Below are 144,179 nucleotides of genomic sequence, written 5' to 3'. Positions count from 1 at the left end.
CAGAAAATGTTTTGCATATGTGTCTTTTCTTATATTTACATCTTTCAGTCATTTTGAGTTTATTTTTGTGCGTGGTGTGAGGGCGTGTTCTAGTTTCATTGATTTGCATGCAGCTGTCCAGGTCCCCCAGCAGCAATACTTGCTGAAAAGACTGTGTTTTCCCCATTTTATGCTCTTCCCTCCTTTGTCAAAGATTAATTGACCATAGGTGTCTGGGTTTATTTCTGTGTTCTCTATTCTGCTCCATTGGTGTGTATAACTCTTTTGGTACCAGAACAATGCTGTCTTGATGACTGTGGCTTTGTAATATTGCCTGAAGTGTGGGAGAGTTATGCCTCCTGAATGTTTTTTTTTTTTTTTCCCTCAGGATCACTTTGGCAATTCTGGGTCTTTTGTGTTTCCATATGAATTTTTGGATTGTTTGTTCTAGTTCTGTGAAAAATGTCATGGGTAATTTGATAGGGATTCCATTGAATCTGTAGATTGCTTTGGGTAGTATGGCCATTTTTACAATATTAATTTTTCCAACCCAGGAAGTAGCATGGAATAAATTTCTATTTATTTACATCTTCTTTAATTTCATTGATTAATGTTTTATAGTCCTCCACATATAAGTCCTTTACCTCCTTGGTCAGGTGTATTCCCAGGTATTTGATGTTTTGGGGTGCAATTTTAAAAGAAATTGTATTTTCATATTCCTTTTGTAATATTGCAATATTTTTATACAGAAATGTGACTGATTTCTGAATGCTAATCTTGTATCCTGCTACTTTGCTAAATTTTTCGATCAGTTCAAGTATTTTTTCGGTTGAGTCCTTAGCATTTTCTATATATATTATCATGTCATCTGCATGTAGTGACAGTTTACCTCTTCTCTTCCTATTTGGATGCCTTTTATTTCTTTTGTTTGTCTGATTGCTCTGGCTAGGTCTTCCAATACTATGTTGACTAAGAGTGGTGAGAGTAGGCATCCCTGTCTTGTTCCATATTTTGGTGGGAAGGCTTTCAGCTTTTCTCCATTGAGCATTATATTGGCTGTGGGTTGGTCGTAAATGGCTTTTCTTATGTTAAGGTATGTTCCCTCTATACCCACTTTGGTAAGACTTTTGATCATGAATGGATGCTGGACATTGTTAAATGCTTTTTCTGCATCTATTGAGATGATCATGTGGTTTTTTACTTTTGTTTTGTTATTGTGGTGTATTATATTGTTTGATTTATGCATGTTGGATCATCCTTGTGCACCTGGGATGAATCCCACCGGGTTGTGGTGCATGATTTTTTTATATGTTGGATTCTGTTGGCTAAAATTTTGTTGAGAATTTTTGTGTCTATATTCATCAAACATATTGGCCTATATTTTTCCTAAAACCTTCAATCTTCTTTCTATAAGAAACTCACCTTAAGAAACATATAGGTTGAAAGCAAGGGGGAGTTCTCATCGTAGCTCAGTGGTTAATGAATCCAACTAGGACATGAGATTGCAGGTTCAATCCCTGGCCTCGCTCAGTGGATTAAGGATCTGGGGTTGCCCTGAGCTATGGGGTAGGTTTCAGACACAGCTTGGATCTGGCATTGCCGTGGCTCTGGTGTAGGCTGGCAGCTACAGCTCCGATTTGACCCCTAGCCTGGGAACCTCCACATGCCATGGGAGTGGCCCAAGAAATGGCAAAAAGACAAAAAAAAAAAGAAAGGAATTGGAGAAGTTATTTTATGCCAATGGACAAGACAGGAAACCAGGATTTGCAATACTCACATCATACAAAATAGACTTTAAAACGAAGGCCATAAAGAAAGACAAAGATGGACACTGTTTAATGGTAAATGGATCCATTCAAGAAAAGGAAATTACAATCATAAATATATATGCTCCTAAGATAGGTGCACCAAGATACCTGTAACAAATGCTAACATACATAAAAGGAGAAATTTTGGGGAATACAATCATAGTAGGAGACTTTAACACCCCACTCACATCAATGGGCAGATCCTCTAGACAGAAAATCAATAAGACAACAGACATCCTAAATGGCATAATAGAAATGTTATACATAGTCGACATTTTCAGGACAGTACATTCAAAAAAATCAGAATATACATCCTTCTCAAGTGCGCATGGAACAATCTCAAGAATTGATCACATACTGGGGCATAAAGCTAACCTCAACAAATTTAAGAATATAGAAATTATTTCAAGTATCTTCTCTGACCACAATGGCATGAAATTAGAAATCAACTGCAGGAAAAGAATTGAGAAAAAACTTACTAAATGGAGACTAAACAACATACTACTGAAAAACCAATAGTTCAATGAAGAAATCAAGAAGGAAATTAAAAAATACATCGAGGCAAGTGATATTGAAGACATAACCACTTAAAGTTTATGAGATGCAACAAAAGCAGTGCTCAGAGAGATATTTATAAAAATAGATGCCTTCCTCAAAAAAGAGAAAAATCTCAAATCTACAAATTAACCCACCACCTAAATGAATTAGAAAAAGAAGAGCAAACAAAACCTATAGTCAGCAAAAGGAAGGAAATCATAAAATCGAGAGGAAATCAATAAAATAGAGATTCAAAAAATGATAGAAAAAAATCAATAAAACCAAGAGCTGGTTCTTTGAAAAGGTAAAGAAAATTGACAGACCTCTTGCTTGCCTCACCAAGAAGAGGAGAGGAAAAAACCCAAATGAACAAAATAAGAAATGAAAACATAGAACTCACAACAGACACTACAGAAATATGAAAACCATGAGAGAGTACTATGAACAATTGTATGCCAACAAATTTGACAACTCAGAAGAAATCCACAACTTTCTAGAGAATTACAGCCTGCCAAAACTGAATCAATAAAAAACAGATCAACTAAACAAACTGATCACTAGAAATGAAATTGAATATGTCACAAAAACACTCCCTACAAATAAAAGTCCAGGACCAGATGGCTTCCCAGGTGAATTCTACCAAACATAAAAAGAGGAATTTATACCCATCCTCCTTAAACTTTTTAAAAAGGTTGAAGATGAAGGTATACTCCTAAAGACATTCTATGATGCCACCATCACCATAATTCCAAAACCAGACAAAGAAATCTTTTTGTTGGTTTCCAGTCTTTTTTGTCAGTGGTTGTTCAGCAGTTAGGTGTGATTTTGGCATTTCTGTGAGAGGAGGTGAGCTCAAGTCTTTCTAGTCTGCCAGCTCATATCCTAATCCCTGCATTCTTCATGTAAGTGGCCAAAGTTGCAGTTCGAGGCATCCTGGTGTATAGATAGCAACCTCCTCCAGCATTAACAAATGGACTGAGGTTTGTGGCCATTGGTAAGAAGTTTATGATAACAGATGCTCATGCAAGGCTATGGGAAGTGGTGTGAGCTTCTTTAGCCTCTCTGAGCCACCAAGCATCCATCAATCTCAATGTCCTAACAGTGTCTTAAAAAAGCAAATACTTTATTTCAACATATAAAAATTCTAGAGACAGTTTTTTAGGGTTAGTTCAAAGGTCCAGAGATAATTAATTAGGAAAGAGCATTTTCCCCCCATCCTTGACGTCCTGTATTTATAACACATGGCTTTCATTATCCACTTTGCAAGATGATTCTTTTTAACTCCAGGCATTTTTTTTACATCCTGGGAAAGAATAAAGGAATAAAGTTCAAAGGATATGACATATGAGCCTTTTGATTAAGTGCATATTTCCAGAAGACTTCCCTAGAGATTTTTGGTTTACATCTTACTGGCCAGAATTCATAACATGTCCACATCTAGATGCAAATAATCTAGTAAGGTGTGTGAATTGAGTTTTTAGGCTCTCTTTCTGGTTTATTTAGTAACCTCAGTGCTCTTTTTTCCTTCTCTGGGAAGTCTACTTCTTGAGTTTACTGCGGGGATTGAAGTAGAAGATGTAGGCACTGTAGCAGGCATAGATCATCATGTATATTAGATACTCAAAAGTGTTCTTTCCTTCCTTGACCTGGTTTGTTGTAAGCTCCTAGATGGAATCGACCTATATATTTAACTCATTTTGCATGGTGCCCAGGGCTATGGGTTGAGAACAGGGAAAGCTGTGATAAAGGAGCAGCTTATTAACTGCTTTGTGCTGCTTTTAGCCAGAAGCAGAGACTTTTAAGTGGAGTTTATTACATGGCTATAGAAGGCTTGACACAGAAGGAGAGACCCTAAAGCTAAAGAGACTGCAACAACTAGAATTTATAAATGGACCTTCTTCAGTGTGATTGGCTACCTTTTACTTTTTTTAATATTCCTTATCAACTGACCCCCCCCCACAACTTCAGCTTGAACACTATAATCTGTCTTGTTCCAATTGAGCCTGGTGACTTTAACTTCTAGATCCTACTATGTGTTGGCCACTTATTTTTCATATATCCTAGTTGATATATTAGAGTCACAGAGAGAATCTGATTGACAATTCATTTGTTGTTGTCACAAGACAAACAGGTCAATGTTCCAGGTCAGCCTAAAGATTGGTCGCCCTTGGGTCAGGTTCATTCAGGGTTGAGTTGTTTGGTATACAAAATGGCAATCTATGTGTCAGGAGCAGTTTGCCTTAAAAGGAGACATGGTTTCAGCAGGAACCATAACATATGACTAGAATAACATTGTGCTCTGGGATTGAACAATTAAGTAGAATTGACAGGTACTTGGTAGTGAAAATGTACTGATTTTTTAGGTAGTGGCAAACATTTCTGGTTTGGATAGTAGTGTAAATTACCATCCTCTGAGAAGTGGAAAGACTACATATTTTTTTAGACGAAGTATAACCATTCCTTCTCTGGGACTGGGTCTTGACCTGTGACAAAAAATGAGAATGTCTACATAATGGGATCTTGATTTCCTGACCTCACTACACAATAACCCACAATATTTAAGACAATTTACTTCCATCATCTTCTTTGAGCTTCAAAATAACCCTGTAAGAGGGATGAATCCTTTACTTTAAAGGGGCATAAGCTGAGGTAGGAAAAGAAACATCTCATGCCTAAGAGGAAGGAGTCAAATCTGGTCTTTCTTCTTCTGTATTCCATACTCTTACCATTGTAGTCAAGCATTGATTTTCCTCATTATAAACCCAAAAAACTGCAATGAAATTTGCCACTTCCCACTTTACACATGAAATAATTAGGGCATAATAAGACACCTACCCTAATACTGTACTAATTGAGGAAGACAATTTAGTACATTTTCAGGAAAACTCAGGTGAAATTACCATTTTTATTGGATTTATGCTAAGGTCCATCAGAATTCCCTAGAGTGCTTGCTAATCCCAAATATACTGATTCAGTAGGTCTGGAGTGGGAGTAGGAAATTTGCATTCTTAACAAGTTCCCAGGTTATGCTTCTGGTTCAGGGGGCCTCACTTTGAGAGCCAATGTTACAGAAAAAGCCTTGGTTTAATGATTGGTTTAATGATTTGTCAAGGTTTGAGGCAGCTAGGGATAAACAGTTAAAGAAACCTGGTTATTCCAGGTCCTAGGCAGTCTCTGTAAAAGTTATCTCATGCTACATACTACTTTCATTTCTTCATAGTTCCTTACAAAGACATTGATAAAGGTATAGACTTTAGAGTCAGACTTACTGGGTACATCTTCATAGCTTTGTAGCCTCCATAAAGTTATATTATCTCTTTGAACTTCAGTTTCTTTGTTTTTAAAATGGAGGTAATGAAGTAGCTCATAGGGCTGTTGTGAATCTAATATAAGTTAACATATGAAAAGGCCATTTGAAGGCTAGAATGTTTTGCATCAGTGGAAGAAATTTTTTAAAAGAGTAGCAAGGTTCTTGTGGATCGCCTCTAATTATCGAATTTTAAAACCTTTTGGGTGACTAGTCTTTTGTTGCAAAATTTTGCAATCAAGTAGATCTTCATGTGGCTATGGAGGAACTGACTTTGGCTCTTCAGATGTTTATTTACCCCTGTTAACACTGGCTAAAATTCAAGTCCCCCAGGCTCTTAGTGTTATATATTTTGATTTGATGGCCTCTACAACCAATCTGCTTTCATTCTCAGAGTCTGAAAAATGCAAATGTTCCTGCAGTTCTTACCACCCAGTCATCATCTTCATAAGTTTGGGTCATTGAAGGAAACACACTAGATGGTGAAATGTGTCTATTAAACAAGGGGTCAGGAGATCTGAATCATATAACATGTTCTGCAACTGACTTGCTGTGTAACCTAATATAAATCTCTCCTGCTTTCTAGGTCTCAATATTTTGTCTATAACAACAGGACTTTAATTCATTGGTTCTGAAGGACCCTTAAAAATCTGAATTCTATAATTATGAAAACAACAAACCTTACTCCTAGGCTTGACTATATGTCTGGACACATCATATGACCTTGGGACACCACTACTCATCTCTGAGCCTTTTTTCCTTATCCATAACCTTGAGAATAATGATAAACCATTCTCTAAGTCCCTTCAAATATTTGTGTCAAAGATCAAGTATATAGTAGTCAAAATTAATTTGGATATCTTATAAGAGATTTATATTCAGAATGTATATTTTAAAATTTTACAACTCAACAACAAATTGATTAAAATGGTAAAGGATACAAATAGACATTTCTCCAGAGATATACAAATGACCAATAAGCACATGAAAAGTTTTCCAACATCATTAATCATTAGGAAAATGAAAATCAAATCTATACTGAGATAGTACCTCACACCCGTTAGGGTGGCTACTAGGAAAAAATAAAATGTGTTGCCAAGGATGTGAAAAAATTGGAAAACTCATAAACTATTGGTGGGATGGTGAAATGGAGCAGTCACTAAGGAAAACAGTATGGTAATTCCTCAAAATAAACAAAAAGTTACCATGTGATCCAGCAATTCTACTTGTGGATATATATCCAAAAGAATCAAAAGCAAAATCTTAAAGAGGTATTTGTATATCTATGTTTACAGTGGCATTATTCAATTATAGCCAAAAGTTGGAAGCAATGTGAGTCCATTGATAGATGAATAAATGAATGGATTGATAAGCCAAATGTGATATAGACATACAATGGAATATTTTTCAGTTTTAAAAATGAAGGACATTTTGACATATGCTACAGTATGAATGAAACTTGAGGACACTATGGTAAGTAAAATAAGACAGTAACAAAAAAATACATATTTGTATGACTCTACTTATGTGAAGTACTTTAAGTAATGGCACTTACAGTGGCAGAAAATAGAACAGAGGTCACTAGATACTGGAGGAGAAAATAATAGGGAGTCTTTATTTATGGCTACAGAGTTTCAGTTTTATAAAATAAAGAGAGTTCTGGAATTGAATGTTGGTAATGGTTGTACAACAATGTGAAAGTACTTAATACTATTGAAATATAAACTTAAAACGGTTAAGATGGTAAATTTTGTGTTGTGGTTATTTTACCACAAGTAAAATTATTTTACCACAAGTAAAATACTTGTGGTTATTTTACCACAAGTAAAATTTTAACACAAGTAAAATAATAAACCAATCTCTTTGAAAACTGAAAAGTGCTCTGTAAACTTGGGAATCTGATTTGAATTTCAAGTATAGCAATTTTCTTTAGATTTTCAGAAACATAGCTTCACATTCATATATTCCATTTATGACAAAACTAAGGTTTTAAAGAAGGCCCAGTCCCTCCTCCTGCTTGGGGCTATTTCTTGAGAATATACCTCAAGATTAAATATTCTTTCTAATCCTTTCAGATTATATACGGTGACAGAGTGACACACTGAATAAGAAACTGAGAAACCGAACTGTAAGGTTGAAAACTGGGGCTTGGGTTTACAGACCTAAAAAATGCCACATTCCTTTTTATTGACAACTGTGTAGATAATTAACCATAACAATGTTGTAACAGAGAGATTGGCTATGACAGGGAATGGAAATGCCAAGAAAATATTACTCTGTGTATTTCCACCTCCCTATCTCCAGCTGCCTACCTGACCAAACTACCTATAGTTGTAGCCAATGCCTCTTGGCCCAAATTTGCCTGGTAACTTTAAAAAATACATTGAGTATTTTTCCAGGTAGACCCTGAGGCATGACCTTGTCTGGCTTGGTCATAGCAAAAACTGCACCTGCAGTGATTGCAATGGTTCTCCATATTTAGTGGGTATCAGAATCACCTGGAAAACTGTTATACTATAAATGCCTGGGCTCCACAGGTAAGGCTTCTAATTGAGTAGGTCTGAAGTTGAGATAAGAATTTACATTTCTAACAGTTTCAAAGGTGATGCTGATGCTGTGAATCAGGACCGCTCTGCTGGAGGACTATAAATTCAGCTGGAGTGTCTTTTCCCACCACAACTTAAGTTGCTTGATATCCAACTTCAGATGCAGACTTGGTCCAGTAACAAGGGCCAATCCTGATCTAATCTAGTAGTGGTACATTCTTATTATTTTGAGGACATTGCTGTCTTAGATTCTGCCTCAGGTCCCTGTGCTTCCTTCAAACTCTCTCTACTGTTTCTATGAATTCCTTGTCTTATTTTACAGTATGATGGACTATCTCACATTGGCTGTGAGAACCAATTGTGCCCATCTCTTTCCAACTCCATGTTAAATTTTGAAAGCTATATCACAGAAATTTGCAAACATGGCAAAACAGTGTCCCCTGCCCTCTGGAGAGCTGGTTGCTAAAGCAAATGGCATTAGCATAATTGCCAACGCACTTCCTAGATTGTAACTCACCTGTCTGCCAAAATGAATCTTCTTTGTCATAGTTCCAAGCAGCTGTTGTTCTAGCCCCTCTCAATCTCTGTGATGCATTTTTTGAGATATAACTATGGGGAGAAAACAGCCAGGCCCCAAGCACTATGGGTTGTTGGTGTTACATGGATTTTCCTCGTTCTTAGTATAGAGCCAGACACATCATAAAAATTATGTAGGAGAAGGAAATTAACATGTGTTGTAGAAAGTGGTAGGCATTTTCCTATCTATTCTCTCCATTATTTAATTGACTTATTATTTCAGTTCTGTGAGGTAAAGGTTATTATTTCTACTACACAGATAAAAAAACTGAAGGTTCACAGTATTTATATAAATTGGTCAACACCACATGACTCAAGTTTTAAAGTATCAATTTTTACCTAAATATGACTGACTCCAAAGTAGGGACTCTTTCTAGTCAACAGATACTTACTAAGAACTTAAGAAAGAACTTCCTGCCTAAAACTATGAGACTATGGTACCAAAAAATCTCTTGACTTTAGAGAAGAGTTCTACTGCCTCTGAAGTTAAATTATAATCTAGGTTTCCACTGACCTGCTCAGAGGGCTCATGCAGAAAATGAGGTAGAAGTTCCTGAGAATTGGGAATGAGTATTCATATCTTGGGGATGGGTTAGATATATGTTTTCCTGCGCTGAAGGAAAGGGTCTGTAAGATTCTTCCTGGGATAAATCCTGGAACTATTTTGGTGAAGCACAAGGCTGAGAATTGTGGTATCAGAAGATTTAAACTAAAATTGTATAATGAAATCATAACAAATAAAAGTCTTACACTGTGAATCAAAACAAAATACCTAAAACTAGAGAGGCAGGGCTCAGCCACTTCTTATTTTTAATTTCTAATTCTAAATGTTCATTTCTAGCATATAAGACAGCAATCAACTTTTGTATATTAATATTTTATCTTGAAGTTCTAATATAGTCATGTGTTAATTCCAGGAATTTTTTAGTCGACTCTGGGATTTTCTACATAGAAAATCATGTCATCTGCCAACAAAGAAAATAATTCATGACTTGGAGAAAAGACTTGTGGCTGCCTGATGGGAAGGGGAGGGAGTGGGAGGGATGGGGAGCTTGGGCTTATCAGACACAACTTAGAATAGATTTACAAGGAGATCCTGCTGAGTAGCATTGAGAACTTTGTCTAGATACTCATGTTGCAACAGAACAGAGGGTAGGGAAAAAATGTAATTGTAATGTATACATGTAAGGATAACTTGATCCCCTTGCTGTACAGTGGGAAAAAACAATAAATTAATAAAAAGCTTAAAAAATTCAGTTTAAATGGCCCCCCAAAAAAACCTACAGGAAAAAAAAAAATAAAGTTAGCTTGTTTGAGGTTTTTCTTGTTTCCTGAGGTGGGCTTGTATTGCTATAAACTTTCCTCTTAGAATGGATTTTGCTGCATCCCATAGGTTTTGGAGTGTCGTATCTTTGTTGTCATTTGCTTCTAGGTATTTTTAATTTCCTCTTTGATTTCTTCAGTGATCCATTCGTTGTTTAGTAGCATGTTGTTTAGTCTCCACGTGTTTGTGGTTTTTTGCAGTTTTTTCCTTGTAGTTGATTTCTAGTCATATAGCATATTTGTCAGAAAAATTACTTGATATGATTTCAATTTTCTTAAAGTTACCGAGGTTGGATTTGTAGCCCAGGATGTGATAAATCCTAGAGAATTTTCCATGTGCATTTGAGAAGAATTGTATTCTGTTGCTTTTGGATGGAATGTCCTATAAATGTCTATTAAGTCCATCTGGTCTAATGCTTCATTCAGGGCTTGTGTTCCTTATTGATTTTCTGTCTGGATGATCTGTCCATTGCTGTAAGTGTGGTGTTAAAGTCCCCCACTATGATGTGTTATTGTCAATTTGCCCTTTTAAGGTTGTAAGCAGTTGCCTTATATATTGTGGTGAACCTATGTTGGGTGCAGATATATTTAAAATTGTTATATCGTCTTCTTGGGTTGATCCTTTGATCAAGGTAGTGACCTTCCTTGTCCCTTAAAATATTCTTCATTTTGAAGTCTATTTTGTCTGATATGAGTGTTGCTACTCCAGCTTTCTTTTGATTCCCATTTGCGTGGAATATTTATTTCCATCCTCTCATTTTCAATTTGTATGTGTCCCTAGAAGTGAAGTGGGTCTCTTGAAGACAGCATGCATATGGCTCTTGTTTTTGTATCCATTCAACCCATCTATGTCTTTTGGCTGGGGCGTTTTGTCCATTAACATTTGAGGTAATTACTGATATGTTGTTCTTGTTGCCATTTTTTAAATTGCTTTGGATTTGTTTCTGTTGCTCTTTTTTCTTCCCTTCTGTTCTTGTTCTCTCATCTTTTGGTTTGATGACTATCTTTAGTGTTGTATTTGAGTTGATTTTTCTTACTTGTTTGTGTATCAATTGTAGATTTTTGGTTTGCAGTTATTCTGAAGTTTTGATATGAGTCTACATATAAATGAGATTGTTTTAAGTTGTTGGTCTCTTAATTTCAAGTTCATCACCAGTGTCTTGCATTTGTACCCACCTCTTCTCATGATTTCTCTTTTGGGTGGCATAATTGTGCATGATTTCTCTTTTGGGCGGCATAATTGTGCATGGATTATTTCGTATCTTTACTGTGTATTTGTTGTAAGGCTGTTTTAGTGTTGCTGAATTCTCTTCACTTTTGCTGATCTATGAAGATTTTGATTTCTCCTTCAAATCAGAATGAAAGCCCTGCTGGGTAATCTTGGTTGGAGGCTTTTTCCTTTCATCTCGTTAAGTATATCATGCCACTCCCTTCTGGCCTGCAGAGTTTCTGCTGAAAAATCTGCCAATAACCTTATGGGCATTCCCTTGTATGTCCTTTGTTTCTTTTCCCTAGCTGCTTTCAAGATTTTCTCTTTGTCTTTAATTTTGGTCAGTTTAATTAATATGTGTCTAGGGTTGTTCCTCCTTGGGTTTATTTTGTATGGTACTCGTTGTGCTTCCTGGATTTGAGTGAGTGGCTCCTTTCCCATGTTAGGGAAATTTTTGGCTATTATCTCTTGGAATATTTTTTCTGTCCCTTTCTCTCTCCTCTCTTTCTGGCACCCCTATAATATGGATGTTGGTGCATTTAATGTTGTCCTAGAATTCTCTGAGATTCTCTTCATTTGTTTTCAATCTTTTTCTCCTTTCTGTTCTGCATTTGTAATTTCTACTTATCTGTCCTTCACCTCGTTTATTCGTTCTTCTGCCTCCTGTATTCTGCTGTTGGCTGCTTCTAATGAATTTTTTTATTTGTTATTGTATTTTGCATCTCTTCTTGTTTAAGTTTTATATCTTGTATCTCTTTGCTCAGTGTTTCCTGTAAGTTATCCATCTTTGCCTCCAGTTTATTTCCAATGTCTAGCATCATCTTCAGCATCAACAGTCTAAAGTCTTTTTCTTGGAGGCTGAGAATCTCCTCATCACTTAGCTGATTTTCTGGGGTTTTTTATTTTCTCCCTCATCTGAGTTATAGTTGTCTGTCTTATCATTTTTATAGGTTTTTGGTGTGGTGACCTTTTTCCAGATAATAGAGTTGCAGCCTGTCTTCCTCTGGTGTCTGCCCCCCATGTGGCTGAAGTCAGTATGGGGGCTTGCTGTAGGCTTCCTGCTGGGAGGGACCGATGCCTGCACACTGGTAGGTGGAGCTGATTCCTATCCCTCTGGAGGGTGGGGCTTTGTCTCTGGATGGGATTAGAGGTGGCCTTGTTCCTAGCAGGACTTAGGCAGCCTGTTTACTGAGGGGCAGGACTGTGATCCCTCCTTGATTGTTGTTAGCCCTGGGGCTTCTCAGTGCTGATGGGTGGGTCCAGGTTTTCCCAAAATGGCCACCTCCAGAGAAAGGCATGCTGATGAATATTCCCAAGAGCTTTGCTTCCAATGTCCATCCCTCACAACAAGCCACATTCACCCCTGTTTTCCCAGGAGGTCCCCAAGAACTGCAGTCAGGTTTGACCTAGATTCCTATGGAGACTTTGCTTTGTCCTGGGACCCAGTACATGTGAAAGTCTGTGTGCAGCTTGTAAGAATGGGGTCTCCATTTCCCCCAGTCCCATGGAGCTCCTGTGCACTAGCCCCACTGCCCTTCAGTGCCAGATGATCCAGGATCTCTTTCTCCCAGTGCCAGATCCCCACATGTGGGAGTGTGATGTGGGGCTCAGAACTCTCACTCCTTAGGTGAATATCTGTGAACCAGTTACAGTCTGTGGGGCTTCCCACCCAGAGGTATGTGGTTGCTTATATCATGTAATCACCCCTCCTACCTCTTGATGTGTCCTTCTCTTTGTCTTCTGGAATAAGATATCTTTTTGAAGATTTCCATTCCATTTGGTCAAAGATTGCTCAGCCTTTAGTTGTGAATTTTGTTGATTTTAGGAGAGAAGTTGAGCTCTAGTCCTTCTATTCTGCAGTCATAATCCCATTTGTCTCTGCTTACTTTATTTCATTTTTCATATACACCATGAATATAATTTTTTTTTATTTTACAGTGATTTTTATTTTTTCTATTATAGCTGGTATACACCACTCTATCAATTTTCTACTGAAGAGAAAGGTCACCCAGTCACATAAACAGGTGTACTGTCTTTTCTCTCACATTATCATGCTCCATCATAACTGACTAGATATAGTTCCCAGTGCTAGATAGCAGGAGCTCATTACTTATCCAGTTCAAAAGCAATAGTTTGCATTGATTAATCCCAGACTCCCAGTCCATCTCACTCCCTCCCCCTCCCCCTTGGCAACCACAAGTTTGTTCTCCATGTCCCTGATTTTTTTTTCTGTGGAAAGGTTCATTTGTGTGGTATATTAGATTCCAGATATATGTGATATGTAGTATTTGTCTTTCTCTTTCTGACTTACTTCACTTAGTATGGGAGTCTCTAATTCCATCCATCTTGCTGCAAATGACATTATTTTGTTCTTCTTTATGGCTGAGTATTATTCCATTTTGTATATATACTACATCTTCCTAATCCAATCATCTATTAGTGGACATTTGGGTTGTTTCCATGTCTTGGTTATTGTGAATAGTGCTGCAATGAACATGCAGGTTCATGTGTCTTTTTTAAGTAGAGTTTTGTCTGGATATATGCCCAAGAGTGGGATAGCTGGGTCATATGGTAGTTCTATGTATCATTTTCTAAGGTACCTCCATTCTACCCCCCCATAGTGGTTGTAGCAGCTTACATTCCCACAAGCATTGCAGGAAGGTTCCCTTTTCTCCACAACCCTTCCAGCACTTGTTATGTGTGGACTTCTTAATTATGGCCATTCTGACTGACATGAGGTGATACCTCATAGTAATTTCAATTTGCTTTTCTCTAATAATCAGGGATGTTGAGCATTTTTTTAATGTGCCTGTTGGCCATCCATATATCTTCTTTGGCAGAATGTCTACTCAGGTCTTTTGCCCATTTTTCAATTGGGTTGTTGGCTTTTTTTGCTGTTGAATTGTGTAAGTTATTTGTATATTTTAGAGAATAAGCCCTTGTCAGTTGCATCTCGACACTATTTTCTCCCATTTTGTAAGTTTTCTTTTTTTTATGGTTTCCTTTGCTATCCAAAAGCTTGTCAGTTTGATTAGGTCCCATTGGTTTATTTTTGATTTATTTCTGTTGTTTTGGGAGACTTACCTAAGAAAACATATGTATGGATGATATCAGAGAATATTTTGCCTATGTTCTCTTCTAGGAGTTTGATGGTGTCTTGTCTTATATTTAAGTCTTTCAGCCATTTTTAGATTATTTTTTTGCATGGTGTGAGGGTGTGTTCCAGTTTCATTGATTTACAAGCAGCTGTCCAGTTTTCCCAGCAACACTTATTGAAAAGCCTGTCTTTTTCCCATTTTATGTTCTTGCCTACTTTGTCAATGATTAATTGGCCATAGGTGTCTGGGTTTAATTCTGCATTCTCTATTCTGTTTCATTGGTCTATGTCCATTTTGGTACCAGTACCACATTGTCTTGATCACTGTGGCTTTGTAATGTTGCCTGAAGTCTAGGAGAGTGATGCTTCCTGGTTGGTTTTTGTTTTTCAGAATTGCTTTGGCAATTCTGGGTCTTTTGTTGTTCCATATAAATTTTTGGATTGTTTGTTGTAGATCTGTGAAAAATGTCATGGGTAATTTGATAGGGATTGCATAATATTTGTAGCATGCTTTGGGTAGCATGGTCATTTTTATGATATTAATTTTTCCAACCCAGGAATATGCAATATCTTTCCATTTCTTTATATCTTCTTTACTTTCCTTGATTAATGTTTTATATTTCTCAGCATATGTCTTTTGCCTCCTTGGTCAGGTGTATTCCCAGCTATTTGATTTTTTTGGGTTCAATTTGAAGAGGAAGTTAATTTTTGTATTCCTTTTCTAATATTTAATTTTTAGTATACAGAAATGTGATTGATATCTGAATGTTAATCTTCTATTCTGATATTTTACTGAATTTGTTGACTACATCAAGTCATTTTTGAGTTGAGTCCTTAGGGTTTTCTGTATATGGTGTCATGTCATCTGCATACAGTGACAATTTTGCCTCATCTCTTACATTTTGGAATTAGATCATCTGAACAGACTGATCATTAGAAATGAAATTGAATATGCAATAAAAGCCTTCCCTACAAATAAAATCCAGGACAAGAGGCTTCCCAGGTGAATTCTTCCAAGCATACAAAGAATAAATTATACCCTTCCTCTTAAACTTTTCCAAAAGGCTAAAGAAGAAGGAACACTCCAAAAGACATTCAGTGACACCACCATCACCCCAATAACAAAACCAGACAAATGTACCACAAAATAGAAAATTATGTGCCAAAATCTTTGATGAATATAGACACAAAAATCTCAACAAAATTTTAGCCAATTGAATCCACCAACATACAAAAAAGATCATACACCATGACCAAGTGGAATTCATCCCAGTTTCACAAGGATGTTTCAACATATGCAAATCAGTCATACACCACACTAACAAAAGTCAAAAACCACATGATCATCTTATTGGATGCAGAAAAAGCATTTGACAAAGTTCAACATCCATTCATGATCAAAACTCTTACCAACGTGGGTATAGAGGGAACATAATTTAATACAATGAAAGCCATATATGGCAAACCCACAGCAAATATAATACTCAATGGAGAAAAGCTGAAAGCCTTCCCACTAAAATCTGAAACAAGACAAGGATGCCCACTCTCACCACTGTTACTCAACTCATTATTGGAAGTCCTAGCCACAGCAATCAAACAAAAGAAATAAATGTATATAAATTGGAAGAAAAAATGTCAAATCATAAGTGCTTCCTTTTGATTAATTAGCTTTCTTTTTTCTAGTTTCTTTATAGAGGCTTTGATTATTTGTATCTTTCTTATTATGTAATAGATGAATTCAATGCAACAAATTTCCCTCTAAGCACTGCTTTTGCCTCATCCCACAAATTTTTCATTTTTACTTAATTCAACATATTTTAAAATATTTCTTGAGACTTCATTGACCTACATGTAATTTAGAAGTGTAGTATTCAATCTTAAAATATTTTGTTTTTTTTTTCAGCTATCGTTCTGTTATTGATTTCTAGTTTAATTCCTCTGTCATATTTAAGCATACTTTCTTTGATTTTTGTTCTTTTTAATTTGTTAAAGTATATAAATGGCCCATAATATGGTATATATTGGTGAATGTTCCATGTGAGCCTGAGAATAATGTGTATTCTGCTGTAAGTTACTCTATAACTCTTTATTAGATCCATTTGTTTGATGGTGCTGTTCAGTTCAATCATGTCTTTACTGATTTTTTGTCTGCTGGATCTGCCAATATAGAGGGATGTTGAAATTCCAGCTATAACAGTGGATTCATTCTTTTCAATTGGTATCCTTAGTTTTTTCCTTATGCATCTTGATGCTCTGAGATTAGGCATATAAAAATTAAACATTTTTATGTTGTCTTGTAGAATTGTCTCCTTATCATCATGTAGTGTTTCTCTTTATTCCTGATAACTTCCCTTACTTCGAAGTGTGTTTTTTCTTAAATAAATATACCTACTCCATCTTTTCTGTTTGGTTAGTGTTAGCATGGTATGTCTTACTTCATGTCTTTACTTTTTTTTCTTTTTAAATTTTATTTATTGATTTATTTATTTTAAATTTTTTTAATTTTTATTCCCCCAATACAATTTTTTTCTGCTGTATAGCATGGTGACCCAGCTACACATACATGTGTAGATTATTTTTTCTCACATTATCATGCTCCATCATAAGTGACTAGACATAGTTCCCAGTGCTACACAGCAGGATCTCATTGCTAATCCATTCCAAAAGCAATAGTCTGCATCTACTAACCCAAAGCTCCCAATCCATCCCACTCCCTCCCCCTCCTCCTTGGCAACCACAGGTCTATTCTCCAAGTCCATGGTTTTCTTTTATGTGGAAATGTTCATTTGTGCCATATATTAGATTCCAGATATAAATGAAATCATATGGTATTTGTCTTTCTCTTTCTGACATACTTCACTCAGTTTAATACATCTGTGTCTTTCAATTTAAGATGGGTTCCTTGTACCAACATATAGTTGGGTCTTATTTTTTTATACACTCTGATACACTTTTATACACCACATGTTCATTGCAGCAGTACTCATAATAGACAAGATATGGAAACCACCCAAATGTCCATCGAAAAATCATTGGATTAGGAAGATGTGCCATATACACCCAATGGAATACTACTTAGCCATAAAGAAGAACAAAATAATGACATTTGCAGCAACATGAATGGAACTAGAGACTCTTGTATTGAGTGACATAAGTCAGAAAGAGAAAGACAAATACCATATGATATCACTTATATCTGGAATCTAATATATGGCACAAATGAACCTTTTCACAGAAAAGAAAATCATGGACTTGGAGAATAGACTTGTGATTGCCAAGGAGGAAGGGGAGGGAGTGGGCTGGATTAGGATCTTGGTATTAATAGATGTAGACTACTACCTTTGGAATGGATTAGCAATGAGATCCTGCTGTGTAACACTGGGAACTATGTCTAGTCACTTATGATGGAGCATGATAATGTGAGAAAAAAATAATCTACACATGTATGTATAACTGGGTCACCATGCTGTACAGTAGAAAATTGACAGAACACTGTAAACCAGCTATAATGGAAAAAAATTAAAATCATTATATAATAAACAATAAAATAAAATGATTATTGATATTTCAGGATTAATATCCACCAATATTTGTTGATATGTTTCTATTCATTGCCCTGGTTTTTTTATTTTTCTTTTTTTCACTCTTTTTCTGCTTTCTCTGATTTTTTTAAGCATTTCATATGATTCCATTTTCTCTTTTATATCAAATATACTTTTTTTTGCAGTTGCCCTAGAGTTTTCCCTTTACATCTACAACTAATCCAAGTCCATGTTCAAATAACACCATGCTTCCTCATGGAGTGTAAAGGTATATTATAGCAAAGTATTTTTAATTCCTCCTTCATGTCTTTTATAGGACTGCTGTCTTTCAATTCACACATCCATAAACTATATTCACTGAATACATTAATTCCAATATCTTTGTACAAATTATTTTTACATAAATTAATAATAGAACACAAATATTTTACCCTCATTTATTCCTTATCAAATGTTAAATACTTGAATATGTGTATATATATACATATATATATCAGATTCAAGTATCTGGCCTACATCATTTTTATTTTCTCTCAGTAACTTCTTTTAACATTTCTTGCAAGTTAGGTGTACTGGCAACAAATTTCCTCATTTTCTTTCTTAGAAATACTTTAGTTTTACTTTACTCTTGAAAGATAATTACATTGGATAAAAATTCTAGATGTTGGTAGTTTTATCTTCAAATGTCAGATATTTCACAGCTGAATATGGAAGGAATGATCTTCTTTACACTGGAATGTCATCCCATCATTGGCAATAGACACAGAGATATGGGCTCCTCTCTTTAAAGTAATTCAAATATCAAATGGGCATGGTTGAATCTCTTTACAGTGATACAAATATCAAATGGGCATTGATTATCCAAAATATTGCAGCTCTGAATTCATGTGATATTAGTAAACAGGGCATTTGAGTGGGGGTGCAACAGTCCATGATTATAGTCACAGCATTGCATTTTCCTGGCTGAAGGTCTTTGATGTAAGGCCTCAGTACATCCTAAATTAAATGAGGTTATTAGACTACAGATCTTTCCAGATCATTAGGCCTGTGAATCCTTGATTATACTGAGGCAGTTGTGAAGTGGTCTAGAAACCACAGAATCCAGCATATTTTCATAGGATATTTAGAGGCAAGTACTAGTTACAACCGACTTGAATCTTGCCACGTATGGCTGTTGTCTTGAGAGCCTTGTCAAATGAGAACATCTATCCAGTATCTCTGGGATCCTCTTGGTTACCAACTTGTCACCTCACCTTTTTCCCAAACCTTTCACCTTCCGTAACTCAAGCCCAGTATTTCCTGGAGACTTTGCAGTAAATTCCTTGGGCTTTCTCACCCCTCTGATCTGGATCAAAAAGTTTTCTTCTGGGAGTTCCCGTCGTGGTGCAGTGGTTAACGAATCCGACTAGGAACCATGAGGTTGCGGGTTTGGTGCCTGCCCTTGCTCAGTGGGTTAACGATCCGGCGTTGCCGTGAGCTGTGGTGTAGGTTGCAGATGCGGCTCAGTTCCCGCGTTGCTGTGGCTCTGGCGTAGGCTGGTGGCTACAGCTCCGATTCAACCCCTAGCCTGGGAACCTCCATATGCCGCGGGAGCGGCCCAAGAAATAGCAACAACAACAATAACAACAACAACAACAAAAAAGACAAAAAAAAAGTTTTCTTCTGAGGGCCCTGGTGTCTTGGTTCCTCTTAACAGAATATATTGGAAATAACCTGTCAGGAGCAAAACAAGTTGAGCTTTTAAGAAGACAGGAGATAAAGATTGCTCATCTGATAAGTGGATTTAAGAGACTCCTCTCTTGTTTGTCTGATTTTCCTCCTCTGTAATATGAAAACTTGAACTTGATCAATAGGCTTTAAACTATTTTTGGCAGGTCTATTTTTTATGATGAAATGAAATCTTAGTTTAGGTATTCACAAGTGATATTTCATTAATTTTAAATTATTTTATAATTTGATTCACTTATTCAACAAAAATATATTCAGCATCTATTTTATGCCTGACTTTAATCTATGTTATGAGTGTATAGAGATAAATAAGAAAGACAAAAACCCCATACCCTATAGAAATTACATTAAAATAGGGGAAATGGGCAGTAAATCACATAAAATTTAAAATGGTGGTATATGCTGTGGAACAATTTAGTAAGGGAATGAATAGTTCTTCCATTCCTAAATTTTCTCAGTTTTTAATAGGAAAGTGTTTCAGTTTTCAGTAGGATGGTCAGGAAAGGCCAATTTGAGAAGATATTTATTACCAAAACCTTGAAAAATGTAAGAATGCAAATATCTGAGGAAGAGTTTTCCAGGAGGACGAACAGGCAATGCAAATGTTCTGAGGAAGGAATATGTCTCTTGCTTTATAAGAATATTGAAGCAGTCACTGTAGTTGGAGTGAGAGAGTGGTAGTTGAGGGTGATCAGGGGGGTCATGATAGAGGGCATGTTTGTACGTCAGTAAAGATTGGCATTGCTCTGAGAGATAGGATGTGTTTGGAGGGTTTTGAACAGAAAACTGATATTATCTGACACATATATAAAGGATCAAATTTTAATGAATATAATTTACCATTATATAGTCAATCAAATAAACAATGTAACCATATCAGCGAGCACAGACGTTTTATTTTTATATATATATATTTTTTTTCCCACTGTACAGCAAGGGGATCAAGTTATCCTTACATGTATACATTACAATTACATTTTTTTCCCTACACTTTGTTCTGTTGCAACATGAGTATCTAGACAAAGTTCTCAATGCTACTCAGCAGGATCTCCTTGTAAATCTATTCTAAGTTGTGTCTGATAAGCCCAAGCTCCCCATCCCTCCCACTCCCTCCCCCTCCCATCAGGCAGCCACAAGTCTTTTCTCCAAGTTCATGATTTTCTTTTCTGAGGACATGTTCATTTGTGCTGGATATTAGATTCCAGTTATAAATGATATCATATGGTATTTGTCTTTGTCTTTCTAGCTCATTTCACTCAGTATGAGATTCTCTAGTTCCATCCATGTTGCTGCAAATGGCATTAGGTTGTTCTTTTTTATGGCTGAGTAGTATTCCATTGTGTATATATACCACCTCTTCCGAATCCAATCATCTGTTGATGGACATTTAGGTTATTTCCATGTCCTGGCTATTGTGAATAGTGCTGCAATGAACATGCGGGTGCATGTGTCTCTTTTAAGTAGAGTTTTGTCCGGATAGATGCCCAAGAGTGGGATTGTGGGGTCATATGGAAGTTCTATGGATAGATTTCTAAGGTCTCTCCAAACTGTTCTCCATAGTGGTTGTACCAATTTTCATTCCCACCAACAGTGCAGGAGGGTTCTGCACTTTTCTCCACACCCCCTCTAGCACTTGTTATTTGTGGATTTATTAATGATGGCCATTCTGACTGGTGTGAGGTGATATCTCATGGTAGTTTTGATTTGCATTTCTTTTATAATCAGTGATGTTGAGCATTTTTTCATGTGGTTGCTGGCCATCTGTATATCTTCTTTGGAGAAATGTCTATTCAGGTCTTTTGCCTATTTTTCCATTGCGTTGTTGGCTTTTTTGCTGTTGGGTTGTATAAGTTGTTTATATATTCTAGAGATTAAGCCCTTGTCGATTGCATCATTCGAAACTATTTTCTCTCATTCTGAAAGTTGTCTTTTTGTTTTCTTTTTGGTTTCCTTTGCTGTGCAAAAGCTTTTCAGTTTGATTAGGTCCCATGGGTTTATTTTTGCTCTTATTTCTGTTGCTTTGGGAGACTGACCTGAGAAAATATTCATGATGTTGATGTCAGAGAGTGTTTTGCCTATGTTTTCTTCTCGGAGTTTGATGGTGTCCTGTCATATATTTAAGTCTTTCAGCCATTTGGAGTGTATTTTTGTGCATGGTGTGAGGGTGTGTTCTAGTTTCATTGCTTTGCATGTAGCTGTCCAGGTTTCCCAGCAATGCTTGCTGAATAGACGTTCTTTTTCCCATTTTATGTTCTTGCCTCCTTTGTCAAAGATTAATGGACCATAGGTGTCAGGGTTTATTTCTGGGTTCTCTATTCTGTTCCATTGGTCTTTCTGTCTGTTTTGATACCAGTACCACACTGTGGCTTTGTAATATTTTTTGACGTCTGGGAAAGTTTTGCCTCCTGCTTGGTTTTTGTTTCTCAGGATGAGCACCGACATTTTAAAATAGGCTTAGTGATAATGGGTTCAGAATCCAATTTTGGTTGCACAATTTCATGAAACTCATTTTATGTACAGACAATTAGAGGATAGCTGTTGTGTTGGAATCTGATAGGAGCAGACTTATTCAGACCTGAATTTAAAATATCCAAGTGCTGAACTTCCAAATCAATGCTGTATTTGCAGGGAGTTTCAGATACATAGAAACAATTGGTTTATAATGAGATCTGCACATACACCCAAAATGTTATCCAAAAGCCTAGGTAAATATGCCAACATCTTAAATATATTAAAACTTGCTGTAGATCACATTTGAGTTTGTATTTTGTCATAAAGTTTTTGAAGTGTAACTTTGAAATTTCAAATTTTGAGGAAGCAGCTTTGGGCAACAAGAGCACAGTTTAACTTCTGCAGTATTAGATCATTCCTACAGTCATTACAAGCTATAGGATCATATAATCCAAGTCACATTAACTCTCTGAACCTCAGTTTTCTTACTCATTAAATGAGTACATTAATTTCAGCTCATTTCATGAATTCTTGTAAATATCATAGGCAGTAGCCAAACACAAGGTGTTACTGTTCAGACTGGTTGAAGTAGTTCCAGTTATGGAACTGATAGATTTCAAGAGTATAAGTCACATTAAAATTGTTTAATTAAACTGTAACTGACATTCAACACTAATTCCACAACATAGTGATTTTATATTTATATACATTACAAAATAATCACCATGAAGTCTGGTTATTATTGACTATATTCCCCATCTTGTACATGTCATCCTGGGCTCATTTATTTTGTAACTCTAAATTTATACCTTTTAATCTCTCTCACATGTTTCATTCATCCTCAATCCCCTCATTTCTGACCCATCTGTTTGTTCTCTGTATCCATATACCTCTTATTTTAATGTTTTGTTTTGTTTTGTCTTGTTTTTAGATGCTACATATAAGTAAAAATATATGGTATTCACCTTTCATGTCTGCAAATTTCACTTAGGACAATACCCTCTATGTCCATCCACACTGCTGCAAATGGCAAGATTTCATGCTTTTTATGGCTGAGGATTATTCTATTCTATATATATATGTATATATATATATATATATTCACATATATATATTCACATTTTTTATCCATTTATCTATCAATTGGCATGTTAATTGCTTCTATATCTTGGCTATTGTAAATGATACTGATATGAGCATATGGGTGCATATATTTTTTGAATTAGTCTTTTTGTTTTCCACAGAAAAATATTCAGAAATGTAATTTCTGGTTTGTATGGTAGTTCTTTTTTAATTTTTGGAGGAATATCCAAACTATTTGCTATAGTGGCTGTACCAATTTAAGTTTCTACAAACAGGAGTTCCCATTCTGGCTCAGCAGAAACGAATCTGACTAGCATCCATGAGGACACAGATTTGATCCCTGGTGTTGCTCTGTGGGTTAAGTATCTGGAGTTGCCGTGAGCTGTGGCGTAGGTCCCAGCTGCAGCTCAGATCCTGCATTGCTGTGGCTATGGCATAGGCTGGCAGCTGTAGCTCCAATTAGACCCCTAGCCTTGGAACCTCCATATGCCATGGGTACAGCCCTAAAAAGACCAAAAAAACAAAAATAAAAATAAATTTCTACCAACAGTGCACAGGTTTCCCTTTGCTCCAAAACTGCATCAACATTTATTTCTGTCTTTTTGATTACAGACATTCTGACAGGTGTAAGGTGACGTCTCATTGTAGTTTTTAAGTTTTATTGAAATATAGTTAGTTTACAAGATTGTGATAATTTCTGCTGCACAACAAAGTGATTCATTCATATATATCCACATATCAATTCTTTTTCAGATTCTTACCCCACGAAGACAATCACAGAATAATGTGTAGAGTTCTCTGTGCTTTACAGCATGTTCCCTTTGGGCAATCATTCCATATATCTAAGTGTGCATTTGTCAATCCCAAATACCTAGTTCCTCCATCCCACCCCCCACCTCACCTGTTCCCTTTGGTAACCATAAGTTTTTCAAAGTCTCTGAGTCTGTATCTCTTCTGCAAATAAGGTCATTTTAATCCTTTTTTTAGATTCAATATATAAGTGGTTGAGGTTTTGATATGCATTTGACTGATAATTAGTGACATTGAGCATCTTTTTTATAATGATTTTTACTTTTTCCATTATAGTTGGTTTACAGTGTAATGTCAATTTCTACTGTACAGCAAAGTGACCCAGTCACACATAGATATATATATTCTTTTTCTCACATTATCTTCCATCATGTTCTATCAAAACTGACTGATAGAGTTCCCTGTGTTCCAATAAGCAGGATCTCATTGCTTATCCATTCCAAAGAAAATAGCTTGCATCCATTAACCCCAGATTCCCAGTATATACCACTCCCTCCCCCTTGACAACCACAAAGCTGTTCTCCAAGTCTATGAGTATCTTTTCTGTGGAAAGTTTTATTTGTGCCATATATTAGCCTCCAGATATAAATGATATCATATGGTGTTTTCCTTTCTCTTTCTGACTTACTACACTCAGTATGAGAGTCTCTAGTTCCATCCATGTTGCTGCAAATGACATTATATTGTTCGTTTTTATGGCAGAGTAGTATTCCATTGTGTCTATATAGCACATCTTCCTAATCCAATCATCTGTTGATGGACATTGAGGTTGTTTCCATGGCTTGTCTATTGTGAACTGTGTGGCAATGTGTATCTTTTTCAAGGAAAGTTTTGTCCAGATATATGCCCCCAAATGGGATTATTGGGTCACATTGTTGTTCTATATTTAGTTTTCTGAGGTACTTCCATACTGTTTTCCATAGTGGTTATACCAATTTACATTCCCAACAACAGCGTAGGAGGGTTCCATTTTTTCCACACCCTCTCTAGCATTGTTATTTGTGGACTTATTAATGATGGCCATTCTGAGCGGTGTGAGGTGGTATCTCACTGTAATTTTGATTTGCATTTCTCTAATAATAAGGGATTTTGAGCATTTTTTACTGTGTTTGTTGGCCATCTGTATATCTTCTTTGCAGAAATGTTTATTCAGGTCTTCTGCCCATTTTTCAATTGAGTTGTTGGGTTTTGGTGTTGAGTTATATAAGTTGTTTGTACACTTTATGGATTAAACTCTTGTCAGTTGCATCATTTGAAACTATTTTCTCTCTTTCTTTAAGTTGTCTTTATTTTATGGTTTCCTTTGCTGTGCAAAAGCTCGTCAGTTTGATTAGGTCTCATTGGTTTATTTTTGCTTTCATTTCTGTTGCCTTGTAAGACTGCAGAAAATATTTGTAAGGTTGATATCAGAGAATATTTTTCCTATGTTCTCCTCTAGGAGTTTGATTTTTTTTTGTCTTAGATTTAAGTCTTTAAGCCGATTTGAGTTTATTTTTGTGCATGGTGTGAAGGTGTATTTCACTTTCATTGATTTACATGTGGCTTTCCAGTTTTCCCAGCATCAGTTGCTGAAAAGACTGTCTTTTTTCCATTTCATATTCTTGCTTCCTTTGTCAAAGATTAATTGACCATAGGTGTCTGGGTTTATTTCTGGGTTCTCTATTCTGTACCATTGGTCTGTATGCCTGTTTTGGTACCAGTCCCCCAATGTCTTGATTACTATGGCTTTGTAATAATGCCTGAAGTCTGGTGTTCCTGTGGTGGTGCAGCAGAGACTAATCTGACTAGTAACCATGAGGTTGTAGTTTTGATCCTTTGCCTCACTCAGTGGGTTAAGGATCTGGCATTTCTGTGAGCTCTGGTGTAGATCGCAGACATGGCTTAGATCTTGCATTGCTGTGGCTGTGACATAGGCCAGAAGCTACAGCTCCAATTCAACCCTTAGCCTGGGAACCTCCATATGCTGCTGGTAAAGTCCTAAAAAGACAAAATACATACATAAATATATATACATATATGTATATGTACACACACACACACACACACACACACCCACATACATATATTGCATGAAGTCTTGGAGAGTTATGCCTCCAACTTTGTTTTGTTTCTCCTGTTGACATTCTCTATGTTTTCTTCAGAAATATATCTATTCAGGTCCTCTGTCAATTTGCTAATCAGTTTTTTTAATTGAGTTGTATCAGCCCTTTGTGTATTTTTAATATTAGCCCTTTATCAGATATATCATATGCAGTTTTCTTTTCCTATTCAGTAGGCATCCTTTTTATTTTTTGATAGTTTCCTTCACTGAGAGAAAAGATTTTCACTTTGATGTAGTATCATTTATTTTTGCTTTTGTTTTCCTTGCTGAAGAGACCCATCCAAAAATATTTATTGCTAAGAAAAATGTAAGAGTCTACTGTCTATGATTTATTCTAGGAGTTTTAAGATTTCAGATCTTACATTGAAATCTTCAATTCATTCTGAGTTAGTGTTCTAATTTTTTTAACATGTATCTGTCCAGTCTTCCCAGCATCACTTATTAAAGAGACTATTTTTTCTCCATTGTATATTCTTGCCTCAATTATGGTAGATTAATTCACCATAGAACTATGGGTTTATTTATGGACTCACACTTCTATTACCTCGATTTATGTGTCTGTTTCTGTGTCAGAATACCAAATGTTTTTAGTAAGGGCTGTAATGTGGGGGCATGATATATTCAGCTTTGTTCTTTTTTGAAAGATTCTTTTGGCTATTTGGGGTTTTCATGTTTCCATACAAATTTCAGCATTATTTGTTCACATCCAGTGAAAAGTGCTATTGGTATTTTGATAGGAATTTCATTGAAATTTTATATGTCCTTGGGTCATATGGTCATTTTAGCAATATTAGTTCCTCTAGTCCATGAGCATTTTTTGTGTCCTCTACAATTTCTTTCATTAGTGTCTTACAGTTTTCCAAGTACAGGTCTTTTACCTCCTTGAAAAGATTTATTCCTAGTTATTTTATTCCTTTTGATGCAATTGTAAATGTGATTGTTGTCTTAGTTTCTTCTTCTGATACTTCCTTGTTAGTGTATAGAAATACAACATTTCTGTATAGGAATTTTGTTCCTACACTTTTATTGAATTCATTAATTAGTTCTAATCTATTAATAGTTTTTTGGTGGCATCTATAGGATTTTCTATATGTAGTGTCATCTGTAAATAGTCTTAGTTTTAATTCTTCCTTTCTTATTCAGGTTATTTTTGTCTCTTTTCTTGTCTGATTGCTGTGGCTAGGATTTCCAGTACTATGTTAAATGAATGTAGCAAGAGTAAGAATCCTTGACTTGTCCCTGAAATTAGATGAAATGTATTCAGCTGTTGAGAATGATGTCAACTGTGGGCTTGTTTTATATGACCTTTATTATGTTGAAGCATTTTTCTATATACACATTTGGTTGAGAATTTTAATCATAAATTGATATATATTTTTATTATTGAAGTAGAGTTGATTTAAAATATTTCCTCAAGTTCTTTTGTACAGCAAATTGACTTAATCACACACAGTTCCCTGTGCTGTTCAGTAGGACCCCATTGCCCATCCATCCCAAATGTAACAGTTTATATCCACCAAACCCAAATTTCCTGTCCATCCCACTCCCTCCCCCCTTCTCCCTCCCCCTGGGAAATACGTCTGTTATCCTGGTTATGATCTGTTTCTTTTTCGTGCCATATTTTAGATTCCACATGTAAATGATATAATATGATATTTGTCTTTATCTTTCTGACTGACTTCACTTGGTATCAGAATCTCTATTTCCATCCACCTTGTTGCAAATGGCAGTATTTTCTCATTTTATGGATGAGTATTATTCCATTGTATATATGTTTCACAACTTCTTTATCCATTCGTCTCTGAATGGACATTTAGGCTATTTCCATCTCTTGGCTACTGTAAATAGCACTGTGAAAAACAGAGGGTGCATGTATCTTTTCCAATGAATGTTTTGTCTGGATATATGACCAAGAGTGGGATTGCTGTATCATATGGTTGTTCTATATTAGGTTTTCTGAGGTACTTCCATACTGTTTTCCATAGTGGCTATACCAATTTACATTCCCACCAACAGTGTAAGAGGACACCCTATTCTCCACACCCTCTCTAGCATTTGTTATTTGTTGACTTGTTAATATAATGATGGCCATTCTTACCAGTGTGAGGTGATACCTCATTGCAGTTTTGATTTGCATTTATCTAATAATTTGTGGTGTCAAGCATTTTTTTCACATGCTTGTTGGCCATCCATATGTCTTCTTTGAAGAAATGTCTATTTAGGTCTTCTGCTTATTTTTCAACTGGGTTGTTTGTTTTGTTGTTGTTGTTGACTTGTATGAGTTGTTTGTATATTTTGAAGGCCCTTGTCTATTGTATCATTTACAAAGTTTTTCTCCCAATCTATTGGTTGTACTTTTTTCATGGTATCCTTTGTTGTGCAAAATCTTTTGAATTTAATTTGGTACCACTCATGTATTAGTGTCTTTACAGTCATTATTTTAGGAGATGGATCAAATAAGATCTTGCTGTGATTTATGTCAAAGAGCATTCTGCCTATGTTTCCTCTAAATGTAATGTCTGGCCTTATATTTAGATGTTTAATCCATTCTGAGTTTATTTTCATGAACAGTGTAGGAGAGTGTTCTAATTTCATTATTTACAGGTAGCTTTACAGTTTTCCCTGCACCACTTGTTGAAGAGACTACTTGTTGAAGAGACTACCTTTCTTCCACTGTATGTTCTTGACTCATAGATTAGTTGACCATAGGTGGCTGGGTTTTTTTTCTGGGCTTCCTTTCCTATTCCATTGATCTATATTTCTGTTTTTGTGCCAGTACAAAATTGTTGTGATAACTGTACCTTTGTAGTATTGTGTGGAGTCAGGGAACCTGATTTTTCTCCATTTTCTTTTTTCTATTTCAATATATCTTTGGCTCCTTAGTATCTTTTTTTGTTTTCATAAAATATTCTGTTCCAGTTCTTCGAAGAATGTTCTCAGTAATTTGAAAGGGATTGTACTGAATCTTTAGATTGCCTTTGGTAGTGTATTCATTTTGACAATATTGATTCTTCCAGTCACGGAGCATGGTATATCTTTTCATCAATTGTGCCATCTTTGATTTCTTTCATCAGCATCTTATAGTTTTCAGAATATAGCTCTTTTGCTTTTTAGGTAAGTTTATGCTGTTTTTTTTAATTTTTGATGTGATGGTAAATGGGATGGTTTGATTTCTCTTTCTTATCTTTCATTGTTATATATAGAAATGCAATTGATTTCTACATGTAAATTTTGCATCTTGCAACTTTGCCAAATTCATTGAAGATTTCTAAGTGCTTTCAGGTAGTGTCTTTAGGGTTTTCTAGGTATAGTATTATGTCATTTATAAGCAGTGCTAGCTTTATTTTTTCTTTTCAAATTTAGATTCTTTTTCTTTTTCTTCTGTGACTGCCTTTGCTATGACTTCCAAAAATATCTTGAATAGTCGTGGTGAACATGAACTTGTCCTGTTCCTAATCTTAGAGGAAATACTTTCAATTTTTCACCATTGAGTATTATGTTAGTTGTGGGTTTGTGTATATATGGCTTATATTATATTGAGGTAGGTTCCCTCTATGCCCACTTCTTGGAGAGTTTTAATCAGAAATGGGTTTTGGGTTTTGAATTTTGTCAAAAGCTTTTTCTGCATCACTTCAGATGATCATATTGTTTTTATTTTTCAATTTTTGTTTCAGTTGGTTTATTTTTATTTTTTTAATCATTACATCCCCAATACAATTTTTTCCTACTGTACGGCATGGTGACCCAGTTATACATACATGTATACATTTGATTTTCTCCCATTATCATGCTCCATCATAAACAACCAGACATAGTTCCAAGTGCTACACAACAGGAACACATTCCTAATTCATTCCAAAGCAATAGTCTGCATCAATTAACCCCTAGCTCCCAATCCACCCCACTCCCTCCCTCTCCCCCTTGGCAACCACAAGTCTATTCTCCAAGTCCAGGATTTTCTTTTCTGTGGAAAGTTTCATTTGTGCAGTATATTAGTTTCCAGTTATAAGTGATATCCTATGATATTTGTCTTTCTCATTCTGACATACTTCACTCAGTACGAGAGTCTCTAGTTTCACTCATGTTGCTGAAAATGGCATTATTTTTGTTCTTCTTTAGCAGTATTCCATTGTGTATATATACTACATCTTCCTAATCCAATCATATGTCAATGGACATTTGGGTGGTTTCCATGTCTTGGCTATTGTGAATAGTGCTGCAATGAACATGTGGGTGCATGTGTCTTTTTAAGGAGAGTTTTGTCTGGATATATGCCCAAGAATGGGATTGCTGGGTCATATGGTAGTTCTATGCATAGATTTCTAAGGTACCTCCATACTGTTCTCCAGAGTCGTTGTACCAGCTTACATTCCCACTAACTGTGCAGGAGGGTTCCCTTTTCTCCACACCCACCCCAGCATTTGTTATTTGTGGACTTCTTAATGATGGCCATTCTGACTTGTGTGAGGTGGTATATCATGGTAGTTTTGATTTGCATTTCTCTAATAATCAGGGATGTTGAGCATTTTTTCATGTGCTTGTTCGCCATCTGTATATCTTCCTTGGAGAAATGTCTATTCAGGTCGTTTGCCCATTTTTCCATTGGGTTGTTGGCTTTTTTGCTGTTGAGTTGTGTAAGTTGCTGCTATATTTTAGAGATTGAGCCCTTGTCAGTTGCATCATTTGAAACCATTTTTTCTTGATATGTCTGGCTAAAGGTTTATCAATTTTGATGATCTTTTCAAAGAAGCAACTTTTGGTTTAATTTATCCTTTTTGTTGTTTTCTTTGTTTCTATTTCTTTTATTTCTGCTTTTATCTTTTTGATTTCTTTCCTTCTCCTAATTTTGGGTTTTATCTGTTCTTATAGATTTAGTTATTTTAGGTGTACTATTAGGTTGTTTAGTTTAGCTTTTTCTTCTTTCCTGTGATGAGATTGTATTGCTATAAACTTCCCTCTCAGAACTGCTTTCACCATGTCTCATTGGATTTGGATTGTTATATGTTCCTTTCCATTTGTCTCTAAATATCTTTTGATTTCCTCTTTGATTTCTTCAATGATCCATTTCTTGTTCTGTAGCATATTGTTTAGCTTAAAAGAATTTGCATTTTTTTTGCTGTTTTTTTCTTGTATTTGATATCTAGCCTTATAGCTAGATTTTCTGCCACAGGTCAGAGAAAATGCTTGAAATGATTTCAACTTTTTATAATTTACCATGGCTCACTCAGTGGTTTAAGATGTTATCTATCCTGGAGAGCTTTCTTTGTGCCCTTGAGAAGAATGTATATTCAGCTGCTTTTGGATGAAATGTTCTATAAATATCAGTTAAGTCTCTCTGGTATAGTGTGCCGTTTAAAGCCTGTGTTTCCTTTTTGATTTATGTTTAGATGATCTGTATATTAATGTAAGTGGGGTGCAAGTCCCCAACAATCATTGTGTTGCTGTCAATTTCTATTTTTATGGATGTCAGCATTTGCCTTTTATATTGAAGTGCTCATATGTTAGGTGCACATATATGTATAATGTTTATATCTTCTTGGAGTGATAAGTTTATCATTATGTAGTGTCCTTTTGGTCTCTTTTTATTTTCTTTCGTTAAAAGTCTGTTTTGTATTATATGAGTATTGCTACTGCCACTTTGCTTTGGTTTACATTTGCATGTAATAATTTCTTCCATGCTCTCACTTTAAATCTGTATGTGTCCTTAGAATCTGAAGTGGTTATCTTGTAAACAGCATATTTACAGGTCTTGTTTTTGTATCCATTCTGTCAGTATGTGTCTTTTGGTTGGAGCGTTTAATCATCTACATTCAGTGAAATTACGGATAAATATGTATGTATTTCCATTTTGTTAATTGTTTTGAATTGTTACTGTGGGTCTTTTTTTCTTTCCTTCATCTTTTGCTGTATTCTCTTGTGATTTGCTGACTATCTTTAGTTTGTGTTGGGATTGCTTTTTCTTTGTGTGCATCCATCCTAAGTTTTTTTTTTTTTTTGTCTTCTGCCATTTGTGGGGCCACTCCCATGGCATATGGAGGTTCCCAGGCTAGGGGTCTAATCGGAGCTGTTGATGCCAGCCTACACCAGAGCCACAGCAACGTGGGATCCAAGCCGCGTCTGCAACCTACACCACAGCTCACGGCAACACCGGATCGTTAACCCACTGAGCAAGGGCAGGGATCGAACCCACAACCTCATGGTTCCTAGTCGGATTCGTTAACCACTGTGTCACGACGGGAACTCCTCCCCATCCTAGTTTTTTGTTTTGTGGTTCCCATTAGATTTGGATCTATCATCTATCTATCTATCTATCTATCTATCTATCTATCTATCTATCTATCATCTATCATATATCTAGAGTTGTTTTTCATTGTGGTTCTATTATTTTCAAATGCATTTTCATTGTTCTGCATTTGTCTTCTCCTCTTCTCATGCTTGCTAGTTTTTATATTTGTCAGTGGATGATTTTCTAACTTTATGTTATCTTTGTCTTTACCAGTGAGTTTTATCATTTGGAATTTTCTTGTTTCTAATTGTGCCTTTTTCTTTCCTGCTTAGAGAAGTTACTTTAGTATTTGTCGTGGAGCTTATTTGGAGGTCCTGGATTCTCTTAGCTTTTGCTTGTCTGAAAAACTTTTGATCTCTCCATCGAATCTGAATCAGAGCCTTGCTGTGTATAGTATTCTTGGTTCTAGATTTCTGCCTTTCATCAACTTAAGTATATCTTACCACTCCCTTCTAGCTTGGAGATTTTCTGCTGAATGATCAGCTGTTATCATTATGGGTGTTCCTTTGTATGTTATTTTTTGCTTTTCCCTTGTAGCTTTTAATAATTTTTTCTTTATATGTATTTTTTTTCAGTTTGATTAGTATGTGTCTCACTCTGTTTCTCCTTAGGTTCATCTTGTGTGGGATTCTTGGGGCTTGTCCAATTTGAGTGAATGTTTCTCACATTAGGGAAAGTTTCAGATATAATCTCTGAATATTTTATCTGCCTCTTTGTCTCTCTCTTCTCCTTCTGGAACCTCTATTATGTGAATGTTGATATGTTTAATGTCCCAGAGATCTCTTAGGCCTCAGTTCCTTTCATTCTTCATTCTTTATTTTTTCCCTCTGGCAGTGATTCTACCACTGTCATTTCCAACCCACTTATTTGTTCTTCTGTCTCTGTTATCCTGCTGTTTATTTCTTCTAGTATATTTTTAATTGAAGCTATTGTACTGTCCATCTTAGTTTCCTTGTTTTTTAAGTCTTCTAGCTTTGTTAAATATTTCTTGTAACTTTTCTATTTGTGCCTCCATATTTTTCTTAAGATCTTGGATCATATTTACTATCATTTATTATTTAGCAAATATCATGGATCATATTTACTGTGAATTATTTTTCAGGTAGATTACCTCTCTCCTCTTCATTTAGTTATTTTTGTGTGTTTTTGTCTTGTTACATTGTCTGAAAGCTATTTTTTTGTGTTCTCAAAATGTCTAACTTTCTATGTATAGTGTCCTCTTGGCAGCAGGTATGTAGATGCAGCAGGTGATGCCTTAAAATTCTCAGGGATGATACTAGTTTGTGTGTACCTAGAGCACCTGATGGGTGCAGTGGTATTATGCTACCTTCCCTGGAGCCTGATGACTGCTAGAAATGGAGTCCATGATGGAGTTAGTGGTTCATGGTTCACAGAATTGCTTTTGTGGTGGGGGAGAAGGTCTGGCTCCTGTGACTCCTTCTTTCAGCTAGCTAAGGATAATTTCCTATAGATGGCAACATTAGCAGCTGCTCCTGCTGTCCCTCCTTTTTTACAGGAAGGATCTCAGGCCTGCTCCCTATAGCTGCAGTGGCAAGCACCTTCCTATATTGACTCCCTTTTTTTTTCCAGTCTAGGTCACTTTCTCTGTATCCCCAAAGGTGGTACTTTCTCCCTATATGTTACTAATAGGCACTCTCTATAGTTTTAGGAACTACACTATCCCAGTGGTCCCTCCCTCTACTGGGCCAAAGGCAGAATGCTCCTTGTAGCTGCTACAAACTAAAATGTGCACCAGCAGGGCCCTCTCAGCTCCTTTGCTGGTAATGCAATGTAAACTTCCTTCATGGTCCCATGCTTTATTGTTGGCAGTGATCACAGAGCTTATGTTATTCCCAAGATCATTCCACCAAACAACTGGGTTGTTTGTAACTCCTAGCAGTGTGTGCCTTTCCAAACTCACTTTGTCTCTTCCCTGGGCCTTTCACAGCTTTCCACCTGCCCACCAGGCTTTTTGTGACTCCCAGAATCCTTTGTGTGGTTTCCAAATTCACTTTCAACCCCCCAGGTAGAACACTACTCTGCCCACCCACCAGGCCTATCGTGACTCCTGGAACCTTTTGAGCTGTTTCTTAAATAATTTCCTCTGCCCCCTAGGCAGATTGTGGCTCTCTGCCCACACACCATCTATGCCATCCATGATTCTCTGAGCCTTCTGCATGTTTCAGCAATAACTTTAGCATTCCCCCACCCAGCTGATGGCTGGGGTCACAGGGCCTGTGCTACTCCTGAGTTCCCTCTGCCTAGTCCAAGGTTTCCCTCTACTTGTGCAATTACCTCTGTAGCCTTAAGGGTGGAGGGTTTCTTCCCAACAGTTGCTAAGCAGTATCTGCTCAAGGTTAGATCTGTGAGCTGGAAAAGCTATCATTTTGCAGCCTGAGAGTGCTAGTAATGGGTAAGGCTGGTCCTGCCTCTTCCCTCTGGTACCCCCTAAAAATGGTGCCTAGCTTCCAGGCCATATTGTTTTTCCTCAGCTTACTGTCTCCAATGGAGTCTCTCCAGATTCTAGAACCTCCATCTGTCTCTGCATTACAAATCCTAGTTTTTCCCCATGTAGCCAGCCCTAGTGCTCTCTCTGAGTCTTATCTCCAAAGTTGTAGTTTCATTTCCCCTCCCCTGGACACACAGGCCTGTGGTTGGAAAGTGCAGGGGAGTGACACTGAATGTTTGTAGTGAGCCATTTCCATAATAACTTCTTTAAACTGGTTGTTGTGTTATCCTACAATACTCCAAAGTCCTTCTTTGTCCAGGATGGTCTCCTCACTAGAGGGGAGCACTTCCCAGGGTATGGGAGGTTTTTCTCTTTACAGCTCCCTTCTAGGGGTGGAGGTCCCAAACTGTTTTATTTCTTCTTTTTCTCTCCTTTTTTCCTTCTTTCTTTTTTCTTACCCATTTTGTGAACTTTTTCTTGCTCTATCCAGATCCTGGGGTCTTTTGTTAGAAGTCAAAAAATTTTTAGTGTGACTTGTTCTACACATGTGGATTTTCAATGTATTTGTGGGAGTAGGTAAGCCTTGCATCCTACTCCTCCACAGCCATATTTTTCCTGGATGTTAAAATTTTCAAAAATCTTTTTTTTTCATATATTGAGTTGATTTTTATCCTTTTTCAGTTTGTTAACATGGTGTTAACAAACATTAATTGATTTGAAGATACTTAACCTTCCTTAAATCCCTTAGGAAAAAAAAAACTTGCTCCTTTTCATACATTTTTGAACTCAGTTTGCTAATGTTTTGTTGAAGATTATTGTATCTATGGTCATCAGTGATATTGGCCTGTATTTTCATATTTTATGTTGTTTTGTTTGGTTTTGCTATCAGGGTGATGTTGGCCTCATAGAATAAGTTACTATCCTCTTTAAATGTTTAATAGAATTTACCCATGAAGCCATCAGACTTTTAGCAGGAGAGATTTTCTTCTGATTCTATTTCATTATGGGTAATAAGTATTTCCATATTTTATATTTCTTTTTCATTCAGTCTTGGTAAATTTTACATTTCTAGGTAAAATTTACCTATGTACCTAGATACATTTCTAGGTATATATTCAATTCTTCTATGATGTCATTTTTTTGGTATATATATAATTGTTCATTTTATTATCTTATGATCCTTTGGATTCCTGTGGCATTCATTATAGCTTTCTGATTTTACTAATTCAGACCTTCTTATTTTCTTAATGATAAGTCTAGCTAGAAGTTTATCACCTTTGTTTTTCTTTTAAAGGAACCATATTTGTTTCTTTGATCTTAATTCTTTTTTAAAAGCTTTTATTTAATTCATTTATTCTCTGATATTTGATTTTTTATTTCCTTCTTATAACTTTTGGTTTTGTTCATTATTTTTTAATTCCTTAAAGTATAAGCTTTGGTTATTTATTTGATATTTCTCCTATTTCCCGAGGCAGACTTATAGTGTTATAAACTTCCCTATTTGAAATGCTTTCACTCTGTCTTATAGATTTTGGGTCATTGTTTCCACTTCTTTGTCTCTAGATTTTTTTTTATTTCTTATTTGATTTCTTCAGTGATTCATTAATTGTTTAATAGCATACTGTTCAGCCTCTGTGTGTTTATTAATTTTTTTTTCTTATAGTTGATTTCTAGACACATAGCATTGTGGTTGGAAATGATGCTTAATGATTTCAATATTCTTAAATTTACTGAGACATTTAGTGGCCTGGCATGTGTTCTATTCTGAAGATTTTTTCCATGTGCATTTGAAAATAATGTATTATGCTGTTTCTCAATGGAATAGGTATCTATCTATAGTCATCTGATTTAATGTGTTTTTTGAGGCTAGCATTTCCTTATTGATTTTCTGTCCTATGATGTAAATAGGGTGTTGAAGTCCTTCACTAATCTTGTGTTACTGTCAATTTCTTTCTTTTTGTTTGTTAATATATTTCTTTATATATATATATATCAATTTCTTTGATAATTGTATAATGTCCTTCTTTGTATCTTGTTGCAGTATTTGCTTTAAAGTCTATTTTATATGTATATTGCTACTTCAGCTTTCTTTTTATTTCTGTTTTTTATAGAATACCTTTTTCTAGCTCCTCAATTTCAGTCTGTGTGTCTTCAGATCTTAAGTGATTACTTTGTAGGTAGCATATATATGAATAATCCATTCAGCCACTCTATATATTTTGATTTGGAGCATTCATTTAAAGTAATTATTGATAGTTGTGTACTTATTACATTTTCGTTGTTTTCTGCTTGTTTTTGTGGCTATTTTTGTTCCTTTTTTCTTTTTCCCTCTTCCCCTATGATTTGATGACTATATTTAGTGTTATGCTAGATTCATGTTTGGATTCTTTTCTCTCTTTTTTGTACATTTATCTATTAGAGGTTTTTGTTAATGGTTTCCATTAGGCTCACAGATAATAACACATATTTATAGGTGACTATTTTAAGTTGTTGTTCTCCCAAATTAAATCTAGTTCTATCAACCCTACACTTTTACTTTCCCCACAAGTTTTATGTTTTTCATGTCATAATTTGTATATTTTTATTTTGAGCACTTCTTAACTATTTAATGTGGATACATAGATTTTACTACTTTTGCCTTTTTTTTTCTTTTGTCTTTTGTCTTTTGTTGTTGTTGTTGTTGTTGCTTTTTCTTGGGCCGCTCCCGTGGCATATGGAGGTTCCCAGGCTAGGGGTTGAATCGGAGCTGTAGCCACCGGCCTACACCAGAGCCACAGCAACGCGGGATCCGAGCCGCGTCTGCAACCTACACCACAGCTCACGGCAATGCCGGATCGTTAACCCACTGAGCAAGGGCAGGGACCGAAACCGCAACCTCATGGTTCCTAGTCGGATTCGTTAACCACTCCGCCACGATGGGAACTCCTCCCCAATTTTATGATTGGTTCCTATGTGTCACCTAATCTACTGATGATTTCTTCTAGTATATTTTTATTTCAGTTATTGTATTCCTCAAGTATTTCCAATGTTGTGCCAATTCCTGCTTTACAGCAAAATGACCCAGACATTCATAAATATACCTTTTTCTCATATTATCTTCCATCATCTTCTATCCCAAGAGATTCTATATAGTTCCCCATGCTACACAGTAGGGTCTCATTTCTTACCCATTCTAAATGTAGTAGTTTGTATCTACTAACCACAAAGTCCCCATTCATCCCACTCCCTCCCCTCTTCCCCTTGACATCCACAAGTCTGTTCTCTATTTCTGTGTGTCTGTTTCTGTTTTGTGGATAGGTTTATTTGTTAATTTCTATCTCTGTTAAAATTCTCAATGTGTATATTTATTTCTCTCTCAAGTTCATTGAACATCTTTATGATCATTATCTTGAATTCTTAATCAGGTAGATTGCTTACCTCCACTTTGTTTACTTCTTCTTGTTCCTTTCTTTTGGAATATATTATTCTGTTGTCTCATTTTGCTTAATTCTATGTTTTTATTTCTATATTAGGTATTTTGGATTAATTTCACAATATTTGAGAAGTTACATTATGTAGGAGAGGTCCTATGGACCCCAGAATCATATTCTATGATCACCAGAGCTATATGCTCCAGGGGTGAGACTTATGTGGGATGAATGAACACTTTTTTTGTGGCAGGGTTGAATTAAATGGGTGTTCTGGCTCCTGACCCAGTTGTCTATTAGATGCTACCTCATGCAGTGGCTGCTAGCATTCTGGTGGATGAAGCTTGTGCCTGGGACAACTTGCATTGGGGCCTGAGGAGATCATGCAGCTTGATTAGGCCCCCTTGCATTTAGGGATGAGTTCTAGAGAGGCTAGCTGTACAGCTTAGGTGCCTGGGTTTTGATGCTGGTCCATTGGTGGGCAAGCTTGGGTCCTAGGATGGTTGATCTTACAGCCTTTAGAATCTTGTTGCTGGTGCTGGCTTGGTGGTTGGTGGGGCTTTGTTCTAGGTAGCCACTTGAGAGGATTGGGGGTGCTCATGGCTGAGGCTGGACTACTATTGGATCAGGCAGTTTCCCTGCATTGCTGATTTCTTTTCCTGTGAGTTCCAAGATCTGGTGCTGACATGCTGGTGAGAAGCTAAGCCCCTGGTGCTAATAGTCTAGAGAGAGAACTCCATTATTGTGCTTTCCAGCACTGGTATCCTCATGGTAGAATGAGCTCCCCAAAATTGCTGCTTCCACTGTCTCTTTCTCCATTGGGAATCCCTGTTGCCTCTTGCCTTTCTGAGAGGCTCTCCAAGGCCTGCACATGTGTCTTTCTCAGGGTCATTTTGGAGCATGCAAGATTTTGCAAAACCCTTTAAGACAGAGTCTCTGTATCTTACAACCCTTTGGTTCTCCTGCATGAAAACCCCAATGACATTCAAAGCTAGATGTTCTGGAAGCTCATCTTTTCTGTGAAAGACCCAATGTGAAGCTCTGACCACTTACTCCTCTGGGATAACCTCTATAATTGTTTGCAAGTCATCTACCTGAGAATGTGGATCTTGAACAGATTATATTCCCACCTCTCCAATTCATCCTGTGGTGTTTCTTCTATATCTTTTTTTGTGGAAAATGTTTTCTGCTAGTCTTCAGGTCATTTTTATTGATGGTTGCTTTGCAAATAGTTGAAAGTTTGAATTATATGGAAAGAGGTGAGCTCAGGGTCTTCCTACTCTGCCATCTTGGCCACATTTCTCACTTCCTGAAGCACATTATAGCTTAAAAACAACTTTCCCACATGGGAACTCATTTGAAATTTACAGCCACCTATAATACAGGGCAAGCATCACCCATCCTCATACTACAGGTGAGAAATATGAGGCTCAGAGAATTAAAATAATTTGCATAAGCTCATAAAGCTAAGAAGTGGGGCTAATCATACTTTAAGTGTTTGGTAATATTAAACGGAATGGCTAGAACTTGAATTTAGATTTTAGGTCTAAATCGAATTCATTTTACACTTTATAAAGTTTAATATTCTGATGCTTCCTCTCCCAGTTTGTCACAGTGGTAGTCTTTTCTGCCTCCCCATCTTTTTGCAAACTTAAGACATTCCTTTTTACCAAGAAATTTTGTATTAGTACACTATGATTTGTGAATCATAACAATCCTTTTAACATTTTATATTACTCAGTTATATGACAATTTTCCTTATAAGCACTTCAACTGATTTGTCAGTAATACATCTTTATATTTGTGGAAGTGTACATATTTTGAATAATTTTATTTTTCCTCCTCTTTTTTTTGGTTTTTAGGTCTGCAACCATGGCATATGGAAGTTCCAAGACTAGGGGTCAAATCAGAGCTACATCTGCCAGCCTACTCCACAGCCACAGCAATACAATATCTGAGGTATGTCTACAACTTACACCAGAGCTCACAGCAATGCTGGATCCCTAACCCACTGAGTGAGGCCAAGGATAGAACCAGCATCCTCATGGATCCTAGTTGGATTCTTTACCACTGAGCCATGATGAGAACTCCTCACTCTTTCTTTTTTAAAAAGAAACACCATAAAATAGGTCACAGAGAACTTTTTATTTCAAAGACAAAAATGATTATTTGTCATAACAATTTAATAAGTTTTAGAAGAAAAAAATACATATTTCCTTGATCCATTTTCTTTTTAATTCAAACCTGCATGTAGAGATTATACAAAAAATAGTCTATTTACACAGCATTGTGCATCTTAGGGATGTACAAAACAAGGCAATAACAAAGCATATCCATATATATGGTTCCCAGCAGATCAAAATGACAGACAGCTTTACTAGCACAACATCTCACCATTCTCCTCAGCACATGGTGATAACTGCTGAGACACCAAAGGAAATTAAACATACAAAACCCAATGGTAAAATTGGCCAAATATGCCTAAAATACCAATATTTCATAGGCCAGGTGGCCTATGTCACCGAATGCAGAATTGTCCTATCTTCTATGAGGTCATACCACTGGGTCCTGCCTTTGGAGAGTTCCTCAGATGCTAGACCAACAAGCACTTTGCTGAGAAGCCATTTGTCTTTGGACAGGAAGCTGCCACTGTTCTTCACAGCCATGTCCAGTGCTCTCATCTGCACTTCCAGCAATGAAATTCTGAAATCACAGCTCTGGTTGAACATGGAGTCCAGTGTTTTCTTTGACACATGGGTTTTTCTCCTTCCTGGCATTCTCCTGTCTGATATAAGCAGATGTATGGGTCAGAGCCATCTTTAGAGAAGATAATGAGATTTATGTAGAAGTGCATGGCCACCACCAGCTTGTTCTCCTGTGAGCTGTGCTGGATCATCACCTGGGTCTTCCCCTGTGGGGACCATCCCAAGTCGTCCTATTCTCAAGTTGCCACAGTGTCTGCTAGGGCTCCTGAGTGGTGATGGCAGTGAGATGTCCAGGGCAATGCTTAGGGTAGGCTTCTTGACAGAGATGTGTCTATGGGAATCAGCAGCACCAACCTGTAGGCTGGAGGAGCTTCTGCACAGGTCTTGTGGCCTCTGAGGGCTTGCTTCTATAGGCATGGCTCTCTATTCCACACAGCTTATCACTGCCCCCTGATGACTGGTGTGGATGAGGCTGTGCTGCTGTCACCAGTGCCTGGTGATGCAGACATATAAGGCCTGACACGTATTTTTCTCCTTCCCTGGAAACAGACAGACATCAAAGATGACAAAGACAAAGCCAATGACATGCTGTCCTCCTCATTGCTGATCTTGTTCCTGTACTCAGTGAGGAAGCTTCCACCAAGGAAGAAAATAAACAGCAACCCAAATCCTCTTATCTAACTGTCAGCTGGTCACAAGGCCCAGGAGAGTAAGATTGGCTACAAAACCAACGATCCTGTGTGGGAGAAAAACTTCCCTTTATTTATTCAGAATCCCAGGCATCAGAAGATTGAAGTGAAAGTGAGAGATGAACAGAACCAGTGATATTTGGGGAATCTGAATATCCTGTTCAGCCAGCTGCTTGCCAACAAGAACATGACCATAAACCAGTAGTTCCAGCTCAGTACCTTGGGTCCCTACAGCTCACTGAAGATGAAGCTGGCCATCAGGGTACTCCATCTTGAAAAGCCAGAAATGTCTCCAGGACCACCAATACTCAACTTAAGTAAAGTGAATCTCTGCTCTTCTCTTTTTTTTGTTTTATTGAAGTATAGTTGATTTACAACGTTGTGATAATTTCTGCTGCACAACAAAGTGATCCAATTATACACATATATACACATACATTCTTTTTCAGACTCTATTCCCATATAGATTATCACAGAATATTGGATAGAGTTCCACATGCTATACAACAGTTCCCCATTGGCAAGTAATTCTATATACCATAATGTGCATACAACAGTCTCCAAAGCCCAAGCCATTCCTTGCCCCATCTGTCCCTTTTGGTAACCATATGTTTCTTTTTAAAGTCTGTGAGTCTGTTGATTGGAGTGTTCAGTCTATTGACATCTAAGGTGATAATTGATAGATGTTTATTTATTGCCATTTTAAACCTTGTTTTCCAGTTGATTCTAGGATTCTCCATTCTTCCTTTCTTTTTTTTTGGTTGTATGGTCTCCAATTATTTTCTGCTTGAGTACTTTTCATTTTTTGTGAATGTAATGTTCAGTTATGATTTGTGCTTGTGCTGTTTTTTAAGTATGTTAACCCCTTCCTATAATTTTGTGCTTTAGCCTGATAGTCCTGTAGGTTCAAACACTTCATTACCATAATAAAATTTTAAAAAAGAAAAAAGAAAAAAAATCTATTTGTTTCTTTACTTTCCTTGCCCACATATTGTGATTTTGATTTCTTTTTTTAAATTTTATTTTAAACATCTTCACGATTAGATCTGTATGCTGCCTTATTTAAGTGACTGCTCTCTGATTTTGGTTTCCTTCATCTTAGTTCTTCCTCTTTTTTTTTAATTTAGAAAAGCCCTTTCACTATTTCTTTTACAATGGGCTTTGTATTGCTGTATTCTTTTAGCTTTTGTTTGTTGGAGACATTTTTTAGTTCCCCTTCTATATTAAATGATATTCTTGCTGGATGGAGTATTTTAGGTTGCACATTTTTTCCTTTCAGTGCTTTAAATATCTCTTGCCATTCCCTCCTGGCCTGTAGAGTTTCTGTAGAGAAATAAGCTGATAGCCTTGTGGGGGATACCTTATAACTGACACTTGGCTTTTCTCTTGCTGCCTTTAGAATCCTCTCTTTTTCATTAACTTTTGTCATTTTTATTATAACATGTCTTGGTGTGGGTTTATTTGGGTTCAACTTGTTTGGGGCCCTCTGTGCTTCCTCTATCTTGATATCAGTTCCTTTAGATTTGGTAAATTTCCAGTGATAATTTCTTCAAACATATTTTCAATCCCCTTTTCTTCTTCATCTCTTTCTGGAATTCCTATTATGCAGAGATTATCCCATTTTATATTATCCCATAGGTCACTTATATTGCTTTCATGTTTGTTTCATTTGGTTTTCTGATGTCAATGGACTGAATGCTCCAATCAAAAGACACAGAATGGAATATTGGATAAAAAAGCAAAAATCTTCATTCTGATGTTTACAAGAAACTAACCTTAGGACAAAGGACACATATAGATTGAAAGTGAGGGGGTGGGAAAATATATTTCATGCCAATGGACAAGATGGGAAAGCAGGAGTTGCAATACTCATATAAGACAAAATACTTTAAAACAAAGACCATCAATAAAGACAAAGAAGGACACTATTTAGTGGTTAAAGGATCCATTCAAGAAGGGGATAGTACAATTGTCAACATATACACCTCAAATATAGGAGCACCCAGATACATACAGCAAATATTAACAGACATAAAAGGAGAAATTGTTGGGAATTCAATCATAGTAGGAGAATTTAGCATCCCACTCACATCAATGGACAAATCCTCTAGAAAGAAAATCAATAAAGCAACAGAGACCTTAAAGGAAACAATAGAAAAGTTAGACTTAATTGACATTTTCAGGACATTACATCCAAAAAAATCAGAACACATATTCTTCTCAAGTGCACATGGAACATTTTCAAGAATTGATCACATATTGAGCACAAAGCCAAACGTATCAATATAAGAGTATAGAAATGATTTCAAGTATCTTCTCTGACCACAATGGCATGGAACTAGAAATCAACCACAGGAAAGAAATGAGAAAAAACCTACTACATGGAGAATAAACAAATTCTACTAATAAAACAATGGGTCAATGAAATCAAGAAAGAAATTTAAAAATACCTTGAGACAAATGATAATGAAGACAAAAACTCTCAAAATCTATGGGATGCTGCAAGAGCAGTGCTTAGAGGGAAGTTCATAGCAACACAGGCCTTCCTCAAAAAAGAAGAAAGATGTCAAATTGACAAATTACCCCACCACTTAAATAAATTTGAAAAAGAAGAACAAAATAACCTAACGTCATCAGAAGGAAGGTAATTATAAAGATCAAAGAGTAAATCAATAAAATAGAGATTCAAAAAACAATAGAAAAATTGATAAAACCAAGAGATAATTCTTTGAAAAGGTAAACACAATTGACAAAGTACTGGCAAGAAGAGAGAAAGAACCCAAATAAACAAAATAAGAATTAAAAAAGACAAATCACAATGCATAGTACAGAAAGACAAAAACCATGTGAAAATACTATGAACAATTATATGCCAAGAAATTTGACAATCTGGAAGAAACAGACATCTTTCTAGAGACTTACAGCCTGTCAAAATAGTCTCAAGAAGAAATAGACCTACTGAAAAGACCAATCACTAGAAATGAAATTGAATAGGTCATAAAAACACTCCCTACAAAATAAAAAGTCCAGGACCAGATGGCTTCACAGGTGAATTCTATCAAACATACAAAAAGGAACTGGTGTCCATTCTCCTTAAACATTTTCAAAAGTTTGAAGAAAAAAGAACACTCCCAAAGACTTTCTATGAAGCTATCATCACCCTAATTCCAAAACCAGACAAAGACACAACCGAAAAAGACAGCTATATGCCAATATCGTTGATGAATATAGACACAAAAATTCTCAACAAAATTTTAGCCAATTAAACCCATCAACATATTAAAAAGATCATACACCATGACCAGGTGGGATTCATCCCAGGTACACACGGATGGTTCAACATACACAAATCATCAACATCATATACCACATTAACAAAAGAAAAGTAAAAAAAAAAACACATGATCATCTCAATAGATGCAGAAAAAGCAATTGACAAAGTCCAACACCCATTCATGATAAAAACTCTCACCTATGTGGGTATAGAGGGAACCTTCATTAACATAATCAAAGCCATTTATGACAAACCCAAAGCAAATATAATATTCAATAGTAAAAATTAAAAACCTTCCCAGTTAAATCTGAATCAAGACTGGGGAACCCATTCTCACCACTGCTATTCAACATAGTTTTGGAAGTCCTAGCCACCACAATCAGACAAACAAAATAAATAACGGCATCCAAATAGGAAAAGAACACATAAAATTTTCACTGTATGCAGATGACCTGACACTATACATAGAAAACCCTAAGGACCCAACCCAAAAACAACTTGAACTGATCAACGAATTCAGAAAAGTAGCAAGATATAAGATTAACATTCAGAAATCAATCACATTACTAAAAATGAAAGATTAGAAAAGGAATATAAAAATACAAACCTTTTAAAATTGCACCCCAAAACATTAAATACCTGGGAATACACCTGACCAAGGAGGTAAAAGTATTATATGCTGAGAACTATAAAACATTAATCAAGCAAATTAAAGAAGATGTAAAGAAATGGAAAGATATTCCATGCCACTTCCTGGGTTGGAAAAATTAATATTGTAAAAATTGCCATACTACCCAAAGCAATCTACAGATTCAATGCAATCCCTATCAAATTACCCATGACATTTTTCACAGAACTAGAACAAACAATCCAAAAATATATATGGAACCACAAAAGACCCAGAATTGCCAAAGAAATCCTGAGGAACAAAAACCAAGCAGGAGGCATAATTTTCCAAGGCCTCAAGCAATATTACAGAGCCACAAGACAGTGTAGTACTGGTATCAAAACAGACAGACAGACCAATGGAACAGAATAGACAACCCAGAGGTAAGCCCAGACACCTGTGTTCAATTAATCTTTGACAAAGCAGGCAAGAACATCAAAAGGGAAAAAGAGAGTCTCTTCAGCAAGCATTGCTGGGAAACCTGGACAGCTGCATGCAAATCAATGAAACTAGAACACACCCTCACACAATGCACAAAAATACACTCCAAATGGCTGAAAGACTTAAATATAAGACAGGACACCATCAAACTCCTAGAAGAAAACATAGGCAAAACACTCTCGGACATCAACCTTACAAATGTTCTCTCAGGTCCGTCTCCCAAAAGCAACAGAAATAAAAGCAAAAATAAACCAATGGGACCTAATCAAACTGAAAAGCTTTTGCACAGCAAAGGAAACCAAAAAGAAAACAAAAAGACACCTTCCAGAATGGGAGAAAATCATTTCAAATGATGCAACTGACAAGGGCTTATCTCTGGAATATAGAAGTAACTTATGCAATTCAACAGCAAAAAAGCCAATAACCCAATGGAAAAATGGGCAAACGACCTGAATAGACATTTCTCCGAGGAAGAGATACAGATGGCCAGCAAGCACATGAAAAAAAGCTCAACATCCCTGATTATTAGAGAAATGCAAATCAAACCTCCATGAGATACCACCTCACGCCAGTCAGAATGGCCGTCATTAATAAGTCCACAGATAACAAAGGCTAGAGGGGGTGTGGACTAAAGGGAACCCTCCTATACTGTTGGTGGGAATGTAAGCTGGTACAACCACTATGGAGAACAGTTTGGAGATACCTTAGAAATCTATACATAGAACTACCATATGACACAGCAATCCCATTCTTGGGCATATATGCGGACAAAACATTCCTTAAAAATGTCACATTCTCCACATGTTCATTGCAGCTCTATTCACAATAGCCAGGAGATGGAAACAACCCAAATGTCCATCATCAGACAATTGGATTAGGAAGAAGTGGTGTATATACACAATGGAATTCTACTCAGCCATAAAAAAGAACAAAATAATGCCATTTGCAGCAACATGGATGGAACTAGAGATTCTCATCCTGAGTGAAGTAAGTAAGAAAAAGAAAGACAAATACCATATGATATCATTCATATCTCATATCTAATATACAGTACAAATGAACCTTTCCACAGAAAAGAAAATCATGATTGGGAGAATTGACTTGTGTTTGTCCCGGGGGAGGGGGAAGAAGGGGGAGAGATTGGGATCTTGGGGTTATCTGATGCAAACTATTGCTCATGGAATTGACTAACAATGAGATCCTGCTGTGTAGCATTGAGAACTATGTCTAGATACTTACAAGTCAGCATAACAATGGGATAAATCATTATGTATACATGTATGTGTAACTGGATCCCAATGCTGTACAGTGGGAAAAAAAGTGTGTTGTGGAAAATAACAATAAAAACTAAATAAAAAAATAAAGTCTGTGAGTCTGTTTTTTAAAAAGTTTCAAGAAGAATGCATTCATTGATTTATTAAGTGTATACTAGGAAAATATCAAGTGCCAAGTTTTCAGCTGTGAACACAAGAGACTTAGATCCCTGACCTCATGTTGCTTACTTTTTCTTGGAGGCAATAAGGAGATGGAAAATAAACATACAAATAAATACATAGTATATATGATGATAAAAATACTATGAAGAAAAATACTAAGTCAAGACACATTCGGGGGGAGCTATGGCATTTTTAACTGTGGTGAAATTAGTAAAAGACTTATTTAGGAAATAGCATTATGTGTTATACAAAGACAATTAGCAGCAGAGAAAAAGAACTTTGTCAACATCATATGCAAATTACTGGCAACAATAAAACCTAGTTTCCTAATTTTTCAGTCTATATTTCCATCCATCCATCTTTTCATCCATTTGATAAGTACTTTTTTAGTATTTGCTCTGTGAAAGACATAGAAGAAGACAAATATGATCCTAGCATTCAAAGGGTTCCCAGTGATTGTTTTGAATCACTGTTTGATGAAATAATCCATAGACTGGCTACCATCCAATCACCATTTCCTTCTCACCACATTCCATGATGGTCCAGTCTAGGATGAATGGTAAAAACGAAATAGAGCAATTTGTCTTCATTACATTTCAGATTTGATGGTGCTGTAAAGGATTTTTGACTTATGTGGCTCAGTGGCCTAATTGCACTTTCATGTAGTTCCCAGGAGTCCCCTGGTAGTTGAAAATTACTTTTAGTTTCATGATCCTATATTTCTGGCTCCTGAAATATATCCTTGTTAGGATATTTGCTTATTTCTTGGAAACTGAAAGTCTCCTACTCAACACTGAAAGTATTTTCCCAGGATCAAGATGAGCTTCAGCCAGTGATCACTTGAGGATTCCTTCTGGTAATTCACTGTCTGGGCATTGGGAACCAGAGTTCTAGTCCCTAAGGTGAAGTGGAGCCAAAGAAATAAATTCAAAGAGTCACTAACCCTTCTGGGTTTCTTTCAGAGGCCATACCCAATGTCGCAATCAGAAAATTTTACCTACTGCTAACTGGTACCTGGAAACATAAGTCATTAAACAAATCTAGATTTACAGCTACATAGGAAAACCTTTTAATTGGAAATATCAGAAATTTTCTCATTTGCAACTCTGGGCTTGCTGCTACTCTTCATGGTGGAGGGGTGTATGGGTCTAAATTCAGTGCTTGTTTCCTTTGTGACCATTGTTCTCTCTTGTCAATAGGCCTCTGGGGTCAAATTGAAGGGCTTCCAGTAATGTTCAATCTATACAAGCCATTCCACACCTTCCATACAAGGAGAAAAGATAAACACCTTATTTCCTTCTATATGCTAGGCAATCTATGACCTTATTGAATGCACTCTCCCCAAAATACAAGGAAGATACGATTTTGATAACTACTTGAGAGATGAGTTTTAAAGACACAAAATCAGCTTTCCAAAGTCAAATAGCCAAAATGATTTTTGTTTTTTTGTTTTTTACATGAATATATTCATATATTTCCTTGCTTGGTCTGCTGAACTATGTGCACCTAGCACCCACACCTTAGTTTCTTTTTAAAAATTTTATTATTATTTTTTAATTGTTATATCCCCAATAAATTATTTTTTCTACTGTACAGCATGGTGACCCAGTTACACATACATGTACACATTCTATTTTTGCACATTATCATGCCCCATCATAAGTGACTAGACATAGTTCCCAGTGCTACACAGCAGGATCTCATTGCTAATCCATTTGAAAGGCAATAGTTTGTACCTATTAACACCAAGCTCCCCAACCACTCCACTCCCTCCCATTCCCCCTTGGCAACCACAAGTCTATTCTCCAAGTCCATGATTTTCTTTTTTGTAGAAAGATTCATTTGTGCTGTATATTAGATTCCAGATATAAGTGATATCATATGGTATCTATTTCACTCAGCATGAGAATCTCTAGTTCCATCCATGTTGTTGCAAATGGCATTATGTCATTCTTTTTTATATTTGAGTAGTATTCCTTTGTCTATATATACGTTATTGCCTTTTCTTTTGAGAATGAATAGGTGCCTACACAGGGGAGAATTTTGATTGATGCTAAGAATAATTAGCTCAATATGGAACTTCATAAAAATACAAAATCTGAAAATTATTTGTCCTGTAGTGAGATAATGCAATGTGCTATTTTCCTTGCTGCTTTACTTTGCCCAAATCACTTCACTTTCCTGAGCCTTAATTTCCTGATCAGTCAAAAAGTGATGATGGTGTTGGTAGTAATGATAATATGATAATAATCACTATCTCTCAGGTTGTGGGGTTCATGTGATATGAAAATGCATTGGGAATTATGAGTAAGTATAAACATTGTGGGATACTAAAAACTCACACATGGAGTAGTTTGCAATTAGGATCTGACACATTTTCTTTCCCTTCACCTCTGGTTTTACTTACAAAGCACATCCTGAATTTTTCTACTTTACATTATCTCCACACCCTTGGCACACTAAGTCAAATCACTCCCTGCCTTGGTCTTCCTGCTTTCAATTATCCCTCCTCTTCATCTCACTGACAAACCAAAGGGAATTTTAAGATGAGATAACATCAAATCATTTCCCCACTGGAAACCCTCCTATTATAGCACATCACATTTATAATACATACTAAATTCTTTATCTTTGCTTATATAAATGACTCACATAGCTCCCATGCTCATCTCACACTTTTCTCTCCTTCACTTGGTGCATGCACTAAATTCAAGCCACACTGGCATTTAAAATTTCCTCTAACACAGTTTGATCCTCAGTACAGGAACTTAGCATGTGTGTTCCCTTTTCTTGAAATGTTCTTCCTTCCTCTGTTCACATAATTAAATCTTTACATTCAGCTCAGTCATCACTTCTTCCAAGTAGCCTATCCTAACTCTCTCATTAGATAAAATACAATGTATCCTTTGTAGCACTTGTATCCCAAATATTCTTCTGGTTCTGAGTTTTGTAAATTAAAATTATAGAACTGAAAAAAAATAATAATCAAAATTAAAAAGAAAACATCAATAATAGGAGTCAACATAAAAATGACAGGCCAGAAGAGTCAGTGAACTTGAAGAGAGATTGACAGAAAATAGCCTTATTTGAACAACAGAAAGTAAATATACTGAAAAGGATGAACAGAAATTTAGGGAATTGTGGGTCTATACCTAAAACCTAATATTTGTGTCATCAGAATCCCAAAAGTAGAAGAGAAGTAGGATGGGGATAAGAAATTATTTGAAAGAATAAAGGCTTAAAATTTCCCAAGTTTAGCAAAAGTATCAAAACCTACAAAAGAAGAAGATGAATAAAACTTAAACAAGAAGAACACAAAGATATCTGTGACAAGAAATATTATTGTTAAAATTCTGCTAACTAAACATACATTCTAAAAATTTTTAAAGTTTTGAGAGCAGGAACAAGATGGCAGAGGAGTACAAAGTAGCACTCACCTCCCACAAAGACATTAAAAAAAATCTACAGGTAGAACAATGGGTACAGAATATCTACTGAATGCTGGGAGAAGATATTAAACCTGCAATAGGACAAGAAACCCTCTATATACCTGGGTAAAACACAAGGGAAAAAAAAAGAAAAAAAGAAAGAGAGGAGAGAAAAAAATAAACCAGGAAGGGGTGAGCATACATGAAAGGGAGCTGTGAAAGAGGAAAAAACATGCACCCTGGGAGGCCACAATCCCAGAGAGGGGAACCTCAAAGCCTCCAAGAAAATTGCAGCAGCTTGACTGAGGAGGGCAAAACAGAAGAGATTGCAGAGATTATCAGTACCACCAGCCTCTGACACTAGAGCCTGTGACACTAGGGTGGGGCATGGACTCTGAGACTCAGGCTTTAGAAGTCAGTTCTGGGAAGTGGACTATTGTTGGCTGTGTGTAGACAGCCTGAGGGACTAGGGATTCGTGTGTCACAACATAGGAAGGTGAGCATCACAGCTGAGGGAGCACAGGAAGAGGCATGGACCTGCAGGTAAAGCAATGTCATTGTTGGTGAGGGTGAGAAGAGAGGTGGGGCCACAATAGGAATATCTATCTCTGTGCAGCTGTGAAATCTTGGGTGGTGGGGAACCTCTTGGGCAGGCATCAGGGGTCCATGAACAGGTATGGTCTACTGCCCAGTTACCTCTGGGGTCACTGCAGAGGAGAGCACTACAGCCAAACCCCACTCACTGCTGTCACTTGCCTGGGAATGAATACACCCTGCTGTGGCCAATGCCAAAGGCTCTGGGTGCCACCTACACCACCCTGAGGGTCACTGTTACTTCCCAGGGCCCCTCAACAGGGAGCAGACTGTGCCACCTCCCATGGCCTAGAAACCAGGGACTGGCAACTAGCCCTGCTCATTGACAACATCTTCCTGTAAGTGAGCTCAGGTCTTAACACCAGCACACCCACTATCAGGGGACAACAGCCTGCATGCATTGAGGAAAGAGACAGAAAGCATCTGAAACAAAATTGGCCACCACAACAAAAAAAAGGAAGCCTCACAAAGTACTCATGGGGTCTCTCAAAGAGCACTAAAAAACTATAGTAGTTGTCTTCCCTAAAGTCACAGAACAAGAAAAAAAGTAAGCAAAATGAAGGAGGTTAGGAACCATTCTGAGTTAAAAGAATTAGGAGAATTCCTCTGAAGGAAAAAACAGAGAAACAGACTTCTGCATTCTAACAGACACTGAGTTCAAAAAGGAGATAGGGAAAATACTGAAGGACTTAAGAGAAAATATGAAGGAATTAAGAGCAGATATGAATGGTAATGCAAATTAGCTTCGAAAAGAACTAGAAAATATACATAGGAGCCAAGGAAAATTATAAAATTAATTTGCAAAGTCTCACAGTGACTTAAAGGCATTGAATAATGCAGAGGAATGAATAAGTGACCTGTATGATAAAATAATGGAAATCACCCAATCAGGACAGAAGACAGAAAACCAATTGAAAAAACATGAAAACAATATAAAATATCTATGGGAAAATATAAAGTGGGCCAATCTACACATAACATAGGCATTCCAGAGAGTAAAGAAAAAGAAAAGGGTATGGAAAATATATTTGAAAAAATTATGACTGAAAGCATTCCAAAACCACAGGAAACAGATACCAAGATACAGGAAGTACAGAGGTCCCCCAAAAAGTTGAACTCAAATAGACACACACAAAGATACATTGCAATGAAAATGGCAAATTTAAAGATAAGGAGAGGATCCTAAATGCAGCAAGAGAAAAAGAGTTAATTATAAGGATATCCACATGAGGGTATCAGATGATTTCTCTACAGAAATATTACAGGCCAGAAGAGAGTTGCAAGATATATTCAAAGATCTAAAAGGGAAAAATTTGCAGCCTAGAATACTCTACCCAGAAATAATATCATTTAAAATAGGAGGAGAAATAATTTCTCCAATGAAACAAGAAAAAACCTAAAGTAATACAGCAATACTAAACCCATTTTATTTTTGCCTTTTTAGGGTCACACCTGCAGAATATATAAGTTCCCAGGCTAGGGGATGAATCAGCTACGGCTGCTGACCTACACCACAGCCACAAAAATGCAGGATCCATGCCAAGTCTGTGACCTAAAACACAGCTCACTGAAAAACCAGATCCTTAACCCACTGAGCGAGGCCAGAGATTGAACCTAGTTGCATTCGTTAACCACTGAGCCAGGAAGGGATCTCCATAAACCCATTCTAAAAGAAAATCTGGAAGGCCTCCATTAAAGGGGAATAAGTAGGAAAATATAGGATGAAGGAAATAACAACTTGGAAGTTATCACTTGAATAAGCCAGTATACAGATTAAAAATGAAAAAAAAAACTATTTGTAAAAGTGATGATAAACACAAATAGCAGCAAAACGATAACCATGAAGATGTCTAAAAGGACAAAAATAATCATAAAATGTGGAGAAGGCAAGTAAGAAAATCTGGATTTTTTTAACAATTTTTTAATAATGTGTTTGAACCTATATGACCATAAGGCTAAAACCAGCAGATATAGGAAGGGGTTAACATACTTGAAAAACAGGTCAACTATAAAACAAACCAAAAATACATTCACAAGAACTAAAAAGAGGAGGACGCACGCATAAAATAAAAAGGAATCATCCAACCAGTAAAGAAAGGGACAGAAACCTTTTATGTTTAATTAGGTCCCATTTTTTTACTTTTGTCTTTACTGTCATTAATAGGTGGATCTGAGAAGATGTTGTTGTTTATGTTTGAGAGTGTTTCACCTATGTTTTCCTCTAAGAGTTTTATGGTGTCTGGTCTTATATCTAGGTCTTTAGTCCATTTTGAGTTGATTTTTGTGTATGGTGTTAGGAAGTGTTCTAATTTCATTCTTTTACATGTTGCTGTCCGGTTCTTCACAGCAAAGGAAACCCTAAATAAAATGAAAAGACAACCCACAGAATGGGAGAAAATCTTTGCAAATTAATCAACTGACAAGGGATCAAGTTATCCTTACATGAATACATTACATTTACATTTTTCCCCCACCCTTTGTTCTGTTGCAACATGAGTATCTAGACAAAGTTCTCAATGCTACTCAGCAGGATCTCCTTGTAAATCTATTCTAAGTTGTGTCTGATAAACCCAAGCTCCCCATCCCTCCCACTCCCTCCCCCTCCCATCAGGCAGCCACAAGTCTTTTCTCCAAGTCCATGATTTTCTTTTCTGGGGAGATGTTCATTTGTGCTGGATATTAGATTCCAGTTATAAGTGATATCATATGGTATTTGTCTTTGTCTTTCTGGCTCATTTCACTCAGGATGAGAGTCTCTAGTTCCATCCATGTTGCTGCAAATGGCATCATGTCATTCTTTCTTCTGGCTGAGTAGTATTCCATTGTGTATATATACCACCTCTTCCGAATCCAATCATCTGTTGATGGACATTTGGTTTGTTTCCATGTCCTGGCTCTTGTGAATAGTACTACAATGAACATGCGGGTGCATGTGTCTCTTTTAAGTAGAGTATTGTCCGGGCATATGCCCAAGCATGGGATTGTGGGAGACCCCATTCTTAAAAGGTGCACACAGACTTTCATGTGCACTGGGTCCCAGGGCAGAGAAAGGTCTCCATAGGAATCTGGGTCAAACGTGACTGCAGTTCTTGGAGGACAACCTGGGAAAACAGTGGTGAATGTGGCTTGTCCTGAGGGAAGGACATTGAAAGCAAAGCTCAGGAATACTCAGCAGCTGCCTTTCTCAGGAGGGGACCATTTTGGGATAATGCGGCCCCACCCATCAGTCAGTCAGTCAGTCAGTCAGTCAGTGCTGAGAAGCCTAGGGCAAACAACAATCCAGGTGGGATCACAGCCCCGCCCCTCAGTAAACAGGCTGCCTAAAGACCCCTCAGGCACACAGCTGCCTCTAATCACATCCAAAGACTAAGCCCCACCCACCAGAGGGATTAGAATCAGCTCCACCTACCAGGGGGCAGGCATCAGCCCCTCCCAGCAGGAAGCCTACAGCAAGCCCCCATACTGACTTCAGCCACAAGGGGGGCAGACACCAGAGGAAGACAGGCTGCAACTCTATTATCTGGAAAAAGGTCACCACACCAAAAACCTATAAAAATGATAAGACAAACAACTATAACTCAGATGAGGGAGAAAGGAAAAAACCCCAGAAAATCAGCTAAGTGATGAGGAGATTCTCAGCCTCCAGGAAAAAGACTTTAGATTGTTGATGCTAAAGATGATGCAAGACATTAGAAATAAACTGGAGGCAAAGATGGATAACTTACAGGAAACACTGAGCAAAGAGTTACAAGATATAAAACTTAAACAAGAAGAGATGCAAAATACAATAACTGAAATAAAAAATTCACTAGAAGCAGCCAACAGCAGAATACAGGAGGCAGAAGAACGAATAAGCGAGGTGGAGGACAGATTAGTGGAAATTACTTGGATGCAGAACAAAAAAGAGAAAAAAGATTGAAAACAAATGAAGAGAGTCTCAGAACTCTGGGACAACGTTAAATACACCAACATCCATATTATAGGGGTGCCAGAAGGAGAAGAGTGAGATGAGGGGACAGAAAAATTATTCCAAGAGATAATAGCCAAAAACTTCCCTGACATGGGAAAGGAACCACTCACTCAAATCCAGGAAGCACAACGAGTACCATATAAAAAAAAAACCCAAGGAGGAATACACCAAGACACATATTAATCAAACTGACCAAAATTAAAGACAAAGAGAGAATCTTGAAAGCAGCTATGGAAAAGAAACAAATCACATACAAGGGAACCCCGATAAGGTTATCAGCAGATTTTTCAGCAGAAACTCTGCAGGCCAGAAGGGAGTGGCATGATATACTTAACGTGATGAAAGGAAAAAACCTCCAACCAAGATTGCTTTACCCAGCAAGGTTCTCATTCAGGTTTGAAGGAGAAATTAAAACCTTCACAGAGAAGCAAAAGCTAAGAGAATTCAGCAACACTAAAAGCAGCCTTACAGCAAATACTAAAGGAACTTCTCTAGGCAGGAAAGACAAGACAGCAACAGGAAACAAAAATTCCACAAATGACAATGCTCACCAGTAAAGGTATATATACAGTAAAGATACGAAATCATCCATGCACGATTATACCACCAAAATCAGAAATCATGAGAAGAGGTGGATACAAATGCAGGACACTGGAGATGAATTTTCAATTAAGAGAACAACTTAAAACAATCTCATATACATATGGACTCATTTCAAAACTTCAGAATAACTGCAAACCAAAAATCTACAATTGATACACAAACAAGGAATCTCTGTAGAAGAAATATATCTCATAGTAAATAAGTGCATAATCCACCATGAAAGGGGTCAGTTGACATCATTCTTGGAATGCTGAAGTCTTCTTCGATCTGATTCTCTTTTCCTCTTCATCAAAGAATTTATGATAATTATAATTAAATAATTCAACTGTCCAATTAAATAATATAGTTCTACAATTGTATTATTAATAACCATTTCTCTCCATGGTACAATGTAAGGTCTATAATGTCTTGTTTATCACTTCACCTAGAATGGTGTAATGCCTTTAATGAAGAATCAATAAGATGTAACAAATTGTGAGGACATATTTATATAATTACACTTTTTTAACAAATTTATGCATTTTATATTTTACTTATTTTCAGAGGGTGTATTATTTTTGTTATTCTTACCAGTTAAGTTATTCTTTTTATTATGCTATATAAAGTATTTAATGGTATATAAGGCTTTCTTCTTTATAAATTTCAGTTGCATAATATACACAATTTTAATACAATGCTAATTTTTAAAGAAAAATTGAAATGTAATAGATAATACTAAATAGTAAAAATGAAAGCCATACAAAATGGGATAAAGCATAGAATAAATTTACTATTTGTCTCAGCATATTATCCATTCTATTTCTCCAGAGGGAGTCACTTAATCTGTTTCTTAAGATCCATGATATAATAATCTGTGTGAATGTAATTGTGTTCAAATATATGTATTTTATTCTGTAAAAAAATTAAATTAAATTAAAAAAATACAAAAAAAAAATTTCGGAGTTCCTGTCATGGCGCAGTGGTTAACGAATCCGACTAGGAACCATGAGGTTGTGGGTTTGGTCCCTGCCGTTGCTCAGTGGGTTGACGATCCAGCGTTGCCATGAGGAGTGGTGGGTTGCAGACGCAGCTCGGATCCCGCGTTGCCGTGGCTCTGGCGTAGGCTGGAGGCTGCAGCTCCGATGTGACCCCTAGCCTGGGAATCTCCATATGCCATGGGAGCGGCCGAAGAAATAGCAAAAAAAAAAAAAAAAAAAAAAAAAAAGACAATTAAAAAAATTAAAAATTTTCCTCTGTAAAAGATTTTGTTAGTAGTAATCAAGTAACACTTAGCCCCCATCCTATACACCAGAACAAACCATTAGCTATCACTAATCCTTTACTTTTGGTTTGGTTTTGTTCTTTTATCTCTGTCCTGTTTACTAGTTCTGCAGGTTTCCCTGTGTATGAGTCCCTCTTATAACCACATTAGAACCCTAGCATCTCTTGTGAGTTTCTCCTTTGCATGCTAGAATCCTATGCTCAGATCAGCGATCTGAGAATCTGCTCTCTAATGCTGGCTGTCCACTCATATTTCCAAATATCACTTAATTTTGTTGCCTCATAACTATGTTCCATCCACTTATTTGTCAGGACAACTGCTATTGCGTGAAAGCCATTTGATTTACAAATTTCTTTTTTTACATAATGATTTTTATTGTTTTCCATTATAGCTGGTTTACAGTGTTCTGTCCATTTTCTACTGTACAGCATGGTGACCCAGTTACACCTACATATATATATTCCTTTTTCTCATGGCTTGGTGAACTAAGTTCCACTAAAAAATGAGGCTTGGGTAAATAAGGCCATTACCAACTGGCCTCAGAAAATCTGTGTGTGTCACTAGGTGCGAAGAGCAATAATCTTGGAAAATAAATTTATATTACAGCTCAGGTTAAGCAATTAGACAGGTATGGGCAGATGAACTGGCTGTGAAAGAACATGCAAATTTGTGTGCCTGGAATCTATGAGCAATTTCCTATGCTTCTCCTTCCCTTTTTTCCAGCCTACGATGGGCTTGGGAAGGCCAGAGTTACTGCAAAGACCAATTTTCAGGTTGTCCTTGTGATAATGGAAAAATTCTGTATCTTGGTTTCAAAGGTGGTCATAAGAAACTACACATGTGATAAATTGATAAATAACTAAACACACACTGTACCATGTTAATGTCCTGATTTTGATATCATACTATAGCTAGGTAAATTGCAGTCATTGGGGGGATATTGATAAGTGGTACATGGAAATTCTCTGTAGCTTCTCCTGAATCCATAATACATATATATAAAATATATATAACATATATAATATGTATAATACTATATACACTAACCTTGAAAATATACAAAGAACTCATATAATTCAACAGCAGAAAACAAACAAATCAATTGAAAAATGGATAGAAGGAGTTTCCGTTGTGGCACAGTGGAAATGAATCCGACTAGGAACCATGAGGTAGCGGGTTCAATCCCTGGCCTCATTCAGTGGGTTAAGGATCTGGTGTTGCTGTGAGCTGTGGTGCAGGTTGCAGACGCAGCTTGGATCTGGCACTGTTGTGGTTGTGGCTGTGGCATAGGCCGGCAGCAACAGCTACGATTAGACGCCTAGCCTGGGAACCTCCGTATGCTGCAGGTGCAGCACTAAAAAGGTAAAAAAGACACACAAAAAAAGAAAAGAAAATTGTATAGAAGACCTAAATAGACATTTCTCCAAAGAAGACATATGGATAGCCATATACTATGAATACGTATAATAAATATATATTTACTAAAATTGAGTTGATTTAAAGTGTTCTGCCAGTATCTTTTGTAGAATATAGTGATCCATATGTATATATACATATATATATACACACACACACACGTATACATTCTTTTCCTCACACTATCTTCCAGTATGTTTTATCCCCAAGAGATTGTATATAGCTCCCTGTGCTATACAATAGGACCTCATTGCTTATACATTCTAAGATCATCTGCCAACCCCAAATTCCCCGTCCATCCCACTCACTCCACCCTCCCCTCTGGCAACTACAAATCTGTTTTCTATGTCTGTGAGTCTGTTTCTGTTTTGCATCTAGGTGCTGTTGTGCCATATTTATGATTTTACATACAAGTGATACCATGTGAAGTTCCTACTGTGGCTCTGTGGGAACAGCTGCATCTCTGGAGTGCTGGGACACATGTTTGATCCCCAGCCTGGCACAGTGGTTTAACGATCCAGCACTTTGGCAGCTGCAGCGTAGGTGGCAACAGCAGCTTGGATCTGATTCCTGGCCTGGGAACTCTATATGCCATAAGGCAGCCAAAAAGAAAACAAACAAATTATACCATATGGTATTTGTCTTTCTCTTTCTGACTTACTTCACTTAGTAGCAGATTACCTAGCTGCATTCATGTTGGAACAAATGTCATTATTTCTTTTTTTTTTTATGGCTGAGTAGTATTCTATTATACATATGTACCACATCTTCTTACAAATACATTTATGGACATTTAGGGTGTTTCCATGCCTTTGCACTGGTGAATGGTGCTGCAATGAAGGTAGGGATACAAGCATTTTTTGAATGAAAGTATCATCCACATATGTGCCCAGGAGTGGGATTGCTTGATCATATTATATTCTATATTAGTTCTATATTTAGTTTTTTGAGGTACCTCCATATGGTTTTCCACATTGGTTGTACAAATTTACATTCCCACCAACAGTGTAGGAAGGTTCTCTTTTCTCCACACCCTCTCCAGGCTTTGTTATTTGTAGTCTTATTAATGAGAGTCATTCTGACTGGTGTGAGGTGGTACCTCATGGTAGTTTTGATATGTATTTCTCTAGTAATCAGTGAAGTTGAGCATATTTTTTAATAATGATTTTTATTTTTCCATTATAACTGGTTTACATTGTTCTGTCAATTTTCTACTGTACATTCTTTTTTCTCACATTATCATGCTCCATCTTTTTATGCACCTGTTGGCCATAAACATGCCTTCTTTGGAGAAATGTCTATTTAGGCCTTCTATCCATTTTTCAATTGGGTTGTTTTGTTGTTGTTGCTGTTGTTGTTGATTTGTGTGAGTTGTATATTTTGGAGTTTAGCCTCTTGTCGTTTGCATAGTTTGCACAATTTTTTTCCCATTCTGCAGGTTGTCGTGTCTTTTGGGATTTTTTATGGTTTGTTTGTTTTGTGAAAGTTTTTGAGTTTAAATTGGGTCCAATTGATTTATTTTTATTTTAATTATTCTTGGAGTTGGATCAAGCAAGATGTTGCTGCAATTTATGTCAATGAGCATTCTGCCAATGTTTTCCTCTAGCAGTTTTATAGTATCTGGCCCTATATTTAGGTCTTTGAGAAATTCTGAATTTATTTTTGTGTATGGTATTTCACGTATTTTTGTGAATGTTCTTTCTTTCACTTTTTAAGTTTTATTGAAGTATAGTTGATTTACCAGGTTGTGATGATTTCTGCTGTACAACAAAATGATTCAGTTTTACATATACCCATATCCATTCTCTTTCAGGTTCTTTACCCACATAGACTATCAAAGAATATTGAGTATACTTTCCTGTACTATACAGAAGGTCCCTATTGGGCAATCATTCCATATACCTCAGTGTGCATATGCTAATCCCAAAACCCAGTCCATCATTCTCCCAACCCACCTATCTCTCATAAGCATAAATTTATGAAAGTTGGTGAGTGTGTGGCTATTCTGCAAATAAGTTCATTTATATCATTTTTTTAGATTCCATGTATAAGTGATATCATATGATGTTTATCTTTCATTGCCTAACTTCACTTGGCACATTAATTTCTAAGTCCACCTATGTTGCTGTAAATGATATTATTTCATTCCTTTTCATGGTTGAATAATATTCTTTTGTATATATATACATACACACACACACAGACACACACACACACACACACACATATATATATATATATATATATATATATATATATATATATATATACACCACATCTTGTTTATCCATTTCTCTGTCAATGGACATTTAGGTTGCTTCCATGTCTTGGTTATTGTAAATAGTGCTGCAATGAACATAGGGGTGCATGTATCTTCTTCAATGAAACTTTTGTCTGGATATATGCCCAGGACTGGGATTGCTGGATCATATGGTAGTTTTATATTTAGTTTTCCGAGGTACCTCCATACTGTTTTCCATAGTTGCTGTAACAATTTACATTCCCACCAACAGAGTAGGAGGATTCCTTTTGCTTCAAACCCTCTCCAGCATTTGTTATTGGTAGATTTATCAATGATAACCATTCTGACCAGTGTGAGGTGGTATCTCATTGTAGCTTTGATTTTGCATTTCTCTAATAATTGTTTATCTTGAGCATTTCTTCATGTACCAATTGGCCATACATATGTATTCATTGGAAAAATGTGTATTTAGGTCTGCTGCCCATTTTTTAACTGGGTTGTTTCTTTTTTGTTTTTGTTGAGTTGTATGTGTCGTTTAAATATTTTATACACTATGCCCTGTCAGTTGCATCGCTTGCAACTATTTTCTCCCATTCCATATGTTGTATTTTTATGGTTTCTTTTGCTATGCAAAATCTTGTAAGTTTGATTTGGTTCCATTGATTTATTTTGTTTTTATTTATATTGCTTTGGGAGAGTTACCTAAGAAAATGTTTGTACAATTGATGTCAAAGAATGTTTGCCTATGTTCTCTTCTAGGAGTCCTAAGTTGTCTTTCTTTTTTTTTTTTAATGATTTTTACTTTTTCCATTAGAGCTGGTTTACAGTGTTCTGTCAATTTTCTACTGTACAGCATGGTTACCTGGTTACACATACATGTATAGTTTCATCACAAGTGATTAGATATATTTCCTAGTGCCATACAGCAGGATCTCATTGGCTATCCATTCCAAAGGCAAAAGTCTGCACTGATTAACCCAAGATTCCCAGACCATGCCACTCCCTCCCGCTCCCCCTTTGCAACCACAAGTCTATAGTCCAAGTCCATGATTTTCTTTTCTGTGGAAAGTTTTATTTATGCCCTACATTAGATTCCAGATGTAAGTGATATCACATGGTATTTATCTTATTCCTTCTTACTTACTTTACTCAGTTTGAGGGTCTCTAGTTCCATAAATGTTGCTGCAAATGGCATTATTTTGTTCTTCTTTATGGCTGAGAAGTATTCCATTGTATATATATATATATATACCACATCTTCCAAATCCAATCATCTGTCAATGGATATTTGGGTAGTTTCATGTCTTGGCTGTTGTGCATACTGCTGCAATGAACATATGGGTGAATGTGAATTTTTCAAGGAATGATTTGCCTGTATATATTCCCAAGAGTGGGATTGCTGGGTCATATGGTAGTTCTATGTGTAGATTTCTAAGCTATCTCCATATTGTCCTCCATAGTGGTTGTACCAGTTTACATTCCCAGCAACAGTGCAGGAGGGGTCTCTTTCTCTAACCCCCTCTAGCATTTATTTGTGGAATTATTAATGTTGGCCATTCTGACTGGTGTGAGGTGGTACCTCCTAGTAGTTTTGATTTGCATTTCCCTAATAATCAGTGATGTTCAGTACTTCTTCATGTGCTTATTGGACATCTGTATATCTTTTTGGAGAAATGTTTATTAAGGTTTTGTCCACTTTTCCATTGGGTTGTTGACTTTTTTTTGCTGTTCAGTTGTATAAGTTGTTTGCATATTATAGAGATTAAGCCCTTGTCAATTGCATCATTTGAAACTATTTTCTAGCATTCTGTAAGTTGTCTTTTTTTTTTTTCCACTGTACAGCAAGGGGGTCAGGTTATCCTTACATGTGTACATTACAATTACATTTTTTCCCCTCCCTTTGTTCTGTTGCAACATGAGTATCTAGACAAAGTTCTCAATGCTATTCAGCAGGATCTCCTTGTAAATCTATTCTAAGTTGTGTCTGATAAGCCTAAGCTCCCCATCCCTCCCACTCCCTCCCCCTCCCATCAGGCAGCCACAAGTCTTTTCTCAAAGTCCATGAATTCCTTTTCTGAGGAGATGATCATTTGTGCTGGATATTAGATTCCAGTTATAAGTGATATCATATGGTATTTGTCTTTGTCTTTCTGGCTCATTTCACTCAGGATGAGAGTCTCTAGCTCCATCCATGTTGCTGCAAATGGCATTATGTCGTTCTTTTTTATGGCTGAGTAGTATTCCATTGTGTATATATACCACCTCTTCCGAATCCAATCATCTGTTGATGGACATTTGGGTGGCTTCCATGTCCTGGCTATTGTGAATAGTGCTGCAATGAACATGCGGGTGCATGTGTCCCTTTTAAGTAGAGTTTTGTCTGGACATATGCCCAAGAGTGGGATTGTGGGGTCATATGGAAGTTGTATGGATAGCTTTCTAAGGTATCTCCAAACTGTTCTCCATAGTGGCTGTACCAGTTTACATTCCCACCAACAGTGCAGGAGGGTTCCCTTTTCTCCACACCCCCTCCAGCACTTGTTATTTGTGGAATTCTTAATGATGGCCATTCTGACTTGTTAGAGGTGATATCTCATGGTAGTTTTGATTTGCATTTCTCTTATAACCAGCGATGTTGAGCATTTTTTCATGTGCTTGTTGGCCATCTGTATATCTTCTTTGGAGAAATGTCTATTCAGGTCTTTTGCCCATTTTTCCATTGATTGATTGTTTTTTTTTTTTTGCTGTTGGGTTGTATAAGTTGTTTATATATTCTAGAGATTAAGCCCTTGTTGGTTTCATCATTTGAAACTATGTTCTCCCATTCTGAAAGTTGTCTTTTTGTTTTCTTTTGGGTTTCCTTTGCTGTGCAAAAGCTTTTCAGTTTGATGAGGTCCCATGGGTTTATTTTTGGTCTAATTTCTATTGCTTTGGGAGACTGACCTGAGAAAATAGTCATGATGTTGATGTCAGAGAGTGTTTTGCCTATGTTTTCTTCTAGGAGTTTGATGGTGTCCTGTCATATATTTAAGTCTTTCAGCCATTTGGAGTGTATTTTTGTGCATGGTGTGAGGGTGTGTTCTAGTTTCATTGCTTTGCATGCAGCTGTCCAGGTTTCCCAGCAAGGCTTGCTGAATAGACTTTCATTTTCCCATTTTATGTTCTTGCCTCCCTTGTCAAAGATTAATTGACCCTAGGGGTCAGGGTTTATTTCCGGGTTCTCTATTCTGTTCCATTGGTCTGTCTGTCTGTTTTGATACCAGTACCACACTGTTTTGATGACTGCGGCTTTGTAATATTTCTTGAAGTCTGGGGGAGTTATGCCTCCTGCTTGGTTTTTGTTTCTCAGGATTGCTTTGGCGATTCTGGGTGTTTTGTGGTTCCATATAAATGTTTGGATTGTTTGTTCTAGTTCTGTGAAAAATGTCATGGGTAATTTGCTAGGGATTGCATTGAATCTGTAGATTGCTTTGGGGAGTATGGCCATTTTTACAATATTGATTTTCCCAATCCAGGAACATGGAGTATCTTTCCATTTCTTTACATCTTCTTTGATTTCTTTGATGAAAGTTTTATACTTCTTGGCATATAGGTCCTTTACCTCCTTGGTCAGGTGTATTCCGAGGTATTTGATTTTGTGAGGTGCAATTTTAAAAGGTATCGTGTATTTGTATTCCATTTCTAAAATTTCATTGCTGGTATACAGAAATGCAACTGATTTCTGAATGTTAATCTTATATCCTGCTACTTTGCTGAATTTATTAATCAGTTCAAGTAGTTTTGGGGTTGAGTCCTTCGGGTTTTCTATGTCTAGTATCATGTCTTCTGCATACAGTGACAGTTTGATCTCTTCTCTTCCTATATGGATGCCTTTTATTTCTTTTGTGTGTCTAATTGCTGTGGCTAGGACTTCCGAAACTATGTTGAAGAGCAGTGGTGAGAGTGGGCATCCCTGTCTTGTTCCAGATTGGAGTGAGAAGGCTTTCAGTTTTTCCCCATTGAGGATTATATTTGCTGTGGGTTTATCATAAATGGCTTTGATTAAGTTAAGGTATGTTCCCTCTCTACCCACTCTGGTAAGAGTTTTGATCATGAATGGATGTTGGACTTTGTCAAATGCTTTTTCTGCGTCTATTGAGATGATCATATGATTTTTGACTTTTTTTTTGTTAATGTGATGTATGATGCTGATTGATTTGCGTATGTTGAACCATCCTTGTGAACCTGGGATGAACCCCACCTGGTCATGGTGTATAATTTTTTTGGATATGTTGTTGGATTCGGTTGGCTAAGATTTTGTTGAGAATTTTTGCATCTATATTCATCAATGATATTGGGCGATAGTTTTCTTTTTTGGTGGTATCTCTGTCTGGTTTTGGAATGAGGGTGATGGTGGCATCATAGAATGTCTTTGGGAGTATTCCTTCTTCTTCAACCTTTTGAAAGAGTTTTCGGAGTATGGGCACCAATTCCTCTTTACAGGTTTGATCGAATTCACCTGTGAAGCCATCTGGTCCTGGACTCTTATTTGTAGGGAGTGTTTTTATGACCTCTTCAATTTCATTTCTAGTGATCGGTCTGTTCAGTTGGTCTGTTTCTTTTTGATTCAGTTTTGGCAGGCTGTAAGATTCTAGAAAGTTGTCCATTTCTTCCAGATTGTCAAACTTGTTGCCATATCGTTGTTCATCGTATTCTCTTATGGTTTTTTGTATTTCTGCTGTATCCGTTTTGATTTCTCCTTTTTCACTTATAATTTTGGTTATTTGGGTTCTTTCTCTCCTCTTTTTAGTGAGTCTGGCCAGGGGTTTGTCAATTTTGTTTACCTTTTCAACGAACCAGCTCTTGGTTTTATTAATTTTCTCTATTGTTTTTTGAGTCTCTATTTTATTTATTTCTTCTTTGATCTTTATAATTTCCTTCCTTCTGCTGACTTTAGGCCTTTTTTTTCTTCTTTTTCTAATTCGTTTAGGTGGAGGGTTAAGTTGTCCATTTGGGATCTTTCTTCTTTTTTGAGAAAGGCCTGTATTGCTATAAATTTCCCTCTGAGCACTGATTTCGCAGCATCCCATAGATTTTGAGCGGTTGTGTCTTCATTATCATTTGTTTCAAGGTAGTTTTTAATTTCCTTCTTCATTTCATCATTGACCCATTGGTTTTTTAGTAGCATGTTGTTTAGTGTCCATGCAGTAGGTTTTTTCTCTTTCCTTTTCCCATGGTTGATTTCTAATTTCCTGGCATTGTGGTCAGAGAAGATACTTGAGATAATTTCTATGCTCCTAAATTTATTGAGATTAGCTTTGTGTCCCAATATGTGGTCGATTCTTGAGAATGTTCCATGAGCATTTGAGAAGAATGTGTATTCTGCCTTTTTTGGATATAGTGTCCTGAAGATACCAATGAAATCTAACTTTTCTATTGTTTCCTTTAGGATCTCTGTTGCTTTATTGGCTTTCTCTCTAGAGGATCTGTCCATTGGTGTGAGGGGGGTATTAAGGTCTCCTACTCTGATTGTATTCTCATCAATATCTCCCTTTATGTCTGTTAATATTTGCTGTATGTATCTGGGTGCTCCTGTATTTGGGGCATATATGTTGACGATAGTAACATCCTCTCCTTGGATGGATCCCTTAATCATTAAGTAGTGTCCTTCTTTCTCTTTCTTTAGGTCTTTTGTTTTAAAGTCTATTTTGTCTAATATGATGAGCATTGCGACTCCTGCTTTTCTGTCATGTCTATTGGTGTGAAATATTTTTCCCCACACTTTCACCTTCAATCTATATGTATCTTTTGTCCTAAGGTGAGTTTCTTGTAGGCAGCATATTGAAGGTTTTTGACTTTTTATCCACTCAGGCACTCTGTGTCTTTTGATTGGGGCATTCAGTCCATTGACATTTAAGGTGATAATTGATGAATGATTATTTATTGCCATTTGAACCTCGTGTTCCAGTTGATTCTATGGTTCTCCATTCTTCCTTTCTGTTTTTTTTTTTTTTTTTGGTTCGATGATCTCCTATTATTAACTGCTTGAGTGTATTTTTTTCCATTTTTTTGCAAATGCAATATTTGCTTTTGGCCTGTGGTTGCCCTGTTTTTTCAGTATGCTAACGCCTTCCCATAATTGTGTGTTTTAGCCTGATGGTCCTGTATGTTCAAACACTTCATTACTATATTAAAATTAAGAAGAGAAACATACAAACAAACAAACAAAAAGGGTTATTTACTTCCTAACATCCCTTGCCCACATTTTATGGCTTTGATGACTCTTTTTTATTTTTTTTCTTTTTAATTTTATTGTGTTTGAGGCCTGGTCAGGATTAAATCTGTATGCTGGCTTATTTGAGTGACTGCTCTCTGATTGCGGTTTCCTCAGTCCTAGTTCTTCCTCTTCTTCTTCTTTTTTTTTCTTTTCTTTTATTCTTCCCTTTCCTTCCTTTCTTTTTGGTTTAGAGAAGCCCTTTCAATATTTCCTTTAGCCTGGGTTTTGTGTTGCTGTATTCTTTAAGTTTTTGTTTGTTGGAAAAAATTTTTATTTCCCCTTCTATTTTAAATGATATTCTTGCTGGATAGAGTATTCTAGGTTGCATATTTTTTCCTTTGAGCACTTTAAATATCTCTTGCCATTCCCTCCTGGCCTGTAGTGTTTCTGTAGAGAAGTCAGCTGATATTCTTATGGGGGTTCCCTTGTAGGTAACATTCTGCTTTTCTCTTGCTGCCTTTAGGATCCTTTTTTTATCACTAACTTTTGCCATTTTTATTATGATGTGTCTTGGTGTGGGTCTGTTTGGGTTCAGTCTCTTTGGGGCCCTCTGTGCTTCCTGTATCTTGAACCCAGTATCCTTTAGATTTGGGAAGTTTCCAGCGATAATTTCTTCAAATATATTTTCCATCCCCTTATCTTTTTCTACTCCTTCTGGAATTCCTATTATGCGTAGATTGGCCCACTTTATATTATCCCATAGGTCTCTTATATTGCTTTCCAGTTTTTTGATTCAGTTTTCTGTCTGTTGACCGGAATGAGTGATTTCCATTATTCTATCTTCCATATCACTGATTCGTTCTTCTGCATTATTCATTCTGGTTTTTACTGCCCTTAGTTCAGTTTGCATCTCTGCAATGAATGTTCTAGTTTTTCTTGGCTCCTCCTTATATTTTCTAGTTCCTTTCTGAGGGTATCTGCATTACTGTTCCTATCTTCTCTTAATTCCTTCAGTATTTTCACTATTTCTCTTTTGAACTCCAGGTCTGTCAGACTGCCGAGATCTGTTTCATTGTTGACTGTTTTAGGTGAGTTCTCCTGTTGGTTTGACTGGGGGTGGTTTCTCAGCTTCTTCATCTTGCTTGTTTTCTTTCTCCTGAGGGAGTTGTACTCTCCATGATCGGGCAGTGTTTGCCTTGTCACTGCTGTGGAATAGTTCCTGAGGGCTGGCATTGTTGGTCAATATTTTTGAGGTGGTGTGGCTTTTCTGGAGTGTTGATGGGGCTAACAGTGTGTCTTTGAAGCAAAGGAGGACTTCCTGAGGGCAGACAGGATGGGGAGGTCCACACCACGATGGTAGCAGATTTCACTTGGTCATGCAGAGCTTGCTCTGTTGTTTTTAGGCTGTGGGGTTCTTGCAGGGGGTTGGCAGTGTTGGGCAGCTGTTTCTAAGGAGTGCAGCACCCCCTGGGGGCTGGAGCAGCTATCTGGGTCACTGAGAACCTAAGAGGCTCTTCCCTAGGGCAGCCCAACTCAGAAGGATGGCCTGAGAATGTAGGCGGATCTTTCCACAGTCTGGCCAAGCTTGTTGCAGCTTTTCTGGGCTGCAGGGGCTCTTTTAGGGGGCTGGTGGTGCTGAGCAGCTATTCTGTGGGAGTGGGGCACCCCCTGGGGGCTTGGGCGGGTAGCAGGGCCTCTGGAAACCCAAGAGGCTCCTCCCCAGGGCAGCCCGACTCAGAAAGACTGTCTGAGATCTTTTCCCCGCTTGGCCAAGCTTGTTGCAGCCTTTCGGGCCTGCAGGGGGTCCTGTCTGGAGCTGGCAGTCCTTTGCAGCTGGTCCACTAGGTCTCGGCACCCCATGGGGGCTTGAGCGGGTAGCAAGGCCGTTGGAGAAACAAGAGGCTCCTCCCCAGGGCAGCCCGACTCAGAAAGACCGTCTGAGATCTTTTCCCGACTCGGCCAGGCTTGTTGGAGCTTTTCTGGGCTGCAGAGGGTCCTGCCTGGAGCTGGCAGTCCTATGCAGCTGATCCACTAGGGCACCCCCTGGGGGCTTGGGTGGGTAGCAGGGCCACTGGAAATCCAAGAGGCTCCTCCCTGGTGCAGCCCGACTCAGAACAACCGTCCGGGAATTAGGAAGATCTATTCACGGCCTGTCTAGGCTTGTTCTAGCTTTTCTGGGCTGCAGGCCTTTTCTCGGGGGCTGGTGGTGTTTGGTGCTGCTCTGTGGAAGTGTAGCCCCTCCAAAGGGCAAGCAGACCTGTGCGGGGAGAGCCCCTGTGGTGGTAGGCTTCAGGCAATTTTTGAGGCCAGCCCTCCTGGATGGCAGGCAGCGCCAGGTCCGGCGAGAGCATAGGGGGTGGCAGGGGTGGGGGGAGGGGATGCACTGGGAAGCACAGCTTTCAGCTAGCTAGTGGGCCTGTAAGCTTGTTGTGGCATGGGGGGTATTCTATGGGGACCCACCCCTTCTTCTCTTCCCTCCCCAGCAGGGGCGTTGACCATGCTCTTCTCCCAGGTTCCCTCTGATGCAGCTTTCCACTTCCCAGCCCCTAGAGTATTGCTCCCTTCCTCTGCGAAGGCTTTGTTTTCTAGTCTCCCAGGCAGTCTCTGCCCCATCAAATGGTTTCTAGACCTCCCAAGCAGTTTCCGCTCTGCCCCGCCACGTCAGCCTGATTTCGGGGCTAACCTCTGGAGCCGAGGTCTCGGTGCCCAGCCCCCACCCAGGCATCTAAATTTTTGGTGACTGTGCCCATAGTTCAGATGGTCCATTTGGTTCTTGATCAGCTTTTCCTTACTCCAACTTACTGCTACACTCTTCTCTGCATCTGGAGATTCCTCCGGTTCGTTTGATCTTTCTCCCATGTAGGTGACTTTCCAGGGTGCGGGATCCCTTTCTCCTCCTCAGTTCCCTTTCGGCAGCGCCCGTCCCACTCGGATTCACCTTCTCTCACTCTCCTCTTTTCTCCCGTTCTGCCCAGTAATGTCACAAACTTCTTGCCGTTACTGGAGTTTAGGTTCCTCTGCCAGCGATTGGTTGCTGTTCTGTGCGAGTCATTTATTCTGTAGATGTGCTTTTTTTGTTGTGTTTGTGGGAGAGGGCGAGCGTGTCCCCCTACTCCTCTGCCATCTTGTCCTCTCTCCAGTTGTCTTTTTTTATGGTATCCTTTGCTGTGCAAAAGCTTGTCAGTTTGATTAGGTCCCATTGGTTTATTTTTGCTTTTATTTCTATTGTTTTGGGAGACTGAGATGAGAAAAGATTTGTAAGGAGTTTGATGGTGTTTTGTTTTACATTTACGTCTTTAAGCCATTTTGAGTTTATTTTTGTGCATGGTGTGAGGGTGTGTTCTAGTTTCATTGATGTGCATGCAACTGTCTAGGTTTCCCAGCAATTCTTGCTGAAGAGACTGTCTTTTTCCCATTTTATGTTCTTGCCTCCTTTCTCAAAGTTTAATTGACCCTAGGTGCCTGGGTTTATTTCTGGGTTGTCTATTCTGTTCCATTGGTCTGTCTGTCTGTTTTGATATCAGTACCACACTGTCTTGATGACTGTGGCTTTTTACTCTTGTGTGAAGTCTGGGAGAGTGATACCTTCTGCTTGGTTTTTGTTTCTCAGGATTGCTCTGGTGATTCTGGTGTTTTTGTTGTTCCATATAAATTTTTTTTGGATTATTTGTTCTAGTTCTGTAAAAAGTGTCATAAGTAAATGATAGGGATTGCATTTAATCTGATGATTGCTTTGGGTAATATGGACATTTTTACAATATTAATTGTTCCAACCCAGGAGCATGGAATATCTTTCCATTTCTTTACATCTTTTTTAATTTCCTCGATTAGTGTTTATTTTTCTCAGCATATAAGTACTTTACCTCCTTGTTTAGGTGCACTGATAGGTATTTGATTTTTTTTGTGGTGCAATTTTAAAGGTTATTATATTTCTTATACAGAAATGTGACTGATTTCTGAATGTTAATCTTATATTCTGCTACTTTGCTGAATTTGTTGAATAGTTCAAGTTGTTTTGGGGTTGAGTCCTTAGGTTTTTCTAGGTACAGTATCATGTCTTCTGCATACAATGACAGTTTTATCTCTTCTCTTCCTATTTGGATGCTTTTTATTTCTTTTGTTGGTATAATTGCTGTGGCTAGGACTTCCAAAACTCTGTTGAAGAGCAGTGGTGAGAGTGGGCATCCCTGTCTTTTTCCAGTTTTTAGTGGGAACGCTTTTAATTTTTCTCCATTAAGTATTACATTTCCTGTGGTTTTGTTATAAATGGCTTGATTATGTTAAGAAATGTTCCCTCTATACACACTTTGGTGAGTGTTTGTATCCTAAATCAATGCTGGACTTTGTCAAATGTTTTTTCTGCATCTATTGAGATGATCATATGGTTTTTGACTTTTCTATTGTTAGTATTTTTGTGATGTTGATTAATTTGAATATTTTTGGTGTTATCTTTGTCTGGTTTAGGATTTAGGGTGATGGTGGCATCATAGAATGTCTTTGGGAGTGTTTCTTCATCTTCGATCTTTTGAAAAATTTTAAGGAGTATGGGATTAATTCCTCTATGTATGTTTGGTGGAATTCCCTCCTGAAGCCATCTGGTCCTGGACTTTTGTTTGTAGGGAGTGTTTTTATGACATATTCAGTATCATTTCTAGTGATCAGTCTCTTCAATTGATCAATTTCTTCCTGATTCAGGTTTGGAAAGCTTTAAGAATCTAAAAAGTTGTCCATTTCTTCTAGGTTTTCAAATTTATTTTCATGCAGTTGTTCATGGTATTATCTCATGGTTTTTTGTATTTCTGTAATATTGTGATTTCTCCTTTTTCATTTCTAATTTTGTTTATTTGGTTTTTTTCTCTCCTCTTCTTGGTGAGTCTAGCCAGAAGTTTGTCAATATTGTTTACCTTTTTAAAGAACCAGCTCTTGGACTTATTGATTTTTTCCTATTTTTTTAAAAATCTCTATTTTATTGATTTCCTCTTTGAGCGTTATTATTTCCTTCCTTCTGCTGATTTTAGATTTCACTTCTTTTTCTTTTTCTTTTTTTTTTTGCCATTTCTTGGGCTGCTCCCATGGCATATGGAGGTTCCCAGGCTAGGAGTCAAATCAGAACTATAGCCACTGGCCTACACCAGAGCCACAGCAACGTGGTATCTGAGCCAAGTCTGCAACCTACATCACATCTCATAGCAACACCAGATCCTTAACCCACTGAGCAATGCCAGGGATTGAACCTGGAACCTCATTGTTCCTAGTTGGATTCATTAATCACTGATCCATGACAGGAACTCCATTCTTCTTCTTTTTATAATTCATTTAGGTGGTGGGTTAAGTTGTCAATTTGAGATTTTTATTCTTTTTTTTGGAGAAGGCCTGTATTGCTATGAACTTCCCTCAGAATCTGCTTTTGCACATTCCATAGATTTTGAGTGGTTGTGTCTTCATTATCCTTTGAGTGGTTGTGTGTCTTCATTATCCTTTGAGTGGTTGTGTCTCCAGGTATTTTTTAATTTCCTTCTTGATTTCCTCATTGACCCATTCGTTTTTTAGTGGCATGTTGTTTAGTCTCTGTGTAGTAGGTTTTTCTTATTTCATTTCCTGTGGTTGATTTCTTGTTGCATTCCATTGTGGTCAGAGAAGATACTTGAAATCATTTCTATACTCTTAAATTTGTTGATGTTAGCCTTGTGCCCCAATATATGATCAATTCTTATGAATGTTCCATGTGCACTTGAGAAATAGGTATATTCTGATTTTTTGGGATGTAATGTCCTGATAATGTTGCCTAAGTTTAACTTTTCTATTGTGTCATTTAGGATCTCTTGCCTTATTGATTTTGTGTCTAGAGGGTCAGTCCATTGATTAGAGTGGGGTGTTAAAATCTCCTACTATGATTGTAGTCCCATCTATTTCTCTTTTTATGCCTGTTATTAATTGTTGTAGGTAATTTGGTCTTCCTATATGAGGAGCATATATTTTGATGATTGTAATATCCTCTTCTTGAATGGATCCTCTAACCATTAAAGAGTGTCCTTCTTTGTCTTTATTTATGGCTTTCATTTTAAAGTCTATTTTGTCTGATATGAGTTTTGCTACTCTTGCTTTCCTGTCTTGTCCATTGGCATGAAATGTCTTTTTCAATCCTCTCACTTTCAATCTATATGTGTCCTTTGCCCTAAGGTGAGTCTCTTGTATACAGCAGATTGAAGGTTTTTCCTTTTTAATCCAACCTGCCACTCTGCATCTTTTGATTGGAGCATCCAGTCCATTGACATTTAAGGTGATTTTTGATAGACATGTATTTATTGCAATTTTAGACCTTGTTTTCCAGTTGATTCTTTGTTTCTCTTTTCTTGCTTTCTTTTTTTGTTTGGATGTTTTACATTTGTTTTATGTATGAGTGTTGTTTGTTTCAGTTTTTGTGAATGTGATGTTCCATTTTTTTCTGTGGTTTCCCTGTTTTTTAAGTATGTTAATACCTCATATCTGCTTGCTTTGGCCTGATAGCCATAGAGGCTCACAGAAATCATTAAAAATTAAAAAAATAATAAAAAATAATCTGTATATTGTTTTCCCTCCCTATATTGTATGATTTCATTGTCTTTTTAAAAATTTTTTTAAAAAACATCTTCATGTTTAGATCTTTATACTGGTTTATTTGAGTGATTGCTTTCCAATTGTGTTTTCCTCCATTCTATTTATTCTTACTAATTTTTTTTTTTTTACTCAGAGGAGCCCTTTCATTATTTCTTTTAGTATTGCTGTACTCCTTTAGCTTTTATTTGTTGGGGAAATTCTTTATTTCCTCTTCTGTTTTAAACAATATTCTTCCTGGATAGAATATTCTAGGTTGCAATTTTTTTCCTGTCACCACTTTAAATATATCTTGCCACTCCCTTCTGGCCTGTGGTGTTTCTGTAGAGAAATCAGCTGATAGCCTTATGGGGGTCCCCGTATAATTAATGCTTTGCTTTTCTTCTTGCTGCCTTTAGAATCCTCTCTTTAACTTTGGCCATTTTTATTATAATATGTCTTGGTCTGGGCCTGTTTGGGTTCAACTTGTTTGGGTCCATTTGTGCTTTCTGTATCTTGGTGTCAGACTCCTTTAAATTTGGAAAGTTTTCAGGCATAATTTCTTTTTTTATTTTTTATTTTCCCACTGTACAGCAAGGGGATCAAGTTATCCTTACATGTATACATTACAAATACATTTTTTCCCCTCCCTTTGTTCTGTTGCAACATGAGTATCTAGACAAAGTTCTCAATGCTACTCAGCAGGATCTCCTTGTAAATCTATTCTAAGTTGTGTCTGATAAGCCCAAGCTCCCCATCCCTCCCACTGCCTCCCCCTCCCCCTCCCATCAGGCAGCTACAAGTCTCTTCTCCAAGTCCATGATTTTCTTTTCTGAGGACATGTTCATTTGTGCTGGATATTAGATTCCAGTTATAAGTGACATCATATGGTATTTGTCTTTGTCTTTTTGGCTCATTTCCCTCAGTATGAGAGTCTCCAGTTCCATCCATGTTGCTGCAAATGGCATTATGTCGTTCTTTTTTATGGCTGAGTAGTATTCCATTGTGTATATATACCACCTCTTCCGAATCCAATCATCTGTTGATGGACATTTGGGTTGTTTCCATGTCTTGGCTCTTGTAAATAGTGCTGCAATGAACATGCGGGTGCATGTGTTTCTTTTAAGTCGAGTTTTGTCCGGACATATGCCCAAGCATGGGATTGTGGAGTCATATGGAAGTTGTATGGATAGCTTTCTAAGGTATCTCCAAACTGTTCTCCATAGTTGCTGTACCAGTTTACATTCCCACCAACAGTGCAGGAGGGTTCCCTTTTCTCCACACCCCCTCCAGCACTTGTTATTTGTGGATTTATTAAGGATGGCCATTCTGACTTGTGAGAGGTGATATCTCATGGTATTTTTGATTTGCATTTCTCTTATGATCAGTGATGTTGAGCATCTTCTCATGTGTTTGCTGGCCATCTGTGTCTCTTCTTTGGAGAAATGTCTATTCATGTCTTTTGCCCATTTTTCCATTGATTGATTGTTTTTTTTTTTTTTGCTGTTGAGTTGTATAAGTTGTTTATATATTCTAGAGATTAAGCCCTTGTCCGTTTCATCATTTGAAACTATTTTCTCCCATTCTGAAAGTTGTCTTTTTGTTTTCTTTTGGGTTTCCTTTGCTGTGCAAAAGCTTTTCAGTTTGATGAGGTCCCATGGGTTTATTTTTGCTCTCATTTCTATTGCTTTGGGTGACATAATTTCTTCAAATATATTTTCAATAACCTTTTCTTCTTCTTCTGGAATTCCTAAATGTATAAATTGGCCCACTTTATATTATCCCATAGATCTTATTTTGCTTTCTTGCTTTTTCATTTGGTTTCCTGTCTGCTGTCCAGTTTGGGTGATTTCCATTATTCTATCTTCCATGTCACTAACGTGTTCCTCTGCATTATTCAATCTGCTGTTTATTGCCCTTATCTCAGTTTGCATCTCTCCAAATGTGTTTTCTAGTTTTTCTTGGCTCTTCCTTATATTTTCTAGTTCCTTTCTAAGGGAATTTGCATTAGTGTTCATGTCTTAATTCCTTGACATTCAGCCTTAATTCCTTCAGTATTTTCACTCTTTCGCTTTTGAACTCAATATGTATCAGAGTGTAGAGGTCTGTTTCATTGTTGACTGCTTTAGATGAATTCTCCTGTTCCTTTAACTGGGAATCATTTTAGACCTTCTTCATCTTGCTCTTGTTTTTCATTTTCTGTGAGTTTGGGGAAGCCGAACTGTAGTCTTGTAAGGCTACTTGTAGGCAAGAGCTCCCCTTTGTATTTTTTTTTGGTGGGGTTACTATTTGTTTTTGGTGTGGGAGTTGGATATTTTGTGTCTCTTTCTTCAGTGTGAAGAGGCTGTTGTCTCCCAGGTGCTCAGTGTGTTTTCCAGGAGAAGGAGGAAATGGGTAGGGCCACCAGTTGGTGCCTGGTTGCTGGGCTCACAACAGCAGCAAGGACTTGCAAATGGTAGCACTGGCACTGGCTACTCCTAGTTTCAGGGTCTTGTAAAGTGGTAATGAGCTCTAGGCAGATCTACAAAGTGTCTAGAGCATTTGGCAGTAGCAAGAGCAGGGTGTGTGAATTCCCAGGTAAGTGAGAGCCACAGTGGCTTGAGTTCAATGGAAATGTCCTACTCTGAGGTGATTAGAATTGCAGGCGGTGCCTGTTCAGGGACCCCTATTGGTAGCAGGCCATGACCGTCTCTAGAGTCAGTGATAACTGTGGTGCTTTGCCCTCACTACTTCTAGACCATGTGTGAAGTGATTCATCTCACTTAGCCCACATAGGAGATGCTGCACAGGCTGCTCCTAGTTGTAGGATCCTGGGAAGTGACAGAGATCAGTTATATGGGTACTGCCCAGAGCATTCATCAGTGGCAGCAGCAGGGTCAGTGTGTTCCCAGGGAGTGAGAGCACCAACAGGTGGCATTTGGTCACAGTGCCCTCCTTTGTGGTGCCCTTGAGGTGACTGGGGCTGCAAGTGGTGCCTGTTCAAGGACCCTTAGTGGTGACAGGCAACTCCCACCTGTGGAGCCAGAAATAACTGCAGTGGTTTACTCCTACCACATGTACACCATGAAAGAAGCACCTCATCCTGCTTAGCCCCCACAGGATATGCTGCACAAGGTGCACTTAGTTGCAGTTTCCTGGGAAGGGACAGTGATTAAGCATCTGGGCACTGCCCACAATATTTGGCAGGGGCAGCTGCAGGGTGGGTGTTCTCCTGGGCGAGTGAAAGCAACATCAGGTGGTATTCCATCACAATGTCCTTCTCTGTGATACCCTCTGAGGTGGTTGGGCCTGAAAGTGATTTTTGTTCAGGCATCCCCAGTGGTGCTGGGCCATGCCCACCTCTGAAGTCAGGGATAACTGTGGTGGTTTGCTCCCACCAGCTTCAGGCCACTCAAGAAGCACCCTGTCCCACTTAGACCATGCAGGGGCTGCTGCACCAGCTGCTCCTAGTTGTATGGTCTTGGGAAGGGAGAGGACCAAGTGTCTGGGTGTCACTCAAAGCATTTGGCAGTGGCAGATGCAGGTTGGGTTCTCAGGGGAGTGAGAGCAACAGCGTATGGTACTTGGTAGGCACAATGTCACACTTAGCCCCCAATGCCCTTAGCCCACACTAGAGGTGCCTGGCCACTGGAAGCCTGCATGAGAAGTGCCCAATCTCACATATACAAGCAAGATACTTCTCTCCATGGGCAGCCTGCAGCAGAGATGCCTGGTTTGCAGCAGGCTAGCAAGCCACTTCTGACCATTGGGGACCTATGCCAGAGCTGCCTGGTCCACAGCAGGTTAGCAAGTGGCTTCTGGCTGTGGGCGGCCCACACCAGAGATACCAGGTTTTCCACAGGCTAGCATGCAGCTTCTGTCCTTGGGTAGCCTGAATCAGTGCAGCCCCACCCTCTTCAAGTCTGCTGGCACACACACTCTTGGGTGCAAGGAGTTTCCTATGGCAGTATGCCCCTCCTTTTCTCATCCTTCCCAACAATAGCAACTTGCCTCTCCTTCAGGTCCAGACTTCCTGGGTTCCCTCTGCTGTGGCTTCCCACCCCACAACCTGTAGCATACCACTCTCCTGCCTGTGGAACACTGCTCTTTAGCTCTTTAGGCTGTCTCCACACCACTAACCCCAGCCCTTTCCTGGGAACTGATGTCCAAAGCCGAAATCTCAGTGCCCAGCCCCCACCCAAGTGTCTCAGGCTGTGGTGTCTGTGCCGGTGGTTCAGGTGATCTGTGTGTCTCTCACTCTGCTTTTCCATTCTCAGACCTGCTGCTGTGCTTTTCTCAGTGACTTTGAGTTCCCTCTGGCTCAGCTGATCTTTCCACCAGTTAGGTGGCTTCTCAGGGTGTGGGTTCCTTTCCTCCTTCACAGCACCATCTCTGGAATGCAAGTGCAGCTCTGATTCCTTTTATCTCTTTTTTTCTTTTGTTCTACCCAGCTATATAAAGAGTTTCTTGCCCTTTTTGGAGGTTTAAGTTCTTCTGCCAGCATTCATTTGATCTTCTGTGTAAGTCGTTTTACATGTAGATGTGTCTTTTTTATGTATTTGTGGGAGAGGGTGAGCACAACCTCTTATGCCTCTGCTGTCTTGCTCCACCCCTCTTTCAATTGTCTTTTCTTATGTTTAAGTTTTTAAGAAATTTTTAGTTTACTTTTGTGCATGGTGTGAAGCTGTGTTCTAATTTCATTGATTTACAAGGAGCTGTCCAGTTTTCCCAGCACCACTTGCTGAAGACACTTGTATTTTTCCATTTTCCATTTTTGCCTCCTTTGTTGAAGATTAATTGACTGTAAATGTCTAGGTTTATTTCTCAGCTCTCTGTCCTTTTTGATTTGTCCATATGTCTGTTTCTGTGCCAGTACCAAACTGTTTACTGAAGCTTTGTAGTATTGTTTGAGGTCTGGGAGAGTTATACCTCCTGCTTATTTTTCTTTTCCTCAGGATTGCTTTGGAAATTCTGGGGTCTTTTGCTGTTCCATTTCATTTTGTGAATTATTTGTTCTAGTACTATGAAAAATGTCATTGATAATTATTTCAGAATTGCATTAAATCTGTAGTTTGCTTTGGGCTGTATGGTCATTTTAACAATATTGATTCTTCTAATCCAGAAGCATGGAATATATTTTTTGAATCCTCTTTAATTTCATTGATTAATGCTTTATAGGTCTGGGCATATAAGTCTTTCACCTCCTTCATTAGGTTTATTCCTAGGTATTTGATTTTGGAGGGTGTGAAATTAAAGGGTATTGTATTTTTTATGTTCATTTTCTCATATTTCATTGTGAGTATACAGAAATGCAACAAATTACTGAATGTTGATCTTGTATCCTGCTACTTTCCTGAATTCATTGATCAGTTCAAGTAGGTTTTGTGTGGAGTCCTTAGGATTTTCTATATATAGTATTATATCATCTGAATATAGTGGCAAATTTACCCTTCTCTTCCAATTTAGATGTATTTTACTTATTTTATTTGTCTGGTTGCTGTGGCTATGACTTCCAATATTCTGTTGAATGAAAGTGGTGAAAGTGGGTATCCTTGTCTTATTCCAGATTTTAGTGGGAAAGCTTTCAGCTTTTCTCCATTGAGTATTTTATTGGTTGTGGTTTTTTTAAATGGCTTTTTTGTTAATGTCTGCTCCCTCTACACCCATTTTGGTAGGATTTCTTATAATGCAGTTTTAGTTTCAACTTCTAAGAGTATGTCTGATTAGACCTAGTTGTCCTGACAAGTGGATGGATGGATAATAATTATGAGATAACCAGAATTAGGTGATATTTTGAAATCTAGGTGGACATCTGGCATTAGAGTGCAGACTCACTGCCTTGTACCAGTGATCTAGGGGTAGGACTCTAGAATGCAAAGGAGAAACTGACAAGAGATGTTTGTGTCCATGGTAGTTATAAAGGGGACTAATTCACAAAGAACCCTGCAGGGCTAGTAAACAGGACAGAGATAAAAGAACAAAACAAAACCAAAAATAAATTAATTAATGTAGCCAATGGTTTGTCCTCGTGTGTAGAACAGGGGCTATGTTCTTTCTGCTTTAAATCAGAATTGGTGCTAAATGTCCAGACAAGGCTGAACCTTCAATGGGAAGTGTTCAGAGGTTCAAGCTGTTGGAGAAGTATGGAGTCAGAGAGAACATCAGTCAAGGCTGGATCCTATGTCTACTGGACAAACTTCTGGTTTTCATGCATGATTAAGGCATGGGGTCAAACTTTTTCTTTCTCCTGCCATGGCCAAACATTCAAACTAACTCTGCTGTCAAATATGTTCTACTAGATGTTTTGTTCCTACTTCCTTGAAATGAAATTCATTTAAAGTAATTCACAAAAGCAGGTGCGAATGTACATTGAGCAAGAGGGATGGTCAGAGACAGCCTTCCATTATCCCAGCCACAGGATATCAGCCATTCACTTCTATTATCCAATTTGATGGCCTCTTGTTATGTTTAGCATTTCTTAGCTGGATGAAAAGAACATTGACAAGAGTGAATGCATATCTGAATATAGACAATTTTTATGTAACCTTGCTTGTGAGTGGGCATATTAGTGTTTTAACAACTGAGACTTTCTTTCTTTCTTTCTTTCTTTCTTTCTTTCTTTCTTTCTTTCTTTCTTTCTTTCTTTCTTTCTTTCTTTCTTTCTTTCTTTCTTTTTATGGCCTTACATGTGGCATGTGAAAATTCCCAGGCTAGGGATTGAATTGGATCTGCAGCTACTGGCCTACACCACAGCCACAGCAAAACCAGATCCAAGCCACATTGCAACACACACTACATTAACCCACTGAGCATGGCCAGAGATCAAACCTGCATACTCATGAATACTAGTCAGATTATTAACCCACTGAGCCACAATGGGAACTCCAACTGAAAGAGTTTAAGTTTAAACCCCCAAAAGAAAAATAACATCCTCTTAGAAAAATAACAACATAAGATGTTCCACATCATGAACTTTGATCTGTTCACCAAAGGAACAAATGCTCACTCAGAGCTGGGAGGGTGCTGGCAGCAGTGGTGACAAGAAATTGTGGTGGTAATGGAAGGTGATCATTGGCAGTGAACAATGAGACTGAGTAAGAAAGATGGAATTAGATGATTTAAGATATTCCTTCCAGAATTTGTTTACCCACCAAATATTTCTTGACAATCTCTTGGGTCAGAGATGTTGACACAAGAAATAAATTACATACAGTCCCAGGTCTCAAGTAGCTCCTAGACCTGTAGGATTGATGAGATTTAGAAACAATCACAATGGAGTTTGAATTGTACCATCACACACTGATGAAAGGTAGTAGAGTGAAGTTGTTAAGAATACAAACTTTAGAAATAGACTGCTTGAGTTCAAATCCTGGCTTTATCTCTAACTGGTTGTGTGAACTTGGGCAGGTAATTTAACCTCCCAGTAACTTATTTTTCTATCTGTAAACTAGAGGTAAATTATGGATGCCATCCCTGTTGGGCTAGTCTTGCGTAAGTTAGAAAACAGGTCATTTTTCAAATACCCACTCTTACCCAGAGGATTGTTCTGCTCTTATAGATTAAGATAAAAACCAATTTGAGCAATTGTAGCTGGTTAAGGAGTTGGAAATCACGAAGAATGCTTGAAGGCACTGAGTATGTCTAGCTTGGAAAAGACACAGAGTAGTATAATCTCTGACTTCAGACTTCTGAGAGTTTGTCATAGCATGAATAGAGGGGGCATATTTGGGACCATGGGTGGAACATCCACAGAAATAATACTGTACAAACACATTTCTGCCTCTGCCTACACAATATTCAAAACTGCTTAGTTCAACAGTTAAGTTGGGTAGAATGTGACCCTTCCATTCCCTGTTTAGCCCTCAGTGCTCCCTTATTATCACCATGTTCCAAGCTCTCAATAATACTTATTTTCCCTTAGCATACCTCTGCACTTGCTGTTCCCTTAATCTGAAATGTTCTTTCCTATTCCAATTTCACCTGGTAAACTCCTACCCATTCTTCACAATCCCACTCAAATGTAGCTCCCTTTTATGGTTTTTCTGAAATTCTTGCCCTTCTCTTACATCCATGAAATATTTATTGTTCTTTCTTCTGTGCTGTTAATAGAAAACAACCACACTGCATTATAATAGATTCCTATTCTCTTTCTTTCTAGTCTATATTGACTATATTTCCAGTGTCTCCAAAAGAACATGTACTCATAAATATTTGTGGAATTAAGGGGAGAACTTTTTAATCAGTCCCAAATTGTTTAAAAAGAAAAACATTCATTTACACTGGAAATATTCAGCAAAGACCTGGATGATTATTTGCCAAGGTGGTTGCAAAGGGATTCATGCACTGAATGTGATATTAAAGGCAAAGAGGTATAAGGACAACACTTACCCTGCAATTATGAGGGAATTGTGACATTGTGACTTGTGCAAGCAGGGGTATACATATTTTATTTTTTAGTTGTATAGAATTATATGTGAATCTATGCTTTAACACTAATTTTCTAAGTGATTTTGGACAAAGTATATTCCTTCTCTAGACTTATGCAAAAGAATGGAGTTGGTCTAGTGGAAACTGATTTCCAGACTGTTCTCTGGAGTCTTTCGGAGCAGAGACTTCTGCAAAAGAAAGGCTGCTACAGGAGCGATATAACAGGAAAATAATATAAGTAATTACAGAGCACTAATGACCTATTCCAGCCCCCATACCAAATCTGGCTTAAACCACAATAGAGTTCTTTTTTTATTTTTATTGCTACATTTGATCCCAGGCTAGGGGCAGAATTGGAGCTGCAGCTGAGGCCTATGCAACAGCCATGACAACACCAGATCTGAGCCTGACCTGGACCTATGCCACAGCTTGCGACAATGCTGGATCCTTGACCCACTAAGCAAAGTTAGGACTCGAAACCACATCCTCACAGAAATTACATTGGGTCCTTAACACTCTGAGTAACAATAGGAACTCCACAATGGAGTTCTTTTGATCTTTTCTCATAATGTTTTATTATTTAGAGTTTTCAATTATTAAAGTGGTTTATGCTTGATATAAAAAATTAGTCAATATAAAATAACAATAAAATAATAATAGCACACATGAATACGGTGCTCATTTGTGTGCTAATTCTAGGCTCTTTATAAGTATTAAATTTAAAACAGACATATAAAGTAAAAAGTAAAAATGCTCTTAAGATCCTTTAACAACTTTCTCCACACCAGTTCCATCCCTCTCCACTGAGGTAACTAATATTTTCCATTTGGTTTGTATCTTTCCAGGCTTTTTGCTATTTATTAAAGAAAGTGTGTTTCACATTTGTAAATATGTGTACATTTTATATAAATATAATATACATAATTTATACACACTTCATATTGTTCTGTACTTCTCTTCTTTACTCATAAGGGAAATTATTCCCACATGGTATATATTGAGCTGCTTTACATTCATGTAGGGCTGCATTATATTCCATTATTTGACTGTATGTAATAAGTTTTCAGGTAATTGGTATTTAATTTGTCGGAATATTTTTCGGTTACAGTATTACAGGTAATATCCCAGAATATATCTGTGCACATGTTGAAATTCTTCCATAGAATAGATTCTCAGAGAAAAAATATCAACATATATTATGATCATTCACATAATTTCATTCTTCCAACTTGATATCCATCCAAAAAGTGCTGTATCAATTTACAAAACTGTGAGTGGGCTTTCCTTTCCTATATGCTCACCCACTAAGCAATATATTCTTAGAAATATTTGCCAATATGATTCAGAGAAAATAATATTTCATTGTTGATTTTTTAAAAATTTACCTCTTTTTTTTTGGTCTACAGTATCATGGTGACCCAGTTACACATACATGTATACATTATTTTTATCACATTGTCATGTTCCATCATAGGTGACTAGACATAGTTCCCAGTACTATACAGCAGGATTTCATTGCTAATCCATTCCAAAGGAAATAGTCTGCATCTATTAACCCCAAGCTCCCAGTCCATCCCACTCTTGCCCCTCCCGCTTGGTAACCACAAGACTATTCTCCAAGTACATGATTTTCTATTCTGCGGAAAGTTTCATTTGTGCAGTATATTAGATTCCAGATATGAGTGATAGCATATGGAATTTGTCTTTCTCTTTCTGACTTACTTCACTCAGTATGAGAGTCTCTAGTTCCATCTGTGTTACTGCAAATGGCATTATTTTATTCTTTTTTATGGCTGAGGAGCATTCCATTGTGTAAATATACCACATCTTCTTAATCCAATCATATGTTGATGGACATTTGGGTTGAATACATGTCTTGGCTATTGTGAATTGTCCTGCAATGAACATACAATACATGTGCCTTTATCAAGAAAAATTTATCTGGATGTATGCTCAAGAATGGGATTGCTGGGTCATATGGGAGTTCTATGGATAGATTTCTAAGGTATCTCCAAACTGTTCTCCATAGTGGCTGTACCAGTTTACATTCCCACCAACAGTGCAGGAGGGTTCCCTTTTCTCCACACCCCCTCCAGGATTTATTATTTGTGGACTTATTAATGATGGCCATTCTGACTGGTGTGAGGTGGTATCTCATGGTAGTTTTGATTTGCATTTCTCTAATAATCAGTAATGTTGAGCATTTTTTCATGTGCTTGTTGGCCATCTGTATATCTTCTTTGGAGAAATGTCTATTCAGGCCTTCTGCCCATTTTTCAAATGGGTTGTTGGCTTTTCTGCTGTTGAATTGTATAAGTTATTTTAATATTTTAGAGATTAAGCCCTTGGCCATTGCATCATTTGAAACTATTTTCTCCCATTCCATAAGTTGTCTTTTTGTTTTCTTTTTGGTTTCCTTTGCTATGCAAAAGCTTGTCTGTTTGCTTAGGTCCCATTGATTTATTTTTGCTTTTATTTCTGTTGCTTTGGGAGACTGACCTGAGAAAATATTTGTAATGTTGATGTCAGAGAATGTTTTGCCTATGTTCTCTTCCAGGAGTTTGATGGTGTCTTGGATTCACAGGTGAATTCTATCTAACATACAAAGAGGAACTTATACCCATCCTCCTTTAAACTTTTTCAAAAGGGTAAAGAAGAAGGAACACTCCCAAAGTCATTCTATGATGCCACCATCACTCTAATTCCAACACCAAAGATAACACCAAAAAAGAAAACTGTAAGCCAACATCTTTCATGCTATATATATAGACACAAAAATTCTCAACAAAATATTAGCCACCAAATCCAACAACATATAATAAGATGATACACCTCGACCAGGTGGAATTCATTCCAGGTTCACAAGGATGGTTCAACATATGCAAATAAATCAACATCATATACCACATCAACAAAAGGGAAGTAAAAAACCACATTATCATCTCAATAGATGCAGAAAAAGCATTTGACAATGTCCAGCATCCATTCATGATCAAAACTCTTACCAAAGTGGGTATAGAGGGAACATATCTTAACCTAAGAAAAGCCATTTATGACCAACACACAGCAAATATAGTACTCAATGGAGAAAAGCTGAAAACCTTCCCACTAACATGTGGAAAAAGACAAGGATGCCCACTCTCACCACTGCTATTCAACATAGTATTGGAAATTCTAGTCACAGCAATCAGACAAACAAAAGAAATAAAAGTGATCCAAATAGGAAGAGAAGAGGTAAAACTCTCACTGTATGCAGATGACATGATACTACATATATAAATCCTTAAGGACTCAAAACAAAAACTGCTTGAATTGTTCAACAAAGTCAGCAAAGTAGCAGAATATAAGATTAACATTCAGAAATCAGTCACATTTCTGTATATTAACAATGAAATATTAGAAAAGGAATACAAAAATACAATACCTTTTACAATTGTACCCCCAAAAATCAAATACACCTGGCCAAGATGGTAAAAGACTTATATACAGAGAACTATAAAACACTAATCGAGGAAATGAAAGAAGATATAAAGAAATTAAAAGATATTCCTTGCTCCTGGGTTGGAACAATTAATATTGTAAAAATGGCCATACTACCCAAAGCAATCTACAGATTCAATGCAATCCCTATCATTTACCCATGACATTTTTTACAGAATTAGAACAAACAATCCAAAAATTTATATGGAACCATAAAAGACCCAGAATCACCAAAGCAATTCTGAGGAACAAAAACCAAGCAGGAGACATCACTCTCCCAGACTTCAGGCAATATTACAAGCCACAGTCATCAAGACAGTATGGTACTGGTATCAAAACAGACAGGCAGACCAATGGAACAGAATAGACAACCCAGAAAGAACCCCAGACACGTATGGTCAATTAATCTTTGACAAAGGAAGCAAGAACATAAAATAGGAAAAGACAATCTTTTCAGCAAGCATTGCTGGGAAACGTGGACAGCTGCATGCAAATCGATGAAACTAGAACACACCCTCACACCATGCAGAAAAATAAACTCATTGAATTTATTTGCATTTTTTTGATCGCTAGTTCACTTGAGTCTCTCATATTGGCAATTTGCATTTGTTCTTCCATAAATTGCTTTTTTTCTCTTTGTCCCTTTCTTTTAATTTGTTTTAATTTAATTTTGTATTAAAGTTGATTTACAATGTTGTGCCTATTTTTTCTGTACAGGAAAGTGACTAAGTCATATATATATATATATATATATATATATATATATATATATATGCACACACACACACATATATATATATATATATATGCACACACACACATATATATATATATATATATATACATGTTCTAATTTATATTATTTTCCATCATTGTCTGTCCCAGGAGATATGTTTCCCTATGCTGTACAGTAGTAACGTGTATTCTAAATGTAAATGTTTTCATCCGTTAACCCCAAATTCTCAATCAATCCCACTCTCTTCTCTCCCTTGGCAACCCCAAGTTGGTTCTCTATATCTATGAGTCTATTTCTGTTTTGTATATAGATAAATTTATACCATATTTTACATTCCACATATGAGTGATCTTGTATGCTGTTTGTCTTTCTCTTTCTGATTTACCTCACTTAGTATGATAATCACTATGTCCACCCATGTTGCTGCAAATGACATTATTTTATTCTTTTATAAGACTGGTAGTGTCCCATTGTGTATATGTACCACATCTTCCTTAATCCATTCATCCCTTGATAGAAATTTAGGTTATAGCCATATCTCAGCATTTGTGAAATGTGCTGCTATGTACTTTGGGGTGGATGTATTTTTTTGATTTATAGCTTTGTTCAGATATATTCCCAGGAGTGGGATTGCTGGCTTATGTGGTAATTTTATTTCAGTTTTCTGAGGAAACTCCATACTGTTTTTCATAGTGATTGGACCAATTTACATTCCCATAAACATTGTAGGAGAGTTCTCTTTTCTCCATACCCTCTCTAGCATTTGTTATTTGTAGACTTGTTAATGATGGCCATTTGGAACAGTGTGAGGTGGTACCTCATTGTAGTTTTGATTTGAATTTCTCTAAAAATTAGTGATGTTGAATATCTTTTCCTGTGCCTACTGGCCATACTTATGACTTCTTTGGGGAAACTTCCATTTAGGTTTTCTGTCCATTTTTTGATTGCATTGTTTGGGGTTTTTTGGTTGAGTAGTATGAGTTGTTTGTATAATTTGGAGATTAGGCCCCTGTCAGATGCATTATTTGAAATCCCTTTCTCCTATTCTGTAGGTGTTCTTTTATGGTTTCCTTTGCTGTTCTAAAGTTGTAAGTTTGACTAAGTCCTATTAGTTTATTTTTGCTTTTATTTTTATTGCCTTGGGAGACTGGCCTAAGAAAATATTTGTATGGTTGATGTCAGAGAACTCTTTGCCTATGTCTATTTATAGGAGTTTTAGTTGTCTTATGTTTAAGTCTTTAAACTATTTTGACTTAATTTTTTGCATGGTGTGAGGATGTGTTATAATTTCTTTGATGTACATGCAGCTGTCCAGTTTTCCCAGCAACATATTCAGAAGAGACTATATTTTTCCCATTTTAAATTCTTGCCTCCTTTGTTGAAGATTAATTGACAATAGGTGTCTGGGTTTATTTTAGAGTTCCATATTCTCTTCCATTGATCTATATGTTTGTTTTGTGCCAATACCACACAGTTTTGATTACTGTAGCTTTGTAGTGTTGTCTGAAGTCTGGAAGTTATGCCTACTACCTTGTTTTCTTTTTCCCTTATTGGGATTACCTTGGCATTTCTTGGTCTTTTATTGTCCCATATAAATTTTTGGATTATTTGTTATAGTACTGTGAAAAATGTCATGAGTAATTTGATAGGGATAACATTAAACCTGTAGATTGCTTTGGGTAGTATGGCCATTCAAACAATATTAGGTCTTCCAATCCAACAGCATGTATTATCTTTCCACTTCTTTGAATCCTTGTTAATTCCCTTTATTAATATTTTATAGTTATCAGCTTAAAAGTCTTTCCCCTCCTTGGTCAGTATGTTTTGTGTGGTTATTTTAATAAGTATTTTTCCATTCTTTTTCTGATATTTCATTGTGAGTATACAAAAATGCAACCAATTTCTGAATGTTAATCTTGTATCCTGCTACTTTGCTCAATCCATTCATCAGTTTCTCTGTGGAGTCCTTGGGATTTTCTATACATAGTATCATGTTATCTGCATAGAGTGACAACTTCACCTCTTCCATTTAAATTTGGATATCTTTTTTTTTTTTTTCTTGTCTGATGCTGTGTCAGAACTTAATACTATAGTGAGTAAAAATTTTAGCGGGAAGACTTTCAGCTTTTCTCTATTGAATATTATATTTGCTCCAAGGTTGTTTTAAATGGCTTTTAATGTGTTGATATATGCTCCTTTTATACCAAATTTGATAAGAGTTTTTATGAATGGTTTTGAAGTTTGTCAAATAACTTTTATGCATCTATTGAAATGATTGTGTGGTTTTTAACTGAATCATCCTTGTGAACTTGGGATGAACTTGACTTGGTCATGGTTTATGACCTTTTTTTATGTGTTGTTAAATTAAGTTTGCTAAAATTTTGCTGAATTTTTTTTGCATTTATATCATCAAAGATAGTGGCTTGATAGTTTCTTTTTTAGTTGAATCTTTGGTTTTTGTATTAGGGTGATCATGGCTTCACAGAATATCTTTGGGACTGTTCCCTCCTCTTCAATCTTTTGGAAGATTTTAAGAGGGACAAGTGTATACTCTTCTTTGTATGTTTGTTAGAATTTGCCTATGAAGCTTTCTGTTCCTGGACTTTTGTTTGTAGGGATTTTTTAAATTATACAGTCAATTTCACTTCTAGTGATTGACCTGTTCAAATTATTTGTTTCTTCTTGATTCAGTTTTGGTGGGATCTATATTTCTAGAAAATTGTCCACTTCTTCTAGGTTGCCCAATTTATTGGTACATAATTGTTCGTGGTATTCCCTTATGGTTTTGTTGGTATTTCAGTTGAGATTTATCTTTTTTCATCACATTTTCTAATTCCTAATCTCTCTATGCCTATTACCAGATATTAATTATTTCTCTGTGAATAATTGAAATTTGAGTCTTTGGTTTGTTGCTTGTTTTTGAAATTCTGGTTTTAATGTTTATGTAGTCAAATTTATTGTTTCAAATGTTTTCCCTTGGGTTTTCATGTTTTTTATGAAGATTTTCCCACTCCAAGATTATAATACTCTTCTTCTTTATTTTTCTTCCAGGATTTTTTATATTTTTTTCTTTACCCCAGTTATTTTGTCATCTTTAATCCAACTATTTATCTTAGTGCATGTTGTACTCTGTACATATCTAAGCCCCCCCCCCCAAGTTAATAGGTAAATGTTCAAGTATCTTTATTAAATAGCCTATTCATCATTATTTACAGTCATTTGGAATGTAACCTTTATCACTGATTAAATTCCCATATGTTCACAAATTTGTTTCTTTTTTCTTCTCTGTTTATCCTCTTATCTATTTTATTTATTAGAGTTCTACATGAGAAGATAGTTTATTAAGTCTCAAAATAATCTATGTGTTTATATATGTAATTTCTATATTTATAGCTATAGATAGAATATATATATATAGATATAGATATAATTTTCTTTATCCATTCGTCCATTAACAGAAACACAGGCTGTTTCTTTATCTTGGTTACTGTGAAAAATGGCACAACAAATATGGGGGTTCACATACCTCCTCTAAATACTGATTTCCTTTCCTTAAAATATACACCAATTAGTGGCATTGTTATATCATATAGTAGTTATATTTTAAACTTTTTGAGGAACCTTTATATAATTTTCCGTAATGGGTGTACAAATTTATATTCTCATAAAGAGTGAAAAAGAGTTTTCTGCATATTGTGTCTGATACTTGTTATCACTTGTCTTTTTTATAACAATCAAAATAACAGGTAGGAAGTGATATAGTATTATGGATTGATTTGCATTTCTCTGATAATTAGTGATGTTGAGCACATTTTCATATACCTGTTGGTCATTTGTATGTATTTTTTAATTTTGAGAAATATTTACTCAAGTCCACATCTCTCTCTGTCTCTCTTTGTCTCTCTCTCTTTCTTTTTTCAGGGCCACACCTGTGGCATATAGAAGTTCACAGGCTGGGATTGTATCAGAGCTGCAGGTGTCCACCTAAGCCACAGCCACAGCAACACGGATCCAAGCCACATCTGTGACCTACACCACAGCTTATGGCAATGCTGGATCTTTAGTGCACTGAGTGAGGCCAGGAATCGAACCTGCATCCTCATGGATACTAGTCGGGTTCATAACCTACTGAGCCACAACAGGAACTCCCTCATCTCATTTTTTAGTGAGGTTATTTATTTATTTTTGCTATTGAGTTGCCATTTGGGACAACATGGATGAATCTTAAGGACATTAAGCTAAATGAAATAAACCAAACACAGAAGTTTAATAGTAATAATGCGTTTCAAAACCTGGCCCAGCGGAGATGTTCAGAAAATGGCAACTTTTATTACCCAGGGTCATCATAACCTGCATTTTAACCCAGATGTTTGGATCCAACTCAGTCTCTGAATTTTGTCCTTAACAACCAGGTGAGGTTGCTGCTGTGCAGAACATGTGCCATGCAAAAAAAAAATCCTGGGAAGGACTTCTATCCCCTGTACAAGTACCTCAGCTATGCTAGGAAGACCAGTGTTGAAAAATCTTGTCACATGTCCTATCAGAAAGAGGTTCGGCCTGACTGCACCTGGGAATGAAAGTACCCTTGCTTGTCTACAACTTCTCTTTCCAGTCTTATCTGTCTTCCCTTCTTTAAAACTTTGCAGGCCAATGTAATTAACACACTCTAAATACCTCCAGTAGGAAAAGCTCTGCACTGGAATTATTCATATATTTTCTCAAACGACCCTTAAAGCACTCTGACATATGGTTGAAATTATTATTTCCATTTAACTGCTGATAACACTGAGATTATGTGCAAAGAAGCCAAACGTCACATAGCTAGTGATTGGCAGATCAGGAATTTGAAGCCTGATTGTTTTCTCTCAAACTGGCCTTTATGCTTCTCTTAGTCTACCCAGCCTCTTTTTTTTAATTAAGAAACTTCTTATATCCTTCCCCCTACATCCTTAATACACATATACACACATATACAACCCAAGAAGCCTTCCCAATCTAGGTAAAGAAAGAGTCTATTTGCTCCTTTAATTCTTGTCCACAAAGCATTCTGCTTGGTCTCTCTCCTGGGGCATGTCTTGAGTTAGGCAATGCCTTTTTGAGATAGGACCTGAGAATGCTTAAAGAGAGGAATATCTGACTTTGAATTCTAGCTCCACCACTTACTTTCAGTGTGACTTCTCATAAATGGAATTCAGAACCTAGCACATCTCTGTTTAAAACCTTATAGTGGCATTTCAACCTTTGCTTTGGGTATAAAAGCCATGGTCTTTATATTAGCTCACAAAGTCCTGAATTGCCTATGCTTTGACTGCATTTCAAAATGCTCTCCCCTTCGCTGAGATCTCTCCAGATGTACTTGTATTCCTTCTGATCCTTATATACAAAAACTCCTTTCTACCTTAGGGCCTGTGCACTTCAAATTCCTCATTTCTGGAACTCTTAGCATGACTGATTTTGCCTTATATTTTCAAGTCTCAGCTTCAACATTCTCTCCCTAGAGAGACCTTTCCCAATCAAACCATGTAATCTACCCCTGGCTTACTTCATGTTCATTACTTCATTTTCCCCTGTATTTTTATTGATATTTAACATTTAATTATTTGCTTATGTGTTTTGTTATTTATTTTCTTTTTCTGCTATATATTTATGATTGAAGGGATGTCTGAGTTGTTCACTATTATATTTTCAGTAATCAAAACTGTGTCTGGAAAATAGCAGATGCTGAATGAATAACTGCTGAGTAAATGATCAAATTAATCTTTCCAAGTTCTGATTTATGAAAAAAAGTTAACCAAACCTGTTTCTGTGAAGAACTTAGCACAGAGTGAGAATCAAATGCCCAATAGTTTTCATTCCTCTGTGTTCTCAGATCCCTGGTATGCACACTCAGCATTGCTAAACTGACTTGTTCTGTATGTGATGGCCCTTTGAAGTTTTCTGTTAGGTCAAGTCATCTGAGTTATGACGGACATGATACAAGAGAACATGCCTAGAGACAAGCTTCCTTTCTTTCTCCCTTCTTGGATTACCATAGAGAAAACTAGCATGAGGTTCACTGATTAATCAATGCCAAACATTTTGGGCTTGCCTGAAAATTCCAAAGCAGAGGCCAGTCCTGGACTGATGCCCCTCTTACTTAGCACAGATAGCAGATATCTTACCCTTTCATACATGTAGCTGTAATACACCATTCACCATGCCACTTGAAGCAAAGGCCTTTACCAAAAGGCAGTGCTGTAAAAAACACAGGACATCATGTGGTAGAGCTTAATTAACATTTATGGATGGGGAAACTGAGGCCCAAAAAGGGTAAAAGATTTTTCTCCCAGGAGCACCTGTATTAGAATTATGATTCTATATCCTTGGTCCAAGAGCTTGTGTCAGGATTTCATTTATATTTCCCCTAAGAAGAGTATTATGATATTAGGAATTCTTTATAGTAGGGGGGTGAATCTCAATAGACAGGATGTGTATAATTTGAAGAAATATATTTGAAATACTTCCTAAAAGTAAATTACTACAAAATTATCTTGATATGGAGACAACCAAGAGTTAAGATACATGTAGAGTGTATGGGTTTAAAAAGTTGAGATGTGTGATGATTCAGCTCTCCTCCATACTTCTAATAGATATTCTAATGAAATATTTTTCATTTGCATACTGATGGCTTTAGAAGATTTTTATATCCAGTTTCCTCATTGGATGAAATCAATGTTGTGCCCATTGTAACATACTGCCATCTATTCCTCAAATCCCTTTCTTTTAGAGTAATCATCATACTTTGTTATTGTAACTTGTTTGACTTCACCACTACTGGCCTTTATTGTTTATCACTGTCTCTTCAGCACCTAGCACAAAGCCCGATATTTAATAGGTGATCAGTATATATTTGTTGAATTAAGGAATGAAATATTGCCTTACAGATGTGCATATTGAGGACAAGAGAAAAATGTTTTGTTCAAGGTCAAGTATTATCAAAGTGGCAGAGCCGAGAGTCCAACCTAGGGTCTCTTGATTTCTTAAGGTTACTCTTCTTTCTGACACTGGTTACATGGTACTAGTCAGGATAATAGAAATAATTGCCACATTTTTTTGTTAATGTTACAGGCATAGTCTATTATCTGATCAGACTAAATATCAGTTTTAGAACTTTACAGCTTATCTCTCTGCCTGGAACATTTTCTTCATATGCCTTAATTCTCTCCTACTCATTATTTAAGAGAATCTCAGGCATATTCCTCCAGGAAGCATTACTTAATTCCATCTATGTAAGTTTAGGTCACCTTTATCTTTGTGCCAACCACTGCCTTAGCGCTTATCCCACTATATTTTCATTATGTCTCTCACCAACTTAGACCATGAGCCCCTTTAGAGTGGGGACGATGTCTTATGTATTTAACAGAACCTAGTTTATATTATCAGTAAATATTTCATATATTATTAAATAATTGCATTTCCACTTCATCTACTCAGTCATTGCTTGAGAAAGGTAGCAGAGATTATATTCTAAAGGAATGGCTGTCACACTGTAATATTCATTAGAGCAATTGGTACAGTTTTTAAATATACAGATTCTTAGTCTCTCTTCCCTCACCACCACACCCAGTGAAATTCATATTCAGTAGATATGGGATGTGCACAAGAATTTGTATGTTTTATAAGCTTCTCAGGTGATTCTGATGCAGTTTCCCCTTGGAACATACCTGAGAACTGCTGAACTAGGGTGTAAGCATGGTTTGTGCTAGTCATAGAAACAATTCTGACAGTCTGCTGCACATGCATTAGATAAGGGAGGGTGCAAATGAGGGCCTTCTCAGTGATATAGTTCACAGCTATGAATTTCAGGAGCTTTCTATAAGATTGTCTTCTACAGACACTCATGGAAAAAGCTCACCTGGTCACTTCTCTCAATATTCTTTCCTCCTTGAGACATTAAGATGTGGCAGAGAGCATATATCTCTGGAAAGGAGGAAATGTGTATGATGATTGAGTGGCCTGAGGCTTTTCTCTATCTCTAATAATCTTCGAGTCTCAGTTGTTCATCTGTAAAAAGTGGATCTATTTGCCTTTCCATCTAATACCTACCTCAAAGGGCTATCCTGAAAATAAAATAAAACATTCAAGAAGATAATAAAGTGCCTGAGATAGCATGGGTGCACAGCAAATTAGAGTGAAATGCATCCCAGCTTTGCTGTTTAATCACTAGGTTTATGTTCAGTGGGCCCATTTTCCTTGTTTGTCAAATAATGTGATGAAACATTAGAATGATGATTTCCAAGGTGTATTGTGTTCTGTGTTGTTGGCTGTGAGATAGGGTTCAATTTAAGGCCTGATGTAGAGTTTTATTAAGTGGAAAATTATCGTATGTAATGTCGCTGACCTGTCCTGGTTTGACGCATTACTTTCTACTTCTCCTATCTCCTTGATCTTTGATTTTGCTCTCCAATTGCAGCTCTAGTTCTGAGGATGACACTTTTTTTTGAGAGGAGCCAGAAATAGGATGCTTTGCAAGACAGGAGAAATAACTTCAGATAAAGAAACAAAGTTACAGAGAGTCCAGTAACTTGCCCAGGATAACATATAAGGTATAAGACAGGACCTAGATTTCAATTTAGGACATCTGTTTATAGAATATGTGCTATTACCACTGTGCTACATTTACTCTAATGTTTGAGGAAAACTTCTCATGAGGAAGGAGAATGGCATATCTCTATTTGGGATTACTTTTTATCCTTAGTAAAATATAAGTATCCTCCATTACCTTTCTAATGAAATTGATGTTAAAAACTTCAGATTGTCTTTGATTAGCTTTTCCTGGCTGTCCTATCTTTTTTTCAATTTTTTAATTTTTAAATTTTTTTACTTTCCCACGGTACAGCAAGGGGATCAAGTTATCCTTACATGTATACATTACAAATACATTTTTTCCCCTCCTTTTGTTCTGTTGCAACATGAGTATCTAGACAAAGTTCTCAATGCTACTCAGCAGGATCTCCTTGTAAATCTATTCTAAGTTGTGTCTGATAAGCCCAAGCTCCCCATCCCTCCCACTGCCTCCCCCTCCCCCTCCCATCAGGCAGCTACAAGTCTCTTCTCCAAGTCCATGATTTTCTTTTCTGTGGAGATGTTCATTTGTGCTGGATATTAGATTCCAGTTATAAGTGACATCATATGGTATTTGTCTTTGTCTTTCTGGCTCATTTCACTCAGGATGAGAGTCTCTAGTTCCATCCATGTTGCTGCAAATGGCATCGTGTCATTCTTTTTTATGGCCAAGTCGTATTCCATTGTGTATATATACCATCTCTTCCGAATCCAATCATCTGTCGATGGACATTTGGGTGGCTTCCATGTCCTGGCTATTGTGAATAGTGCTGCAATGAACATGCGGGTGCATGTGTCTCTTTTAAATAGAGTTTTGTCTGGGCATATGCCCAAGAGTGGGATTGTGGAGTCATATGGAAGTTCTATGGATAGATTTCTAAGATATCTCCAAACTGTTCTCCATAGTGGCTGTACCAGTTTACATTCCCACCAACAATGCAGCAGGGTTCCCTTTTCTCCACACCCCCTCCAGCACTTGTTATTTGTGGATTTATTAATGATGGCCATTCTGACTGGTGTGAGGTGGTATCTCATGGTTGTTTTAATTTGCATTTCTCTTTAATCAGCGATGTTGAGCATTTTTTCATGTGCTTGTTGGCCATCTGTATATCTTCTTTGGAGAAATGTCTATTCAGTTCTTTTGCCCATTTTTCCATTGATTGATTGGCTTTTTTGCTGTTGGGTTGTATAAGTTGTTTATATATTCTAGAGATTAAGCCCTTGTCCGTTTCATCATTTGAAACTATTTTCTCCCATTCTGGAAGGTGTCTTTTTGGTTTCTTTTTGGTTTCCTTTGCTGTGCAAAAGCTTTTCAGTTCAATTAGGTCCCATGGGTTTATTTTTGCTCTAATTTCTATTGCTTTGGGAGACTGACCTGAGAAAATAGTCATGATGTTGATGTCAGAGAGTGTTTTGCCTATGTTTTCTTCTAGGAGTTGGATGGTGTCCTGTCATATATTTAAGTCTTTCAGCCATTTGGAGTGTATTTTTGTGCATGGTGTGAGGGTGTGTTCTAGTTTCATTGCTTTGCATGCAGCTGTCCAGGTTTCCCAGCAAGGCTTGCTGAATAGACTTTCATTTTCCCATTTTATGTTCTTGCCTCCCTTGTCAAAGATTAATTGACCACAGGTGTCAGGGTTTTTTTCTGGGTTCTCTATTCTGTTCCATTGGTCTGTCTGTCTGTTTTGATACCAGTACCACACTGTTTTGATGACTGCGGCTTTGTAATATTTCTTGAAGTCTGGGGGAGTTATGCCTCCTGCTTGGTTTTTGTTTCTCAGGATTGCTTTGGCGATTCTGGGTGTTTTGTGGTTCCATATAAATGTTTGGATTGTTTGTTCTAGTTCTGTGAAAAATGTCATGGGTAATTTGCTAGGGATTGCATTGAATCTGTAGATTGCTTTGGGGAGTATGGCCATTTTTACAATATTGATTTTCCCAATCCAGGAACATGGAGTATCTTTCCATTTCTTTACATCTTCTTTGATTTCTTTGATGAAAGTTTTATACTTCTTGGCATATAGGTCCTTTACCTCCTTGGTCAGGTGTATTCTGAGGTATTTGATTTTGTGAGGTGCAATTTTAAAAGGTATCGTGTATTTGTATTCCATTTCTAAAATTTCATTGCTGGTATACAGAAATGCAACTGATTTCTGAATGTTAATCTTATATCCTGCTACTTTGCTGAATTTATTAATCAGTTCAAGTAGTTTTGGGGTTGAGTCCTTCGGGTTTTCTATGTCTAGTATCATGTCTTCTGCATACAGTGACAGTTTGATCTCTTCTCTTCCTATATGGATGCCTTTTATTTCTTTTGTGTGTCTAATTGCTGTGGCTAGGACTTCCGAAACTATGTTGAAGAGCAGTGGTGAGAGTGGGCATCCCTGTCTTGTTCCAGATTGGAGTGAGATTTCAGTTTTTCCCCATTGAGGATTATATTTGCTGTGGGTTTATCATAAATGGCTTTGATTATATTCAGGAATGTTCCCTCTATACCCACTTTGGCGAGGGTCTTGATCATGAATGGATGATGGACTTTGTCACATGCTTTTTCTGCGTCTATTGAGATGATCATATGATTTTTGACTTTTTTTTTGTTAATGTGATGTATGATGCTGATTGATCTGCATATGTTGAACCATCCTTGCTGTCCTTTCCTTCTCCTCTCCCTCTATATAACCCTAGTTAAGTCAGTATATCTCACGTTTATACCATCTTTTAGGGAAATTATTTGACATATATTCTCTAAATGCAACAATAATTACTCCTAGAAAGTGTGCAGATCTTCCATATGCATTTTATAATGTGGCCCTGAAGAGTTTTGTAGAGTAATTTTGGCATGAATTATTGTCATAATTTTTCAGATAAGAAAATTGAAGCCTGGAGTTATAAGTGACTTGCCCAAGATTACGTAAGTTAAGAGTAGAACCTAGGTCAGTAAGTCAACCCACATATAAGTATTGAGCGCCTATTTGGTATGAGACATTATTCTATGTATAATTCTAAGACCAATTCTAATTTTAATGCTATAGCAATTATAAAACTCTCCCTGCTCTATTGGAAACTATACACAATGTCTGTCTTGTTCAATGAGTAGAGGAGAGAATAAATATTCATTGAGCCCCTATCATGCACCAGGCTAGGAAAATTATTTACATCTGTTGTCTTATTGAGTCCTTCTACCAACCCTGGAAATTTAGGATTCGTACCTGTATATCAAAATGAGAAAGAAGAAGAATGAGGCAAACCCCAGTTTAAGCTTCTCCTTTTTTCTTCTCCGGAGTTCTCATATCTGGATTGGGCTGAATCACTAGAATATCCCTCTGGCAGAATCTACTTAAAGTATTTCCAGGAAGGTTGAGCCCAAATTGAACACATGTTTTTATTTATCCTTTGATGCTGCCTTGAGCCCTCCACAGAACTGTGAACAGGCAAGCAGAAAGCAGTCACATCAGCAAGGGAGAAAGTAAATTAGGCCTTGACTTTGGGTAATATTTTGGATCTCCAGTCCTGCTAATGTCCAATGTGCCCTCCCTGTCCAGGTCATAACTAGATGGAAAGGGTCTTCTGCAACAGGTCTCTGAGAAGTGACCTAGTTCTGATGCTCAAGACCTTACTGTCTGATCCCCCTGTTGCTTCTCTTTCCTTAGGCTTGGCTGGCATTGTTGAGAGAAGGAAAGATTAAGAAAGACATGAGAATATGTTAGGGAAAGCTCACTCAGAGCAAGGCCATTACTCTTAAGTGAATAGAGTTCATATATTTTGTGATAGCTTCACCTGTTTCCTTGTGGGGAGGACTTGAGGAGCAGTCTCCTGCTGACATTATCTCTGGTGCTTGCAAGGCCTGAGTGGATGACATATTACAGCATTTAGGAAATGTCATGTCTTAGGGTAGCCTGCTTACATGCCTTAACTCACAAGCAAGAGGATTTCTCATTCTAGGCTCTTACCTCTCAGTCCTTGGGAACTGAGACCTAATCTTTGAAAGAATTATGGAATTCATGGAGGCCCTTGGCCAGGAGAACTTGCTAGAGTAATTTTGTCTACACCTCAGAGCCTTATTCACCTTGACGGTTCAGACCTACATGTCTTTCATCCCCTTTGGTGAGGATATTTCACATCAGCCTCTGCTTAATCCAATGGATTCCACATACTGAATGCCATCCCTGCCTGTGTATTGATTCTTTCTACCTTCATTTAGCATCATTTCTTTTTAGGATAATAGAAAGTTAGATCTAGAAGGAGATATTAGAATTACATGAGAGGCTTTATATTAAAATAATGCACAGATATAACATTTCTTATAGCTATCTTGTCCAGTTTTACATTTGAAAACTGGTCCTTTGGGATAAAGTCATTTGCCAAAAATTTTGCAGCTCCAGGTCTCAAACCTAGTTTATTGTGTTCTTTTCACTGTGTGCTTTCATGTCCCAGCTGACTTGCTGAAGAGCATGTCACTGCCTCAAAAATTTTATACTGATATGCTGTTGTGATGTCACTGCTTGACCTTCTCTTCCTCAGGCAAAATTAAGGGATTAAAAGTATTTATTATCCCGGTAACTTATTTTCAACTCTCAGTCCTTCCAGTTCTGTGAGAAACTGTGTTCTTCAGCAGCAGAAAGACACACATTGGGTTGTCCTAAGGATGACTTAGAATTTTTTCCTGTTCCTAAGCAAAATACAGTGCTGGTGAAAGAAGTAGGAATTGTCATCTTTCCACAGGCACCATGATTCCAGCATAATGAAACTCCTGTTTGATTTGAGTAAGCAGAATATACCACTATCTAGGATATAGTAATAATAGTTACCATATATTGAGTGATTAAAATGTTTGAGGAACCATACTAGGTGCTTTATAAACATCATCTTATTTAATAAGCACAATGACTCTCTGAGTAAGTTATTATTAGCACAATTTTATAAATGAAGAAACCAAGGCTCAGAGAGGTTAAGCAACATGTTCATATTTACATAGCTACTAAATATCCAACACAGCATTTGAACTTGTATCTCTCTGATCCAATGCTCGGACTATTTTCACTACAGCTAGCTGCTTTTTCAAGGATTACACTTCTCTCTTCATTATATGATCTGAGAGGGCCTACTGGGTCTTGTTCATTTTCAGTGGTAGTTAATCCAAGTATAATTTTTCATGATAAACCCATCCACAAGGTGATCCTCTTCCACTCTTATCTAGATGGAACCAGGATCAGTCCTTTAATTGGTTCTTATTGCCTCATTCTGAATAGAATGGAGACTGGTAGTAAGAGCTGGGGATTCATTTGATGCTAGGAATTACCTGCCTCATGTTCAAACTTCCCTAGCCTAGGTCAAAAGGCCCAGGAATCTGCACATTTAAGTATGCTCATGATCTAGGATGCCCCTAAGAGTAAATATAAAGATAAGATGAAGATTTCTTCTTTTTCTTTTTCTTTCTTTATTTCTCTCTTTCTTAGACTCTCTCACATAAAAAATATTTATTGACACATTTATACTAGAATCCTTGAAATAAATGACATATTCTTGTAGTTTAAGTGAAAGTAATTGGAAGACACTTGGGTAAGTTCCAATGTGAAGAAGATTCCTGGACAGGGATGTGTTTACATATTGAACAATCATAGGAAGCACATCTTAGGTGTGTGTGTGTGTGTGTGTGTGTGTGTGTGTGTGTGTGTGTTGAGGGGGTATATAATTAATGGAAGCCTGAGAAGAAAAACTATTTGCAATTCAAGTCCAGGCAAGGTAAGATAAGGGCAAGTGGTTAGCTCTTTTCTGGTCAGTTTGGGAATACTTCCTGGAAGTGACACACTGTCCACCATCATATATTATTTTTGGCTTCAGACATGTGAAATGTGGTTCTGTGTAAGATTGGATAATAAGGCGTATGTGAGGATGAGCTTTTATCATATTAGATATGGTTTTGCAATATGATATGTAACTGAAATGGGCCACTGTTATTTCCAGGAGTGTTCTGAAAGACACTGTGTCATGGAACTACGTGCCTTTGATGAGATGGCACCTAGGATGTCCGAGTCAGTGCAAGGCCATCAGAGGCTCAGAATGAAGAGGACACAGGGAAGGAAGTCAGAGAGAAGCTGTAGACATGACTGACGATTCGGGAGGGACTGATTGGCAGGGAAAGATTAAAGGAGCTATGTTTTCTTCAGACACACTTAATAATGAGACACAGCAAATAGACCACATGGTTCTCTAAAAATACATGAAAGGAAATAATATTAACAGGAGAGATGATTTATGGAAAGAGCTAGAATTAATACATGGAGATAAATATATTAAAAATAACTGTGTTTATTTGAAGAAGTTTAAATTGATAACAAAAAATATTGACAACCTATATATCAAAAACAATGATTAGTCTGAATGGACTGGAGCAAGGTCCTAGAGGCACCCTCCTGTGTCAGGTAATACTCTATGGTGAAGAGAGCTGGGATAGGTACTGAGGAATTAAGGGCAGTGAGGAATAGTTTTGAGAGAGGCATGGGGTAACTATTTAGCAATTAGTATTAAAGTGTTTAAATATTTTAACAATTGATATAGACATACAACTGTGGTTCTCACCTGAGTGTGATTTTCTCCAACAAGAGATATTTGGCAAAGTCTAGAGACATTTGTCATTGACAATAAGGCAGTGATATTGGCATCTAGAGGGTAGAAGTCAGGGATACAGCTAAACAACTTACAATGCACAGGAGGGAAGCCTCAATGCTCTGCCCCAAACTTCACTGAATGCCCATACACACAGGAAATAATTACTTAGCTCAAAAAAGTCAATATTTTTGAGGTTGAGAAATCCTGGCCTTATAGGTATAGATCAGTTGAATATCAGCCTTAAGGATATCTCCATCATTGATTAGGCTAAGTTGGTATGAAATCTTCAAAATGGAAATGACTGATGCTCATCTCTTTCTCCTGGACTTCCCTGGCACCATATCTCACCAGGATGCTCAAAAAGAAGCTTTTTATCTTCTTTTTTTACCTATTTTAAAAGATCTTTTTTTTCATTATAGTTGGTTTACAATGTTCTGTCAATTTTCTACTATACAGCAAAGGCTATCTTCTTTTTTCAGAAATTATGTTTATTTTATAAAATGTATCTTCTTGCCTGCATTTCAGTAAAATTACTAATTATATTGTTGTAATTAAAATTATACATAATTTGTGTTTATTTATTTATTTATTTATTTATTTATTTATTTTTAATTGTATTCAATTGTTATTTCCCCAATACATTTTTTTTCTCCTGTACAGCATGGTGACCCAGTTACACATACATGCGTACATTATTTTCTCACATTATAATGCTCCTTCATAAATGACTAGACATAGTTCCCAGTGCTACACAGCAGGATCTCATTGCTATTCCATTCCAAAGGCAATAGTCTGCATCTATTAACCCCGAGCTCCCAATCCATCCAACTCCCTCCCCTTCACCCATGGCAAAAACAAGTATATTCTCCAAGTCCATGATTTTCTTTTCCCTCACACCATGCATGCAAATAAACTCAAAATGGCTTAAAGGCTTAATATAAAACAAGACACCATCAAAATCCTGGGGGAGAACATACGGAAAGCATTCTCTGACATCAATCTTACAAATGTTTTCTCAGGTTAGTCTCCCAAAACAGCAGAAATCAAAGCAAAGATAAACAAATGGGACCTAATCAAACTGAAAAGCTTTTGCACAGCAAAAGAACCCAAAAAGACAACAAAAATACAACTTATAGAATGGGAGAAAATAGTTTCAAATGGTACAACTGACAAAGGCCTAATCTCTAAAATATACAAACAACTTATACAACGCAACAGCAAAAAAGCCAACAACCCAATGGACAGATGGGCAAAGGACCTGAATAGACCATTCTCCAGGGAATATATACAGATGGTCAACAAGCACATGAAACAATGCTCAATATCCCTGATTATTAGCGAAATGCAAATCAAAACTGCCATGAGGTACCACCTCCCACCGGTCAGAATGGCCATCAAGTATAAGTCCACAAATAACAAATGCTGGAGAGGGTTTGGAGAAAAGGGAACCCTCCTGCACTTTTGGTGGGAATGTAAGCTGGTACAGACACTATGGAGAACAGTATGAAGGTCCCTTAGAAATCTATACATAGCACTGCCATATGACCCAACAATCCCACTCTTGGGCATATATCTGGACAAAACTTTCCTTGCAAAAGACACATGCACCCGCATGTTCATTGCAGCACTATTCACAATAGCCAAGACATGGAAACCTCCCAATTGTCCATCGACAGGTGATTGGATTAGGAAGATGTGGTATATATACACAATGGAATACTTCTCAGCCATAAAAAAGAATGACATAATGCCATTTGCATCAACATGGATGAAACTAGTGACTCTCATACTGAGTGAAATAAGTCGGAAAGAGAAAGACAAATACCATATGATATCACATAACTGGAATCTAATATCTAGCACAAATGAACCTTTCCACAGAAAAGAAAATCATGGACTTGTGTTCTCTTTCTTGACAGTAATAACTTAAAGTAACTTTTTCTTACTAAATTATGTAATGCACACAAGTTATTTATTTATTTATTTATTTATTTATTTATTTATTTATTTATTAAAAGGCCTCATATGCTAAGTCTAAGAGGGTACAGAAACAGTTTTCCCCCCTAGATATGTTTTGCACATTGTCCATGCTGAGAACTAGTTCCTGAATGACAGATGGTGTCATTGTTATAGTTCAATAAAAATCTGGATTTGGATAATTTTTCCTCAGAAGTAATATTTTTATTCAAAACTCATTTTATTGTGCACAATTTGGTACAATAAATTGTAGGATTTAGGTGTAAAATTACGTGGCTTTTGGCGACTGTATGCATTTACTTAACCATCATCTCATTCAAGATCCTGAACATTCCATCATCACAGAATGTCTTTTCTGTCTCTTTTCTAGTAGATCCTTACGGAAATCCAAGGCAAATACTATTCCAATGTTTATTGCTATTGATGTATTTTGTTTGTTTTAGTGCTTTGTATTGATGAAATCATACAGTGTGTACTATATTGTATCTGAGTTTTGCTCAATGTGATGTTTTTGAGGTTAAACCATTTTATTTTGTGTAGTTTGTATTGCATTCATTGCTGAAAAATATATTTAAATGTATTCATTATATATTTTTAGATCTTTCTCTTGTTCATGAACATTTGGTTGTTTCCAGTTTGGGGCTATTATGAATAAAGCTACTATAAATATCCCTATACAATTTTTTATATGGACATGTGTTTTCATTTTCCTGTGGTGAATACCTTGGAGGGGAATTATGTCGTCATAGGATAGGAGTATGTTTACCTTTATAAGAAACTTTGTTTCCCAAAGTGATATCATTTTGTATGAGTTACAGTTGCTTCTCATCTTTGTCAACACTTGGAATTTCCATGTTTTAAATTAGCCATTCTTCTGGATTTTTATTCCTTTTCACTTCCTCCTCACATTAGTTCATCCAGTCCTCCTCTCAATCCCATTTTCTACTACCTTAATTCAGGCCTTTATCTTCATCCTACCCAATATCTCTTTTAGAACTACCTCAGTAATCTCCAAATGAGTATTCCAGACAACATTCTTTCCCAGTTCCTATCCTTTCTCCATAATGTCTGCTTTGCATACCTTGTGCCTACAAGTGCTATCATACACAGTAGACACTGAGTAAATATTTCTTGAATTAATTAATAAACAAATGAATTCTTACATCCTTGCTCCAAAATTTCCAATAGTTCCTGGCTGCCTATAGAATAAATGCAAAATTTCATCACATAGCATATGATTCAAAGTATTATACCAACTTTTCTTTCCAGTTTAATTTCCACATATTTTAATTTCACCTTGATTCCACCCCACTACCATATATTTTATACTATAACACGATGAGGGTTTATCCATTTCCTGCAAAATCTGCATTCGTTCCTGTTTATATGTTTCTCAAACATGAATTCCTCCTGGTATCTAGTCATCTTTGGTATCTTTTCTCAATGGTTCTCTGTGGGGTGTGGATTGGGAGATCATCCAAACAATTCCCAAAATATAAATTCCCAAACTCCACTCCATATCTACTGAATAAAATCTGTAATAGGCAGGCATAAAGATGTATATACTATCACAATAATTTTAAATCAAGTAGCCTTACTTATTTGGTTTTATTTCTTTATTCTTTTGATCTATGTATCTGTTCTTTTACCAGTACCATGCTGTCAAATTTCATTAATCTTTTCAAAGAACTCACTTTTTATTTCATTGGTTTTCTGTATTTTTATCTTTCCTCTCTTATCTCTATTCTTAAATTTATTCCACACAGTTTTCTTAGTTTTTTCTTTCAGTTGTAAAATTTCTGTGTGTTCTCTACATTTTCTACATATTTGCTGCACCTTCATATTTTTTCATGCCTTTAAAGTGCATTCATCTTTAATTTTTAGAATATTCATTGTTTAATTTACTTTAAATTTTTTGTCTGATAATTCCACCATTTGTTATGTCAGAGTTGGCATTTTTAAATTATCCTTTTTCTTGTGAGTTGAGATTTTCATGTGTGTGTGTACATGTGTGTCTGAAAAGTAATTTTGGATTGTATCCTGAGCATTTTGAATCTTATATTATGAAACAGTATGTTTTTTAAAATTCCAAGGAAAATCTTGGTTTATTGTTCAGGATTTTTTTTTTAAAGTAGGCAATCTACTGTGTTATACCCAGACTAAAAATTCCAACCTACATTCAACAAGTTATGGTTTTGATCTCAGTTTGCAAAGTTTTTGAATTTGAATTTGAATCAGTCAAGTATGTGACCCGGGTGGTGGTCTACTCTTGTAGTTCAAGTCTCAAAGCCTGAGATACACTGTTATGGTCACATACATGCATGCACAATTGAGTGGTGACTCCAGAAGTTCATACAAAATCATATAGAACTGCACTTTTCCTCTCCCTCCTCTCAGTGATTTCTCTTAATCTTTCAAGTTCACTGCCACAACACCTCCTTACAGTCACAGTGATATTGTTTTCTTTTAGGTCCAAGCAATGGGAGGAGAGAGAAAGAAAAATGATTTGCCTCTTGGTCTATGGATCATAGCTCATCTGGTCCAGAATAGTGGTTATTTTCCCTCTGAGTTCTAGGCACCTGCCTAGCCACCACTGTTTGTCAATATGCCAATGTGGCTGCTACTGTACTGAGACATGGAAACCTAGGATGGGAAAGAATAGATAAATTTAAAAAAAAACCCTGCATTTAACCTGCCTTCTCTAATCTTTAAAGTTCTTTTAATCTCCCCCCTCAGAAGAGTAAGGAAAAACTTTTGAAAGTTTTATTCCATACCTGGTATATACTTACAGATTTTGGCTGCTTTTTAATACATGTTTGGCCATACTAGACATAAAAAAGAAAGTAAACCCACCACTTCTGCTCTCCTCCAATCTATCTGTTGCTGTTAATATCTTCATGTTTTTCATATAGCTGGCCCATGCATTCTCTTAAATATTTATAGTTGCATTTAATAGGAAAGACACTGGGTCATAGTCACATTTGACTCCTTATCATGTCCATCTCTCTGCTGAATTAAATCTGTTCATGCTTGTAGTTTTACTTTTCCACAGATTCTTTAACATGTTAATCTGCTATTTTCAAATTCCTTTTTGAATATTCTAACACCTTGGTCTTTCCTGTATCTGGTTCTGTTTATTGTATTTAATCTTTTTTTCATTAAAATATAGTTGATTTTCAATATTTCTTCAATGTCTGTTGTATAGCAATTTGACTCAGTTATACAAAGTTCCCTGTGCTGTACTGTAGGACCCAATTTTGCAATAATTTCTAATATAACAATCTGCATCCACCAACCCCCAATTCCCCATGCATCCCACTCCCTCTCCTCTCCCCCTGGCAACCACAAGTCTACTCTTCTTGTCTGTGATCTGTTTCTATTTTCTATAAAGGATTGTCAGTGGTGTATTTTAGATCACACAAATCCGTGATAATATATGGTATTTGTATTTCTCTTTCTGACATACTTCATTTAGAATGAGAATCACTAGTTGCATCCATGTTGCTGCAAATGGCATTTTGTCCTTTTTCATGGCTGATTAGTATTCCACTGTATATATGTACAACATCTTCTTGATCCATTCATCTATCAATGGACATTTAGGTTGTTACCATGTCTTGGCTATTGTGAATACTGCTGCAATGAATATAGGTTGTATCTTTTTGAATGAATGTTTTGTCTGGATATATGTCCAGGAGTGGGATTGCTGGTTCCTATGGTAGTACTGTATTTTGTTTTCTGAGGTACCCCCATGCTACTTTCCATAGTGGTTGTACCAATTTACATTCCCACCAATAGTAAATGAGGGTACCCGTTTTTCATACTCTCTCCAGCATTTGGTATATGTTTACTTGTTAATGATGGCCATTCTGACTGGTATGAGGTGGTACCTCATGGTAGTTTTGATTCGCATTTCTCTAATAATTAGTGATGTTGAGCATTTTTTAAAATGTGCCTGTTGGCCACCTGTATATCTTCTTTGGAAAAATATCTATTTAGGTCTTTTGTATGTTTTTAAATTGGGTTGTTTGTTTGTTTTATTGTTGAGTTGTATGAATTGTTTGTATATTTTGGAGATTAGGTCCTATTTGGTTGCAGCTTTTGCAATGACGCTCTCCCATTTTGTATGTTATCTTTTAGTGTTTTCCATAGTTTCCTTTTCTGTGCAAAAGCCTTTGAGTTAAATTAGGCCCTATTGGTTTATTTTTGCTTTTACTGACCTTATTTTAGGAGTTGGATCGAACAAGATGTTGCTGTGATTTATGTCTAACAGCCTTCTGATTATTCTTTCTGCTATTTTTTTTATAGTATCTGGCCTTATGCTTAGGTCTTTAATTCATTTTGAGTTTATTTTTTGAATGGTGTTAGAGAGTGTTCTAATTTCATTCCTTTATATGTAGCTTTGTAGTTTTCGCTGCACCACTTATTGAAGAGACTATGTTTCTTCCACTCTATGTTCTTGGCTCAGATTAGTTGACCATAGGCATTTTTTTTTCTGGGCTTTTTTTCCTGTTCCATTGATCTATATTTCTGTTTTTGTGCCAGTACCATATTTATTTGATAACTGTATCTTTGCAGTATTGTCCAGAGTCAGGGGGCCTGATTTCTCCATTTCCATTTTTTCTTTTTAAGTATGGCTTTGGCTATTTAGGGTCTTTTATGTTTGCATACAAATTTTAAAAAATATTCTGTTCCTGTTATGTTAAGAATGTCTTTGGTACTTTTATAGGATTTCATTGAATCTGTAGATTGCCTTGGGTGGTATAGTCATTTGGCAATATTGGTTCTTCCAATCCAAGAGCTTGGTATAAAGAAAAAACAATGAATTTTATTTTTCTTTTTTTTCTTTTTTTTCCTCTTTTCCCACTGCACAGCACGGGGATCAAGTTATTCTTACATGTATACATTTTTCCCCCCACCCTTTTTTCTGTTGCAATATGAGTATCTAGACATAGTTATCGATGCTACTCAGCAGGATCTCCTTGTAAATCTATTCTAAGTTGTATCTAATAACTCCAAGCTCCCGATCCCTCCCACTCCCTCCCTCTCCCATTGGGCAGCCACAAGTATATTCTCCAAGTCCATGATTTTCTTTTCTGTGGAGATGTTCATTTGTGCTGGATATTAGATTTCAGTTATGATTATTTTTCTTATTTCTTGTGTATCTCAAAATTTTTGATTGAATGTCATGCATAATAAATAGAGGAATAGAAGGCACTTATACAAGAAATATTTATGCCTGAAAATGAGTATATGTCTTCTCTTATCTGCTTGTTATTGTGACATTTTGAGTCAGTTCATGAAGGACTTTTGGTTTGAGTCTTGCTCCTGTTGGCGATATTGTCAGTGTAATACAGGCTCCAAATTCTTCTGAAGTGGCATAATATTATCATTGTGTCCTTAAAGTGGGTCCCAAGTGTTGAAGGTTATATCCTGTTCCTGCTTCTCCCATATCTTTCAGCCATCCGTGTATGCTTGTGCCACAGGTTTTATCTCCATGATCTTATTCCTTAACTAGTGGTAGACTGATGCTGCTTGTTACTGGTTGCTAGGTTTATGGTGGAAACAGAGAAGTTCTCTGTTTTTATTGTCCAGTCTTAATCAGGCTTTATATGTGCTTTCTCAACAACCCCTGTGGCAGACAAACAGTGCTTTGTATCTGTAATTTTTCCTAGTTGGAAGATTCCTGTCACTCTTTTCATAGTAGTCATAATATACTAGGTATTATTGGGGAGGCAGAGCTAATTGCCCCTAGAGCAAAGCCAGGACCACATTTGAAGAATTCTCATGCTAAACACAGGCAAGTTTGTTAATTTATAGCTAAATCACAGGGTAGCTGCCAGCCCTTCTGAACTGGAAAGTCTGTTTGTGAAAATGAGAATTGCCTGGAGCAGTCCATCCTTTTCCTGCCCAAGCAAGGGGGCTGAAGCATAGCCCCACATGCTGTGGACAGTGCCTCCCAGCAACATCTGTCCAGGAAGGCTGGCAAAACTCCAGAAAGCTGTGCAGCTCATTGTTGCTTGAGCCTAGAAAAGAGCAACAAATCTGATAGTTTGTAAAGCCAAGACAGGGGCTCTGTTTGATCAGGATACATGGATTGTGGGTTAACTTGAGTTAGGACAACAAAAACATTACTAGCTCTAGATCTTCTTTTTCTGCTAGGCCTGGACATGGAATCTAATTCATAGCCCTGCTAATTGCTGAATACAGTCTTCTGCCAGTCCATCCAGGGAACTTAGCACAGAGGAAGCTGTGTAGCCCATTCAGCAGGCCTATCTACAGTGGTGCTGAAACAGAGAGTACAGGTCATGACTTCCCTTGAGCAAAATTAGTGCCCTTACTTGGTCCGGGAATTCAATGTATATTCTGGTTGAATTCAAGTCCTCAGACAATGAGCTGCACAGGGCCTGGGCCTCATTCTGTTGTTTCTATTTTTGGGGGTTAAGGAAGCTAATTAATAGCCCAATCTATGAGTTCCGGTTTTGGCACAGTGGTTAATGAATCTGTCTAGGAACCATGAGGTTGCAGGTTTGGTCCCTGGCATTGCTTAGTGGGTTAAGGACCTGGCATTGCCGAGAGTTGTGGTGTAGGTTGCAGATGCGGTTCAGATCCTGCATTGCTATGGCTCTGATTAGACCCCTAGCCTGGGAACCTCCATATGCCATGGGAGCAGCCCTAGAAAAGGCAAAAAGACAAAAAAAAGCCCTATCTACTACTGAATATAGTACCCACCTGACTGCCTAATAAGCCTGACCAGAGAATCCAGGCAATCATGAAGTCCACATTTTAGCCTCACTTGGGTAGGAAACATAGCCAGAAGTCTTATCTAACTATATATAGCCACACACACACACCCTCATCCTTGTCATCAGAGTGAAACAGTTACCTTATCTCAAAATACACCATAATAGCAGGTCCCACATGCAAAAGGACACTACCAGCAGACACACAGAAACTCAAACTGAGCAGATTGGTGAAGAAGCAAACCTATAAAATCTGGAGAAGAAGCTTAATTACTTTAAAATATAGATACTTAATCAAAAATATAATGAGGTACCACCACACACTAGTCAAAATGGCCATAATTAAAAAGTATAAAAATAAAAAATTCTTGAGAGGATGTCTAGAAAAGGGAATCCTCCCAATTTGCTGTTGGTGGGAATGTCAGTTCATATAGCCACTCTGGAAAACAGTATGGAGGTTCCTCAGAAAGCTAAATATAGAACTACCATATGATCCAGCAATCCAACTCCTGGGCATATATCCAGACAAAAACTAATTTAAAAAGACACATGTACCACTATGTTCATAGCAGCACTATATACAATAGCCTGGACATGGAAACAACCTAGATGTCATCAACTGATGAATGGCTAGGAAGATATAGTACATATCACAATGGAATGCCACTAAGCCATAAAAAGAATGAAATATGCCATTCACAGACAAATGGATGCAATGAGAGATTCTCATACTAAGAAAGTCAGAAAGACAAATCTGATATGACATAACATATATGTGTAATCTAAAATATAACACAAATAAACTTATCAACAAAACAGAAAAATACTCATGGACAAGAAGAATAGACCTGTCGTTCCACGAGGGAGGGGGTTGATGGAGGGATGGAGTTAGACTTTGGGATTAGCAGATTTAAGCTATTATACACAGAGGAGATAAACAAGTTCTTACTGTATCATACAGAGAAATACATTGAATGTCTTATAATGAACCATAATGTAAATGATTATTAAAAGAGTGTATATATGTATATATATATATGTATAAATGAATCATTTTACTGTACAAAGAAATTAGCACAACATTGTAAATCAAATATACTTCAGTAAAAATGTATATGCTTTTGTAAATGACTCAAGAGCAACAAAAATTGAGGTAAATCTAACATCAATAAAGGAAACTAAGAAAGCTTCAACAACTGACCCTAAAGAAATGGAGATCTATGAACTGCCAAAGAATTCAGAATAATTCTCTTAAGAAAATTTAGTGACTTACAACAAAACATGGATATAAACTAAAAGAAATTAGGAAAACGATGCATGAACAAAATAATAAGTTCAATACAACAATAGCAACCATAAAACACATACACACAAACACACACCAGAAATCTTAGAGTTAAGAAATAAAGTGAATTGAAGAATTCAATAGAGAGTTTCAATAGGAGTTCAACATGAAGAGGAGGGAATCAGCAACGTGGAGGATAGGACATTAGAAATTACCTAGTCAGAAAAGTTAAAAGAAAATATGAGTGAGAAAGAATAAATAAATGCTATGGGAATTATGGAACACAATGAAAAGAAACAATATTTATATTATGGCAATTCCAGGAGATGAGAAAGAGAAAGGGGAGAAAAAACGTAGAGTGCAAGATTGGCTGAAAATTTTCCAAACACAGGGAGTGAGATGGGCATCCAGACCCATGAGGCACAAAGATCTCAAATAGGTTGAACTCAAATAGGAATACAATGAGACATTTATGAATTAAATTGTCAACAATCATAAACAAATAATTTTAAAAGCTTCAGGAGAAAAGAAAATTTTTGTTCATTTTTTAAAGTTTTATTGAAGTATAGTTGATTTACAATATTGTGATGATTTCTGCTATACAACAAAGTTATTCAGTTATACATGTAGACAAATACACTTATCCATTCTTTTTCAGGTTATTTTCCCATATAGATTATCACCAAAAAGAATAGTTACATAGAGGGAACCCCCAGAAGACAATTATCAAATTTTTTAACAGAAACTTTTCAGGCCAAGAAAGAATGGACGACATCCAAAATTTTGAAGAAAATAATTATCAACCAAGAATTATATACCCAGTGAAGTAGTCCTACAGAAAGGAAGGAGGGATAAAGTCTTTCCCAAATAAACAAAAGCTGAAGGCATTTAATTACCAACAAACTTGTCTTGCAAGAAATGCTAAAGGAAGTTCTTTAAATGGGAGAAAAGAACATTAATTAACATCAGAAAAAAATTAAGGGTAGCATAAATCTCACTGGTAATGGTCAATACATAATAATTGTTTGTTTCTACAATATAGTAATAGTGGTATGTAATTTACTTACAATTCTAGTTTAAAAATAGGTAATATGAATGTAGCCAAAATAACCATAAGTGTGATATTCTATTTTTGTTATACAATATAAAAAGCATCTAAATTACAATATAAATAACCTAAAATGTGAGGTGGAGGAGAAATAATAGTGTAGAATTTATGGTATCTCTTGAAGTTGTGTTCAATATAGAGTGCTCTAAATTTAATATAATTTATATAAGCCTCATAGTAACCACAAAAGAAAATTGTGTAATAATTACACAAAAAACATGATAAAGTGATAGCATATAGATATCAAAAGACATTAAATCACACACACACACACACAGCCAGCAGGATAAGAAACAAGGAAAAAAAAGACACTACATAATGATCTAGGGATCCATCCAAGAAGAAGATAGAACAATTGTAAATATATATGAAGCTGATGTAGGATCACCTCAATATATAAGGTAAATGCTAATAGGTATAAAAAGAGAAACAGACAGTAACATAGTAATAACAGGAGGCTTCAACACCAATTTTTACCAATGGGCAGAATATGCAGAAAGAAAATCAACAAGAAACACAGTCCTTAAATGACACATTAGAGCAAATAGACAATTGATATTTATAGAAAATTGCATCTAAAAGCAGCAAAATATACCTTCTCAAGTGTACGTGGAACATTCTTCAGGATACATCACGTCTTAGGCCACAAATCAAGTCTCAATAGATTTAAGAAAACTGAAATCATATCAAGCATCTTTTCTGACCACACAACTGTGAGATTATAAATCAAAATAATTTAAAAACATATGCAAATAGAAGCTAAATAACAGGCTACTAAAAAACCAATAGATCACTGAAAAAAATCAAAAAGGAAATCGAAAAATACCTACAAATAAATCACAATGGAGACACCACAATCCAACACTTACAGGAAGCAGCAAAAGAGGTTCCAAGACAGAAGTTTATATTATAGTAATACAATCTTAACTCAGGAATCAAGAAAAACCACAAATAAGCAATTTAATCTTACACTTAAAGCAACTGAAGGAAGAACAAACAAAAGCCGGTTAGTAGGAGGAAAGAAATCATAAAGATTAGAGAAGAAATAGATTAAGTAGAGATGATGAAAATGATAAAAATTTTTAATGAAACTAAAAGCTGTGTTTGTACTTTACACGATGGTGCAATGTGTTAAAAATCCAATTGCAGTGGCTTGGATCATTGCAGAGATATGGGTTTGATCCTCAGCCTAGGGCAGAGGGTTAAGTATCTGGCATTGCCACAGCTGCAGCTCCAGTCACAGCTGTAAATTGGGTTCAGTCCCTGGCCTGGGGACTTCCATGTGGTGCGAAGTGGGGTCATAAAAATAAAATTAAATTAAATTTAAGAAGTTGTTTCTTTGGGAGTTCCCATTGTGGCACAGTGGAAATGAATCTGATTAGTATCCATGAGGATGCAGGTTAAATCCCTGCTCTCATTCAGTGGGCCTGGGATCCAGAGTTGCCATGAGCTGTGGTGGAGGAGCCTAGAAATTTCCATATGCTGTGGGTGCAGCCCTAAACAGCAAAAAAGAAAAAAAAAGTTGGTTTTTTGAAAATATAAAGAAAAAAAGATAAAGAAAATTGATAAAATAAAGCCAGAAATATAAAGTAACATTAGAGACTACTACAAGCAACTATATGTCAATAAAATGTACAACCTAGAAAAAATGGATAAATTTTCATAAATGTATGAACTTCCAAGACTGAAGAAGGAGGGAATAGAAGATCTGAATAGACTAATCCCAGGTACTGTAATTGAAATTGTGATTAAAAATGCTGTGTAGCACTGGGAACTCTGTCTAGTCACTTATGCTGGAACATGTAATGTGAGAAAAAGAGAATGTATACATGTAAGTATAACTGGGTCACCATGCTGTACAGTAGAAAAAATATATATATAAATAAAAAATAAAAAAACCCACTACTCTAAAAAAAGAAAAAAACTACATTGCAGAAGTGCTGTTTTTGCCACATGAGATGTATTGGTAGGAGGCTTGTAGTAATAAAATATGGAAATGCAAAGATCATGATAGAAATAAAATTTTCGTATTGGATTATTTAAAAAAATTCCAACAAAATATATGACTTCACAGGCAAATTCTATCAAACATTTAGAGAAGAGTTAACACCTGACCTTCTGAAACTATTCCCAAAAATTGCAGAGAAAGGAAATTTGCTAAGCTCATTTGATGAGGAAACAATTACCCTGATACCAAAAACTACACAATGATAAAACAGAAAAAAGAAAATTTCAAGGCAGTATAGCTAATGAAGGTAGATGCAAAATCCTAAACAAATATAAGGAAACTAAATCCAACAACACATTTAATGGTTCAAACACCATGATCATGTGGGATTTATCCCAGGAATGCAAGCATTCTTCAATATCTACAAATAAATAAATGTGATAGACTATATTAACAGAATGAAGAATAAAAACCATATGATTATCAATAGATGCAGAAAAAGCCTTTGACAAATTAAATACCCAATTCTTTTTTATTATGATTTTAATTTTTCCCATTATACCAGAACACATTTACAGTGTTCTGTCAATTTATTTTATTTTTTTAAATTGTTATCTCCCCAATACAAATTTTTTTCTAGTGTACAACATGGTGACTCAGTTACATACATGTACACATTGTATTTTGTCACATTATCATGACCCATCACAAATGTCATTTTCTACTGTACAGCATGGTGACCGAGTTACACATACATGTATAAATTATTTTTACTCACATTATCATCCTCCATCATAAATGACCAGACATACTCCCCAGTAGTACATAGTTAGATCTCATTGCTAATCCATTCCAAAGGCAATAGTCTGCATCTATTAACACCAAGCACCCCATCCATCCCACTCCCGCCCCTCCCCCTTGGCAACCACAAGTCTATTCTCCAAATCCATGATTTTCGTTTTTGTGGAAAACTTCATTTGTGCAATATATCACATTTCAGATATGTGATATCATATTGTATTTGACTTTCTCTTTCTGACTTATTTCACTCAGGATGAGGGTCTCTAGTTCCATCCATGTGGCTGCAAATGGCATTATTTTGTTCTTTGTTATGGCTGAGGAATGATCTGTTTTGTATATATATAACACATCTTCCTAATCTAATCATCTGTCAGTGGACAATTGGGTGATTTCCATGTTTGGCTATTGTGAATAGTGCTGCAATGAACATGCAGGTGCATGTGTCTTTTTTCAAGAGAAGTTTAGTCCGGATATATGCCCAAGAGTGGGATTGCTGGGTCATATGGTAGTTCTATGTATAGATTTCTAAGGTACTTCCATGCTGTTCTCCATAGTGGTTGTATCAGCTTACATTCCCACCAGCAGTGCAGGAGGGTTCCCTTTTCTCCACACTCCATTCAGCCTTTGTTATTTGTGGACTTATTAATGATGGCCATTCTGACTGGTGTGAGGTGGTACCTCATGGCAGTTTTGATTTTCATTTCTCTAATAATCAGGGATGTTGAGCATTTTTTCATGTGCTTGCTGGCCATCTGTATCTCTTCCTTGGAGAAATGCCTATTCAGGTCTTTTGCCCATCTTTCAATTGGGTTGTTGGCTTTTTTGCTGCTGAGTTGTATGAGTTGTTTATGTAATTTAGAGATTAAGCCCTTGTATGTTATATCATTTGACAGTATTATGTCCCATTCTGGAAGGTGTCTTTTTGGTTTCCTTTGCTATGCAAAAGCTTGTCCATTTGGTTAGGTCCCATTTGTTTATCTTTGCTTTGATTTCTGTTGTTTTGGGAGACTGACCTGAGAAAATATTCATGAGATTGATGTCAGAGAATATTTTGCCTATGTTCTCTTCCAGGATTTTGATTATGTCTTGTTTTTTACTTAAGTCTTTCAGCCATTTTGAGTTTATTTTTTTGCATAGTGTGAAGGTGTGTTCTAGTTTCATTGATTTGCATGTAGCTGTCCAGGTTTCCCAGCAATTCTTGCTGAAAATACTGTCTTTTCCCCATTTTATGTTCTTGCCTCCTTTGTCAAAGATTAATTGACCATAGATGTCTGGGGTTATTTCTGGGTTCTCTTTTCTGTTCCATTGCTTTATATGACTGTTTTGGTACAAGAACCACACTGTCTTGATCACTGTGGCTTTGTAATACTGCCTGAAGTCTGGGAGAGTGATGCCTCCTGCTTGGTTTTTGTTCCTCAGAATTGCTATGGCAATCCTGGGTCTTTTGTGGTTACATATAAATTTTTGGATTTTTTGTTCTAGTTCTGTGAAAAATGTCATGGGTAATTTGATAGGGATTGCATTGATTCTGTAGATTGCTTTGGGTAGTATGGCCATTTTTACAACATTAATTTTTTGCTACCCAGTAGCATGGAATAGCTTTCCATTTCTTACATCTTCTTTAATTTCCTTAATTAATGTTTTATAGTTTTCAGCATATAAGTCTTTTACCTCCTTGGTGATGTGTGTTCCCAGGTATTGGATTTTGTGGGGTTCAATTTTAAAGGGTATTGTATTTTGCATTCCTTTTCTAGTATTTAATTTTTAGTGTACAGAAATGTGACTGATTTATGAATGTTAAGCTTGTATCCTGCTAGTTTGCTGAAATTGTTGATCTGTTCAAGTATCTTTTGGGTTGCCTTCTTTAGGGTATTCTATATATAATATCATGTCATCTGCATACAGTAACAGTTTTACCTCTTTTCTTCCTATTAGGATGCCTTTGATTTCTTTTGCTTGTTTGATTGCTGTGGCTAGGACTTCCGATACTGTGTTGAACAACAGTGGTGAGAGTGGGCATCCTTGTCTTGTTCCAGATTTTAGTGGGAAGGCTTTATGCTTTTCTCCATTGGTTTATTTTTGATCTTATTTCTGTAGTTTTGGGAGACTGACCTTAGAAGGCATTTATTAGATTGATGTCAGAGAATATTTTGCCTATGTTCTCTTCCAGGAGTTTGATTGTGTCTTGTTTTATATTGAGGTCTTTAAGCCATTGTGAGTTTATTTTTGTGCGTGGCATGAGGGTGTGTTCCAGTTTCATTGATTTGATGCAGCTGTCCTTGTTTCCCAGGAATACTTGCTGAAAAAACTGTCTTTTTCTCATTTAATTTTCTTGTTTCTTTTGTCAAAGCTTAATTGACCACAGTCATTGAGACAGTGTGGTACCAAAACAGACATACAGACCAATGGCACTAAATACCTATTTCTGATAAAATTAAAAATCCCCAGAAATTGAAGGTATCTAGAACATACATCAACATGATAAAGGCCATATATGGCAAAACCAAAGATAAACTTACTCAATGGTGGAAAGCTGAAAGCATTTCCACTAAGATCAGGAACAAGACCAGGATGTTCATTCTCACCACTTTTATTCATCAGAGACCTGGAGGTCCTAGCCATAGCAATACAGGGAGAAAAATTAAAACTAATCCAAATTGGAAAATAAGAAATAAAGTTGTCACTCTTTGTAGAAGACATGATACTATACAGAGAACTGTAAGGAAAATCCTAAAGATGCTACCAGCCAACTAAAATTCATCAAATGAATTTAGTAATATTGTAGAATACAAAATCAATACACAGAAATCTTTTGCATTCCTATACAAAAACAATAAATGATAAGAGCTAGAAATCAGGGAAACAATACCATTTACCATCACATCAAAAAATAAAATATCTAGGAATAAATCTACCTATGGAGGCAAAAGACCTGTACTTTGAAAACTATGTGACACTGATGTGAGAAAGCAAAGATAACACAAACAGAGCAAAAGATATACTGTATTATTGAATTAGGAGAATAAATGTTGTCAGAATGGCTATACTATTCAAGGCAATCTACAGATTCATTGCAATTACTATCAAGTTACCAACAACATTTTTTTTTTGTCTTTTTGCCCTTTCCAGGGCTGCTTCTCATGGCATATGGAGGTTCCCAGGCTAGGGGTCGAATCGGAGCTGTAGCCACTGGCCTACACCAGAGCCACAGCAACAGGGTATCTGAGCCACGTATGCAACCCACACCACAGCTCACTGCAACGCCAGATCCTTAACCCACTGAGCAAGGCCATGGATTGAACCTGCAACCTCATGGTTCCTAGTCGGATTCGTTAACCACTGAGCCACAACGGGAACTCCAACTTTTTTTTTTTTTTTTTTTTTTACTGCAGTCATAGCATATGCAATTTCCCAGGACAGGGATTGAATTTAAGCCACAACTTCAACCTACACCACAGCTGCAGCACCACCAGATACTTTAAACCACTGGGTCAGGGCAGGAACTCAACTCAACTGCCACAAAGATACTGATAGATACTTAATCTACTGTGCCATAGTGGGAACTCTCTATTAGCATTGTTTATAGAACTAGAACGAATGTTTCAAAATTTGTATATAAACACAAAGGACCTTGAATAGCAAAAGTAATCCTGAGAAAGAAAATCAAAGCTGGAGGAATCAGGTTCTTTGACTTCAGACAATACTCCAAACTACAGTTATCAACACAATATGGTACAGGCACAAAACCAGAAATAGAGGTCAATAAAACAGGATAGAGAACCCAGAAATAAACCCACACACTTATGGTCAAATAATTTTTGACAAAGGAGGCAAAAATATACAATGCAGAAAAGACAATCTGTTCAATATGTGATGTGGGGAAGACTGCACAGCTATATGTAAAAAATGAAATTAGAGAATTCTCTAATACTGTACACAAAATAAACTCAAAATTATTTAAAAAGCTAAACATGAGGCTGGATGCTGTGCAAATCCTACAGGAAAACTTAGGCAGAACAGTCTTTGACATAAATTACAGCAATATCTTTTTGGATCCACCTCCCAGGGTTATGAAAATAAAAACAAAAATAAGCAAATGAGACCAAATTATACCTAAAAACTTATGTGCAGCAAAGAATACCATAATAAAAGAAAAGAAAACTTCTTATATAACTTACATCTTTGCAAACAAGGCAACTGACAAGGAATTAATCTCTAAAATATACAAATATCTCATGCAGTTTATATATTAAAAAAACTAAAATAAAATTTAAAATGGGCAGAAGATCTAAATAGACCTTTCTCCTAAAAAGATATACAGATGGCCAAAAATATGAAAATATGGACAACATCTCTAATTATTGGAGAAATACAAATCAAAACTACAATGAAGTGTTGCCTCACACCAGTCAGAATGGTGTTTATCAAAAAGTCTACAAACTATGTTCTGGAGAGCTTGTAGAGATAAAGGAAACTCCTACATTCTTGGTGGGAATATATGTTAGTGTAACAATTATGGAGAACTGTATGGGAGTTCCTCAGAAAATTAAATATAGAACTATAATATGATCCAGCAATCCCCCTCCTGGAAATATATCCACAATTTGAAAAAAATACATGCACCTCAAATTCCTTGCAGCAAATTTTACAATAGCCAAGACATGAAAATAGCCTAAATATCCATTAGCAGAGAAATGGATGGAAAAGATATGCTACCTATATACAATCAAATATTACTCAATCACAAAAAAGAATGAAATGATACAATTTGTAGTAGCATGGATGGATATACCAGAATTTATGAAATACACCAGAATTTATGAAATATACCAGAATTTATGAAAACAATAAACTAAGAGAAAACTTTATAGCAATAAACACCTACATTAAGAAACAATAATTAGGAGTTTCTGTTGTGGTTCAGTGAAAACAAACCCAACTGTTATCCATAAGGATGCGGGTAAGATCCCTAGTCTTGCCCACTAAGTCTGGGATCAGGCATTTTCATGAGCTGTGCTGTAGGTTGCAGATGAGGCTGGGATCCTGCATTGCTGTGGCTGTGATATAGCCCGGCAGCTGTAGTTCTGATTCAGTCCCTAGCCTGGGAACTTCCATATGCCATGGGTGTGCCCCCCCCCCCAGAAAAAGGAGAGAGAAAGAAAGAAAGAAAGAAAGGATTCCAAATAAAAAAACTAATTCTATTCATTAAGGAACTAGAAAAAAGAACAAGGTGAACCAAAAGTAAGCAGAAGAAAGGAAATAAGAACACTCCTGCACTGTTGGTGGGAATGTAAATTGGTACACCCACTGTGGAAAACAGTATGGAAGTACCTCAGAAAACTAAATATAGAACTACCATTTGACCCAGAAATCCCACTCTTGGGCATATATCCAGACAAATCTTTCCTTGAAAAAATCATATGCACCCCTATGTTCATTGCAGCACTATTCACAATAGCGAATACATAGAAACAACCTACATGTCCATAAATAGATGAATGGATTAAGAAGATGTGGTATATATACACAATGGAATGCTACTCAGCCATAACAAAAACAAAATAATGCCATTTGCAGCAACATGGATGAAACTAGAGACTCTCCTACTAAGTGAAGGAAGTCAGAAAGAGAAAGACAAATACCTTATGGTATCACTTATATCTGGAATCTAATATATGACACAAACAAACCTTTCCACAGAAAGAAACTCATGGACTTGGAGAACAGACCTGCGGTTGCCAAGGGAGAGGGGGAGGGAGTGGGATGGACTGGGCATCTGGGGTTAATAGATGCAAACTATTTCATTTGGAATGAATAAGCAATGAGATTCTGCTGTATAGCACTGGGAACTACATCTAGCCACTTGTAATGGAGTATGATGAATGATAATGTTAGATAGATAAAGAATGTATATAAGTATGTGCAACTGGATCACTTGCTGTACAGTAGAAAATTGACAGAATGCTCTAACCCAACTATAATGGAAATAATAAAAATCATTAAAAATGAATACAGCATAATATATTAGAGAACCAAAAAACAATAGAAAAATTAATCAAACTGAGTTGACTCCTTGAAAAGATAGACAAAAATAAGAAACTTTTAGGTACTCTAGCAAAGAAAAAGTAGATAAAAAAGGAGACATTTTATCTGATGCCACAGAAATAAAGGATCAAAAGAGATTACTATGAACAACTACCATTCAGCAACAAACTGGACGACCTAGACACAATGGAAAAATTCTTAGAAACATACAACTTATCAAGACTGAATTAGGAAGAAACAAAATATCTGAATAGACCAATTACTAGTAAGATGATTGAATCAGCAATAAAAAATATTCGAATGAAGAAAATTTCAAGAATAGATTGGTTTACTGGTGAATTATACCATTTAAAGAAAAAAGTTGACAGAAATTCTTCTCAAATTTTTCCAAAATATTGAATAGCAGCAAACACTTCAGAACTCATTTACAAGGCCGGAATTATCTTGATATGAACACCATAAAAGAATACTACTAAAAAAGAAATCTGTAGGCCAATATCCATGATGAATATAAAAACAAAAAATCCCAAAAACTGCTAGCAAAAATTCAGAAGTACATTAAAATAATTGCTCATGATCAAATGGTATTTATCCCTGGGATTAAAGGGTGTTTTGATATACAAAAATCAATCAATGTGATACATCACATTAATAGAATGAAATAGAAGAATCATAGGATCTTCTCAATAGATGCAGAAAAAGTATTTGACAAAATTTAGCACTCAGTAATTAAAACTATAAACACATCAGTTATAGAAGGAATGCACCTCAACAGAAAAGAAGTCATATGTGACAAATCCATGCTAATATCATAATCAATGGTGAAAAATTGAAAGCTTTTTCTATCAGGAAGATAACATGGGTGTCCACCCCCACCACTCTTATTCAACATAGTACTGGAAGTCCCAGGGAGAACAATCAAACAAGAAAAAGAAATAAAAGTCATCAGAATTGAAAAGGAATAATTAAAATTGTCTCTATTTCTGAATGACATGATTTTATCTATAGAAAATCCTAGTACTGTATCAAAAATTGTTAGATCTAATCTAGCAATTCAACAAAATTCCAAAATTAACATACCAAAATCAACATTGTTTGTACGTACCAATAATAAGTTACCTGAAAAAAAAAAACCTTCCAGTTTCCAGTAGTATCGAATACAATAAAATATTTCAGAATAAATTTAATCATGGTGGTGAAAAATGTCTACACTGAAAACTACAAGACACTGATGAGAAGCATTGAAGACAAATAAATAGAAAGGTAACCCATGTTCACGGATTAGAAAATTTAATATTGTTAAAATACTCATTCTACCCCAAACCAGGTATAGATGCAAAGCAATTCCTACAAAGATTACAATGGCAATTTTTTTAAAGAAGTAGAAAAAAAATTCTAGAAAGGTATATGGAACCACAAAAGACCCCAAATAGTCAAAACAATCTTCAGAAAGAACAAAGTAGGAGGTATAACATTTCCTAATTTCAAGTTATATTATAAAACCATAGTAATCAAAACATGATACTGATGCAAAAACAGACCCATAGACTAACAAAACGGAACTGAGAGCCCATAAATAAACCCATGCATATACAGTCAAATATTACTTAACAAAGACACCATAAATACTCAATGGAGAAAAAACACTCTCGTCAATAAATTTTGCTGGGAAAATTGGATATTCAATTATAAAGAATGAAACTAGATCCCTATCCATAACTAAAAATGGATTAAGACTAAAATGAAAGACCAGAAACTATAAAACTCCCAAGAAGAAAACAGTAAAAAATGTCCTTTACATGGTCTTGGTAATAATATTTTCAATATGGTACATAAAGCACAAGCAATAAAATTTTAAAAAAATCTAAAGAAAACTGAGGGATATACATCTAACTTAAAGCCTTATGCATAACAAAATAAATAATACACTATATGAAAAGATTACCTATGTAATGGGGGAAATATTTGCTAATGATATTTATTTCAAACAAAACAAACCCCAGTAATATAATTAAAAATGGGGAAAAGGACTGAAGTAACATTTATCCAAATAATATAAATGAATGACCAACAGGTACATCAAGTACATCAAAAGTTGCTCAACATCACCAATCGTTAGGGAAATGCAAATCAAACCCACAATATGATACCACTTAACACTGTTAGAAAAGCTACCATCAAGGTGGCAGGAAATAACAAATACTGGTGAGGATTTAGAGAAATGATAACCCTAGTGCACTGTTGGTGGGATTGTAAATTGGTACAGGCACAGAGGAAGAAAATACAGAGGTTCTTCAAGAAATTAAAATAGACCTACCATATGATTCAGAAATTCTACTTCTGTGAATATATATAAATGGATCAGAAACAAAGTTTTAAAGTGATGTCTTAGCACCCATGTTTATGGTAGTGTTATTTACATTAGCCAAGACATGGATACAGTGGAATTGACCTATATGTCCATCGACAGAGAATGGACATAATAAAATGTAATGATATTCTACCATAGAAAATAAAGGAATCCATTCAAGTAGTTTTGGGGTTGAGTCCTTAGGGTTTTCTATGTATAGTATCATGTCATCTGCATACAGTGACAGTTTTATCTCTTCTCTTCCTTTTTGGATGCCTATATTTCTTTTGTTTGTCTAATTGCGGTGGTTAGGACTTCCAGAACCATGTTGATTATCAGTGGTGAGAGTGGGTGTCCCAGTCTTGTTCCAGATTTGAGTGAGAAGGTTTTCAGTTTTTCCCCATTGAGTATTACATTTGCTGTGGGTTTGTCATAAGTGGCTTTGATTATATTCAGGAATGTTCCCTCTCTACCCACTTTGGTGAGAGTTTTTTATCATAAATTAATGTTGGACTTTGTCAAATGCTTTTTCTGCATCTATTGAGATGACCATAAGGTTTTTGACTTTTCCTTTGTTAATGTCCTATATGACGTTGATTGATTTGTGTATGGTGAACCACCCTTGTGAACCTGGGATGGACCCACCTGGTCATGGTGTATGATCTTTTTGATATGTTGTTGGATTCTATTGGCTAAAATTTTGTTGAGAATTTTTGCATCCATATTCATCAAATATATTGGCCAATAGTTTTCTTTTTTGGAGGTATCTCTGTCTGGTTTTGGAATTAGGGTGCTGGTGGCTACTTGAACTGATTAACAAATTCTGCAAAGAATCAGGATATAAGATTAATATTCAGAAATCAGTTGCATTTCTGTATACTAGAAATGAAATATTAGAAAAGGAATACAAAAATGCAAAACCTTTTAAAGTTGCACCCCCAAAAATCAAATACCATGGAATACACCTGACCAAGGAGGTAAAGGACTTATATGCTGAGAACTATAAAATATTAATCAGGTAAATTAAAGAAGATGTAAGAAATGGAAAGCTATTCCATGCTACTTCCTGGGTTGGAAAAATTAATGTTGTAAAAATGGCCATACTACCCAAAGCAATCCACAGATTCAATGCAATCCCTATCAAATGACCCATGACATTTTTCACAGAACTAGAACAAACAATCAAAAATTTTTATGTAACCACAAAAGACACAGGATTGCCAAAGCAATTATGAAAAACAAAAACCAAGCAGAAGGCAACACTCTCCCAGACTTCAGACAATATTACAAAGCCACAGTGATCAAGACAGTGCGGTTCTTGTACCAAAACAGTCATACAAAGCAATGGAACAGAAAAGAGAACCCAGAAATAACCCCAGAGACCTATGGTCAATTAATCTTTGACAAACGAGGCAAGAGCATAAAATGTGAAAAAGAAAGTCTATTCAGGAAGAATTGCTGGGAAACCTGGATAGCTGCATGCAAATCAATCAAACTAGAGCACACCTTCACACCACGCACAAAAATGAACTCAAAATGGCTGAAAGACAAATATAAGACAAGACACCATCAAACTCCTGGAAGAGAACATAGGCAAAACATTCTGTAACATCAATCTCATGAATATTTTCTCAGGTTATTCTCCCAAGGCATCAGAAATAAGAGCAAAAATAAACCAAGGGGACCTAATCAAACTGACAAGCTTTTGCACAGCAAAGGAAACCAAAAAGAAAAGAAAAGATGACTTATGGAATGGGAGAAAATCATTTCAAATGATGCAACAGAGAAGGGCTTAATCTCTAGGATATCCAAGCAACTTATACAACTACAAAGCAAAAAAAGACAACAACCCGATGGAAAAATGGGCAAAAGACCTGAATAGACCATTCTCCAAGGAATATGTACAGATGGCCAGCAAGCACATGAAAAAATGCTCAACATCCCTGATTATTAGAGAAATGAAAATCAAAACTACCATGAGATACCACCTCACACCAGTCAGAATGGCCATCCTTAATAAATCCACAGATAAGAAAGGCTGGATGGGGTGTGGAGAAAAGGGAACCTTCCTGCACTGCTGGTGGGAATGTAAGCTGATACAACCACTATGGAGAACAGCATGGAAGTACCTTAGAAATATGACCTAGCAATCCCACTCTTGGGCATACATCCGGACAAACTTTTCTTAAAAAGACACATGCACCCACATGTTCATTGCATCACTATTCACAATAGCCAAGACATGAAAACGACCCAAATGTCCATTAACAGACCATTGGATTCGGAGGATGTGGTATATATGCACAATGGAATACTACTCAGCCATAAAAAAGAATGACATAATGCCATTTGTAGCAACATGGATGGAACTAGAGACTCTCATACTGAGTGAAATGAGCCAGAAAGACAAAGACAAATACCATATGATATCACTTATAACTGGAATCTAACATCCAGCACAAATGAACATCTCCACAGAAAAGAAAATCATGGCTTTCGGAGTATAGACTAGTGGCTGCCTGGGGGGAGAGGGAGGGAGTGGGAGGGATCAGGAGCTTTGGGTTAAGGGATGAAAACTGCTGCTCTCGGAATAGATTTACAATGAGATCCTTCTGTGTAGAATTGAGAACTAAGTCTAGATACTTACATAGCAACACAAAAATGGGAGGAAAGAATATGTATACCTGTATGTGTAACTTGGTCCCCATGCTCTACAGTGGAAAATAAATAAATAAATAACAGAAAATAAAGCAATCCCATTTTTTTCTGACATCATAGGGGGGGCCTTAAACATTATAAGTGACATAAATCTGAATAAGAAAGAAAAATACATACTCTATGTTCTCACATCTATGTGGAATCTTAAAAAAAAAAATCTCAGAGGAAAATAGATTACATTTGTCTTTACCAAAGTTGGAATGGTGGGGATGGGGAATTGTATGAAGATAGTTATAAGATACAAAAGACTGAATATAAAAATAAATAAATAAACAAATAAATAAATAAAAATAATCATGTACAACATGATGACTATTAGTTAACACAGCTCTAGGGTATATTTGGAAGTTATGATTTTTACTTTTTTTTTAGTTCCCCTTTGTCTCCTTTTAAAAAAAATTTCTATTACTCAATGAATTTATTACATTTATAGTTGTACCATGATCCTCACAATCCAATTTTATAGGATTTATTCCACAACCCCAGCGCATCCCCCACACCCAATGAACTGTCTCCTTTGGAAACTATAAGTTTTCCAAAATCTGTGAGTCAGTGTCTGTTCTGCAAGGAAGTTCATTCTGTCCTTTTTACAGATTCCACATGTCAGTGAAAGCATTTGATCTTGGTGTCTCATTGTATGATTGACCTCACTTAGCATGATATCTCTAGGTCCATCCATGTTGCTAAAAATGCTGGTATTTTCTTCCTTTTAATGGCTGAGTAATATTCCATTGTGTATATGTACCACCTCTTCTTGATCCACTCCTCTGTCGATGGACATTTAGGTTATTTCCATGTCTTGGCTGTTGAAAATAATGCTGCAATGAACATTGGAGTACATGTGTCCTTTAGAGTCATGGTTTTCTCTGTGTAGATGCCCAGGAGTGGGATTGCTAGAACAAATGGTAGTTCTATGTTTAGTTTTCTGAGGCATTTCCATTCTGCTTTCCACAGTGGTTGCACCATTTTACAATCCCAGCAACAGTGTACTAGGGTTCCTTTTTCTCCACCCCCTCTCCAGCACTTCTTGTTTGTAGACTTTTGGATGATGGCCATTCTGGCTGGTGTTAAGGTGGTACCTCATCGTGGTTTTGATATGCATTTCTCTAATCATGAGTGATGTTGAACATCTTTTCATGTGTTTCTTGGCCATCCGTATGTCTTTTTTGAGAACTGTCTGTTTAGATCTTCCACCCATTTTTTGATGGGGTTGTTTGTTTTTTTGGTATGGAGCTACAGAAGGTGTTTATGAATTTTGGAGATTAATCTGTGGTCAGTTGATTCATTTGCAAAGATTTTCTCCCATTCTGTGGGTTGTCTTTTTGTGTTGTTTAGGGTTTCCTTTGCTGTGCAGAAACTTTTAAGCTTAATTAAGTCCCATTTGTTTACTTTTGTTTTTACTGTCATTAATCTAAGAGGTGGGTCTGAGAAGATGTTGCTGGCATTTATGTCAGAGAGCCTATGGCCTATGTTTTCCTCTAAGAGTTTTATAGTGTCTGGTCTTATATCTAGGTCTTTAATCCATTTTGATTTTATTTTTGTGCATGGTGATAGGGAGTGTTCTAATTTCATTCTTTTCTATGTGGCTGTCCACTTTTCCCAGCACCACTTATTCAACAAGCTGTCTTTTATCCATTGCATATTCTTGCCTCCTTTGTCATATATGAGTTGGCTGTAGGTGCATGGGTTTAATTCTGGGATTTCTATCCTGTTCCACTGATCTATATTTCTGTCTTTGTGCTAGTACCATATGGCTTTGATGATTATTGCTTTGTAGTATAGTCTGAAGTCTGGGAGCCTGATTTCTCCAGCTCCAATTTTCTTTTTCAGGATGTCTTTGGCTATTCTGGGTTTTTTGTGCCTACAAACACACTTTAAAATATTTTGTTCAAGTTCTGTGAAACATGTTTTTGGTGATTTGGTAGGGATTGCATTGAATCAGTAGATTGCCTTGAATCGTATAGTCATTTTGGTAATATTAACTCTTGCAACCCAAGAGCATGGTATGTCTTTCCATCTGTTTGTGTCATCTTTGATGTCTTTCATCAGTGTCTTATAGTTTTCAGAGTACAGGTCTTTTGTCTCTTTAGGTAGGTTTACTCCTGGGTATTTTATTCTTTTGGATGTGATGGTAAACAGGATTGCTTCCCTAATTTCTCTTTCTGATCTTTCATTTTTAGTGTATAGAAATGCTGTTGATTTCTGCATATTAATTGTGTATCCTGCAACTTTGCCAAATTCGTGGATGAGCTCTAACAGTTCTCTGGTAGAGTCTTTAGGATTCTCTAGGTATAGTATCATGTCATCTGCAACTAGTGGTAGTTTTGCTCCTTCCTTTCCAATTTGGATTCCTTTTATCTCTTTTACTTCTACAATTGCTGTGGCTAGGACTGCCAAAACTATGTTGAATAGTAGTGGTTTGAGTGGACATCCTTGTCTTGTTCCTGATCTTAGTGGGAATTCTTTCAGCTTTTCACCATTGAGAATGGTATTAGCTGTGGGCTTGTCATATATGGCCTTCATGATGTTGAGGTAGGTTCCCTCTCTGCCCACTTCCAAAGGGTTTTTATCAGAAATGGGTGTTGGATTTTGTCAAAGGATTTTTCTGCATCTACTGAGAAGATCATATGGTTTTTATTCTTCAGTTTGTTAATGTGGTGTATCACACTGATTGATTTGTGGATATTGAAGAACCCTTGCATCCCTGGGATAAATCCCACTTAATCATGATGTACCATCCTTTTAATGTATTGTTGGATATGGTTGGCTAGTATTTTGTTGAGGATATTTGCATCTATGTTCATCAGTGAAATTGGCCTGTATTTTTCTTTCTTTGTGCTATCTTTGTCTGATACCTTTGATATCAGGGTGATGGTGACCTCATAGAATGAGTTTGGGAGTATCTCTTCATCTACAATTTTTTGAAATATTTTCAGAAGTATAGGTATTGGCTCTTCTCTAAATGTTTGATAGAATTCACCTGTGAAGCCATCTCGTCCTGTACTTTTGTTTGTTGGAAGGTTTTGAATCACTGTTTCAATTTCAGTACTTGTGATTGGTCCCTTCAACTTTTCTATTTCTTTTTGGTTTAGTTTTGGAAGATTGTACTTTTCTAAGAATTCATCCATTTCTTCTATGTTTTCCATTTTATTGCCATATAGTTGCATATAGTAGTCTCTTATGATCCTTTGTATTACTGTGATGTCCATTGTTACTTCTCCTAGTTCATTTCTAATTTTATTGATTTGAGTTCTCTCTCTTTTTTTCTTGATAAGTCTGGCTAAGGGTTTGTCAATTTTGTTGATCTTTTCAAAGAACCAACTTTTGGTTTCATTGATCTTTTCTTGGTTTTCTTTGTTTCTATTTCATTGAGTTCTGCTCTGATATATATGATTTCTTTCCTTTTGCTAACTTTAGGTTTTGTCTGTTCTTCTCTCTCTAATTGCTTTAGATGTAAAGTTACCTTGTTTATTTGCTCTGGTAACACCTAATTCCTCCATTGGGTTGCTGCTCTATTGGCTTCCAGTCTCAATGTGGATTCCAACTGAGTGGTGGTTTACAGAAAAAATATTATAAATTTTTAGAGAGGGCTCTTTTGTAGTTTTTTGTATTTTTTGTCTTTTGTGTCTTTTCTAGGGCCACACACCTTGCATATGGTTGTTCCCAGGCTAGGTGTCTAACTGGAGCTGTAGCCACTGGCCTACACTGGAGTCACAGCAATGTGGGTTCCAAGCCATGTCTGAAACCTACACCCGAGCTCGTGGCAACGCCAGATCATTAACCCACTGAGCAAGGACAGAGATTAAACCCACAAGCTCATGGTTCCTAGTCAGATTCGTTAACCACCGAGCCATGACGGGAACTCCCTGTTTTGTAGTTTTTTGAAGAAAAGGCAATGACTTACAATTTTTAAAAATCTTTAAAATTTTTTTTGAAATAATTATACATTTACAGGAAGTTGTGCAGAAATGTAAAGGAAACTTCATTTGGTTCTCCCAATGGTTATATTTCATATAACAATAAAAGAATACTAAAACCAACAATTTGGCATTGGTACAATGCATGTTTTTGGTTCTTTGCCATTTTATCACATGAATGGATCCAAGTAATCATCATTGCAATTGTGATACAGGACTATACTAGCACTACAAAAATTCCCCTTCCTCCTCTAAGACACCATCTCTAAGCCCTGAAAATCACTACTTTATTTTCTGTACCTATATCTTTTTACTTTTGCAAATTTTATACAAATGGAATCATTCGTTTTGTGACCTATTTATATTTGCTTTTTTCCACTTAGATAATGTACTTAAGATTCATTCAAATTATATATATATATATAAAATTATATTTATAATTATTATATTATTTGTAATCACTGAAATTATATGTGTATATATCTATATCTATATCTATAGATATAGATATAGATATATAGATATAAAATTCTGTGTGACATTCCATGTTATGTATGTACCATAGTTTATTCATCATCTGTTTTAGGACATTTTGGTTGTGTTGTGGGTTGAGTTGTGCCCTCCACATATTGGCTGAGGTTCTAACTCCTAATATCTCAGAATGTGACTTTGTTTACAGATGTAATCAAATTGAAATGAGATCATTAGCCATAATCCAATATGACTGATTTAATAAAAATGTTATAATTGCTTTACAATGTTCTGTCAATTTCTACTGTACAAAAAAGTGACATATATATACACACACACACACATTCTCTTTCTCACATTATCCTCCATCATGTTCCATCACAAGTGATTCAATATATTTCCCTGTGCTGTATAGAAGGACCTCATTGCTTATCCCCTCCAAATGCAATTGTTTGCATCTACTCGCCGCAAATTCCTAGTTCATTCCATTCTCTCCCCCGATCCTTGCAACCACAAGTCTTTTCTCCATGTCCATGAGTTTATTTTCTGTATATAGGTTCATTTGTGCCATATATTAGATTCCAGCTATAAGTGATATCATATGGTATTTGTCTTTCTGACTTACTTCATTTTGTATGAGAATCTCTAACTTCACCCATGTCATTGCAAATAACTTATGTTCTTATAAATATGGGAAATTCAGACACAGATTCAGACATGTACAGAGGGAAGACTATGTAAGAGACACAGAGAGAATGTCATGCAAAGCTGGAGTATTGGAATGATCTATTTTTAAGTCAAGGAATGCCAAAGATTGCCAACAAATCATCATAAGATAGAAGGAGACATGGAACAGGTTATTTTTCACAGCTCTCAGAAAGAGCCAAACTTCCCAATTACTTGATTTAGGACTCACAGCTTATAGACAATAAATTGTTATTTTAAACCACCCAGTTTGTGGTAATTTGTTACATCAGCTCTATAAAACTAATACAAGTTGCTTCTAATTTGGGACTAGAAACGTTCATATACAAGTTTTTCATGGATATGTGTTTTCATTTCTTTGGGTAAAATGAAGAATTTAAACAGGGACACTTACTCTAAGATGCTACTTTACTCTACTAATAAGATAATCTTTAACATATTGTCTTACCCAAACACAGGAACTTCCACAGGCCCTCTTTTATCCTAGAGTGGAAGACCTCTCTTCCTTCTCATTGAATATGATCATCATCTATGAAAACATGAAAATTAGCCCCCACCCCACCTAAACAATGCAAAAGAATATTATTATGGGAAGCAATTTGGATTATCTAGAGGTAGTTTGACCTCTAGATTCTAAAATAGGGTCTGAACCTTCACCTCTACATACTTAAAAAAACATTGTGGACCTCAACATAAATCCCACATTAGATACAAAAATAATTCCAAATGGGTCATAAATTTAAGTGTAAGTCTCTATATATTTTTGAATAAAATATAGGAGAAAACATTTGGACTTGGAAGTAAAGGTTTGAATTCTGGTCCTCTTCCTTGCCAGCTGAGTGGCATATTCTCAATGATTTCACCTCTTCCAATCTAAATCTTTTAATTTTTTCCATCTTTCAAACAGGGCTGTCAATACATTCCGTATAGAGTTGTCACAAGGATGGCATATAGTGAATGCTCAGTAAATGTGGCATACTTTCTTCTCTACATCGTGCTAAAATCTGCCTTCCTGTGACTTCCACTTATTGGACCAATGTCTGTCACTGAGGGCTGCTCTTAACCAGGCCAATGTATCTTCTGCGTAATAAAGGAAACTCTGACTCTAGAAAAAGTGCTGTCATATGGGACAATATAAAGTATGACCATGGAATGAAGTAGGTAGTTTTGTTGAGCCTTTCAAAATTCAAGCCTTTAAAACCCTCATGTAGAAAAGATGAGGGAAGTAGGGAAGAGGGAGGCCATGGGTACCTAACAGGGCCTGTTTAAGACATAAGTTTTGTGGGCTACAAGACTTTCATAACAGAAACAAACATGGATACTTGTTGACTCTGTTGCTGTTTGGCATAAGGAATTTCTCCATTCAGTAAATTCTACTTCTCCATTATCAGGTTTGAGAAATAAAATAATCCTTATCCTCAGGCTCAGCCAAAGCAGACTAACTGTATTTTTTGGAAGACTCTGGACAATAGCAACATTTAGGAGAAGGCTGGAGTATGTTATTCTCACAGAAAGAATCTATGTACGAGACTTGACTTTAAGAATTCTCAACATGGTTCTGAGTAGGGGATGCCATCAGGCAACCCTGAGTTATGTGGCAGTCAGAGGGACTAGGAAGCTAAAGCATATTTAGAGCTATAACTGGGACAATATAAATACTTTAATCCAAATCTTGTCTCTGTCCTATTGGGTGACCTTCATCTAAATCTTTTTTTACATAGATTTAAAATGCTTTAGATTCTTTAACTTCTAAGTCACTGGGATATTGAATATTACTCAAAATAGAAAACCTTGTTGGTGAAAAGCCCTGGATAATACTATGCCCTGGTTTTTCTCACATTTTTTTCTTTCTTTCTTTCTTTCTTTTTTTTTTTTTGTCTTTTTGCTATTTCTTGGGCTGCTCCCGTGGCATATGGAGGTTCCCAGGCTAGGGGTCAAATTGGAGCTGTAGCCTCCGGCCTATGCCAAAGCCACAGCAATGCGGGATCCGAGCCGCATCTGCAACCTACACCACAGCTCATGGCAACGCCGGATCCTTAACCCACTGAGCAAGGGCAGGGACCGAACCCGCAACCTCATGGTTCCTAGTCGGATTTGTTAACCACTGCGCCACAACAGGAACTCCACATTTCTTTCTTGACCTTTATGGATCTTCTTTCTGTTTTAGTCACTATCTTCCTCATCAGTTAGGATTTTTAGAGCTCTATCCAGTTTCAGTGTATTGAGTAATGTGTGCAAAATAAAGTGAGTGGCCCAGTTGCATTCTAACATTTCTTTTTTTTTTACTTTTCTAATTTTAATTAAATTATAATTGATTTACAATGTTTCTTCAATATCTGTAATACAGCAAAATGACCAGTCATACAGAGTTCCCTGTGCTTTACAGTAGGACTCCATTGCCCATTCATTACAAATGTAACAATTTGCATCCACCAACCCCAAACTCCCTATCCATCCCACTTTATCCCCCCTCCTGCCAGCAAACACAGGTCTGTTTTCCTTGGCCATGATCTGTTTCTGTTTGTGGATATGATCATTTGTGCTGTATTTTAGATTCCACAAATAAATGATATATGGTATTTGTCTTTCTCCTTCTGACTTACTTCACTTAGTATGAGATTCACTAGTTGCATTGATGTTGCTGCATATGGCATTCTTTTGTCTTTTTATGGCTGAGTAGTATTCCACTGTATATATGTGCCACATCTTAATCCATTCATCTAACAGTGGGCATTTAGGTTGATACTGTGTCTTGGCTATTGTCAATAGTGCTTCAATGAACATAAGGGTGTGTGTATCTTTTTGAATGGAGGCAGAAAAATGAATGAGGTGGAACACAGAGTGGTGTAAATCACTGCCACAGGAAAAAAAAATAAAGAAAAAAGAATGAAAAGTACTGAGTAGGGTCTAAGAGATCTCTGGGATAACATCACACATAGCAACTTCACATAATAGGGGTTCAGAAGGAGAAGAGAAAAAGGGTAAGATAAAAAGGGCCAGAAAAAAATTCAAAGAGATAATAGTTAAAACTTCTATAAAATGGGAAATGAAACAATCACTCAAGTTGAGGAAGCACAAAGAATCCCACAAAGAATAAACCCAAGGATAAACACAGTGAGACACATATTAATCAAATGACAAAAATTAAATACAAAGAAAAAATATAAAAACTGCAAGGTAAAAGCAACAAAAACATACCCTTGTATTTGAACCCCCATAAGGATAATAGCTAATCTTACAGCAGAAACTCTGCAAGATAGAAGGAAGTGGCTATATAAATATCATATATATACATACAATCTCATTCAGATTTAATGGAGAGATCAAAAGCTTTTCAGACAAGCAAAAGCTAAGAGAATTCAGCACCTCCAAACCTTCCCTACAACAACTACTAAAGGAACTTCTCTATGCAAAATAATGCAAATGCACAATTATAAAAATTTCTTTAGGAGATATCAAGTTTTTGATTTTAGATTTGGATAGTGGTTTAGAGAGAAATGACCTCCGTGTTGCCCAGCAATATCACCTGGAAAGTGCATTAATTTTTTTCTCTCAGATCTTATCCCAAACCTAATAAATATTTTGGCTGAGGTTTGGACATGAGTATATTTAACATGCTCCTCCAGTGATTTGGATGTACCACACACTTTGAGAACCACTTATTTAACCCATCCTTTCTTCTCTCATATCACATAAAGAACCTAGACTTAGAAAGGGAATGTGACTTCCTCATGTTCACAAATATTATGGAAATGATGTGTAGAAAGAGATTTGTGGACATAATTGTAATTTCTAAAATCTCTTTCTGTCTAAAAATTACTCTTCAACATGCAAAATTTAGATTTGACCTAGTAACAGCCAGTTCAATTAAATCAGACTTTTGGAGCTTTGAGCTTGAAATAAATCAAGCCTTGTTTTGAAAAAGAAATCAGGCCTTCGTAATAGCTATGCATTGATCAAAACAATGGAAATGAGGACCCTGGGGTTTTTGTCTTAAAGGTCAAGCCCTAAACTGCCTCAACACTGAATAAAGATAGGGAGATTGGATTGAGGAGGGAATAAAACCTTTGAGTTTTCCTCCAGGGAAGCCCTGAAGCCACAGCCCAGTTAATGACTCTGGGGGTTAATTGAGCTAAAAATAAAATATAAATTGTTTGAGGTGCTTTTTTTCCCTTTCTATTTACTCAAAATTTGATTAATAGATGTGTTTCTTGAAAGACAAGATTAGATCTGCGTGGGATAACATGAAACTGGATAAGAATTTTGTATTTTCCCTGTAGCGTTCAAGCTGTCTCTCCAGAATACATCTCCCAAGGCTTGGGCCTTAAGCTCATGTTCTTTTGAAATTTTGAGTGGGTTCAGATATTTTTGAGATGGGCCCTTTCATCCATGTCAGAGGAACAGCTTGGTTCTTTGGTTCTTCTCCAAGATAAAGACAAATTCTAGAAGCCATTTTAATTTGCTCATTCTGAAACTTTAATCAGTAGTTAGAAAAGATATTTTTCTGTCAATCTGTAGCCAGATACACATGCAATCCATATAGTTAAGATAAAATTCTTGATAGTGTTGCACCCCAAACTCTAGTGATTTATCAGTGACTATGGTTTGATAACAAAGAGGACAAAGAGAACAACAGTGAATGAGCTTCTGAGAATTTAGAGACTAGGAGAGGGAAAGGAATGAGCACAGAGAGAACAGTACCAGGCATCTGAGACTGAAAGCAATGATAACTAAAGCAAAGATGATTCCTGGAACTTCAAGAATGATACAACTAAAAAGAGGCTTCCCTCATTTTTCAAAGTGACATTTATTTTAAAAACCGTAGGGTAAAATGTGGCTTTAAAAAGAAGAAAAATGTTCTTAGTTTACAGTAAATTGGCCCATTTCTCCTAGTCTGGGTCTCATTATCCTGGGAAATTCCCTAGTGCCTACTAAATCTAAGGAGTGTTGAAGATGGACTAAGGCAGTAAAAAAAACAGTACCTTGATAGTGTGTCGTTCTGAGAAAGAGCTAGGGAGATTATGATGACTCCCAATCTTTTCAAAGAAAGAAAGTTTAAGATTACTGACAAATGCTCTTAAGAGCTTCAGTTGTGAAAATAAAACTTCTTCACTCATCCTAGTATTTGGTAAAAATAATTGCTTCTTACTGTTCCTGAAGTAGGGAAGACCGTGGACCCTGAATTTTGGTGGGAGAACACCAACTGAGAAGATAGAAAGTCAAGGTAAAATCTTATCTTTGCCCATGGATATATAGCTTTTGGAAATTCACATGACATTTTCATGTGCAAATATGTCTTCCTCAGGGAATAATTGCATAATAGGGTCTCAAGGCATGCAACCATCCTGTAATTCCAGGCCTTCCATTATTTAGACTTCTGTAAATGTTTGAATATCCCCCTACCAAATCATATGGCTCCAAATAAATATATTTACTCATCCCTTTAGCATGCTATGGACATCCTCTTCCTTTACACCTCACCTTATTCTTCTTGGTTGGAAAGCTTATTCCTTTCTCTCCTTCAATCCAAACTCTCCTCAGGGTCCAATTGAAATCCCACCCCTTCAAAGAAATACTTCACTTGTCTCTTGTCTCTTGTTCTCCTCTGTTCTCTCTGTGTACTACTAATTTGGTATTTTCATCAGTGAGTTTATGTCTGGCTTTCCTAAATAAACTATAAATTTCTTGACTAGAAGAGTGTTCTGCTCCATGAATTTAGGTAATGTATATAAAATCTCTATAAACTCTCATTCATTGAAATTATTTTAGGGAGTTCCTGTTGTGGCACAGCAAAAACAAATCCAACTAGTATTCATGAGGATGTGGTTTTTATCCCTGGTGTGTCACTCAGTAGGATGGGGGTCTAGTGTTGCCTGAGCTGTGGTACAGGTCGCAGACACAGCTTGGATCACATGTTGCTGTGGCTGTGGTGTAGGTTAACAGCTATAGATCCAATTCAGTCTCTAGACTGGGAACTTCCATATGCCACAGGTGCAGTTAGATAGATAGATAGATAGATAGATAGATAGATAGATAGATAGATAGATATCAGTTATTTTATTTTAAATTAAATATAGTTGATTTACCATTTTTCTTCGATTTCTGTTGTGCTGTAAACTGACCCGGTCATAATATCTTTTTTCATACTATATTTCATCATGTTCCAAACTGAGAAATCAGACATAGTTCACTGTGCTGTACAGCAGCCCCCCCCATTTCTTATCCATTCCAAAATAACAGTTTGCATCTACTACTCCCAAACTCCCCGCGCATGCCCTATCCCTCATGGCAACCACAAGTCTGCTCTCCATGTCTGTGAACTCTTTCTTTTTGTTAGGATCCTTTGTGCCATATTTTAGATTCCACATGTAAGTGAAACTGTAGGGTATTTGTCTTTCTCATTACTGACCTACTTCACTTAGTATGAGAATCTCTAGTTCCATCCATGTTGCTACAAAAGGTATTATTTTGTCCCTTGTTAAGGCTCAGTAGCATTCCATTGAAAATATATATGTCATCTTAATAATTGATTATTAATCTGTTGATGAACTTTTAGGTTTTTTCCATGTCTTGGCTATTGTCAATATGTCTGTGATACAGCGGTAAAAGTATCTTTTGAATGAATGTTTTGTCTAGATATATGCCCAGGAGTGGGATTGTTGGGGCATATGGTAGTTCCATATTTAGTTTTCTGAGGTACCTCCATACTGGTTTCCATAGTGGTTGTACAAATTTACATTCCAACCAGTGTAGGAGAGTACCTTTGTTTCCATACACTCTCCAGCAATTGTTTTCTATTGATTTGTTAATGATAGCCATTCTGACTGGTGTGAGGTGTTACTGCATTGTAGTTTTGATTTGCACTTCTCTAATATTTAGTGATGTTCAGCATTTTTTTTCCTGTGCCTACTGGCTAATTGCATGTCCTATTTGAAGAATGTTTGTTTGTCTTCTGACCATTTATCAATTGGGTTGTTTGCTTTTTTTTCTTTTCTTGTCGATGTCTATATCTTTTTTGTATATTTTAGAGATTAGGCCCTTGATAATTGCATCATTTGCTAAGATTTTCTACCATTCTTTGTGTTGTCTTTTCATTTTTTAATGGTTTTCTTTGCTGTGCATAAGCTGATAAAAACCCCCAGAAAGTGGCTCTAGAGGGAATACAATATAATAAAATTATATATGACAAAACCACAGTTAACTTCTTTCTTAATGGTGAAAAATTGAATTTCCATTAAGATCAGGAACAAGGAGTTCCCATCATGGCTCAGTGCTTAATGAACTCAATTAGCATCTATGAGGATTTGGGTTTTATCCCTGGCCTTGCTCAGTGGGTTAAGAATCTGTTGTTTCCATGAGCTGTGGTGTAGGTTGCAGGTGTGGCTCAGAGCCCATGTTGCTGTGGCTCTGGCTTAGGCCGGTGGCTACAGCTTTGATTCAACCCATAGCCTGGGAACCTCCATATGCTGCTAGTGTGGCCCTAAAAGACAAAAAGACAAAAAAAAAGATCAGGAACAATACAAGGATGTCCACTTTCACAACTACTATTCAAAATAGTTTTGGAAGTCCTAGCAATGCCAATCAGAGAAGAAAAACAAACAGAAGGAATCCAAATTGGAAAAGAAGTAAAACTACCAGTTTGCAGATGATATGACACTATACCTAGAAAATCCTAAAGATACAACCAGAAAACTGTTAGAACTAATCAGTGAATTTGGCAAAGTGGCTGGATATAAAATTTATACACATAAATCAATTGCATTTCTATATACTAAAAATGAAAGGTCAGAAAGAGAAATTAGTGAAACCATAGCATTTATCATCACATTAAAAAGAATAAAATAACTAGGAATAAACCTACCTAAAGAGACAAAGACCTATATTCTAAGAACTATAAGAAGCTGATGAATGAAATCAAAGACAACATAAACAGTTGGAAAGGTATACCATGCTATTGAGTTGGATGAATCAATATTGTCAAAATGACTATATTACACAAAGAAATCCACAGATTCACTGCCCTATCAAATTACCAAGGTCATCTTTCACAGAACTAGAACAAAATCTTTTAAAATTTTTAGGGAAACACAAAATACCCTGAATAGCCAAAGCAATTTTGAAAAAGAAAAAATGGAAATGGAGGAATCAGTATCCCTGACTTCAGACTATACTATAAAGCTACAGTTGTCAAAGTGATATGATACTAGCAAAAAAGTAGAAATATAGATCACTGGCACAAGATAGCCGAGAAATAAACCCACCACTTATGGTCAGCTAAGCTATGATACAGGAGGCAAGAACATAGAATGGAAGAAAGATAATCTCTTCAATAAATGGTGCTGGAAAAACATAAAGCTACATGTAAAAGATTGAAATTAGAACATTCTATACACCATACACAAAAATAAACTCAAAATAGATTAAAGACCTAAATATAAGGCCAGGTGCTATAAAACTCCTAGAGCAAAAACTTAGGCAGAACATAAATCAGAGCAACATCTTGTTTGATCCACCCCCTATAATTAGGTCAATAATTATATAAACAAAATAAACAAAAATATGCCAGTGGTACTTAATTATGTCATTTATTTTAAAAGAACATTATGAAATAGTAAAAAATTGGATCAATACAGATCTGCATGCTGGTATGGTCCTTTCAACAATTTATATTACAGCTAATGCTGTGTGATTTTGGGCAAAGTACCAAATCATTTCAAACTTTGCTAATCTATAAAATAGGTACCATACTACATAAATTGTTATGGTGATGAAATAAGATTAATGGGTATAGATATTTTGTAATTTTTCATGAGTTGTATAATTGCAGCTAATTAAGTAAGAATTATAACTGTCATTTCCAAATATGAATCTTCCTCAAAATAGCTCACATAAAGACATTCTTGGTCACTTAGTTGACAATGATTAATGGCACTATTTCACCCTTCCCAGACCAGAGAAGGAAATGGCCATTGTTTAAGCCCCCAATTTCCCACTGGCTTAACTGTGGCTAAAAATTGGCCAGTTTATCAAATGTTTTTTGTTTTGTTTTGTATGTGTTTTTGTTTTTAACAGACTATTAAAGTGGAAGGGCCCTTTAGAGAATACCTACTTAAACTTCTTCATGTCACTGATATGGACAGTGATGTCCATAAAAAGGAAGGAGTTTAACAAACGCTGCACAGCAGGACAGATGTGGTACCTGGAGTAACATGGATTCTGATACAGATATAGATTCACAGTGGCAGGTTTTTCTTGAAGGGTCTTTGGATTTTAAAATTCTTCCAATTTAATAATGAGCCTAATTACTAAATCTCATAATGTATGAAACACAAGGTCACACAGCCAGGAAGCAAAGAATCCCAGATTTTAGTCCAGTTCTGTCTTCCTCTTAAACCCTAGTCCTGAACTGTTCCCCCAAATCATGACCTCTTCTGATTCCCAACTTCTTCCAGTCCATTATCCACAAGAAATTCAGACTCAAATCTTCCTTTCCTAGGCTAAGTTTCAAGTGGTGGTGGGAAGATTTATGAGGTAAGGTTGGAATAAAGTACATATTGGTTCATACCCGGGTAGTGTAGTCCAGAAAGAGGGGAGGAGATGGGAAAAAAGAAACAAAAAACAAAAACCTCTAAGGCCTAGTAGCTCCTTTTTCTCCATGTATATCTTTTATTGGGAAAATTACTTGGGTGCTAAGTGTTTAATTGACAAAAAATATTTAATATCTCAAGGTCTCAACTCACTTTACAAGGTAAGGATATAATCAATGAAATATATTTAAGATATTTAGAATAATAAACACCATAAAGTTAGTGATTTGTATTATTACTATATAAGCTAGAAAATCATAAAAGTCATCAAAAAGTATAAATAAATTACTATGGCTAGGTGGAGATTGTCAGACTAAATTTTTACATAAAGCTGGACCCAAGTACATACTATTGATAAGAAACCTTCTTTTAAATATAAATATAGATATGCTGATATTTTTATAACTATAGCTTTATTTTTTTATTTTTTATTATTTCCCCAAAAGTACTTTTTTTCCCCAGTGTACAGCATGGGGACCCAGTTGCACATACATGTGTACATAATTTTTTCTCCAATTGTCATGCTCCATTGTAATTATCTAGACATAGTTCTCAACACTATACAGCAGGATCTCATTGTTAATCCATTCCAAAAGCAATGGTTTGCATCTGTTAACTCCAAACTTCCAATCCCTCCCACTCCCTCCCCCTCCCCCTGGGCAATCACAAGTCACATAAAGATTTTAACAAGATTCACCTTGCAAACACTAATAAGAAATACTATTAGAGTTTGGAGGACAAAAGTGATGGAAAGGGGGAATATGATAGGTCTTATGGAGGAGATGTAATTTTAGTTGGACCTTGAATAATAGATGTAATATTTAGACAGTAAGAGACAGCAGAGGGGGGATGGAAGAATCTGGATTGTTCTAGAAGCATTCAATAATTTGACTTGGGCAGCATTTTCATGCAGAGAAGTGGGGGGATGCAGCTAGGTAGGTAGTTCACTGCTAGATGTTTGGAGGAATTTTGAATGGCAGGATAAAGTTTTTTTTTTTCCATATTGGTAGTGTGCAGCCATTGAAAGCTTTTGAACAGGTGGGTAATATTATTGGAATGAAAATTTTAGAATCTTTGTTCTGACATTTATGACTAGTAGTTAGGTGAAGCTGACCCCCAAATAAGTAAATAATAGCCAAATTAATACAAATTAAAGGTGAATGGAGTGAGGGGATTCAAGAGATTATATGATGTAAATGTAATATTTACAGGACATGAGAACTGAAAGAACCGGGATAAAATGATAGAAAGATATGTGATTCTGAGTTTTTGAGCCTGGGATGCTGATAAGGGTGTTAGTGCTATTAACAGAAAATTTAGAAATAGATTTTGGGGAAAATAATATGTTTCAGCTAAAGACAGCTAGAGAAGAAGATTTGGGGGGGAGAATACATTTCAGGTCTGTTCTGTTACATCTTACTTTAACACATTCTGGAGGGACCTTAAAGCCCATTCAGTCTAGCCCTGCCATTGATGGTTTAAAACTTATCTGTAATGTTTTCTGTTAGTGATCACATGCTTTCAGTGACAGGAAACTCAATACTTCTCAGAGAAGCCTACTTATACTTTGGCAATCCTAATAGTTCTTGCTTCTCTTAAACTGAAATCTGTCTTTCTATAGTTCTACATATTTATCTGGTATTTGTAACCACAGATATTAATCAAATCTTGTTCATTTTCCACATGGATGCTCTTTAGATATTTGAAGGCAGTTGTATATAATATCTTTTCAACACCATGGATGTGTCTCTTCCTCCCAATTGGGGCAGAGTATACAGGGCCTCTGATCTCAGAAACACCCTTCTCTTCTGGAAAAGTGCATGACTACGCAATTTAACAAGTAATTACTGTCCCTTGCTCCAGGGACAGAGAGTTGAACAATCCACTGATCTAAAGGAGCTCCTGATATAATAGGAAAGTCAGACATTAATTTAACACATAATAACACAAAAGAGATGCTTAGGTATAAGTTTCATAAATATGTTCATGCTGGAAAGAGGGAGCATTGGTTCAGGAAAATGTTTATCAGAAGTGAAATGTACACTAAAGTTTGAGGGATTGGAGGAAGACTAGAGATTGGCAGGCAGACGATAGATGTAAAGAGCCCTTAAGAAAGCGAATGCAATAATTTCTAAACTTCAGAGAAAGAAAAAAGTTAAAAATAACTTCAATATCTCTAACTAGGATGGCTACATAAAAGGTGATTTTCTTACCCAAGAAGTGGAAGAGAGGAGCAGAAGATCTGACAGGTGTATATGTGAAGTAAATTAGTTCTATTTCAAACACGTTAAGCTCATAGGACACACAAAACCAAGGATCACTGTACATGAAAGAACACACAGAACAGGTGTGTGTGTGTGTATGTGTGTGTGTGTGTTCACATCTACATGAGTGTATTCAAGTGAATCTTTTTGAAACCAACATAATCCCCTTCCAACATGTGTGCTGAAACAACTTTAGGATCTAGACCTTGAAGCCATACTTCCTAAAATGTGGTCAGTGATTATCTGTATCAGAAGCACTAAATCAGTTATTAAAAAAAGTTCTGGACACCAACCTTATGAAACATTTTGAGATACACAGTCATAAGGAATAATATTTATAATTATCTATGGCAGGACACTGACATTCTCAGTTTTAAATCCTCACAGTTGCCCACCAAATAAAATCAGATAATATCAAGACAGGAATAAAACTTTATGATTAGCCTAGTCTAATCTATTCTAATTCAGAGGGGGAAAATAAGGCTTAGGAGAAAGTGACTCACCCAAGATTATCTGATGAAGCAATGGAAGAGACTAGACTGAAATGTACGTGTCCTAGCCCCTAAAACAGTGCTCTTGAAAACTTGAGAATTCTGGGCACAAATATTTCTTGCGATTTCTGAATCAATATGTTACTCTAGGAGTTTCCGTCGTGGCGCAGTAGTTAATGAATCCGACTAGGAACCATGA

General features: G+C 36.6%; 1 pseudogene; it reads right to left on the bottom strand.

Annotated features, from left to right (window-relative positions):
* Window positions 1-40,753: 40,753 nt before the first annotated feature.
* On the bottom strand, window positions 40,754-118,030 carry LOC125118035 (extended synaptotagmin-2-like; annotated as a pseudogene).
* Window positions 118,031-144,179: the final 26,149 nt, after the last annotated feature.

Source organism: Phacochoerus africanus, chromosome X, assembly GCF_016906955.1.
Source record: "Phacochoerus africanus isolate WHEZ1 chromosome X, ROS_Pafr_v1, whole genome shotgun sequence".
Lineage (NCBI taxonomy): Eukaryota > Metazoa > Chordata > Mammalia > Artiodactyla > Suidae > Phacochoerus > Phacochoerus africanus.
This window is presented reverse-complemented; position numbering and strand designations above follow the sequence as displayed.